Genomic DNA, 144,179 nt, shown 5'->3' on the forward strand with positions numbered 1-144,179 from the left:
GAACCGGTGTTAAGATATGGGATTACTTTGTTTGGTTATTGTTCCGAAATTCTAAAAAACAAATTAACAAGCTAATAATGAAACGTGCAGAAAAGATTAGGTATGGCATGTTTCAACCTATAACTTCTAAAGGCACTGTTTTAGAATTCATAATAATTATGAGTGTCGAACAGTTACGAGACTAGGTAATATATGTTAAGCACTATTATGAGCCTAGACATAAAAATAAAAACAAAAAGTAAATTTGACTTAAGAAAACATGAACACTTCTTCACACCACGTATTTACAGCAACTAAGGAAAGAATGCGCTAATATTATGGCCCATTACTGTCAATCACGTAAGCGAGGATGCGCTTAAAGTAAACTCCATCAAAAAAACGTCAAAGTTGAAATAAAGAAGTGTGTTTTGGAAAGTTATGACACATAGACTTTGCTCGGTTCGATGGAATTGATTTGTCGGTTTGTTGTACTGTCTTTTAATATTTTTAAAGTTTTTAATGATTACCTATAATTCACTGTGTAAACATATGGTTATATTAATTTTCAAACGCAAAATGGGTTGGAACACGTATGTACACTTTTTGTAATATACAAGTCATGTCTGTTCGTTGTACTATGAACCCTTCGAAGAATGTGCCGCACTGAAGGGAAATTGTGTTTAAGCGGCGCAGAGTATATTGTGCGTGAATGTAACCGGAAATAAATATTTATTATTGTCATTAATATTATTACATTGTTCGCGCTAAAGACCTGCAAGATTGATGTCGTTAAACTTTCCACAATGATGTGGCTACGATTTTGGGCATTCGACGCAGGCGTCTATTCGTAAGCGAACCTGCGTCTTTGGCTCACATTATAAAGATAAGAACACACGTTTTTGTGTGCTTGAGATAGTGACCTTTTTATGCAGATTCGAATGCAGTTTTCTTACAATCCGGCATGTCATTGGAAAGAAAAAGCTTAAGAATACAGTTCCAAGCCTGCGCGTAGCGACGTCATGGCTTCCGTAATGCAAGGAGAGAGGAGTCCGTAGCCACGTTGACTGCCAGCTGAGGCATAAGATTGAACGTTTAAGCCCCATATAGAAACTACAGTTCTTCAGAATTATAAAGCAGCGATACAAAAACAATATGCTAGAAATAGGAAGTTCACAATCTGCTGATCAAAGCAGCCAAGCCCCGGAGAACTGGATAGTCTATATTGACTCTAGGTTTCGCTGCGTGTTCGATTTCAGGTGCGCACCCTATCCACCACAGTTTTCTCATATTTCATGCGCAGAATGAAAGAACATATGCCGGCGAATTCCTAACACGAAGCTCCCAGGAAGTGAAATTGGTCTGCTGTCGTCATATTCGAACGTTATGTGCCAGGTGAAATTTGTATGAAAGATAAAGCTTATAAACGGTATAGTACCGCTAACGTGATTAGAACCCAAGGGGAAGTGAGCAGGGCAACATTCCCAGCCACTGCATCTAAGGCTAAACCATATAAATGGTATACTGCCGCTAATGCGATTACAATCCAAGTGGAAGTGAGTAGGGTAACATTCCTGGCCACTGCATTAAGCATCTAAGCCTGAAGCATACAAATGGAATACTACTGCTAATGCGATCACAATCCAAGGAGAAGTGAGCCTGGCAATTTTTCTGGCCACTGCATTAAGCCTCTAAGCCTAAAGCATATAAATGTTATACTACCGCTAAAGCGATTAGAACCCAAGGGGAAATGAGCATGGCAACATTCATGGCCACTGCATTAAGCCTCTAAGCCTAAAGCATACAACTGGTATACTACCGCTACCGCGATTACAACCCAAGGGGAAGAGAGCAGGACATTTCTGGCCACTGCATTAAGCATCTAATCATAAAGCATATAAATGGTATATAGCGCTAACGCGATCAGAACAGAAGGGCAGGACTCTCTCATCACCGACCCCACTTACCCCACATGTATCGCAATGGTGTGTGTAAAGACAGCACACCAGATATTACCTTCACTTACCGGCTCCTAGCAGCTGCTTGGTGAAACACCTAGGAGTACTTAGGGAGTGATCACTGCATTCTTGAAATCCTTCTTAACACTCACCTTCCTCACCGTCCACCTAGGGGATGCACTCTCACCAAGTGGGATTACCTTCGGAAATGCAGATCTACCAGAACAGCTGCTCCAATCCCCGACATCGCTGCTTGAACTACACAATTACAGAAGGATGTCCAGACAGTCATGCGAAAACTTCCTATCGACTGCCCCAGTGACACTGTTGATGCTCGCCTCCTACATCTCTGGGAAGCTTAAGCCAGTCTTGACAGACGTTGGCAATGTCAAAGATAGAACAGCACTGTAGGGCCGCGCCCAAAGGATAATCACTTGCAGGTGCGCGTCTGAACGTGCAGCCAGGTGCACGCATCTTGGCACCCTTCGTACTGGCCGGTAGCGAGCACCCAAATGACCCTTCGGCCCTCTTTTCTTTACACTGCAACTTTGAGCAGTGCGAAGGGAATTTTATCCCGTCTGCAGATGCGACAAAAGAGCGCCCGAAAGAGCATTCAGGAGTTGACGCGGGTATTGTGCTCAGAGCGGGCAAGCCAGAACCAGCCACCTGCGGAATGGCGGCTGGTTGATATTTCCCTTTCTTTGTCGTTTCTCGTAGTGGTAAACACAAGTGGCGAGGGGCAATGCACTGTGGAAAGGATTCGGCCAGCAGCGGCAGCGTGGATGAGGCGACGGTGTGCGGAAGACAAGTGGGAAGAAAGTCTCACGAGAGGAGAGGGTTCGACACCCTCACAGGGGAAAGAGTTTCGCCGTGCTTTGTTTGTTTGTAATTTTTATTACTAGTGGGGCCCTGGGTTAGAGGATAAGGCCAACCCATGGGGCTGTGGCCGTATAGCATATTTCCTATTTAACAGTTGATGTGTGGGGCTGGCCTCTGAAAAAGACCGCCCCTATTTCTTTGTTTTGTGAATATGTAAAATGAAACGCGATCCAAGAGGTTCAGTCCAGTCTGAGCTGGGGCTCCATGCGTAGGCATGTAACGCGGCTGTTCTGCTTAGGCTCTAACCATTTAGGTCGAAGAGTAAAGTAGAACAGAGTGTTATTTTTCTAAATTCATTTGATGTTCCAGTTTTACTCTGTATATATATGTGTCATGCTGTAAGTATATGCTCTACCATCACCACCTTCAAGTACGCCTCCTGGTCTTCCCTACGCCGAACTACATAACAGGAAGTGTTTAAAGAGCCTTCCAAAAAGGAACGAACGACATAAATTCTACTAGCACCCTCCGCCGTAGGCTGAGCCGACTAATCGAAGGCATACAAACACACACAGCTACGCTTTCGAGGCAAAATTGGGAATCTTTATTTCAACCGTCTTGATGGTAAGATGGTAACATGAGCCTACATCAAACATAGAACCTCTTCCGCCCTCTCATAGACTCATCTCAATTTATGATACCCTAGAGACATAGCCTCACAAAACTAATTCTCATGTCCCTCACACCACCATCAGAGCTCCTTGAGGAACTCAAAGATACATGCTTTAAACCTTACCAAACAATGTCCCATCCGAAATATAAAGGACTTGCTAATGACGTTCTAATCTGCCTATCACTAAAGCAGAAGTAATGGCAGGACTTCAAAACCAAAATACCTCCTCAGCTCCAGGGTTAGACGGTATAACCAATAAAACTGTGCGAAAATTATACACCCCCTCTATACCCGCCTTAACCAATTACTTTAGTGAATACTGAAAACAAGGCACTTTGCCTGCCCAGTGGGAGGCAAAAGCAGTATTTATACCAAAACCAGGTCACCCGCTTCTCCACACCAATCGTCGACCTATTTCCCTCACTTCTTGTGTCAGACATTTAATGGAGCATGTCATTCATACACCACTAAGCACATTTTTTTGCGGGACGGGAGCACCTGCCCAACTACATGTTTGGTTTCCGTCCGGGTCTGGCCACTCAATATATTTTACTATAGATAAAGCGCCATATATCCTTGATTCGAAAACTCGCGATACACGAGCCATTCTTGGAGTCGACCTCACCAAAACATTTGATAATGTAACACACTCTGCCATTCTTAATAATCTACAAACGCTACAAGTAGGCAGCCACATTGGTTGGTAAGGTCCTTCCTCAGCGAACCGAACAGCGAATTTTATGCTGGGCTATCTTACGCTTCCAAACATCACGCTCGGTACTCGGGGAAGACCTCAAGGAACCGTCCTTTCGCCGACACTCTTTAACGTTGCCCTTATTCATCTACCAAAATACCTTTCTGAAATTCCAGAAACGCATTTCGCCCTTTATGGGGATGACATCACTGTCCGGGCATCTCGAGACAGTAACGCCACCATAGAGACTCACCTCTAAAGACCCCATAACACTACTAACACCTATGTGAAGGAGAGAGGCCTATCATGCTCACCGTCTTAGTTTCATCTCTTCCTTTACCGACCCTCATCCACTCATCTTAATAGCCCACCTATCACTGACGCTCGGTGAACAACCGATTCCCGTAGAAACTCAACTCAGAGTACTAGAAATGACTCTCTGCTCCTATAGAGCATATGGAGATGTAAGTAAAGCAGTCCAGACTCATGCTCATCAAACTACTCGGCTCATCCGTCGTGTAGCACTTCGGAAAACAGGCCTTCATGAAAGAAATATTCTCCGCCTCACACAGGCATACGTTACCAGCAGAGTAGCATACGTTCTTTTATAGCTACCCCTCACTAGCAAGGAACTCGATCGAGTGAACGCTTTACTCCGCAGTTGTACAAAAACAGCCGTACGCATTCCTCCCAGCTGCTCAGCCCTCCGCTTACTAAAACTTTAGGCCCATAACACGTATGAAAAACTCCGTGAAGCCGTACTGACAGCCTAGACAGCCCGCCTTTCGGGTACACCAGCGGGTTGCGCACTTCTCTCTTCTCTACACATATCGCGAATAATACTCCCATCTAAAGGCACCCCATAACCTCCTGTAATTTGCTCCACAATTTTGGTACCCCACTTTCTAAAAACATAAACGCAGAACGGTACGGGAAGCATAGAACAACCAGGGCGCAAGCCTTCCACAGACAATATGGAGAAGACCCCAGTGTAGCATATGTAGATACAGCCACTTATGCAAGCACCAGTCGTAAGGTACTAACAGATCCTAAAAATCATGCAAAACTTCTCTCTGCTTGCTCAATTCTCAGCAATTCTACAACAGAGGCGGTGTAGGTAGCCACTGCTCTAGGCATGACATCCACTACCGCCACGAAAATTATTTGGGAGTCTAAAACAGCTATCCTAAGCATTGCCAATGGTTTAGAGTCCTCCAGCACCTACCGCCTTTTCCGTTTTTGGCAACCCGACAATCTGTCACCTTTATTTGGACACGCCCTCATGTGTGCCTTCCCGGTTATGAGGAGGTTTACTCCTTGGCCCAAGCTCTCACTTTCCAGGCTGGGGAGGAACAGTCTTTTTCAGATGCCGGGAAGTGCCTGCTGTTCTTTCGTGACATCCTTAACTACCCCGACTTATGCACCCCTCGCCCCGAATCTCACAATAACACAAGCTGCTCATTGGCGCAAGCTACAAACGCACACAGCCCCATAGCGACAGAATCGAAAGGCACGGATGGGCAAGGAAGAGGTTGCAGATGGCCGGCAGGAAGAGATATTGACCGCTTACTATGTTGGCAAGGCGCACATGATGATATGTATTTGGCGACGCTGCTAGAAAGCCTAGGCCAAACGTAGCGGCTTTTTATATGGTCTTACGTCTTGTGTCCTGAATGACCGGCAGTGGCATCGTCAAGGTAAGCCTTCAACACTCGATGATGGAGAGAGCAAGGGACAATAGGAACCCACCGGTGACCAATCATGTGGTATACAGAGCGGTAAAGCGTTCCGTGTTGAATCCGGAAAAGGCGAAACTGACGACGCAAGCGACTGATGGGTGCCGGTGATTGACCGCGGAGGCGAGCGATAATTGTGCTGCAGTAAGGATCAGCCAGCTGCAATACCAGGAAGTTACTGTTTAGGTCGAGCGGAGAGGCCTCGATGGGCGAAACATCTAGATGATCACCGAAAGGCTGACGTGAGGGGCAGAGTGTAAGGGGCCGCATGGGAGATGGTTGGAGTAGAAAAAAGCGGGCAACGAGAGAGGGCGTAAGCGTCGAGGTGTTTGCTGCCAGATTTGTACGTGATGTTAAAGGTATACTCTTGTAAACATAGCACCCAGCGGTCGGGCCGACCGGATAAGTTCTTAAGCGACGACAGTCAACAGAGCGCATGACGGTCTGTGACGATTGTGAGGTGGCTGCCGTACAAATAGGCTCGACATTTTTGGACAGACCAAACAACGGCAAGGCATTCTTGTTCCGTAATGCTGTAGTTACGCTGGGCTGCTGTGAGAGAACAGCTAGCGTATGCCACAACCTGCTCTTCGAACGCAGGTTTGCGTTGCAAGGGAACGGCACCGATGCCTTGTACACTGGCATCAGCATGAAGAATGATGGGAGCTGTCTCATCAAAATGTCGAAGCACAGGAGTTGAAGTGAGGGCTTGCTTGAAGGATTGGAAGGCCTTTTCATATTCATTGGGCCATAAAAAAGCGCGTCAGACTTCAGAAGGCTGTGTAGAGGGGCCTCTATAACAAGGAAAGTTTTGGATCAAACGTCGGAAGTACGACGCCAACCCGAGGAAGCGGCGCAGTTCTTTCTGGCGTTTGGGCTGATGAAAATTATTTACAGCTGCGATTTTGTCGGGATCGGGCTATATTCCCGCCTTGCTAACGACATGGCCCAAGACTTAGGTGGTTTTACTGGCGAAGTGGCATTTTTGTGTTGAGCTGGAGACCGGCTCATGACCTCCAAACTTAATGACATATATTGCGATAGCGCACCATAATAGCTACCATATTGTTGTAAAGCATCAAGAACAGCTCTAAGCGGATGGCAGGCAGAGAAACAAAAGTCTCTGCCATTATCCGAGGGAGCCCATGTTGGCCATTATATGAGCAAACGTCATAAAGTAAAAGTACGTTGTGCATATATGCTATAGGTCTGGGCATAAGGGTCCCTTGAGGCCCGTTGTTGACGGTTGCTAATCTGATGTCTGCTTAACAATTAGTTACGTAGCTCGGACTTAGGCGGAAAGTTAGTATTCGGCATCTTATGTGAATTGCGCAACAATTATGCATAAGACCCCGTCGCACGACTGGTGCTCAGGCTTAGACGGTTACAAAGCCCGACTTAAGCTGACTGAGATAACTTAGAACCCACGGTAACCTGAACTTAACATTTTTTTATACATACTGCTAACCTCCTTGCGGAGGTTGTTGCAGGTTTGGGTTATAAAAGAAAGCAAAAAATGACAAACGTTGAAAGTCCACACCAGCTAACTTTTTACAAAATTCCATATGACAGTGTGGAACTAGAAATAGAAAAAAAGGGAAGGATATGATACAATACAATACCATGCAATATGATACAATGCAATACAATACAATATGGAACTTTACAATCACCCTGGAGGCGCATATGTTTCACAATATTTGTACCGAGATCCAGCTAGACATATATAGGATTTTGAAGTAACAGCAGCCAGCCGTGAACTGAAACTTTCAATTGATGTGCAACTAACCACTTCATCGGCTAAATCATTCCATTCGCGGACCGCCAGTGGAAAGAAAACATGAACGTATCGCTGGGTGCGCGGTACTCGACTAGATGCTTGGATTGTCGTGTTCTTTCGTTTCTATGCGGAGTGAAATGTATCTATTGCATTCAGTTTGAAGGGCTCCCGTTAGAAGAAAGTAAATAAACTTCAGTCGTGTATATTTTGCTCGGGTACTAATAGTGCTAAGACCAGCCTGTCTAAGAAGTTCGGAGGGAGAGTCAAGTCGGCGATACCCATTGAAGACAAACCTTAGGCCTTGCGTTGGATGCTTTCAAGTTTGGTAAATAAATTCGTTGTGTCAGGAAACCAGCATATTATATTGTACTCTATGATTGATCGCACGAGGGATGTATATGCAAACAGCTTAGTTTCGGGTGGGGCGAACAGTAAGGAACGTCTTAGTAAGCACAGAGCAGAAAACGCTTTGGACGTCACGTATGAAATCTGCTTGTCCCATTTTGAATCAGATGATATGATTATTCCTAAATACTTATATTGACTGACAGCGTTTAATTTATGGTCTGCAATATTGTAGGGAAAGACTAGCGGTTTCTTCTTCCTTGAAGTAGACATCACCACTGTTCTTTCTAGATTAAGTGCCGTGTGCCATTCTTCGCACCAGTTCAATATTTTTTCTAGGGCATTGTTTAGAATAACTTGACCTTGCTAATACTTTGTTTATATATTATGCAATCGTCGGCAAACATCCGAAAAGTACCGTCAAATCTGTCAGATATGTCGTTTATAAAAAGAAAGGAAAGAATCAGTGCTAAGACTGTGCCTTGTGGTGACCCCAGAAGTTACTTTCGTGCATTCGGAGGAGCATCCTTCAAACTGTAAAAATTGTTTGCGATCAGAAACATAGGCTGCTACCCAACTAATAATCTTGTTAGTTGCGAGAAAACTTTAGATCTGCTTGGATGGGAGACACAGCCAAAAGCTTTCGGAAGGTCAAGAAACAGCATATCGGTTTTGCCACGCATGTCAATCGTCGTTGGTAAGCCATGTAAAGTTTCTTGATGTTGTGTTGTTGTCGACAGGCACTTTCTGAAGTCATGATGATTTTTTTTTTGAGTAATTCATTTTTTTCAATGTAAGTTATGTGCTTGAGTATAACATGCTCTTGGAGTTTCAATACCGTACAAGTTAGAGAAATCGGGTGGTAGTTTGCGGGGTAATTAATGTCTCCAGATTTATGTATTGTAATCACTAAACCTGTTTTCCATTCTTCAGGTAACCCGTTAGTATCCAAAGATTTATTGCAGAGAAGTAGAAGATATTTAGTCATTCATTCGCCATACCTTTTAAGAAACTGATTTGTGATATTATCAGGACCCGAAGATTTTTTGTACTTCAATGTTCAGCAGTAAAGAGAAAATGCCTTCTTCTGGTATATATAATTCTCCTAGCTGTCCAGCGGTTCTTTGTTGGGGCGACAACGAAGGCCTAATGCCATTATCAACTGTAAACATCGACTTGAAATAATCAGAGAATTTGCTTGCGTTATGAGATGCTTCTCTTTGCACTTCCTCCTTTTGGTCAAAAAGAATTATACTACTGGGTTATATGGATCCTTGGCGAGGTATAAATGGCGTTAAGAATGCGGCATCGCAATTTTAGTTAACAACGCGTTTCTCGCAATCTCCTATAAACACATTCTCGAGATCTCCTAGCCTGATTTCGGGTGTACAGCACCTCCCATATTCTGCCTCGCTTTCTTTCTCTTCTGGTTATCTAGTGGCTCTAGAGATATTTTACATTCAAACTCCGTTTCATGGTTTGACTTGACGGCTGATCCTTCAATATCTGGAGTATATATTCGCTTAAAGGGAAATACATTTTTCGCACTACACAATCTGATTTCTGATCTCCCATATGGCAGCTTCAATTAAGGCACATCTGGTGCAACTGAGGGAACGATACCGATGCCGTACGCTAAATTACGTACACGAATCGGAAGGGATGGACCCTTCCACAGGCCAGCCTTTCTGCAATCCGCCGTTCGAGCCTGCGACGCGGTAGCTTCAAAATGGCGTGCGCCGCTTTCGCTGTCGAAAAACGAAAGCGTATCAATTACTTTCTCATACGACAACACCTGAACATACTCTTACTGTGGTGGCCAATCATACATGAATCACGCCAACTACAAAATTCACATTACAGGGATTTTGAAATGTTTTCCTTTTATGCTTTAACCTAGACTCGTCGTTCTAGCAATTTACTTAGATATCATAAATTTGGACCGAACTTCCTCCTGGAATCTGGAAAGTGTTTTCAATTTTTCGCCCTTACCAATGTGCATCAAACAGGTTTAACTGTTTCCGAAAATAATAGTGAGAAAGTCGGAACCCATTAATATAGGTTCGCAGGGTACGGCTTCAATTTTGAGATTAAGGCAGCTTGCTAGATGTAACCTGCATTGTCGATTTGCAAGTTAACTCATGTGATGCCAAAATGAAACATTATAAAGGCCGTGCTAAATTTGATGTCCATGAAGGAGGCTGCCTTTTACGATATATTTTAACAGGTGCGGAAGAGTATCGGAAGTTTATTCGCCTTCTAATTTCCAGTGGAGCACCCTCGTCGATCGATACTTCTCGAACGTTTCGATATTTTCCCTGTGTCAGAGCTTCCGTGTATTATGTGTTTTTTCCACATAGTCTACAACACTGTAATGGAATTCGCAAGTGTTATATTGGGTGAGTTGTTTTTAACTAATGCCAGGCCTGAGAAATATATATGAGCCACAAATGGCCGCGCTGTATATATCAACCAGCTTTTACAATTTGTATGTATTCTAGAGATGAAGTTGGCTTAAAAATAAAATAATGGGATAAATGTTAAGGAAGCTTTGCCCTGCGGGGTTGTTCGCAGTAGCATTGTAGCAGTCCTTAGAAGTATGGGTCTGCTGCGTCCTTCTTGTGCTTTTCAAATCATCATCATCATCATCATCACCACCATCATCAGCCTGACTATACCCACTGCAGGGCGAAGGCCTCTCCCATATTTCTCCACCTAACCCGGTTCTGTGCTAGCTGCATCCACTTGACCCCTGCGAACTTCTTAATCTCACCCACCCACCTAACTTTCTGCCGCCCCCTGCTACGCTTTCCTTCCCTTGGAATCCATTTTGTTACCCTCAGTGACCATCGGTTATCCTCTCTTCGCACTACATGCCCGGCCCATGTCCATTTCTTCTTCTTAATTTCCACTAGAATGTCGATAACTTGAGTTATTTCTCTTACCCACTCTGCACGCTTTCTATCTCTCAATGTTACCCCTACCATTTTTCGTTCCATAGCCCTCTGGGTTGTCCTCAACTTTTCAAATACGCGCGCTTTTTCCCCGCCGTAATGGCGCGTGCGAAGTTAGCGCAGCTGCGCATGTGCATACCTTATCGCGGGGCATGACATGCGCAATGCTTCAAGGTTGGCCTTAATGAGGACGGCGAACAGCCAAAAACAGGGATTCCAGAGGGGCGTGGCTATGGACACTATCGTGCTGCCAGCGAGCGACGCGATGCAGCCTGGGTGAACAAGGACGGTGGAGCGGAGCCCTACCAGGCAGAAGATGGTAGCGATGCCTACCGAGTAGGGGTAGATTGTTTGCGTGTGTTGTTTCCACGCCGCTAGTAGATATTTTGCCGTGCCGCACTCTCTATTCGCGCCCCAGTTTGTTTGGCCTTGCCGCGCCGTGTAGCAGTACAGTCCCCCTTTCTTTAGTAATTATGGCATAGCGCTGCCGCAAGCCTCGAATGCTTGTTTCGCGCTTAAGTAGCTTCGTATGTTTTATCATTCCAAAATTTTATTTGTCGACCTAGAACTTCATTTAAATTATTTCACATATTGAATACATTAGGTGACCACAAAAAGCACTTCCGCTTGAACCGTGGTGCCCAATGATACATGCAATATGTGTCGAGTGTACGTCAGCGAAAGCGTTCTACACACGTCAAAGTTGATGGGACATGGAGACATGCATATCTGAGATTGTGTCACCGTCCACGGAGCAGAGAATTAAAAAAAGGTCTAAATGAAGCTAGCGCAATATAGAGGCTAGCTTGTGCAGAGTAAAACTGTCCTTTATAAAAATGTCCACAGCAGTTTGTTCACACATGGCAGCATTATAAAACACGTGCTAAATGCGCATCATTAGGCATATTGTGACGTAGTGGTGACACGGCCATAGACACCAAAAGAGGACGCAGACGTGATAGCACTGAATTTAACTTTTTATTTGGCTGACTTGCGCACGCAGAAGTACTAAGCAGCCCGGTTGCGGCGATAGCAACAAATGTGCTAGTCGATTGTCGAACAATGAATGCCCGTCTCACACGTCACGTGCAATTTAAAGGCTTCTTAAAACCATCTAGTTAACACCTCAAACTGTTACTAGCACAAATTGAAACCTAGTAGAAATATACGCGAGTTTCTGATCTCTTCGAGACAGATCTCGGCGCATCTTGCGCGACAACGAAACTGATAAAGGGACGCCATGCGACATCGAGCATTAACAAACAAGGAATAGAGAATTGATATGCGTGCTAAAATCTTAGTGATTAGGCCTCATGCTGGTGGCAGCTAAAACAAAAACATAACCTAGGGTTTAGCTTTAGTTAAACCTGGAAGGTAGCGTAAGCAAAGCCGATGTAGCTTCTTTTTCTTCTCTATCTAAGCCGCACCATGGCTACCGGCCGCAGCTACCCGACGGCTTGAGCTGGAAGCCCTACGGCAGCCGCTCATGGCGACGGCAGCGCCCCAACTCGGCAGCGGCGCTGCTTCATCTGCGGCACACTGTGGTTGCCGGCCGTGGCCACCCTAAGGCTTCAGCTGGGATCTCATCTGCAGCTGTTCTAAAGGGGACCATGGCTGCCGACCGCGGCAACGCGAAGGGGCTGAGACCTGGAGAAGTATTGCTTACGCAATAAAAAACAGTTTTGAAGGTTTCCAGGCATTACTCCCCCTTAAAAGGCATCGCCTTGATGATCCAATATAAACAAAGCAACTTAAACATAAACATTACAATGTGTAAACACCATGAATTTTTTTAACTGCGTAATAAGGCTTCAGACGAACAACGTGAACGATTTCTGGGTGCGCACGTCGCCGTTGTGATGCTCTCCTACGGCCAACACTTGGGCTCCTTGAGTGTACTCTGTGAGGCGTCATCGTAAGTTGTATTGTCGGGTGCCCGTGTGCTGTCGCTCTTAATTAAGCAGCCGTGCGAGTCCACGGGCATCCTCTGCACGCCGCAGGTAGGCGGCGACGACGAAGTTGTCCTCGTTGGTTACGTGCGGCAGCAGTGCGGCGAGCGTCAGCATGGGCTCCCCGCTGTACTGGTCGCTCTGGTCGTCTCCTCGTCGGCAGTGTTATACGCGAAGATAACGTATGGCAGGATGGCGTCCCAGGTCTAGTATATCGATGGCTTGTATGACTGTATTCCATAATGGCTTCCGTCAAATCTGCCGTAAACGCCATTCCTCTGTCCGTGATGAGCATTTCCGAGGCGCCGTGTTGCCAGATAGTTTGTTCGACAAAAAATATGGCGATTTCTGCAGGGAGTACTTTGGCTTCCGCGCAACGGGTAACGTAGTCAGTGGAAACGATGGTCCACTTGTTACCCATATTTCAAGATGGAAAGTGGTCGTGGATCGATCCATCCCCACTTGTTCAAAGGGCAAGATTGGGGGAAGAATAGGGTGCAGTAGTACGCTGGTCTGATCAGCGGCGTCTTGCGTCGTTAGCCCTCATAACATGTCTCCACGTAGCAGTCGCAGCCAGTACTTCTGGATTCAACGCATCGTGCGTGCAAACCCGAGATGGCCTGCTGTGTGCCCATCGTGTAACGCCTCCAGAATTTCCTGCCGGAGGCGTTTAGGAAAAACAAGAATCTGGGCGGTCCTACTGGGTGCGAAGTTCTTTACGAGGAGGCCACTGCTTAACACGAGGGATGGTAAATGACGCCTGAACAAAACAGGAGGGGAAGCGGTCTTTCCTTACAAGTAATTGAATAGCGCTAAGTCATCGAACAGTAGGACCTAACGCCGGCGGGTAGCGGAGCAGAAACTCTGCCTCTTTGCACCCAAATGAATAGCAGTTCCACTGAAGGAACCCTGTGCCTTCTAGTTGCAGTTTAGACGGTTGGCGTGAGCCCGCCATGGTGACATTCCAGAAGAACTTGAGCAAGCCTTATCAACTTAACAGCAAATATTTGGTTTTGGCAGAGCTCCATACTATCCATACGCTCAACAAGAAGCACGATAAGATAGCGATGGGTTGGTGTGGCCTCACGAGGACAATGAAACTGGTGGTCTTCCTTGGAAACCTTGCTTTAATTCATGTTCGACGTATATTCCTGTTGTACCCGGACACTCAGCCGCCCGCCTAACAGTTTCTATATATGGGCAGTGGATATGACAGCCTTTCCTACACCTTCCCAGTCTGTCCTGACTAGTCATCACTCACAAGATCGTAACTCACTAGGTCGAAAGTGGCTCTGTCGTCCGATCAGATTCAACACAATGCTCCTGAGCGTCTACAAGCGAGCAATTTTGGATGGTGGCCTGGAGAAAATGGTGGCCTGAAACAATTGAAAACGGTGCTGGGTGTTGTTTATTGTTTTTGTTCCTAAGAGGACACGGCGTGTCACTTACCGACATCTGAATGCTCTGACATAGGGAGACTGTTACCTTTATCCATCAGTCCTCACTTGTGTCATCTTATTTTTTTCACTATCGAAGGTAATTGCGGTCTTCTGCAAACCCCGATTGATTGCTGTGATATTGAAAAAAGTGCTTGCACTTGCTAGCGGGTATTGTTGGAATTGTGCGATTACCTCTCGGTTTGTGCAATGCACCTGCTACGTTTCAGCGTCTAATGTGTATTATGCTTGAAGATGCTCATTTTAACTATGCTATAACCTACATGGATGATGTGGTGGAGCTCTCTGAAAGCCTAGACGAACATCTTCTTCATCTAACTAATGTCCTTTATTGGATGCAGAATGTAAGCATCACCAATATCACCGGCAAGGTTCAGTTGGCGGCAACCAGAATCAATGTTCTTGGTTTCATTTTGAAACAGAGCACAGTTCCCACGGATGAAGAGAAAATGCTGGCCCTTATGCAGCTCCCACCACCAAGCATCACGGTCTCCAACGTTTCTTTGGCATGGTGGGATTCATTCTCTTTACAGGCGCTGTCGTGCTGGCTGGTTGGTTGCTTTCGAATAAACAGCGCAAAGTACGAGGACAAAGATGATGAAGGCACCAACACAGCGTTGTTTGACAAATGATTTTATTTTCGGAATTTATTTGAGCCCTCCTGGCCGGCTAGCCATAATTCGCAATTGCGCAAGAAACTAACGCCACATTCTTGACGATGCACTTGCTCTGCAGTGTAGTGATGCAATGGAATGCGCGAGGCCTGCGTGGTCCTCTGAGTGACATCCGTCAGCAGGCACAGAAGTACCACTTTCCCGTGATTGTGATTAGAGAGCCCAACATGCCGGCTGCTTTCTGCCTTTCTGGATATGTTCTCATATGGTCTCGAGAAGCAGCCGAAACAAGCAAAGTGCTAGTTTGTGTACGCCAAGACATTGAGCTCGTCTGCCATGCTTTGCTGCACCACAACACTAATCACAACATTTGTTTGACATTAACTCTGAAAGGACGAGTGTTTTCTGTAACTGGCGCTTATATTCTACCCAGAGACGGCTTGGATAATTGGTATCAATTTTCAACAATCTAGTGTTGTGCAGCTCCTCCTATTATTGCGGGTGACTTTTATGCTCACCACCCTCAGTGAGATTGTGCCATAATGAGCAACCGAGGAAGACTTTATGCATGCGCAGGATCTCCTCAATATAAACGACGACTCACCGACGTTTCTACACGGAACAACCTACAGCAGCTGCTTGTATGTGGTGTTTGTTTTCAGAAGCCTCCATCCTACTGTATCTTGGTGTAGTGATGTGGAAATACATGGAAATTATTACATAACAGCGTACGTACGCATCAAGTGGTTCGCGCCTGCCACTTCGCCTCGTGTGCGATACATAGACTGGCCCGCCTTTAGGGCGTCTGTGGAGACTTCCAGCGTGGACCTTCAGTCACCATTTTAAATACAGGGCCTCATTACTTCTTCTCATAGTGAGAACACTCGCTATGTTTGTGTGCCGGCGTCAGTGTCCAGCATTGACGTGGAATTTGAGCGCCTCCGCGCGGAAGCACTAAATCTGCATACGGTCACGCACGTTCTCGCTTGGCTCAACCACAACATTTGCGCCATCTGGAGAGCTTAAGTCCACAACGTTGGAGACAGTTCTGCTCATCACTGGATTCCCGTAAGCCACTGTCGCGTATCTGGCATGTTGCGAGAAGTTTGCGCACACCTTCGCAAGAAAGGCACCCTTTTCGTGCGCTGGTCCTTTATCAACGCCGAAATGAAGTTGACGGAGCTGAAGATTTTTTTTAAAATAGTTGTGGGCACAAAGCAGGCACAGTCACCAATTTTAGAGGTTTTTTCGCCACCTTCGCGGAATGATCAACACGACCTGCCGTTTTCAATATCTGAATTAGATGCCGCTTTTGCTTCTTGTCGGCATTCATATGCACCTGGTCCTGACGGATTACTTATTTAGCCTTATCAAACCTAGGCAAGGATGATCGAACTTCGCTATTTAATGATTTCGATGATATATAGGCTTCTAGTACTGTTTCTGAACACTGGCACCTTAGGCGTCTGATTGCTCTTTTGAAGCCTGGTAGCCTCCTCTCGAACTTACCTCGTACCGGACAGTTGCCCTAGTAAGCTGTCTTGGACAAGTTATGGAACAGTTGGTGCTTGCAAGACTAGAGTGTTTTCTAGAAAGTAATGGTCTTTATCCGAATATGATAACTGGATTTCACCGGGGACGCTCTTCCATCGACAGCCTTATCAACCTTGTGGCGACTGCAGAACAAGAAAAGCATCAGCGCCGACTAGTAGCTGCTGTCTTCTCAGATATAAAGGGAGCTTACGACAACGTCATCTATGACGCTATTCTTGATGGACTTGGCGACATCGGAGTTGGTGGCCGGCTGTACTAGTGGGTTGTGAGCTATCTTAATGGCCGATGTGTTTACATGACTGTGACTCATGGAGATATTACTCGCTGTCTTGTCGTTGGTGCAGTTCCACAGGGAGTCCTCCGCCCAAATTTTATTAACGTTGCGCTAATTGGCATGTTGAGTGAACTGCCAATTAACATCAACATCAGTGCATATGTTGACGACATCTGCTTCTGGGCTTCTGGTTCGATGCGGCCGCAACTACGGGCGAAATTGCAACAAGCTGTGTCATCGTCATCGATATGCTTACAGCGTCCAGGTATGTGATTAGCGGCAGAAAAGTTTTCAGCAATCCCATTTACGAGAAAATAAATGTTTCAGCCGCTACCCAATTACTCTTCATGGAGTCGTAATGCCGTACGCCTCCTGGCAGATATTCTTGGGAGTAATTATTGACCATCGACTCTCTTGGACAAAACATATTAATATGTTGAATAAAAGGCTAATCAATTTTTGCCATGTACTTCCTTTCATAGCTGGCATCAAATGGGGTCCAACTGAGCGCTCCTTACTATGGGTTTACGAGACTGTTTGTCGGCTACATCCGGTACAGTATTCCAGTACTCGCTGATATGAGTGCTTCCTCCTTGCGGACTTTAGAGCTTGCAAGCGCAGGCACTGAAAATATGCTTTGGACTGCCCAGATGCACCTATAACAAAGGAACAATTGAAGAGGCCCATGTTCGCGCCCAATATCTATATCCTTGTCACACAACCACTTCGTGTATATTTACGAGCACTTACAAGACACCGTTTTCACCCACTGAGTAAGATTCTGGACGAGCGTCGGGACTGCAGTTTTACAAGTGCACTCCGCTGCTATCAGTCGCAAGTACCAACAGGATGTATGCCGCCCCGTATCATCCCGCCCAACCAACATTGGTGATGGATAAACATTTGGTGCACCTTCGGTTTCCTGGGATACTAAAGAAATCAATACTGCCACTTAGTGGTCTCAAACAAATTACTGTGGCGCAAAACTGGTCAGAATATCTTAATTATAGTCACGTATACACCGGCGGATCTGTGTCAACAGAGGCATCCGTTGCAGCTGTGATCATACCTGCTCAGAAAACGACTCATTACCTTTTGGCACATACTTCTACGTCAACCGCTGCTGAACTTGCAGCCATTCGGGAATCTATACACCACTTAGTGGGGAACCACCTTAAAAATGGGGTATATTCACTAATTCAAAGACTGCATTGTAAATTTTGGAACATGTCGTACGCCACACTGCCAACCAGTCCCTGGCACGAAACATTATGGAGCTCCTCAGCACATCTGCCCAACAGCAAGGGTACCGGATATTGTTCCAATGGATACCTAACCCCTGCGGGCTCCATGGAAATGAACAGGCCGATGGCGAAGAGAAATGTGTACTCAGCAGTGGCCTCAAAGCAGCGGCGCCTTTTTCAAGAGCGGATACAACGTGCATTCTTACGAACTGTATGAAGAATGCTACAGCAGCTTACTTGGCCCAAACAAACGCCCGGCACATTCCTCTACAAAGGTTCGATCGAACACTGAAATTTAATGTACCGTGTGATATATCGCGTAAGCAAGTACGCGTAGACTTTGTTTAAATGTAGCTTTCACGCGTAGGTGCTTACATTTAGATGGACAGATGGACTCGCCGGAATGTTCGCGTTGTGGCATCCTAGAGACTGTTGACCATATAATATTGATGTGCCAAGTGTATGCGTGCGAAGACAGTGCGCTAGCCGCTTCCTTGAAGCGTTTGGACAAAGGACCTATGTCGGATGAACGGCTGCTGAGCGCTTGGCAGGACCAGGCAGTGCTTGTTCTTTTGCGTTTTTTGTGTGCCACCAGATTCATTCGCCGTTATAAAGCAAGCTGCCGTGCCTGTATATATATTTCATATGCTTTCTTCCACATCGTCATTCATCATGATCTTCTTTCTTCTCCCCTTCCCCTCCTCTTCACCAGCGCAGAGTTGCAGGCCAGATTGTTATTATTCTGGCCAACCTCCCGGCCTATCCTTTCACCAAATCCGTCTATCTTGTGGAAATGTTCAAGTGTAAATACATGGCTTGATGCGGCAGCGTAAGAATTTGATGCCATGCACATGCCAAAACCAAAGCCAGTTATCTTCTTATTCTTATCCTTTCAGCTTCCATTATCTTCCTTGTGATGAGGTCTTTATTTTTCCTATATGTGCTCCTTTTTCGTAGAGAGGTTTGCATTCTGTTTTACATACCTTAGAGCATGTAAGATAGTGAAGAGGCAGGCTACGGGCATCTGGATTGTCCAATCCTTTTTATGCACTCCTCAGTTTTCTTTCAATCATTGTCCCACCTGCCCTACAGAAACCTTTACGCATGATAGAGGAATCTCGTAGAATAATTCCTCCGTGCAGTCAACAAAGCTGTTCTTGTGTTTTGTCTTGCAAGAAAGATTTGGCTCAGTCAGGGGATGACTAGCGCGACTAAGTATAAAGACAGCTTACACAGAACGGAGAAGCAACTCGTACCTCAGAACGTTGTGCTATCTTTTTTAAATTATGCAACAGGGTATGAATGAACGGATTTCCAACTGTCATTTTCTACTTATTCGAGTTTTCAGGCTGTCGTTTTTTTAGTTTTTCGCTTACTACCTCAAGCCTTCAGCAACAGAAACCATCTTATGAATTGGGTAGCCTGCGGCCGCTAATCAAGATTTTTCTGGGCGAAACTGAAGTCGAGTAGGTGCTCACAAAATTTGTTGACGGCATTCTTAGAACACGAGGTGCTACGGTTATTATTATTGGTTTGGAATGCGCCGAGCAAACGTGCAGTAGTGGTTTCTTGAATTACGCCGAGCCACAATGCTTGTCGAAAAATATAATTTTTAAGTCTAAAAATGGAATTGCTCCACGTTCTGGAATTTCATGAGTCAACTTTTGCGAATTAAGACACACAAAAATCGTGAGTGTTTTGAAAACATCATGCTCATAAAATAAAGAACTGATGTCCAAAACCAGTAAAACGTCGTCTACGAATCCAAAGATTCTAAAAAACTAGATGCTTCAAGGTAGTCTTGGAGTAGCCTGTCAAATTTAGCTAATAGTAAGTAACTAAGAATAGGAGCTATGCCTGAGCCAATACATATAACATCTATTTTATGATAAACGCTGTTTTTCCATTTAGTAAAAGTTGAATTAAGATAAAAAGGTAAAAGTGCTAAAAACCCACTAGCACTTATTACCGCGGAATTTTGAAAAGGCACACTTCCAAGTTAATCGATGCATTCCTGTACACACACAAATAACTTATCTTGAGGAAGAGAGTAGTACAAATATTTGATGTTCATTTCCATTGCACTGAGCTGATTCGTATGACAGGCGTTCAGAAAATTTACGACATGTTCAGAATTCGCGTACCCGTACTGGACATATTTTTCTTGCAAAAAGTGAGCCATTGATTTTTGCCAGGATCCATATTCCGAGATTAAAAGCACACCCTCTTTGTCCGCGGGCATAACACACAAGAGGAGCTCCGTGAGAAAGTTCACGAAAGATTGAACAGGAGGTCGTATCATTCGAGGCCTGCATTTGGCGGCAACATCGACATCTTGAGATATGCACCGCTCGTTTTCTCCTTCCGGAACATTAAACCTGTCTCCCAAGTGCCAGGTGCTCTGGAGCTCTTTTCCACGACTAAACAGCGATATTCGGACCTAGGGCCAGAATGTACCTTAAGGACGTCCTGAGAAAATGCCAGATTTTCAGTGTTGTGGACCTGCCCACTCCCGGTACAAGTCTACTGGGGTTGGCTTGTCCTGAGGTACGTCAAGGTGTCCTCGGGTACATCAAGAATTCCGCTGTCCACTCCGCAGTGTCTATAAACAATCGTATTTAACGCTTTGCGGCTGCTGGTTGCGGCTAACTGTTTAACTGGACAGAGAGCGACGTTCTGTGCAGGCGAGTTAGTATTTGCCGTTCTGATCTCAAGATCTTTCAGATCTGAGCACCATGACTTACGGAAGGGTGGAAAAAGACGTATGTACAAGGTATGGCGTCTTGTAGGAGCCTCTTGGTTTTTATGCAGAATGACAGCGAGCGTGCTCGGCAAACAGCGGCGACAGTGCGCGCAACGGTGGAATGAGGATCGGACGACAAACATTTAAAAGGACCCCCGAAATGAGAAATGAAGCTTCGAAGCGTTGAAGTCCGGGATAGTTGGTTGCACATTGGAATAAACCGCGTGAAGGACGACGACAAAGATGAGAAAGACACAAACACAGCGCTGACTGACAACAGATTTTATTTTTCAAAGTGCTAAATTATAATTCCATGACGTGCTGCGAGACAGAAACGAACATATGTGATCCTAAGACAGATGAACAGGGTCGTTGGTCATTGAGTGTGATAAAACAGCGCTGACAAGACACGAACGAGCAAGGAAACATGGTACAAGCGCTGATTTTCAACAAGGTATAATACACGTCAATATTGCTATGCGCTGACGATGACAAAGTGTGTCCTCTTGCCTCGTGGAAGGGACAAGGTAATGACGAAGAAGTTGGACTGGTTCCGTGTTGCTGCTCGCTGCTCGCTGCTATGCCAGATCAAACTGCCATAAATATACTGTAAATACATCGAGTTTCCACGTAACACCTAGGTGGAGATGCGGCCGTTGATCGCGGCGTCGGCCTCCGCACGACGGAACTCTGCAGCGGCCGCCTTCTTTCCTGCCCAAAGATTCCTCCAGATACCGTCCCCACACCAACGGGGGCCTTGCCATCGGTCATCTTCACCCATCCGCTCGATCCTGGCCGTTTCCCTGGTACCGGCACTAGGGACGTGGACGAATGGATACGCAAGTACGAACGTGTGAGCACCTAATAATCGCTGGGACCCCACCCTCGTGCTAGCGAAACTTCTTTTTACCTCGAGGGCACTGCGGTCACATGGTGCGAGACTCATGAAGATCCGCTGACCACTTCGGATGCTTGCAAAGAGAAGCTCTGCGAACTCTTTGGAAAGCCCCTTGGTCGAGAGCTTACAGCAGAGCGAACCCTCGAAACCCGTCTCCAGACAGCTGCCGAATCATACGTGGCCTACATCCAGGACGTCCTCGCCCTTTGGCGCAAAGTAGATCACAACATGTCGGAATCCGCCAAACTTGGTCATATCGTGAAGGGCATCGCAGACGATGCATTCAACCTGCTTGAGTACAAAGATTGCAACACAGTTGATGCCATCATCAAAGAATGCCGCTGTTTTGAAGACGCCAAAGGTCGTTGCCCGCCTTTTAAATACTGCTCCGACTTCTTCGTGTCCAGATTTGCTGTCCCAACACCAGCCAACTTCGACCGAAAATGTAACCCGTATCGTCCGCAGCGAACGCCGAGGCCATTTCTCCCGCTACCTTGCCGCGAAATTTGGCCGACGGCCGCCACCCGGACGTTCCTCTAATTCAGGCCGTTGTCTGCCTAGAGCTCGCCACCTTGGGACTCAACTCCGTTGCTACCGTCAGCCCGTCCACTGTCGCCGACGTTCGCTCAGTTTATCCTGGTCGACCTCCTTATGACACCGAAGTTCGCACAGTTTATCCTGATCGACTTGCTTATGTCCCCGATGCTCGCAACCTTTATTCTGGCCGACCTGCCTATGTTGCCCAGCGTAGACGCAATCCAGACGAACGGAGCACGTCTGATAACCGACCTATTTTTTTACTTGTTCCTGCGTTGACCATATCGCCCGTTATTGCCGCAATCGTTGGTTCCAGCCTCAAAGGTCCCGCCTGCCACCGTCCTCTATCTACGATGACCACTCTCGTCCATTCCGAACTCGTCAAGAACGTTCAAGCACAGCCGCTGATACCGAGTCTTCACGCCTCAACCGATCCTCCCCTTCCCCCCCGCCGTCAGTCCCGTTCGCCCCAACGCCGTCGATTTTCATCTCCCAGTCCATATGGCCACTCTTCGACGGAAAACTAGGCGCTGCAGTGTTTAGAGGCGATGCTGCAGCAGAGAACACTATCTCAAATCGCTCTTCCTACGCGCCATAATTGGCTCACCGTGCTCGTGGATGGCACAGCCGTTGAAGCCCTCATTGACACCGGTTCGCCAGTTTCTGTCATGAGCTCAGAGCGCCGTTCTCGCTTGCGAAAAGTGCTGACCCCTGCACCTGTACAGGTTGTGCGTGTTGCAGATGGAGCAACTTCAAAGGTCATTGGGTTGTGCTCTGCACGCGTAACGATTTCTGGCCGCCATACTACCGTCTTCTTCACAGTTCTGCAGCATTGTCCTCACGACATCATTCTTGGCCTCGACGTTCTGACCATGCAGCCATCATAGACTGTGCTACAAGCGTCGTTGAACTGACCTGCCCTCTCCTTTCGACTCACCATCTCGTGTTCTGCACCGTCTTTGTAGTGTCGAGTTTGTACACCTGCCACCTGAAGCCGCAAGTAATATTACATTCTGCTCTGTGCACTCTATTCCCGATGGACAATATATCATTACCCCAACCCTTGATGCTCCCCAAACCCGAAATGTTGCCCTTGCTCATACCGTCGTCACAATGACCACGAACCAAACATGCCTCCCTGTTTTGAACTTTGCGTCGCCAATCCAGCCCCTCCCGCAAGGCATCTCGCTCGCCACTCTGTGTCCAGTGAATGAATGTGATATCTCTGTTGTGGCCACCGATTTAACGCCCTGCTCTGACTGCTCTTTATCTGAAGTTTGCAGTCTCCAAGACTACGCCAAGATGATCAATCCGGACCTTTCTTCTCCTCACGCTCATGCACTCTGTCGTCTGTTGGCATCGTTCAGAGGCATTTTTGATTTTCATCAGCGCCCATTGTCTCGAACTGCTCTTCTGCAACATCGTATACACACCGGCGATAATGCTCCTATTCATCGCCCTCCTTATCGCGTATCCGTTGCTGAACGACAGGTAATACAATAGGAGGTTGAGAAGGTGCTCGCTCTAAACATCATCGAACCCTTGACGAGCCCTTGGGCGTCACCAGTCGTTCTGGTTAAAAGGAAAGAGGCAGCTGGCGCTTTTGCTTTGATTATCGCCATCTCAACAGTATCACTAAAAAAAGATGCGTACCCTCTCCCCAGAATCGATGATGCCCTAGATTGCCTCCATAGAGCTAAATACTTTTCTTCCATCGATTTACGGTCCAGGTATTGGCACATCGCTGTTGACGAGCAGGACTGTGAAAAACCAGTGGCAGAAAGTTAGGTGGGCGGATGAGATTAAGAAGTTCGCAGGGCTCAAGTGGATGCAGCTAGCACAGAACCGGGTTAAGTGGAGAAATATGGAAGAGGCCTTCGCCCTGCAGTGGGTATAATCAGGCTGATGATGATGTGGGGCAAATGGGACGATGTCTGAATGAAAGCTTAAGAAAGAATTAAAAGGATGTGGAAAAAGTCCAAAGAAAACCACCTGCCTCTTCACTGCCTTAATGCAGTAAGGAACGTAAAATGAAATGAAATTTTGTTTTAAAAAAATGCACTACTCTTAGGAAAAACAAAGACCGCATCACAAGGGAGAGAAGCGAAACTGAACGAATTTGGAGCTTGGGTGCAGCTGAATAAGCAGTTCTTCCCTCGCCTTATCTGACACAGCTCGCGTTCATGGCAAGACATAAAACAACATGAGTCGCTTTGGTTTGGGCAATGGTGACGTGCCCATCCAGAAATCGTTCATGTTGCTCGTCTGAAGCCTTACTACGGGGTTTAAAGAATCCGTGGTGTTTACACTTTGTAATGTTTATGTTTAAGTTGCTTTGTTTACTTTGGATTATCGAGGACGACTTTTAAGGGGGAGTAACGCCAGGAAACCTTCAAAACTGATTTTTGTTTGCTTTTTTACTGCGTAAGCATAACCACTCCAGGACTCAGCCTCCTCGCGTTGCCGGGGCCGGCAGCCATGGTCACCTTTAAAGCAGCTGCAGATGGGTTCCCAACTGAAGCCGTAGGGTGGCCTAGGCCGACAACCACGGTGCGCCGCATATGAAGTAGCACCGCGGCCGAGTTGGGGCGCTGCCGTCACCATGGTGCGATTTAGATGGAGAAGAAGAAAAAGAAGCTACGTCGGCTTTGCTTACGAAACGTACCAGCCTTAAATAAACCTAAACCCCAGCTTATGTTTTTTTTAGCAGGCGCCAGCATGAGGCCTTATCACTGTGATTTTAGAACGCATATATGTTCCCTATTCCTTGTTTGTTAATGCTCGATGTCGCATGGCGTCCGTTTATCCGTTTCGTTGTCAAGCAAGATGCGCCGAGATCTGTCTCGAAGAGAACAGCCACTCGCGTATGTTTCTGCTATGTTGCAATTTGTGCTAGTAACAGTTTGAGGTGTTAGCTTGATGGTTTTGAGCCACCTTTAAATTGTGTTTGATGTGTGCGACAGGCATTTATTGTTTTACAATCGACTAGCACGTTTGTTGCTATCGCCGCCGCCGGGCTGCTTACTACTTTTGCGTGCGCAAGTCAGCCAAATAAAAATGTTTTCAGTACTATCACGTCTGTGTCCTCTTTTGGTGTCTATGGCCTTGTCACCACTACGTGACAGTATGCCTAATTATGCGCATTTAGCACGTGTTTAATAAGGCTGCCATGTGTGAACGAACTGCTGTGGACATTTTTAAGAAAGACAGTTGTACGCTGCGCAAGCTGGCCTCTATATTGTGCTAGGTTCTTTTATACCTTCTTTAATTCTCTCCTCGCTGGACGGTGAAATAATCTCAGATATACATGTCTCCATGTCCCTTCAACTTTGACATGTGTGTAGAATGTTTACGTTTATCTACACTCGACACATATTTCATGTGTCATTGGGCACCACGGTTCAAGCGGAAGGGCTTTTTGTGGGCACTTAATGTATTCAATATGTGAAATAATGTTCTGGGTCAACAATAAAAGTTTTGGAATTATAAAACATAAGAAGACACTTAATAGCGAAACAAGCATTCGAGGCTTGCGGCAGCGCTATGCATAATTACTAAAGAAAGGGGGACAGTACTGCTACAAGGCGCGGCAAGGCCGAACAAACTGAGGCGCGAATAGCGGGTGCGGCACGGCAAAATATCTACTAGCGGTACGAGAGATATTGCTTACCGCGTGGAAACAACACACGCAAACAATCTACCCCTACTCAGTAGGCACCGCTACCATCTTCATCCTGGTAGGGCTCCGTTCCACCGTCTTTGTTCACCCAGGATGCATCGTGTCGCTCGCTGACAGCACGATGGCGCCCATAGCCACGCCCCTCTGGAATCCCGGTTGTTGACTGTTTGCCGTCCTCATTAAGGCTAACCTTGAAGTTTTACACATGTCACGTCCCGCGATAAGATCTGCACATGCGCAGATGCGCTAACTTCGCGCACGCCATGACTGCGTGATTAAAGCGCGCGTATTTGAAAAGCACAAGAGGGACGCAGCAGCCCCACAGTCGTTAGGACTGCTACAATGCTACTGCGAACAAGCCCGCAGAGCAGAGCTTCCATAACATTTATCCCATGCTTTTATTTTTAAGCCAACTTCGTCTCCAGAATACTTAAAAACTGTGAAAGCTGGTTCATATATACAGCGCTACCCATTTTGGGATCATATATATTTCTCAGGCCTGGCATTTGTCGAAAACAACTCAACAAACATAACACTTGCGAATTCCATGACAGTGCAGTAGACTATGTGGAAAAAGACACAATCCAGGAAAGCTCTGACAGAGGGAAAATATCGAAACGTTCGAGCAGGCTCAACCTCTCCCAACATCAAATCTTTCTCCAGCGACTCCTCTCTTCTCATCAGATGACCAAAGTAGCTGAGCTTTAACTTTAACACTCCAATGTGCCGTCAGGGTTTATGGTCGACAATATCGACTGATTTGGTCTTCTGGCCATCCAAGGAACTCTCAAGAGTCTCCGCCAGCACCACAATTCATACGCGTCAATTCTTCGGTGGTCAGCTTTCTTCACAGTCCATGTCTCGCATCCGTACATCACAATTGGAAAGCCCGTAGCACGAGTTATACGGATTTTGGTTGGCAGTGTAATGTCTCTGCTCTTTACTAGGCGATCAAGGCTAGCCATGACTCTCTTTCCCAGAAGCGGGCATCTCCTAATTTTATGGCTGCAGTCTCCTTCCGGAGTAATCTTGGAACCCAAGAAGAGAAAATCTGTCACAGCTTCCACTTGTTGTCCCTTGATGCTCCAGGACTAGATAGGACAAGACGTCATGATCTTTGTCTTTTTAAGGTACAGTTTAATCCCAAACTTCTCACCCTCTTATTGTACGTGCACCAGACGTCTCTTGAGTTCTACTTCACTTTCTGCCATTAAAGTTATATCATCCGCATATCTTGTTGTTGTTGATACATTTCCCAGCAATCTTCACTCCAGCTGAAGACTCGTCTAGACCGGCCTTCCTCATGATGCACTCAGCATCATGAGGATAAATAGGCAGGGTGACAGCATGCAGCATTCTGTCACTCCTTCCTCAATCGCAACCAATCAGTAAGACCATGCCCAGTTCTGACTGTGGCATCTTGCCTTTCACACAGTTTCCGGAGGACAGAGATGAGGTGAATTGGAACTCCCATCTCTTAGAGAGCTTGCCACAATCTGCTGTGATCTACGCAGTCAAACGTTTTCGCATAATCAATAAAGCAGAAGTAGATGGGTTTATGGAACTCTCTTGCTTTTTTCGTGATCCAGCGAAGGTTGGCAATCTAGTCTATAGATCCTCTGCACTTGCGAAACACAGCTTGCACGTCCGGAAGCATCCCGATCCACATACTGCTGCAGCCTACGTTGGAGGATTTTCAACATCACATTGCTAGCATCCGAAATAAGCGCGACTGTGCGGTAGTTGGAACAATCTTTGACACTGCCTTTTTTTGGAATGGGGATGTAAACTGACCTCCTCTAATCCTGTGGGCACTGCAGGATTGTCCATATTTTCTGACATAATGTATACAGAACGTTAACAGCGTCGTCATGGTTGAAGTTTTGAAGCAACTCAGCTGGAATGCCATCAATTGCGCTAGCTTTGTTCTTATCAAAGCTGGCTAAGGCCCATTCAACTTCACTCTTCAGGATGGCTGCTCGAGATCAGTAATCACAACCGTCTTATGTTGGGTTTGCACATCCGGGTCCTTCTTGTACAGGTCTGTGTAATTCCTGCCACCTCTTCTTTATCTCCGAGGCTTCAGTGAGGTCCCTGCCTCGTTCGTTCTTTATCACGCCCAGCTTAGCACAGAAGCTTCCTGTGATATCTTTGATTGTCTTATACAGAGCTCTTTTGTTCCTCAACTGGCTGTTGTCCTCAGCTGCTTGGCACTGTAGGTTCAGAAAGGCATTCTTATCTCTTCTTGCTATTTTCTGAAAATCCGCATTGAGAACCTTGTATCTTTCTCTTTCCCCATACCTTTTGCCATCCTCCTTTCCTCAGCTATTTGCAAAGCCTCTTCAGAATAACTAGATTGCTTTCTTGCATTTCTTTTGGTTTGGCAGTACCTTAGCAGCAACTTCTTGTATTATGTCACGAACATCAGTCCACATCTCACGTCGAAAACTCGAAAGGCGGAAAGCAGAAAGGCTGGCCTGTGGAAGGGTGCTTCCCGTCTGATTCGTGTGCGTATTTTAGCGCTACGACATCGGTATCGTTCCCTCAGTTGCACCATATGTGCCTTAATCGAAGCTGGAGTATGGGCGATCAGATATCAGACTGTGTAGGGCGAAAAATGCGCTTCCCTTTAAGCAAAACTATGCTCCAGATATTGAAGAATCAGATGTCAAGCCGAACCATGAAACGGAGTTTGAATGTAATATATATCTAGAGCCACTAGATGACCAGAAGAGAAAGCAAGCGAGGCAGATTATTGGAGGTGCTCTACACCCGAAAGCAGGCTAGATCTCGAAAATGTGTGTATACGAGATAGCAATAAACGCGTTGTCAACTTAAATTGCGATGCCGCATTCTAAACACCATTTATACCACTCCAAGGATGCATATAACCCAGTAGTATGTTGCTTTTTGATCAAAAGGAGGAAGCGCAAAACAATTAGCGCAAAGAGAAGCATCTCATAACGTAAGCAAATTCTCTGAATATTTCAAGTCGATATTTACAGTTGATAAAGGCGTTAGGCCTACTTTGTTGCACGAACAAAGAACCGCTGGGCAACTAGGGGAATTATATATGACAGAAGAAGGCATTTTTTCTTTACTGCTGAACATTGACGTAAAAAAAGCCTCGGGTCCTGACGATATCCCAAATCAGTGCCTAAAAGGTATGGCGAATGGATGTCTGAATATCTTCTACATCTCTACAATAAATCCTTGGATGCTTTGGATACTAAGGACATACCTGAAGAATGCAAAACAGCTAAAGAGATTCCAATATCTGAAGAAGGAACGCAACGCATTAATGAGAAAGAAACGCATCAACGAATTAGCGGTGAGGGGCGGGCAGAAGAGTTGAGGATCTCGCTACAGAATAGATATCCAGCTCTAAACAAGGATGGCGACATTACCCTATAAGCAATGAACAATAATTTCAAAGATATCATACCTGAGTGTGCGGTAGAAGTAGGGGGTAGGATAGTTAGAGAGGATGCGGGTAAGCTGTCTAAGGATACGGAAGCTTTGATTAAGAAACGCCAGAGTATGAACGCTTCCAATCCAACAGACTAGATCGAATTGGCCGAGATATCAAAGCTAATGAATAAGCGCATGGTGGCCGATATAAGGAAGTATAACATGGAGAAAATTGAGCATGCTGTAAACAACGGTGGAAGGCTTAAAGCGGTAAAGAAGAAATTGGGCATAGGCAAAAGCCAGATGTATGCGAAGAGGGACAAGAAGGGCAACGTCATCACGAATATGGTTAAGATAGTCAAAGTAACCGAGGAGTTCTTTACAGATCTGTACTGTAGCCAAAGTAGTCAGGACCGTAATGAGATTGCCGGTGGGGAAAAACAGTCAGACGTTCCACCAGTGGGGAAGGACGAGGTCAGGAAAGCATTAGAAACTATGAAAAGGGGGAAATCAGCTGGAGAGGTTCAGATTTCGACAGATTTGCGAAAAGTCGGGGGGATATCGTGCTAGAAAAACTGGCCACCCTTTATACGCAGTGCCTGGGGTCATCGACGGTACTGGAACCATAGAAGAAGGCAAACATTATCCTCATTCATAAGAGAACTCGAAGGACCTTAAAAATTACAGACCGATCAGCTTGCTGTCTCTGACGAATAAGGTATTTATAAAGTAATCGCTAATAGCAACAGGAAAACCTTAGGCTTCAATCAGGCAATGGATCAAGCAGGTTTTCCGAAAAGGTACTCTACTGTCGATCATATCGATACCATCAATCAGGTGATAGAAAAATACTCGGAATATAACCAGCCCTTATACATAGCATTCATTGATTACGAAGAAGCATTTGACTCAGTTGAAACCTCGGCGATGATGGAGACATATTGCGAAATCAGGGGGTAGACGAACCGTACGTGAAAGTGCTAGAAGTTATATATAGTGGCGGCACAGCAACCATAATTCTGCATAAAGAAAGTAACTAATTTCCCATAAAGAAAGGTGTTAGGCAAGGAGACAATCTCCCCAGTACTACTCACAGCTTGCTTAGAGGAAGCATTCAGAGTGTGAGAAGTTAGGGATAAAGGTAGATGGTGAGTACCTCAGTAATCTGCGATTTGCGGATGACATTGCCTTTCTGAGCACTCGGAGGATGATCTGCAAATAATAATTGATGACCTAGACAGAAAAAGCAGAAAGTTTGGCTTGAAAATTAATAGGCAGAAGACTAAGGTAAGGTTCAACAGCGTCGGGAAGGAACAGCAGTTTACGTTAGGTAGCGAAGTACTGGAAGTAGTGGACGAATATGTCTACTTAGGACAAGTAGTAACCGCAGATCCGGACCATGAAAATGAAATAACAAGCAGAATAAGAATGGGTTGGAGCGAATTCGGCAAGCACTCGCAGAGTATGACTAGCAGCTTACCGGTATCGCTCAAGATTAAGGTATACAACAGTTGCATCTTGTACTCAGCTATGGGGCTGAAACGTGGAGGCTAACCAAGAGAGTTTTACTTAAGTTGAGGACAACCCAGAAGGCTATGGAGCGAAAAATGGTAGGGGTAACATTAAGAGATAGGAAGCCTGCAGAGTCGAGTATCGCGCACACAGCGATACGTTCATGTTCTCTTTCTTAACCCTGGCGGTCCGCGAATGAAATGATTTAGCCGATGAAGTGGTTAGTTGCACATCAATTGAAAGTTTCACTTCACGGCTGGCAGCTGTTACTTGAGAATCCTATATATGTCTAGCTGGATCTCGGTACAAATATTTTGAAACATATGCGCCTTAAGGGTGATTGTAAAGTCCCATATTGTATTGCATTGCATAGTATCATATTGCATTGCATTGTATTGTATCATATCCTTCACTTTTTTTTCTATTTCTTGTTCCACACTGTCATATAGAATTTTGTAAAAAGTTAGCTAGTGTGGACTTTCAACATTTGTCATTTTGTGCTTTTTTTTATACCCCAAACCTGCAACAACCTCCGCAAGGAGGTTAGCAGTATGTATAAAAAAAGTTAAGTTCAGGTTACCGTGGGTTCTAAGTTATCTCAGTCAGCTTAAGTCGGGCTTTGTAACCGTCTAAGCCTGAGCACCAGTCGTGCGACGGGGTCTTATGCATAATCGTTGCGCAATTCACATAAGATGCCGAATACTAACTTTCCGCCTAAGTCCGAGCTACGTAACTAATTGTTAAGCAGACATCAGATTAACAACCGTCAACAACGGGCCTCAAGGGATACTTATGCCCAGACCTATAGCATAAATGTTCAACGTACTTTTAATATATAACGTTTCTTCATAACGGCCAACATGGGCTCCCTCGGATAATGGCAGAGACTTTTGTTTCTCTGCCTGCCATCCGCTTAGGGCTGTTCTTGATGCTCTACAACGATATGGTAGCTATTATGGTGCGCTATTGCAATATATGTGATTAAGTTTGGAGGTCATTCTAGCCAGCAGCGTTCCCGAGTTCAAAACCATGCAATGAATGCACGATAATATGAGCATTCGTTATCGTCTCGTTTACAAGAATAGAGCAGTTACACTCTCTATTAAGCGGAGATATTATCGAACAGCTACGACTTGGGTTTGACATTGGAATGCAGAATAGGTCTTCAAGGCAGGCTGGGGCTGAAACCGTTTATTAAAAATAGTTATATAGAGATTGCTCCAAGGTCAGGCTTAGTCCCCTTCCCCTCACAAATACTAGGTGGAGTCCCTAGTACGGGACCCCAGTGGCTTCCGCTGCCGCCATTGCTCGTTTGACCAACGCCTTTTGGGCTTTCAGGTCAGAGCCTCCCAGTCCTCCCGGGTGGGATTCGGGTTAGGAGCAAAGGCAGAGTTGGAGGGGCACGCCCACACCATGTGGAAGAGGTCCCAGGACATACCCCCACAATGTTGGCACTCCCCGGAGAATGCACTGTCAATGTGTTTGAGTGATGCCGGCACATCATGGTGTTCGTAAGGAGGCGAAGAAAGACGCTTTCCTATTATCTCGTTAACCCTTTACATGAGTGGGGGTAAGATTGTGTCTGGTTTGGTGCAGCTGAGTAATTTCTCTGAAAGTGTAGGCCAGACGCATAGGTAACGAAAGGCAAAATGGTGTCCCAGTTCCTATGGTCACGACTGACGTACATGGATATCATGTCGGACAAGGTGCGGTGAAAGCATTCGATGAGGGCATTGGTCTGCGGATGATAACTAGAAGATGTCTTGTGGACGGTGTTGGCAGAGTGGAGTACCTCCGCTAGGACTTGGGAAAGAAATGTCTTCTCACGGTCGCTAATCAAGATAGGCGGAGCACCATGACGCAAGACGATCGCTCGCAGGAAAAACTCGACTTCAGAATCGGCACCAAAGAAAAGAGGGGCTGTTTCAGCTTTGCGCGTCTGATGGTCAATGGCGGTTACAACCCATCGATGACCGGCGGCGGTGAGAGGTGTGGGGCCGGATAAGTCAATGGCGACAGAATCGAAAGGCACGGATGGGCAAGGAAGAGGTTGCAGATGGCCAGCATCAAGAGATATTGACCACTTACTATTTTGGCAAGGCGCACATGATGATATGTATTTGGCGACGCTGCTAGAATGCCCAGGCCAAACGTAGCGGCTTTTTATATGGTCTTACGTCTTGTAGTGTCCTGAATGACCGGCAGTGGCATCGTCAAGGTAAGCCTCCAACACTCGATGATGGAGTGAGCGAGGGACAACAGGAACCCACCGGTGACCATTCATGTGGTATACAGAGCGGTAAAGCGTTCCGTGTTGAATCCGGAAAAGGCGAAACTGACGACGCAGGCAATTGATGGGTGCCTTTGATTGACCGCTGAGGCGAGCGATAATTGTGCTGCAGTAAGGATCAGCCTGCTGCAATGCCAGGAAGTTACTGTTTAGGTCCAGCGGAGAGGCCTCGATGGGCGCAACATCTAGATGATCACCGAAAGGCTGACGTGAGGGGCAGAGGGTAAGGGGCTGAATGGGAGTTGGTTGGAGTAGAAGAAAACGGGCAACGAGAGAGGGCGTCAGCGTCGAGGGGTTTTCTGCCAGACTTGTACGTGATGGTAAAGGTATACTCTTGTAAACATAGCACCCAGCGGCCGGGCCGACCTGATAAGTTCTTTAACGACGACAGTCAACAGAGCGCATGACGGTCTGTGACGATTGTGAAGTGGCGGCCGTACAAATAGGCTCGACATTTTTGGACAGACCAAACAACGGCAAGGCATTCTTGTTCCGTAATGCTGTAGTTACACTCGGCTGCTGTGAGAGAACAGCTAGCGTATGCCACAACCTGCTCTTCGAGCGCAGGTTTGCGTTGCAAAAGAACGGCACCGATGCCTTGTCCACTGGCGTCAGCATGAAGAATGGTGAGAGCTGTCTCATCAAAATGTCGAAGCACAGTAGTTGAAGTGAGCGTTTACTTGAAGGATTAGAAGGCCATTTCACATTCATTGGACCATAAAAAAGCGCGTCAGACGACAGGAGGCTGTGTAGAGGGGGCGCAATAAGAAAGTTCTGGATCAAACGTCGGAAGTACGCCAACCCGAGGAAGCTGCGCAGTTCTTTCTGGCGTTTGGGCTAATGAAAATTATTTGCAGCTGCGATTTTGTCGGGATCGGGCTGTATGCCCGCCTTGCTAACGACATAGCCCAGGACTTAGGTGGTTTTACTGGCGAAGTTTTATACTGTTTACATACGTAAAACCTATGATCAAAAGAACATCGCTAAATTTTGTTTACGTATGTCTGAAATTAGCTGGGTCGATGTATTCAAAGCGGAGAACTCATCTGCCGCTTACAACGTGTTCATAGAGAAAACACTAGATGCGTTTAACAAGGCGTTTCCAATTGAAGAATTTAAGAAATGCAGGAAGGCAAAAAAAGAGTGGATCTCACGGGACCTTCTAAAACGTATTAAACAAAAAAATAAGTTGTTTGCACGATTTCTTGGAACACGTAATCAAGAACATTTGTTAGAGTTTAAGACGTTTCGGAACAAATTAAATCAAGATCTAAAAAAGGCAAAATCGCTTTTTTATCGCCGAAAGTTTTCCTCCATGCATAATGCTAGATCCCTTTGGGAAGGCATCAATAAACTTATTGGAAGAAAGCGACATGTTCTTCCTTCGGAAATGCAAATCGATGGAGTTCTTTATAGCGGTGCCTCACTCGCTAATAAACTTAACGACTATTTTTTAAATGCAGGAAATCCCACTTCATATACTCTTCCCTCAGCTGCAACATCTGTCGATTCTTTTTTGTTTCCGGCATGTCAGAGTTCAATATTCTTATCTCCGACATCAGAAGATGAAATTCTCTCAATTATAAACTCAATGCGCAATACATGCTCTCCTGGCCCAGACGGCATTACTGCACTAGCCGTAAAAGCTGCTGCTACATTTATTACCTTTCCTCTCGTACATATCTGTAATCTAATGCTTCTTACAGGTGAATTCCCAGAAAAAATGAAATCCACCCGTGTTACAGTAATTTTCAAAGGAGGCAATAAAAATGACCCCAGTAACTATCGTCCTATTTCCGTACTACCTTTGTTTTCGAAAGTTGCAGAGCGAGTTATCTTTACGAGGGTATACAAATTCCTGAATTCTAATAATATAATTTGTAAGGAGCAGTATGGATTTCAGCCTGGAAAATCCACGCAGGCAGCACTGCTCGAAATCAAAAATAGTTTGATTAATAATATTGAACTTAAGCTTTTCACTGTCGGTATATTTCTTGACTTTTCCAAAGCCTTTGATTCGGTAAAGCACGACATTCTACTTCATAAATTGCAGAGATATGGTATTCGTGGAACGCCTCACAGGTTACTGCAAAGCTACTTATCCAATCGCACTCAGTACACACGACTTAACAATGCCGTATCTGAATCAGAAATAATAAACTTCGGTGTTCCGCAGGGATCCATACTGGGGCCCCTTCTTTTTACATTATATATCAATGACATAGTAAATATTTCAACTTATTCTAACATTGTTTTATACGCAGATGACGCAAACATTTTTTTTTCTGGTTGTGATCTTCGTGAACTAGAGCGTCGCACCAACTCCTGGCTACATGAACTGATGCTTTGGCTTGCTGTAAATAAATTGAAATTGAATGTTAAGAAAACTAAATTCATATTATTTCGACCTAAAAATAAGCCTATAGATTATCCCATTCAACTCCGGTTTAACGATACCCTGATTGAATCTGTAACCTCCTGTAAATTCCTGGGCGTATTTTTCCGTAGTGACCTAGGCTGGGGAGACCATGTAAATTATGTTCGCCTGCAGGTAGCTCGATCAATTGGTGTGATCAATCGTATCAGACACCTGTTGCCCTTGCAGATAAAAAAACAGTTGTATTTTGCCCTAATCCATTCTCAACTGGTGTACTGTAATTTAATCTGGGGGACTTGCAACAAAACTTGTTCAGACAGACTATTTTCATTGCAAAAAAGAGCTTTACGCGCTTGTTCCACAAACCCTTCAAACGGCGGCCACTCATTTCACGCCCTACATATTCTTCCATTCCCTGTGTGCCATAAGTATTCTGTTGCTGTGCATATCTTTCAAAAAATTAAGCAAGACATCACATCATTTAGAAATACATATCTGAACAGAAATACCGGCTACAGTCTGCGTGTTACCTCTCTTGTTTCCACTCGTGCCCGGACTAACTACGGCACCCAACATACAGATACCCAAATTAGTATAGTATGCAATGCCTATCCTTCAATAATTGATGATGCTATAAACAGTAAAACTATCTTTCAATTTAAAAAGAGAATGAAGTTGCTTTTTTCCACTTATTAGGAGTGCACCAAATCTATGTGACTTGTAGTGCTTGTTGTATATTATTTTGTTTACATTTTGTGTCACGAATTGTAGCGTTACTGATGTACTTACCTTGTTTACGATGCCATGGTTCTTATATACTTTCTTACAATGCCAAATATAATCCGAGATTTTTTTTTTCTTCATTGGTTATGTTTTGTTTTGTTTTCTTGGTGAAACTTACCTTGACCTTGTCCACCCTTCTGCCATTGATGTGTGACCCGGGGTGAGGCCTCGTCAGGAAGAATGCCATCAGCTTCTTCCTTTTGCCTCTTCCCGTGGGCATGTTCTGTGTACATGTTTCATGTCCGAATAAACTTATTATTATTATTATTATTATTAAGTGGCATTTTTTGTGTTGAGCTGGAGACCGGCTTATGCCTGACATATGAGAACTGTGAAACGGTGCAAGTGCTGGGCGAAGTCCGACGAAAAGATGACAACATCGTCTAGATAATACAAGCACGTGTTTCATTTCATTCCTTGAAGCACTGCGTCGATCACGCGCTCGAAGGTGGCAGGAGCATTACATAAACCGAAAGGCATCACATTGAATTCATAAATACTATCGGGAGTAGTAGATTCACTCTTGTCATTGTCGAATTAATACATGGGAATTTGTCAATATCCCGAGCGCTAGTCGAGACGTCAGAAATACTCTACTCCCTGAAGGCAGTCCAGTGCGTCATCGATGCGTGGTAGCGGGTAATCATCTTTGCGGGTTATCTTATTAGGGCCCGGTAATCCACACAAAACCGCACAGAACCATCTTTTTTCCTGACGAGAACATCAGTAGAGGACGAGGGGATGCTCGATGGCCAGATGATGTTTCGCGCGAGCATGTCCGCAGCTTGGTCCTCAATGATTTTGCGTTCTGATGAGGAAACACGATATGGGCGGTGACAGACGATAGTTGATCCCTCAGTATCTGTGCGGTACACATCTGACGTACACATATGAAGAGAGTCTGTGTTTCAAAAGACTGCGAGTAATGCTGCCGACAGTTCAGAAGTTAGGTCAGTGCTGATAGTGGCCGCGAGTGCCGAGGAAGGTGGCTGAGGTAGAGGATCAAATGGTGGAGAAGCACAGGAAAGCGCGGCGAGCAGAACAGGAGCTCCTTAAAAAACAGCCAACAGTTCCTCCTTTTGGTAAAAATAAAGGCTGGGTAGAAGTGGTCATCGCCGCGACAACCGCGCAACCGCGATTGAAACTGGTGAGGCAGGAGGCAAGCGCTATGCTCTCGGAGGTCAACGTGGTGCTGCTATCACTAAAGCATCGCCGTAAAGTGCATAATCCAGGTTAACAATGATGAGGTGTTTGCGGCCAGGGCTTAAAACGTAGTCTAGGACAGCGAGCACACGTAGTGGGGAGGAGGCACATTTTGGTTTGAACTCAATGTAAGCAATGTGAATTAGGCGGTCATGGCAGGAGATAAAAGCGGACGCTTACGATAAAAAGCCGCAGCCTAAAATTAGTTCATGAACGCATGACGGAATCATCAAAAACTCGATATGATGCCGCTGGTCATCGATGAGAACGCGGCGAGATTAAGATTTCTGCGGTAGCAGACTACCCGCGGCCGAGCACGAAGACGGAAATTCGGGCATTCCTGGGGCTGACGGGATACTACAATCACTACATCCCTAAATATTCAGCTTTGGCTAGCCCTCTGACCGACGCTCTCCGCAAGACAGAACCGACAAATGTAGTCTGGGACGAACAAAAGGAAGCCTCCTTCGTAAACCTGAAGGCCGGGCTGATTAGCCGTCCGGTATTGCGAGCGCCAGACTATGACCGAGAATTCACGTTCCAGTGTGATGCAAGTGATCGAGGACTAGGTGCTGTTCTCTGCCAGAGAGGACGACGGTAATGAGCACCTTGTGCTCTACCTGAGCAGAAAACTGAGTTCTAGAGAGAGGGCTTATAGCGCGTCAGAGAAAGAGTGCGCTTGCATTGTATGGGCCATTCAAAACTTGCAGTGCTAACTTGGAGGGGCCAAATTCACCGTAGAGACGGACCATTGTCCCCTGGCTTGGCTGCAAACTGCGACATCGAAGAACAGTCGCCTTCTGAGGGAGAGCTTGATTTTACAGCAGCACAATTTTGAAATAACATACAAAAAGGGGAAGTTAAATGGGAATGCAGAAGCGCTTCGCCGCTGTTTCTAAGCGGTCCGAGGTGCTCCTCACCATGCATCCAAATTGATACTCAGGTTCTTTTTAGTTTTCGTGCGCTTGTATATGTGTGACTATGTAAAGCAGCACGTTTGATTTCTAGGCATACGTGGGTCCTGAACGCCTTGAGTGTGGGCTTTTCTCGGACAAGGATGGCAGTTTTCTTTTCACCTGGTCTCTTCAGACGAGAGCCGAGTGCTTGCTTAGACATGTGGTTGAGTTTCAGAGACAGCTCAAGCAATTTGGCCGACGACAATCAAGACAACGCGACAAGCAACAGCGCAAGCGTTCATGTGCAGGCCATTAAGTCGTCTCTTCATGCAGCAGCTGCGACTGCTGCCCTCCGTGACTCTTCTGGCGGGGGAGGAGGCTGTTATGACCGTGCATGGTCCGCACTTGCGCGCACTATTAATCGCCTGTAAGCATGGATATGTGCTGTGGATATGTGCTGTTGGTGCAAGGGCTCTAAGTGAGCCTGTTTCCATGAATCTTTTTGTGTGAGCCTGCTTTGCTTTGTCGAGACCCTGCAAATGCCAAATTGGCCCTGTCAAGGGAACGTCAAGAAAAATACAAAGAAACGTCGCCCTGTGAGAAATAGCCGGATGTGCTTTTGTTCAATTGTTCACCCTTCCCGTCGAGAAGCGCTATTGTCAAGTGAGGAATGCCTATTGTCCAAAAGAGACGACAGAGTGACACGTCCGCTGACGTACAGGATAAGAAAGGAGCATGACGAATACGGCCATTAGAGGAATTCCCGGGAATGCAAGAAAGATTTGCAATTGTAGGAAAGGGACAATGCTGGGAGCAGTATGTGGCGCGCACGTGCACTTGGGTTTCTGAGAAGGAAATCCACTTGCCGGAACCACCATATCGGATCTTTGCTGAAGAGTAGAAATGTACCTCCTCGCCGTTCCCAAACACTACCCGCCAACAAGTGACCACGCCCAACAAAACAATACCGGCCCAGTCAGTGCATCAGACCATCAGTGCAGTGATGTGTTCGATTGGATGCCGAGATCTGAGGGACGTGCCCTGGAACTGGTTGGTCAGCATCTTCAGAGAAGGGCTGGACATAGGGGCTTTTAAGGACGTTGCAGAGCACGAAATGAGGCTCTGAGCCCTGCGTAAACGGCTCATCCAGACGCTTCTCGCTATGAACTCTTAACGCTTGCCATTTTGCTGATATACCTTTTTTCATGTAAATAAGTTGTCTCAAAGTGCCATTAAACCTGCTTGTATATATTTTACCAACTTCGAAGATTCAATCCTTCATCAACCCGGAGTCTCTGCACGCTACCAAGTGAAGGCCGGGTCGACTTAGCCCCAGCGTCACGACAATACGAACTAATGCCTTCTTTGCCAGATTAGCGCCGGGACGACGCTTACACCGGCGGGAGGTCATGTTACGCAATGAAGAAGACTAAGTGTTTCCTTCTCTTGCCTCGCAGAAAGGACAAGGTGATGACGAAGAAGTGGGACTGGTTCCCTGTTGCTGCTCGCTGCTATGCCAGTCAAAACTGAGCTGTTGTGAAGAACATATGGTAATTTGAGAAAAGACGAATAAAGAAAATCACGTTTGAAAAAGAAGAAGAGAGAAACGTGGAGGTTTGCTCGAGGAGCGCGAGGCACGAGCAGGGGAGAACAGGCGTGCAGCGGAGTCGATCGGCTGCCCAAGGAGCTCGGAGCGGTGCGTCTTATGCCAGGCCTGAACCGGGAATCCAGACCTGGGGCGGCCTGCCGGCCGTATCCTGTCCTGTTCTCCTGTCGTCCACGAAACTCGGAACGGGGGTCGGACCCGGGAGTGCCACAGCGCCAGCTCTTCACTGGCACGAGCGTTCGCGCCGTGCTGAGCCCAGGCACGTCGGGGAGGCCTAACGCATCGGCCGTGGAGAGGCCACTCAAGGCCTCTTGCCTCTACTGGGCCCCGTCCGGTGGTCTAGCTTTCCGCTGGGCTTACTGAGGCCCTACTGCACCGACCTTGCGGAACTCTGACTACCCGGAGCGTCTGCACCGGCTTCTCCATCCAACAACTTGGTGACTTTTTGACAATTTGTGTTTTGCCATCGTCCCCCTTGCTCGCTCTACTCTCGTCCCGTCTATGTCTGTACATAAAAGTATTCGTTGTTAGCTTGGTCAGTCTGGTCGTCTATTTAGATTGCTGTTTCTGAATAAGCCACAGAATAAGGTGGCCAGAAGATTTAAAGAAAAGAACCTCACAATTTTGGCGTCCACGGCAGGACCAGGCCGGCCAAGCAACATTTTCCCGCTGCTAGAGATTTGAGAAAAATGAGTGCACTAGAGTTGCTCGCGGTAGGGGAACGTATAGGTTTGCAGGGAATCGAGTTGCGCGAGTGGGTAGAGAAAGAATTGCAGAAGGCAAAGAAAGAGAGAGCTGCGGAACGCGAAGAGAGAGCTGCAGAACGTGAAGCGGCGAATCAGCGCTTGGAGCAAAAAAACAGAATTTGCAGCTGCGAGTACTACTTGTGGAATTGGTAGAAAACGCTCCTAGTTCTGGAAGCGCTGAGCACGGTACCGTACCAGCTCCGTCTTTCCCAATTAGTCCTCATGGATTTATTCCACTGTTTAATGAGGAAAGGGACAATTTGGACGCGTAATTGAAGCGTTTTGAACATGTCGCCATTGGACAGGGCTGGCCGAAAGAGAAGTGGGCCACGGCTTTGAGTCTGTGCCTCGGCGGAGAAGCTCTCAGAGTCTTTGGACGACTCTCTCCTGAGGACTCAGTCAATTACGATGTAGCGAAACTTGCCTTACTTCGGAGGTCTCGGTTCACGGCTGAGGGCTACAGAGAGAAGTTTCGTGGAAGCAAGCCGCAAGATGGTGAGACAGCTTCCCAGTACACCACAAGGCTGTTAAGTTTCTTTGACCGGTGGGTTGAGATGCGAGGACAAGGTCGCACGTTTGAAGTGGTTCGGGACATGATAGTGGCTGAGCAGTTTTTAAACAGCTGTTACAATCGTTTAGCTCTCTTCTTGCGAGAATGTGATTGTAAAACGGTGGACGAGATTGCTGAGGCCGCCGATCACTTTCTTGAGGCTCAGCGACACAATAACCCCGCGATTTTTAGAGATAGAGCTGAGCAGAATTCTGCGAAACCGCAAGACGCAGCCCAAACCCAAAGACTAGAATTCGATGCTTCATCTGTGAAGAGATCGGACATAGGTCGGCGGATTGCCGTACAAAACCGAAGCCCCCATATTGCACATTATGTCGCAAATCTGGGCATGAAACCCAGTTGTGTCGATACGGAAATTCAAATGACCGAGATACGTCTGCTTGCTGCACGTCCCCTCGAGATTTCCGCCCTGGTCGTCAGCTGCGAAGAACATGCCTAGATGTTCGAAGGGACGATTCGGCTCTTAGTCCATCTCAGATTATTAACAACATGCCAGTGGAGCATGGAGAAGTGTTCGGACAGGCAGTGTCGGTGCTGCGCGACACTGGTTCTAATGGCATCGTGGTGCGTCGGGCTTTGGTGCCCGAGGCTGCATATACTGGTGAGCGAGCATCTTTACGTTTAGCGGATGGTGCTGACATCGAGGCGCCTGAGGCGGAGGTTATTATCAAGTCGCCATACTTCACAGGCAATGCTATTGCTAGGTGCCTGCCGACGCCATCATATGACGTAATTATCGGCAACGTTCCGGGTGCAAGCGTCCCATTCGCCGACGCTCCAACAGTCTTGACGGGCCAGAGAAGCATACTTGCCAGTGATGATGGGTCCAGTGCTTCTTTCCAGGTTCTGGCGGCGAAAGTTTCTGGGACTTGGTTTGGATGCCACTCAAACCGTACTCCACTTATCTCGGTCTGTTTTTCGCAAGAAACAAGAAGAGGACGCCAGCTTAGACGTGTGTCGTCGCAAGCTTAAGAAAACCTATCACGTAAAAGGGCTGACAGCCTACACCTTCCATCTAAGTGACGGCATTTTGTACCGGACCTATCAACTTTGTCCAGGAAAAACAATGAAACAAGCGGTCGTTCCGAAGGTTTTGCGCCGTCAGGTCCTCGTGCAGGCACATGGGAGTGCACTTGACGGCCACCAGGGTGTCAGAAAAACTACCGCAAGAGTGCTTGAAGACTTTTACTGGCCAGGGGTGCAAGGTGACATTAAGCGGTTTGTGAGGTCGTGCGATGCATGTCAGAGGACTGTCCCGAAAGGAAACCTGAGGAACGCTCCATTAGGACGCATGTCCATTAACACAAAAAGCTACGAAGAGCGCCAGCCAGTGAATGCCCTACAAACTTCATCCTTTGTAGTTCTTGATAACGTTGAATCGAAAGCTCCGTTGTCAATGTTCAGTGAAGAACCTTGGTCCCTGAGTGAGCTGTTGAATCGAGAATGATACGGGAGACAATGTTAACATCTGTGCTATCTTCCAACGCCGTTGGAGATATATCGTCTTAGAGCACATTTCGTACAAAGCTTCTGGAGGTGTCGTCGTGCTGTTCATAGTATGTTTCTAAGAGTTTATTTCTTCTGACAAGTGTTGAGTGAGTGTTAATGTTACTTGTATTAGTACGAACGTTTTTTTTTTATTTTGTGTGCGCCAGTGACTCAGACTCTCAGCAGACAATAGCAATGGTGTGGCCACTCTGTGGGGTGTGCAGTGATGGGGGCAGCAGTGTAGTGGTGTCCGGTCGTCCTCCGAAAGAGTGCATCAGTATCATGGCCCCAAGTTTTTTTTTTCCCGAAAAAAAAACTTCTCAAAGGGGGGGCATATTTGTGAAGAACATATGATAATTTAGAAAAGACGAAGAAAGAAAATCACGTTTGAAAAAGAAGAGAGAAACGTGGAGGTTGGCTCGAGGAGCGCGAGGCACGAGCAGGGAAGAACAGGCGAGCAGCGGAGCCGATCGGCTGCCTAAGGAGCTCGGAGCGGTGCGTCTTATGCCAGGTCTGACCGGGGATCCAGACGTGGGGCGGCCTGCCGGCCGTATCCTGTCCTGTTCTCCTGTCGTCCACGAAACTCGGAACGGTGGTCGGGCCCGGGAGTGCCACAGCGCAAGCTCTTCACTGGCACGAGCGTTCGGCGCCGTGCTGAGCCCAGGCACGTCGGGGAGGCCTAACGCATCGGCCGTGGAAAGGCCACTCGAGGCCTCTTGCCTCTACTGGGCCCCGTCCGGTGGCCTAGCCTTCCGCTGGGCTTACTGAGGCCCTACTGCACCGACCCTGCAGAACTCTGACTACCCGGAGCGTCTGCACCGGCTTCTCCATCCAACAACTTGGTGACTTTTTGACAATTTGTGTTTTGCCATCGTCCCCCTTGCTCGCTCTACTCTCGTCCCGTCCATGTCTGTACATAAAAGTATTCGTTGTTAGCTTGGTCAGTCTGGTCGTCTATTTAATTTGCTGTTTCTGAATAAGCCACAGAATAAGGTGGCCAGAAGATTTAAAGAAAAGAACCTCACAGCTGTAAATATACTGTAAATACAAGGAGTTTCCACGTAAAAATATAAACATGCGGCGCAAAAAACTATCAACGGAAGTACGCCTTGTCGTATTCAAAATCATGCATTGGAAAAAACTGATTACTGTATCTCTTCGTGACTGTTCTCTTCCGAGTGAATGGCTACTCCCGAGGGCCACTCCAGCTTATGTATTGGGTAAAACATTATCATAAAAAATATCGTCCTGCATCTATTATATCTACTTCGTGAAACCTACTTGAACATGTTATAGCTAAACATATAGTTGACGTGCTCTTAAATAGCGATCTGTTTTACTCCAGGCAACCTGGTTTTTGACGTTGCTTAGGGAAAGTAACTCAACATTTTGAAACTGTTGAAACCTTCGCCGCACTCATCAATTAAAAAAAAAGCAGATGTTATTGTATGAGACCTACGTAAAGCATTTGACAAAGGGTGTCATGAAAATATGCTTTAAAAAATATATGCATATGGCATTGATTTGCAGATTATTAGCTGGGTTCGCGCTTACCTTTCCGACATGAAACTATTTGTAGAAATAGCCGGCGAACACTCATCCACCTCTCATGTATCATCTGTTATACCACAAGGTTTTTATTTAGGTCCGTTGTTATTTTTAATATGCATTAATGATGGTTTTTAAGATATAGACTGTCATGTTGAAGTGCGGCTGCTGCCAGACGAATGCCTCTTCTTGTGCCAGGTAAGAACTGATGGTGCTCAAATGTTGTTTAATCGGTGTTTAAAAAAGGTCTACGGTGTATGAAATGAGATATGAAAATCCATCCGATGAAGTCTGTTGCCACAACCTTAACCAGTAGGAAACTTTCTTTACGTTTTACTTATAGTATTAACAACATTCCGATCCGAAGTTGTAACAAATTAACATACCTAGGCTTTAAAATTACCGAAACATTAAATTGGGTGTACACATTGATCCGATATGTGCTTAAGCTTAACAAAAACTCGACTTCTTAAAACCTAAACTAAAACATTCAACACCCGATGTTTAATTTCAAGAATGTAAAATTATGATTCGACCTATACTAGGGTATGCAAGCATTACATCGGACTCATATTGCCAGAACCAGATATATAAACTGGAGAGGGTGCAAAGATTAGCCTGAGATTTACATTTCCCGCTTAACGCCAAACGCAGTCAGTCACTGCTCTACGCATCCAAGCTCAACTATTTTAACTAGAAACAACGCCGGGTTGACGCAGTGATAACGGCGTTCGACTGCTGTTCCCAAGGATGCGGGATCGTATCCCTGCCTCGGCGGCCGCTATTCGTTAACTGCGAAAAGCAAGCCGCCTGTGTTCTGTGCGATGTCAGTACACATTAAAGTACCCCAGGTGGTCGAAATTTCCGGAGTCCTCCACTAAGGGGTGTCTCATAGCCTGGGTCGTTTCGGGCGTTATATCCTGCAAACCAAACCAACCTGAAGTTGCTACATGTATTTATTTATATGCTCTGAGAAAATAGGTCTAACGAAACTTGAAATTGGGCTAGATGGTGCATTGCAACTTGACTAAAGATAAAGCGCACAGGAAACACACACAAGAGAAGAAGATACAGGACACGCGCCACCTTTCATCTGATTTGTTTCAGCAGTAGCAGCAAATATATGCAGAAAAGGAGAAATGAGCAGTACAAACCAATAGCTTAAGGACAGATTCAAAACAAGGAATATTGCAAAACACGATCAAGGAAACTGATCGCTGCCTTCCAGAGCCGCACTGACGTGTCGCTAACACACCTATCTCCCCTTTTCCCGATACTAAATGCCTACAATAGTTCACGCGCTCTCTTATCCGGGCTTTAAGGGGGGGAGGGTCAAGTTTGGCAGCACATTGCGCGAACTGCACTGCGGGCGAGCGGCGAATGGGGGACATTAAGATTCTGGGCAGAGGCCGGGATAAGACAGAGCGTGAACTATTGGAGGCATTTCACAACGGGAAAAGGGGAGATAGGTGTTTTGGCGATACGTCGGTGCGGCTCTGTAAGGCACAGATCAGGATTCTTGATCGTGATTTGCAATATTCTTTGTTTTCTTATCGTGATTTGCAATATTCTTTGTTTTGAATCTGTCTTTATGCTATTGGTCTGTACTACGCATGTCTCCTTTTCAGCATATATTTGTTGCTATTGCTGAAATAAATCAGATGAAAGTTAACGCGTGTTCTCTTGTGTGCATTTACTGTGCGCTTTATATTTAGTTAAATAGGTCTAACGTAGACCTTACCCTGTATATTCGACACACAGGAGATTATGTGCCTGTACTAATCACTCATTCGGCATTAGGCACTACAACCTAAATATGACCTTTTATGTGCCCCTTCCTTCCAAATCTATTGCTGGATTTATTCACCTGAACCCCTACCTTTCTCATCACACAACCTCTGCTGAGGCTTTCGAGAAACACTATAATAGTAGTTATTCCAGTAATGTGGGTGCCTTCCTTCTGCATTTTTTCTTTATCTCCAACCCTGAGACAGCCCGGAAGGGCTCACAGTCTTTAAATAATTAAAATAAAAAACGCACGACCTCTTTCTTAGTAAGTGACAAAGAAGTAGTACTAACAAAATAAATTTGATTCTTAGCGATTCAACTGGTCGGGATAATCTCGCACACCAAATTTTTACTTTGTCAGGCCTGAACAGTGCAGTACATGAATTCTTGCTCGCAGCGTTCAGCATCTGGTAATCGCCCCCAATCACGACAGTAAATCCTCAGATTACCCTTGACAGCTTTGTAGACATCATTATGGTGTTCTTTTAGTCTTTCATCGGCGCTTCTAACAGCCCGATATAAACACAGACACATTTCAGTAGAATCAAATATACGGCGCCTTCTATGCATTCAGCAAACCGAATCCGGTGTTTGAAGCGAAAACCTTCGATTCTTTGCCGATCTTTGCTGACATGCTTAATCGGGCGCTGAAGATTCCGAGGTGTGGAGAAAACAAGCTAATCCTTCATATTTTCCTTAGCCGATTTGATAAATTTTGAATGTAGGGAACGAAGGAATTCATTCTTTTGGGAGTTGCGGTCACGACGGGGGCGCAACAGGTCTTATGTAGCTTGTGCTGAAGGCACTCGGCTACAGATACTAAGAAGAGCGCAAAATAGCAAGACCAGGACAAATGGCTTACTTGCTGGGCAAAAATATATTCCACGTAGTGTACACATGGATTTCTTCAAGGCATTCTGGAAGCAAAGGATAGCAATAACTCTTTTCTCCGGCTTCGCTTGAGCCGAAGAAAATTGGAGAAGCGGCTTCTTCAGCCACGGTCGCACGCCAAAGAATTGTCGCCTCCCAACAAAGAGATCCTAAGATCCAAGAGACGCATTGAATTATTCTTATTTAAACTTTAACAGACATATATCCTCCCTTGTAAGAAAACAACATACGGCAGAAGGGAGCTTATCAAGGTGCGAAATTACTTCTATTTACACACGCTCATTTCACTCTACTATTCTTTCAGCAATACTCATATTAACTATTGTATTTCATTTTGGGGAAGCAAATACAGTACACACATAGCACTGAGACAACACATACAAAATCAAGTCATACGCATCATTACGTTTAATATCCATTTATGAAGTGCTGCGCCTGTACTGAAAGCTCATAACATCCTTGGAGTCTCATCCATGTATCATTACTCTATTGGCATCCTCATATGTAGGTTCATCAATGGATCACTTTCTATTTCAGTATTTAAGAGTACCCTGTTCCTGCGACGTGGTTTCACTTGGGTTTCATGCCAAAACAATTTTTGACTACGAAAACCGAATTCACAGTTAATTTCTCAGCCTCATTTTTGTGTAAATTATTAACAGTCAGTATAAAGCAATCGGCTAACGTAAATGCTTTCAAGCGCATTTTTTGTACATTTCGACAATCGGACTAATTTTTTTTTTCATTGATAAATACTTATCGCACAAATGAATATTTCCCTCTTTTCTACATTTATATAACATTTTCCCTAATTATGTTGTGTTTATATTTATGCCATCCTGTATTAGGGCGCGTGCTACAGTTGCAGTTTTCACCCGCTGTCGTTTGAACGTAATCATTTTTGCTTAGCATGCTTGTACCGGGAAGTCCTTTGTGCAGCCATCGGCTTTGGGACCTCCTCCTGTGTTAACCAAAATATTTGTATTCAATCATTGCACGTTAAATAATTTCTAATTCTGATTCCGAAAATCGGTGGTGATAAAACGTGACTGAGGATTCGGCTGAAATGCCCTATCACACTTGCCTTGCTTTGTGAAGATAGGAAACCGTCCCGTAGCAAAGCAGTAGTTGGTATTCGATCCGATAGTTTGGTTGATCCGTAGTCACCGTGTTTTAAGAATGCCACCAAAAACTCCTGTGAGCCCCTACTCCACTTCATGTTCGCCCAGCAATCATCTAGATTAGTGGCCGCAGGCTATCCAATGCATAAGCAGGTTTCCGTTTCTTAAGGCTTGCTAAGGGAGGAACAGAAAAACAAATAAAACAGTCGACCAGAAAACTCGAATAAGCAGGAAAAGACATGCGTAATTCCGTACATTCTTTCCTGTCGCCTAATGTCAAAATACAGCACAAAGTTCTGAGGTACCAGTTGATTTCTCCGGTCCGTGTGCGCTCTATTGTTTGTCGCGTCAGTCGTACCGTGCCTGAGCCAAAGCTTGCTCGTAAGACAAAACATAAGAACAGATTTGTTGACTGCACTAAGGAAGTTGTCTACGAGATTCCTCTATCATTGGGAAAGTATATTTGGGGCAAACGAGATGATGTCTGAATGAAAGCTTAATAAAGAATTAAAAGGATGTGGAAAAAGTCCGAAGAGAGAAAGCTGCCTCTTCACTGTCTTAAATGCAGTCAGGAACGTAAAATGAAATGAAATTTTGTTTTCAAAAAATGCACTACTCTTAGGAAAAACAAAGACCGCATCACAAGGGAGAGAAGAGAAACTGAACGAATTTGGAGCTTGTGTGCAGCTGAATAAACAGTTCTTCCTTCGCTTTATCTGACACAGCTGGCGTTCATGGCCAGGCGTAAAACAACACGAGTAGCTTTGGTTTGGGCAATGGTGACGTGCACACCCAGAAATTGTTCATCTTGCTCGTCTGAAGCCTTATTACAAGGTTTAAAGAATCCGTGGTGTTTACACTTCGTAATGTTTATGTTTAAGTTGATTTGTTTATTTTGGATTATCGAGGTAGATGTTTAAGGGGGAGTAATGCCAGGAAAGCTTCAAAACTGTTTTTTTTTTTTTTTTTTTTACTGCGTAAGCAATACACCTCCAGGTCTCAGCCCCCCCGCGGAGCCGGGGCCGGCAGCCATGGTCACCTTTAAAGCAGCTGCAGATGGTTTCCCAGCTGAAGCCGTAGGGTGGCCGCGGCCGACAACCACGGTGCGCCGCATATGAAGTAGCACCGCGGCCAAGTTGGGGCGCTGCCGTCGACATGGTGCGACTTAGATGGAGAAGAAGAAAAAGAAGCTACTTCGGCTTTGCTTACGAAACGTACCAGCTTTAACTAAAACTCAACCCCAGCTTATGTCCTTTTTTTTTTTAGCAGCCGCCAGCATGAGGCTCATCACTGTGATTTTAGAACGCATATATATTCTCTATTCCTTGTTTGTTAATGTTCGATGCCGCGTGACGTCCCTTTATGAGTTTCGTTGTCAAGGAAGATGCGCCTCGTTTGTCTTTTATCACGCCCAGCTTAGCACAGAAGATTCCTTTGATATCTTTGATTGTCTTATACGGAGCTCTTGTGTTCCTTAATTGGCTGTTGTCCTCAACTGCTTGGCACTGTATGTTCAAGTAGGTATTCTTATCTCTTCTTGCTATTTTCTGAAAATCCGCATTGAGAACCTTGTATCTTTCTCTTTCCCCCATAACTTTTGCCATCCTCCTTTCCTCGGCTATTTGCAAAGCCTCTTCAGATAACCAGATTGCTTTCTTGCTTTTCTTTTGCTTTGGAAGTACCTTAGTAGCAACTTCTTGTATTATGTCTCAAACATCAGTCCACATCTCACGTCGCAAACTCGAAAGGCGGAAAACAGAAAGGCTGGCCTGTGGAAGGGTGCTTCCCGTCTGATTCGTGTACGTATTTTAGCGTACGGCAGCGGTATCGTTCCCTGAGTTGCACCAGATGTGCCTAATTCGAAACTGGCGTATGGGCGATCGGATATCAGACTGTGTAGGGCGAAAAATGTATTTCCCTTTAAGCAAAGCTATGCTATAGATATTGAAGAATCAGCCGTCAAGTCAAACAATGAAACGGAGTTTGAATGTAAAATATATCTAGAGCCACTAGATGACCAGAAGAGAAAGCAAGCGAGGCAGATTATAGGAGGTGCTCTACACCCGAAAGCAGGCTAGATCTCGAAATGTGTGTATACGAGATAGCAATAAACGCCTTGTCAACGTAAGTTGCGATGCCGCATTCTAAACACCATTTATACCACTCCAAGGATGCATATAACCCAGTAGTATGTTGCTTTTTGATCAAAAGGAGGAAGCGCAAAACAATTAGCGCAAAGAGAAGCATCTCATAACGTAAGCAAATTCTCTGAATATTTCAAGTCGATATTTACAGTTGATAAAGGCGTTAGGCCTACTTTGTTGCACGAAAAAAGAACGGCTGGACAGGTAGGGGAATTATATATAACAGAAGAAGGCATTTTTTCTTTACTGCTGAACATTGACGTAAAAAAGCCTCGGGTCCTGACAATATCCCAAATCAGTTCCTAAAAGGAATGGCGAGTGGATGTCTAAATATCTTCTACTTCTCTGCAATAAATTCCTGGATACTTTGGATACTAAGGACCTACCTGAAGAATCTAAAACAGCTAAAGTGATTCCAAGGAACGCAACACATTGGTGAGAAAGAAGCCCATCAACGAATTAGCGGTGAGGGGGAGGGCAGAAGAGTTGAGGATCTCGCTACAGAATAGATATTCAGCTCTAACCGAGTATGGCGACATTACCCTACAAGCAATGAACAATAATTTCAGAGATATCATTACTGAGTGCGCGGTAGAAGTAGGCGGTAGGATAGTTAGAGAGGATAGCGGTAAGCTGTCTAAGGAGACAAAAGATTTGATTAAGAAACGCCAGAGTATGAAAGCTTCCAATCCAACAGACTAGATTGAATAGGCCGAGATATAAAAGCAAATCAATTAGCGCAAGGTGGCCGATATAAGGAAGTATAACATGGAGAAAATTGAGCATGCTGTAAAGAACGGGGGAAGCCTTAAAGAGGTGAAGAAGAAATTGGGCATAGGCAAAAACCAGATGCATGCGATAAGGGACAAGGCGGGCAACGTCATCACGAATATGGACAAGATAGTCAAAGTAGCCGAGGAGTTCTATACAGATCTCTACAGTAGCCAAAGTAGTCAGGACCGTAATGAGATTGGCGGAAGAGAAAAACAGTCAGACGTTTCACCACAGACGAAGGACGAGGTCAGGAAAGCATTAGAAACTATGAAAAGTGGGAAATCAACTGGAGAGGATCAGATTTCGACAGATTTGCTGAAGGACGGGGAGATATCGTGCTAGAAAAACTGGCCACCCTTTATACGCAGTGCCTGGTGTCATCGACGTTACTGGAACCATAGAAGAAGGCAAAAATAATCCTCGTTCATAAGAAAGGGAACTCTAAGGACCTTAAAAATAACAGACCAATCAGCTTACTGTCTCTGACGTATAAGGTATTTACTAAAGTAATCGCTAATAGCATCAGGACAACCTTAGACTGCAATCAAGCAAAGGATCAAGCAGGTTTTCCGAAAAGGTACTCTACTATCCATCATATCCATACCATCAATCAGGTGATAGAAAACTACTCGGAATATAACCAGCCCTTTTACATAGCATTCTTTGATTACGAAAAAGCATTTCACTCAGCTGAAACCACGGCGGTGATGCAGACATTGCGAAATCAGGGGGTAGACGAGCCGTACGTGAAAGTGCTAGACGTTATATATAGTGGCTGCACAGCAACCATAATTATGCATAAAGTAACAAATTTCCCATAAAGAAAGGTGTTAGGCAAGGAGACACAATCTCCCCAGTACTACTCACAGCGTGCTTAGAGGAAGCATTCAGAGACTTGGAATGGGAGAAGTTAGGGATAAGGGTAGATGGTGAATACCTCAGTAATCTGCGGTTTGCGGATGACATTGCCCTGCTAAGCAGTCGGAGGATGATCTGCAAATAATAATTGATGACCTAGACAGAAAAAGTAGAAAGTTAGGCTTGAAAATTAATATGCAGAAAACTAAGAAAAGGTTCAACAGCGTCGGGGAGGAACAGCAGTTTACGTTAGATAGCGAAGTACTGGAACTAGTAGACAAATATGTCTACTTAGGACAAGTAGTAACCGCAGATCCGGACCATGAAAAGGAAATAATAAGAAGAATAAGATTGGGTTGGAGCGAATTCTGCAAGCACTCCCAGATTATGACTAGCAGCTTACCGGTGTCGCTGAAGAGGAACGTATACAACAGTTGCATCTTACTTGTACTCAGCTATGGGGCTGAAACGCGGAGGCTAACCAAGAGAGTTTTACTTAAGTTGCGGACAACCCAGAGGGCTATGGAGCGAAAAATGGTAGGGGTAACATTAAGAGATAGGAAGCGTGCAGAGTGCGTCAGAGAAATAACTCAAGCTACCGACATTCTAGTGGAAATTAAGAAGAAGAAATTGGCATTGGCAAGACATGTAGTGCGAAGAGAGGATAACCGATGGTCGCTTAGGGTAACAAACTGGATTCCAAGAGAAGGAAAGCGTAGCAGGGGCCGGCAGAAAATTAGGTGGGCGGACCAGGTTAAGAAGTTCGCAGGGGTCAAGTGAATGCAGCTAGCACAGAAGCGGGTTAACTGGAGACATATGGGAGAGGCCTTCATCCTGCAGTGGGTATAATCAGGCTGATGATGATGGTGATGATGACGATTCTAATACATAAATCTGGAGACATTAATAACCCCGCACCCTACCATCTGATTTCTCTAACTTGTACGGTATAAAAACTCCAAAAGCATGTTTATCTCAAGCACAAAACTTACATAGAAGAGAATTAATTACACAACAAAAATCAGCATGGCTTCAGAAAGTGCCTGTCGACAACAACACAACTTCAAGAAACTTTACATGGCTTACCAACGACGATTGACATGCGTGGCAAAACCGATATGCTATTTCTTTACCTTTTGAAAGCTTTTGGCCGTATCTCCCATCCAAAAGCTGATCTAAAGATTGGAAATTTTCTCGCGACTAACAAGATTACTAGTTGGGTAGTAGCCATTTTTTCTGATCGCAAACAATTTGTACAGTTCGAAGGATGCTCCTCCTAACGTACGAAAGTAACTTCTGGGGTCCCCACAAGGCATTCTTAGCACCGATTCTTTTCTAACTTTTTGTAAATGACGGATCTAGCGGAATTGACGGTACCTTTCGGATGTTTTCGGACGCATGTATTATATATAAGCAAATTAATAGTCAGCAAGAGCATTGCAGATGAAGCTATGTGATGTTAAGAAGATAGTGAGAGACCGGAAAGCGTGGCGTGACATGGTCCATAGGGTCACGAAGAGTCGGACACGACTGAACGCCTGAACTGAACTGAACTGAAGATCAAGTTATTCTAAACAATGCCCTAGAAAAAGTATCGGACTGGTGCGAAGAATGGCAGATGGCACTTAATCTAGAAAATAAAACAGTAGTGATGCCTATTTCAAGGAAGAAGAAATCGCTAGTCTTTCCCAACAATATTGCAGACCATAAATTAAACGTTGTCAGTCAATATAAGTATTTAGGAATAACCACGTCATCTGATTTAAAATGGGACAAGCACGTTTCATATGTGACGTCCAAAGCGTTTTCTGTTGTTCTCGCTAAGAGGTTCGTTACAGTTCGCCTCACCCGAAACTAAGCTGTTTGCATAAACATCTCTCATGCAATCAATCATAGACTACAACATAATATGCTGGTTTCCTGACACAAAAATATAATTACCAAACCTGAAAGCATCCAACGCAAGGCCGTAAGGTTTGTCTTCAATGGGTATCGCCGACTTGACTCTCCCTCTGAACCTCTTAGACAGGCTGGTCTTAGCACTATTAGTGCCCGAGCAAAAAACACTCGACTGAAGTTTATTTACCTTCTTCTACCTGGAGCCCTTAAAATCGACCGCAATAGATACATTTCACTCTCAGCGCATAGAAACGAGAGAACACCACATTCCAAGCATCTAGTCGAGTATCGCGCACACAGCGATACGCTCATGTTCTTTTTCTTAACCCTGGCGGTCCGCGAATGGAATGATTTAGCCGATGAAGTGGTTAGTTGCACATCAATTGAAAGTTTCAGTTCACGGCTGGCAGCTGTTACTTGAGAATACTATATATGTCTAGCTGGATCTCGGTACAAATATTTTGAAACATATGCGCCTTAAGGGTGATTGTAAAGTTCCATATTGTATTGTATTGCATTGTATCATATGGCATTGCATTGTTTTGTATCATATCCTGCTCTTTTTTTCTATTTCTTGTTCCACACTGTCATATAGAATTTTGTAAAAAGTTAGTTAGTGTGGACTTTCAACATTTGTCATTTTGTGCTTTCTTTTATACCCCAAACCTGCAACAACCGCGGCAAGGAGGTTAGCAGTATGTATAAAAAAATGTTAACTTCAGGTTACCGTGGGTTCTAAGTTATCTCAGTCAGCTTAAGTCGAGTTTTGTAACCGTCTAAGCCTGAGCACCAGTCATGCGACGGGGTCTTATGCATAATCGTTGCGCAATTTACATAAGATGCCGAGCTATGTAACTAATTGTTAAGCAGACATCAGATTAACAACCGTCAACAACGGTCCTCAAGGGATACTTATGCCCAGACCTATAGCATATATGTTCAACGTGCCTTTAATGTAATACGTTTGTTCATATAACGGCCAACATGTTCTCCCTCGGATAATGGCAGAGACTTTTATTTCTCTGCCTGCCATCCGCTTAGAGCTGTTCTTGATGCTCTACAACGATATGGTAGCTATTATGGTGCGCTATCGCAATATATGTGATTAAGTTTGGAGGCCATTCTAGCCAGCAGCGTTCCCGAATCCAAAACCATGCAATGAATGCACGATAACATGAGCATTCATTGTCGTCTCGTTTACAAGAATAGAGAAGTTACACTCTCTATTAAGCGGAGATATTATCGAACAGGTACGACTTGGGTTTGACATTGGAATGCAGAATAGGTCCTCAAGGCAGGCTGGGGCTGAAACCGTTTATTGAAAATAGTTATATAGAGATTGCTCCAAGGTCAGGCTTAGTCCCCTTCCCCTCACAAATACTAGGTGGAGTCCCTAGTACGGGACCCCAGTGGCTTCCGCTGCCGCCATTGCTCGTTTGACCAATGCCTTTTGGGCTTTCAGGTCAGAGCAGGCGTGTAGGGTCTCCTCTTAGTCCTCCCGGGTGGGTTTCGGGTTAGGAGCAAATGCAGGGTTGGAGGGGCACGCCCACACCATGTGGAAGAAGTCCCAGGACCTGTTGGCACTCCCCGGAGAAGGCACTGTCAATGTGTTTGAGTGATGCCGGCACATCATGGTGTTCGTAAGGAGGCGACGAAAGACGCGGTCCTCTTATCTCGTTAACCCTTTACATGGGTGGGGGTAAGATTGTGCCTGGTTTCGTGCAGCTGAGTAATTTCTCTGAAAGTGTAGGCCAGACGCATAGGTAGCGAAAGGCAAAATGGTGTCCCAGTTCCTATGGTCAAGACTGACGTACATGGATATTATGTCGGACAAGGTGCGGTGAAAGCATTCGATGAGGACATTGGTCTGCGGATGATAACTAGAAGATGTCCTGTGGACGGTGTTGGCAGCGTGGAGTACTTCCGCTAGGACTTGGGAAATAAATGTCTTCTCGCGGTCGCTAATCAAGATACGCGGAGCACCATGACGCAAGATGATCGCTCGCAGGAAAAACTCGACTTCAGAATCGGCACCAAAGAAAAGAGGGGCTGTTTCAGCTTTGCGCGTCTGATGTTCAATGGCGGTTACAACCCATCGATGACCGGCTGCGGTGAGAGGTGTGGGGCCGAATAAGTCAATGGCGACAGAATCGAAAGGCACGGATGGGCAAGGAAGAGGTTGCAGATGGCCTGCAGGAAGAGGTATTGACCGCTTACTATTTTGGCAAGGCGCACATGATGATATGTATTTGGCGACGCTGCTAGAAAGCCCACGCCAAACGTAGCGGCTTTTTATATGGTCTTGCGTCTTGTAGTGTCCTGAATGACCGGCAGTGGCATCGTCAAGGTAAGCCTCCAACACTCGATGATGGAGTGAGCGAGGGACAGCAGGAACCCACCGGTGACCATTCATGTGGTACACAGAGCGGTAAAGCGTTCCGTGTTGAATCCGGAAAAGACGAAACTGACGACGCAGGCGACTGATGGGGGCCGGTGATTGACCGCTGAGGCGAGCGATAATTGTGCTGCAGTAAGGATCAGCCTGCTGCAATGCCAGGAAGTTACTGTTTAGGTCCAGCGGAGAGGCCTCGATGGGCGAAACATTAGATGATCTCCGGAAGGCTGACGTGAGGGGCAGAGTGTAAGGGGCCGAATGGGAGTTGCTTGGAGTAGAAGAAAGCGGGCAACGAGAGAGGGCGTCAGCGTCGAGGTGTTTTAAGCCAGATTTGTACGTGATGGTAAATGTATACTCTTGTAAACATAGCACCCAGCGGCCGGGCCGACCTGATAAGTTCTTTAACGACGACAGCCAACTGAGCGCATGACGGTCTGTGACGACTGTGAAGTGGCGGCCGTACAAATAGGCTCGACATTTTTGGACAGACCAAACAACGGCAAGGCATTCTTGTTACGTAATGCTGTAGTTACGCTCGGCTGCTGTGAGAGAACAGCTAGAGTATGCCACTACCTGCTCTTCGATAGCAGGTTTGCGTTGCAAAAGAACGGCACCGATGCCTTGTCCAGTGGCGTCAGCATGAAGAATGGTGAGAGCTGTCTCATCAAAATGTTGAAGCACAGGAGTTGAAGTGAGCGCTTACTTGAAGGATTAGAAGGCCATTTCACATTCATTGGACCATAAAAAAGCGCGTCAGACTTCAGGAGGCTGTGTAGAGGGGCCGCAATAAGAAGGAAAGTTTTGGATCAAATGTCGGAAGTACGACGCCAAGCCGAGGAAGCTGCGCAGTTCTTTCTGGCGTTTGGGCTGATGAAAATTATTTACAGCTGCGATTTTGTCGGGATCGGGCTGTATGCCCGCCTTGCTAACGACATAGCCCAGGACTTAGGTGGTTTTACTGGCGAAGTGGCATTTTTGGTGTTGAGCTGGAGACCGGCTTATGTCTGACATATGAGAACTTCTGTGAGACGGTGCAAGTGCTGGGCGAAGTCCGACGAAAAGATGACAACATCGTATAGATAATACAAGCACGTGTTTCATTTCATTCCTTGAAGCACTGCGTCGATCATGCGCTCGAAGGTGGCAGGAGCATTACATAAACCGAAAGGCATCACACTGAATTTATAAAGACGTTCGGGAGTAGCGAATTCACTCGTGTCCTTGTCGAATTAATACATGGGAATTTGTCAATATCCCGAGCGCAAGTCGAGACTTCAGAAATACTCTGCTCCCTGAAGGCAGTACAGTGCGTCATCGATGCGTCGTAGCGGGCAATCATCTTTGCGGGTTATCTTATCAGGGCCCGGTATTCCACACAAAACCGCACAGAACCATCTTTTTTCCTGACGAGAACATCAGTAGAGGACCAGGGGCTGCTCGATGGCCAGATGATGTTTCGCGCGAGCTTGTCCGCAACTTGGTCCTCAATGATTTTGCGTTCTGATGAGGAAACACGATATGGGCGGTGACAGACAATGGTTGATCCCTCAGTCTCTGTGCGGTACACATCTGACGTACACATATGAAGAGAGTCTGTGTTTCAAAAGACTGCGAGTAATGCTGCCGACAGTTCAGAAGTGAGGTCAGTGCTGATTGTGGCCGCGAGTGCCGAGGAAGGTGGCTGAGGTAGAGGATCAAATGGTGGAGAAGCACAGGAAAGCGCGGCGAGCAGAACAGGAGCTCCTTAAAAAAACAGCCAACAGTTCCTCCTTTTGGTAAAAATAAAGGCTGGGTAGAAGTGGTCATCGCCGCGACAACCGCGCAACCGCGATTGAAACTGGTGAGGCAGGAGGCAAGCGCTATGCTCTCGGAGGTCAACGTGGTGCTGGTATCACTAAAGCATCGCTGTCAAGTGCATAATCCAGGTTAACAATGATGAGGTGTTCACGGCCAGGGCTTAAAACGTAGTCTAGGACAGCGAGCACACGTAGTGGGGAGGAGGCACATTTTGGTTTGAACTCAATGTCCGCAATGTGAATTAGGCGGTCATGGCAGGAGATAAAAGCGGGCGCTTACGATAAAAAACCCCAGCCTAAAATTAGCTCAGGAACGCATGACGGAATCATCGAAAACTAAATATTGACACATGCCATTCATAGACGACGAAGATTTGAACCGGCAATTCGGAGAAGACGACGAAGCGAAAAGGTGCTCCGCTTTCGTGCTGCCCTGACTGGCTGTTGGTGTTCTTTGGTGTCAGAGTGCCAGAGCGCCTTCTGTGTAACGTTACGCTACAAATCTGGTGGACGAATTGCTGGGTATCGATCCATCCTGCATAATCAACCTGACAATACGGAGCTTACCCCCGTACATCAACACCTCGACCGCCGCCTACGTGGAGAGCCCCCTGAATTCGGACCCCTTCCGGCCGCTACCAGGACGACGCATCCTCAGACGACCGTAGAACCTGCTGCAATGACATCTGAGAGCAGGCTTCCCACCCACATCCTGTGTCATCAGCCGCAAACACCCCCCTCCTTTCTTGGCGACGTGTTCGAGGACGCCGAGGACTGGCTTGAGAACTACGAGCGATTCGCTCGTTACAAAGGGTGGACTGATGAGCGCAAGCTCCACAACGTGTACTTCGCTCTTGAATAGTCAGCACGGACATGGTTTGAAAACCATGAGGCTGCCTTCCCATCCTGGGCAGCCTTCTGTCGTGATTTCAAAGCCACCTTTCCTAGCGCCGACCGCCGGGAGCGAGCAGAAGCTGCGCTACACTCGCGCAATCAGCGCCCGAACGAGAGCGTGCGTATGTTCTTTGAGCACATGACACGCCTTTTCAAGCGTGCAGACCCACAAATGCCTGAAGATAAGAAACTACGTCACCTGATGCGGGGCGTTAAACAAGAACTTTTCGCGGGACTGGTGCGCAGTCCACCGCGCACTGTGGCGGAGTTTCTCAGCGAGGCAGCGACCATGGAGACAACGCTGCAACACCGAGCCCGTCAGTACAACCGTGACGTGAACATCATTGGGTCCGACGCACCTCCTGTGCATATCGGCAGCGACATGGACGCACTACGAAATCTCATCCGTTCTGTCGTGCGGGAGGAACTGCAAGCGCTCCGGATGCCTTGCAACACAACAGCTTTTCCTTCACTCGCTGAAGTCGTCCGGGACGAGGTGCGTATGGCAGCTCAGCAAGTTGCTGACGTTCCCCAGCAGCGCGTTCCCCACCAGACGATCGACGCGAGGCCCACCTACGCGTCCGTCTTACGTAGGGCTCCCCCGCCGGACCATAGTATCAACGCCGCAGCTCCAGCAATGGAGCCGCAGGGTCCTCGCATGGAGGGCCTCGCATGGAGCCGCATGGGGCCTCACTACTCCCCTCCGCCAATCTACCAGCGACTCCGTCAAGTATGGCGGCCCCGGGACCGTCGCCCCCTGTGCTATCAATGCGGGGAAGCCAGTCACCTTTACCGGGCGTGCCCGTACCACCGCGTCAACATGCGGGGTTTCGCCTCGGGGGAACTCCACCCTCGGAATGACGAACGGCCTACTGAGTTTGCAAGCGACCTTGCAGCGCGACTGTATCCCGTCACGTCCGCTTACCAAGAGCGTCGGTCTACGTCCCCGACGAGCTACCGTTCGACAAGTCCCCACTCTTCCCGACGCCGCTCCTCTCCCAGCCCTAGCCGGGAAAACTAATACCAGCGGCCTTCGGAGGCAGGGTCGCTGATGTCGGGAAATGTGAAGACCCTCCGTCATCGTCAGGCCGACCCGACGAGATTTCGCTTGTATCAGGTAGCGACAGCATCCGGCATACTACCCCCGATTTATGTGTAACGATTGATGGAGTGGATGTCACCGCGTTACTCGACACTGGTGCCGATTATTCAGTAATGAGCCGTGGTCTTGCCCGAGAATTGAAGAAAGTTTTGACACATTGGTCCGGCCCGAAAATTCGCACGGCGGGAAGCCACTTGATCGAACCCGCAGGCAAGTGCACAGCGCGGGTCGGCATCCGTGGTTTTGTGTATGTCGGAGAATTTATCGTGCTTCCTGAGTGTTCGAAAGACTTGATCCTTGGTCTAGACTTCCTGCAGACCAACGGCGCTGTCATTGACCTGAAAGAAATGCGTGTTTCCTTTTCGACGAAACGAGCCGTGGCGCGCATTGCAAACGAAGATCTGGGTTTGAACGTTTTGCGTATAGTCGACGATTACGTGAGGGTTCCGGCACGTTCTAGTGTGTTGGTTCTTGTAAAGCATGACTTATTCCACGATTACGAGGGCATCGCGGATGGGCACCTTCCGCTACTAATCGAGAAGAAATTAGCCATTGCTCGAGGACTCGTACAACTCCAGAACAGTTGTGCTACTGTCCTGACAAATTTTGCTAAGGAGATGCGGCACCTCGCCAAGGACACGGCTGTTGCCGTCCTTCACGATGTTACTGCCTTGCCTCATTTATGCACCACCGGAGCGAACCCTAAAGAGGAGGCCGCACCTTGTCATGCTCTGCAGACCGTTAAAATTAACCCCGACTTGAGGCCCGATCAGAGGAATCTTCTCTCGGCTCTTCTGAGCGATTTCGCAGACTGCTTCGCCACAGGCTCTAAGGTTGGTCGTACTCCTGTCGCTAAGCACCGAATCATCACCGATGAGACCACGTTACCGGTATGCCAGCGCCCGTACCGGGTTTCTCCCAAAGAACGTGACGCCATTAAAATGCAAGTGGATGAAATGCTTGCGGACGACGTGATCCAGCCTTCGACGAGCCCATGGGCATCGCCAGTGGTCATTGTCAAAAAGAAAGATGGCACCTTGAGATTCTGTGTCGATTACCGAAAGTTAAATAACGTGACTAAAAAGGACGTCTATCCGCTGCCCAGGATTGATGATGCCCTCGACCAACTACGCGACGCCAGGTACTTCTCCTCATTAGACCTCAAAAGCGGATACTGGCAAATCGAGGTGGATCAGAGAGACCGAGAGAAGACTGCATTTGTGACGCCCGACGGCCTATACGAGTTTAAGGTGCTTCCGTTTGGTCTTTGCTCTGCACCGGCCACGTTCCAACGTATGATGGACACGGTTTTATCAGGTCTGAAGCGGCAGTCGTGCTTGGTGTACTTGGATGATGTCGTTATTTTCTCGCCTACTTTCGAGCAACACCTGGACCGGTTGCGCATCGTGCTTCAAGCACTCAAAGGCGCGCAACTAACGATCAAGCCTGAGAAATGCCACTTTGCTTTCAAGGAACTACGCTTTCTCGGCCATGTTGTCAGTGCACAGGGCGTTCTCCCTGATCCCGAAAAGACTACCGCAGTGTCAATTTTTCCACGCCCCACCGACAAAAAGGCACTTCGACGATTTCTAGGTCTTTGTTCATACTACCGACGCTTCGTCCAAGATTTTTCTAAGATAACTGAACCACTGACAGCACTAACCAGAGAAGGCATACCCTTCCTGTGGGGAGACGACCAAGAACAAGCCTTCCAGGAGCTTAGAAGCCGCCTACACAGACCCCCAATACTCGCCCATTTCGACGAAGACGCCGCAACCGACGTACATACTGATGCCATAAACATTGGCCTCGGCGCGATACTCATTCAGTGGCAAGGCGGAATAGAACGGGTGATCGCCTACGCGAGCCGAACACTCTCACGATCAGAGGCGAACTATTCGACAACGGAGAAGGAGTGCCTTGCGGTAATCTGGGCCATCAGCAAGTTTCGACCATATTTGTATGGACGACCCTTCCGTATTGTCAGCGACCATCATTCCTTGTGCTGGCTGGCAAGCCTTAAAGTCCCGTCTGGACGCTTAGCTCATTGGAGCCTCCGTCTTCAAGAGTATGACGTCACTGTTGTGTATAAGTCGGGACATAAACACCAAGATGCGGATTGTTTGTCACGCGCGCTATTGGACTCCACTGCAGTGGAAAACGCCGACGATTTTCCCTTTATTGGGGCCATTACCCAATCCCATATGGCTGACCTTCAACGCAAGGACCCGGAGCTGGCGCCGCTCATCGATTATCTGGAAGGACATGGTGGTAGAGTACCGCTTGTTTTTCGTCGTGACTTGCAGTCATACGCTTTACGAAGTGGAGTTCTCTACAAGCGCAATTTTGAAAGATCCAGAGACATTTCTACTCGTAGTGCCTGCGCACTTACGGCCTGACATCTTAAGCGCTTGTCACGACGAACCGTCCTCCGGCCACTTGGGAGTTAGTCGTACGCTTGCAAGAATTCGGGAGAAATACTATTGGCCGAAATTATTACCTTCATTGCGATCTTACGTAAAAACCTGCCGTGATTGTCAACGCCGAAAGACTCCACCCGTGAAACCAGCTGGATTTCTTCAGCCGATCACTCCACCAAAAACTCCTTTCCAACAAGTGGGGATGGATCTTCTTGGTCCTTTCCCGAAGTCAAGTAATGGAAAGCGTTGGATTGTTGTCGCGACAGACTACCTGACCCGATATGCTGAGACCGCGTCGCTCACAAATAGAACTGCCACCAAAGTCGCAGAGTTTTTTGTCCACGACATCGTGTTGCGTCATGGCGCTCCGGCTGTTATCATTACCGATCGCGGGGCAGCTTTTACAGCCCGCCTGACTAAGGCTGTACTGAACCTTACACACACTAGCCATAGACTGGCCACGGCATACCACCCACAAACTAATGGCTTGGTGGAACGGCTAAACAGAACTCTGGCCGACATGCTGTCTATGTACGTGGATATAGAGCATAAGACCTTGGATCAAATCCTCCCATATGCCACGTTCGCATATAATACGGCACTTCAGGAGATGACGCGGCTCACACCCTTCGAGCTTGTCTTCGGCCGTCGAGTGACCACTCCACTGGATACAGTGCTGCCCGTATACACCGACGACGAAGATGAGCTTGACCTGGACATCGCTAGTTTTACCCAGCGTGCGGAAGAAGCACGGCAGCTGGCAAGGCAGCGCATATACCTACAACAGCAACTAGACGCTGACCGTTACAACAAGGGACAGCGCTTCGCTGCCTACGAGCCTGGGGACTATGTCTGGATTTGGACGCCCGTTCGTCATCGTGGGCTGTCTGAAAAATTGCTGCGCCGGTACATCGGCCCATATCGTGTCCTCCGCCGCCTCAGCGACGTTACTTACGAAGTTGAATCCGCGACCCAAGATCCCTCAAGCCGCAGAAGACGCAAGTTCACTGATGTTGTACACGTCATCCGGATGAAACCCTACCACGATCGCCCCGGTGACTATTCTTGAGACTGATGGTGCCCCGTTTTGTGTCGTGGTATCCCATACCAACCTAGCATAACATCTGTCATCTCATCGCATCAAGCAGCATTTGCAGCATCGAGGCGATGCTGCCAAGAAGGGGGGCAATGACACATGCCATTCATAGACGACGAAGATTTGAACCGGCGATTCGGAGAAGACGACGAAGCGAAACGGTGCTCCGCTTTCGTGCTGCCCTGACTGGCTGTTGGTGTTCTTCGGTGTCAGACTGCCAGAGCGCCTTCTGTGTAACTCACAAATGAACAATATGATGCCGCTGGTCATCGATGAGAACGCAGCGAGATTAAGACTTCTGCGGTAGCAGACTACCCGCGGCCGAGCACGAAGACGGAAATTCGGGCATTCCTGGGGCTGACGGGATACTACAATCACTACATCCCTAACTATTCAGCTTTGGCTAGCCCTCTGACCGACGCTCTCCGCAAGACAAAACCGACAAACGTAGTCTGGGACGAACAAAAGGAAGCCTCCTTCGTAAACCTGAAGGCTGTGCTGATTAGCCGTCCGGTATTGCGAGCTCCAGACTATGACCGAGAATTCACGGTCCAGTGTGATGCAAGTGATCGAGGGCTAGGTGCTGTTCTCTGCCAGAGAGATGATGACGGTAATAAGCACCTCGTGCTCTACCTGAGCAGAAAACTGAGTTCTAGAGAGAGGGCTTATTGCGCGTCAAAGAAAGAGTGCGCTTGCATTGTATGGGCCATTCAAAAATTGCAGTGCTATCTTGGAGGGGCCAAATTCACCGTAGAGATGGACCATTGTCCCCTGGCTTGGATGCAAACTGCGATATCGAAGAACAGTCGCCTTCTGAGGTGGAGCTTGATTTTACAGCAGTACAATTTTGAAATAACATACAAAAAGGGGAAGTTAAATGGGAATGCGGACGCGCTTAGCCGCTGTTTCTAAGCGGTCCGAGGTGCTCCTAACCATGTATCCAAATTGATACTCAGGTTCTTTTTTTTTCGTGCGCTTGTATATGTGTGACTATGTAAAGCAGCACGTTTGGTTTTCTAGGCATAGGTGGGTCCTGAACGTCTTGAGTGTGGGCTTTTCTCGGACAACGATGGCAGTTTTCTTTTCACCTGGTCTCTTCAAACGGGAGCCGAGTGCTTGCTTAGACATGTGATTGTGTTTCAGAGACAGCTCAAGCAATTTAGCCTACGACAATCAAGACAACGCGAAAAGCAACAGCGAGCTTCAAGGGTTCATGTGCAGGCCATTAAGTCGTCTCTTCATGCAGCAGCTGCGACTGCTGCCCTCCGTGACTCTTCTGGCGGGAGAGGAGGCTGTTATGACCGTGCATGGTCCGCACTTGCGCGCACTATTGTTCGCCTTTGTGGATGTGTGCTGTTGGTGCAAGGGCTCTAAGTGCGCCTGTTTCCATGAATCTTTTTGTGTGAGCCTGCTTTGCTTTGTCGAGACCCTGCAAATGCCAAATTGGCCCTGTGAAGGGAACGTCAAGAAAAATACAAAGAAACGTCGCCCTGTGAGAAATAGCCGGATGTGCTTTTGTTCAATTGTTCACCATTTCCCGTCGAGAAGCACTATTGTCAAGTGAGGAATGCCTATTGTCCAAAGGAGACGACAGAGTGACACGTCCGCTGACGTACAGGACAAGAAAGGAGCATGACGAATACAGCCATTAGAGGAATTCCCGGGAATGCAGGAAAGATTTGCAATTGTCGGAAAGGGACTATGCTGGGAGCAGTATGTGGCGCGCACGTGCACTTGGGTTTCTGAGAAGGAAATCCACTAGCCGGAACCACCATATCGGATCTTTGCTGAAGAATAGAAATGTACCTCCTCCCCGTTCCCAAGCTCTACCCGCCAACAAGTGACCGCGCCAACAAAACAATACCGGACCAGTCAGTGCATCAGACCTTCAGTGCAGTGATGTGTACGATTGGATGCCGATATCTGAGGGGCGTGCCCTGGAACTGTTCAGCATCTTCAGAGAGGGGCTGGACATAGAGGGTTTTAAGGACGTTGCAGAGCACGAAATGAGGCTCTGAGCCCTGGGTAAACGGCTCATCCAGACGCTTCTCGCTATGAACTCTTAACGCTTGCCATTTTGCTGATATACCTTTTTTCATGTCAATAAGTTGTCTCAAAGTGCCATTAAACCTGCTTGTATATATTTTACCAACTTCGAAGACTCAATCTTTCATCATCCCGGTGTCTCTGCACGCTACCAAGTGAAGGCCGGGTCGACTTAGCCCCAGCGTCACGACAATACGAACTAATGCCTTCGTTGCCAGATTAGCGCAGGGACGACGCTTACACCGGCGGGAGGTCATGTTACGCAATGAAAGACTAAGTGTTTCCTTCTCTTGCCTCGCAGAAGGGACAAGGTGATGACGAAGAAGTGGGACTGGTTCCCTGTTGCTGCTCTCTGCTATGCCAGTTCAAACTGTGCTGTAAATATACTGTAAATACATGGAGTTTCCACGTAAAAATATAAACATGCGGCGCAAAAAACAATCAACGGAAGTACGCCTTGTCGTATTCAAAATCATGCATTGAAAAAAACTGATTACTGTATCTCTTCGTGACTGTTCTGTTCCGAGTGAATGGCTACTCTCGAGGGCCACTCCAGCTTATGTATTGGGTAAAACGTTAACATAAAAACTATCGTCCTGTATCTATTATATCTACTTCGTGAAAACTACTTGAACATGTTATAGCTAAACATTTAGTTGATGTGCTCTTAAATAGCGATCTGTTTTACTCCAGGCAACCTGGTTTTCGACGTTGCTTAGGGAGAGTAACTCAACATTTTGAAACTGTTGAAACCTTCGCAGCAGTCATTAATTAAAAAAAAAACAGATGTTATTGCATGAGACCTACGTAAAGCATTTGACAAAGGGTGTCATGAAAATATGCTTTAAAAAATATATGCATATGGCATTGATTTGCAGATTATTAGCTGGGTTCGCGCTTACCTTTCCGACATGAAACTATTTGTAGAAATAGCCGGGGAACACTCATCCACCTCTCATGTATCATCTGTTATACCACAAGGTTTTTATTCAGGTCCGTTGTTATTTTTAATATGCATTAATGATTGTTTTTAAGATATAGACTGTCATGTGGAAGTGCGGCTGCTGCCAGACGAATGCCTCTTCTTGTGCCAGGTAAGAACTGATGGTGCTCAAATGTTGCTTAATCGGTGTTTAAAAAAGGTCTACGGTGTATGAAATGAGATATGGAAATCCATCCGATGAAGTCTGTTGCCACAACCTTAACCAGCAGGAAACTTTCCTTACGTTTTACTTATAGTATTAACAACATTCCGATCCGAAGTTGTAACAAATTAACATACCTAGGCTCTAAAATTACCGAAACATTAAATTGGGCGCACACATTGATCAGATATGTGCTTAAGCTTAACAAAAACTCGACTTCTTAAAACCTAAACTAAACCATTCACCACCCGATGTTTAATTTCAAGAATGTAAAATTATGATTCGACCTATGCTAGAGTATGCAAGCATTACATCGGACTCATATTGCCAGAACCAGATATATAAACTGGAGAGGGTGCAAAGATTAGCCTGAGATTTACATTTCCCGCTTAACGCCAAACGCAGTCAGTCACTGCTCTACGCATCCAAGCTCAACTATTTTAACTAGAAACAACGCCGGGTTGACGCAGTGATAACGGCGTTCGACTGCTGTTCCCAAGGATGCGGGATCGTATCCCTGCCTCGGCGGCCGCTATTCGTTAACTGCGAAAAGCAAGCCGCCTGTGTTCTGTGCGATGTCAGTACACATTAAAGTACCCCAGGTGGTCGAAATTTCCGGAGTCCTCCACTAAGGGGTGTCTCATAGCCTGGGTCGTTTCGGGCGTTATATCCTGCAAACCAAACCAACCTGAAGTTGCTACATGTATTTATTTATATGCTCTGAGAAAATAGGTCTAACAAAACTTGAAATTGGGCTAGATGGTGCATTGCAACTTGACTAAAGATAAAGCGCACAGGAAACACACACAAGAGAAGAAGACACAGGACACGCGCCACCTTTCATCTGATTTGTTTCAGCAGTAGCAGCAAATATATGCAGAAAAGGAGAAATGAGCAGTACAAACCAATAGCTTAAGGACAGATTCAAAACAAGGAATATTGCAAAACACGATCAAGGAAACTGATCTCTGCCTTCCAGAGCCGCACTGACGTGTCGCTAACACACCTATCTCCCCTTTTCCCGATACTAAATGCCTACAATAGTTCACGCGCTCTCTTATCCGGGCTTTAAGGGGGGGGAGGGTCAAGTTTGGCAGCACATTGCGCGAACTGCACTGCGGGCGAGCGGCGAATGGGGGACATTAAGATTCTGGGCAGAGGCCGGGATAAGACAGAGCGTGAACTATTGGAGGCATTTCACAACGGGAAAAGGGGAGATAGGTGTGTTGGCGATACGTCGGTGCGGCTCTGTAAGGCACAGATCAGGATTCTTGATCGCGTTTTGCAATATTCTTTGTTTTGAATCTGTCTTTATGCTATTGGTTTGTACTACGCGTCTCCTTTTCAGCATATATTTGTTGCTATTGCTGAAATAAATCAGATGAAAGTTAGCGCGCGTCCTGTGTTTTCTTCTCTTGTGTGTATTTCCTGTGCGCTTTATCTTTAGTTAAATAGGTCTAACGTAGACCTTACCCTGTATATACGACCTACAGGAGATTATGTGCCCGTACTAATCACTCATTTGGCATTAGGCACTACAAACTTAAATATGACCTTTTATGTGCCCCTTCCATTCAAAATCTATTGCTGGATTTATTCACCCGAACCCCTACCTTTCTCATCACACAACCTCTGCTGAGGCTTTCGAGAAACACTAGAATAGTAGTTATTCCAGTAATGTGGGTGCCTTTCTTCTGCATTTTTTCTTTATCTGCAACCCTGAAACAGCCCGGAAGGGCTCACAGTCTTGCAAATAATTAAAATAAAAAACGCACGACCTCTTTCTTAGTAAGTGACAAAGAAGTAGTACTAACACAATAAATTTGATTCTTAGCGATTCAAGTGGTCGGGATAACCTCGCACAACAAATTTTCTCTTTGTGAGGCCTGAACAGTGCAATACATGAATTCTTGCTCGCAGCGTTCAGCATCTGGTAATCGCCCCCAATCAGGACAGTAAATCCTCAGATTACCCTTGACAGCTGTGTAGACATCATTATGGTGTGCTTTGTCTTTCATTGACGCTTCTAACAGCCCGATATAAGTACAGACACATTTCAGTAGGATCAAATATACGGCGCCTTCTATGCATTCAGCAAACCGATTCCGGTGTTTGAAGCGAAAACCTTCGATTCTTTGCCGACCTTTGTTGACATGCTTTATCGGGCGCTGAAGATTCCGAGGTGTGGAGAAAACAACAAGCCAATCCTTCATATTTTCCTTAGCCGATTTGATAAATTTTGAATGTAGGGAACGAAGAAATTCATTCTTTTGGGAGTTGCGGTCACGATGGGGGCGCAACAGGTCTTTTGTAGCTTGTGCTGAAGGCACTCGGCTACAGATACTAAGAAGAGCGCAGGATAGCCAGACAAGGACAAATGGCTTACTTGCCGGGCAAAAATAAATTCCATGGAGTGTACACAAGATTTCTTCAAGGCATTCTGGAAGCAAAGGATAGCAATAACTCTTTTCTCCGGCTTCGCTTGAGCCGAAGAAAATTGGAGAAGCGGCTTCTTCACCCACGGTCGTACGCCAAAGAATTGTCGCCTCCCAACAAAGAGATACTAAGATCCAAGAGACGCATTGAATTATTCTTATTTAAACTTTAACAGACATATATCCTCCCTTGTAAGAAAACATCATACGGCAGAAGGGAGCTTATCAAGGTGCGAAATTACTTCTATTTACACACGCTCATTTCACTCTACTATTCTTTCAGCAATACTCATATTAACTATTGTATTTCATTTTGGGGAAACAAATACAGAACACACATAGCACTGAGACAACACATACAAAATCAAGTCATACGCATCATTACGTCTAATATCCCTTTATGAAGTGCTGCGCCTGTACTGAAAGCTCATAACATCCTTGGAGTCTCATCCATGTATCATTATTCTATTGGCATCCTCATATTTAGGTTGATCAATGGATCACTTTCTATTTCAGTATTTAAGAGTACCCTGTTCCTGCGACGTGGTTTCACTTGCGTTTCACGCCAAAAGAATTTTTGACTACGAAAACCGAATTCACAGTTCATTTCTCAGCGTCATTTTTGTGTAATTCATTACCATTCATTATAAAGCAATCGGCTAACGTAAATGCTTTCAAGCGCATTTTTTGTACATTTCGGCAATCGGACTAATTTTTTTTTCATTGATAAATACTTATCGCACAAATGAATATTTCCCTCTTTTCTACATTTATATAACATTTTCCCTAATTATGTTGTGTTTATATTTATGCCATCCTGTATTAGGGCGCGTGCTACAGTTGCAGTTTTCACCCGCTGTCGTTTGAACGTAATCATTTTTGCTTAGCATGCTTGTACCAGGAAGTCCCCTGTGCAGCCATCGGCTTTGGGACCTCCTCCTGTATTAACCAAAATATTTGTATTCAATCACTGCACGTTAAATAATTTCTAATTCTTTTTCCGAAAATCGGTGGTGATAAATTGTGACTGAGGATTTAGCTGAAATGCCCTATCACACTTGCCTTGCTTTGTGAAGATAGGAAACCATCCCGTAGCAGAGCACTAGTTGGCATTCGATCCGATAGGTTGGTTGATCCGTAGCCACCGTATGTTTTAAAAATCATCATAACATTCTGTGAGCACCTACTCGACTTCAGGTTCGCCCAGCAATCATCTATATTAGCGGCCACAGGATACCCAATTCATATGCTGGTTTCGGTTTCCTAAGGCTTATTATGGCAAGAATAGAAATACAACTACAAACGTCAGCCCGAAAACTCGAAAACGAAGAAAAACACAGGGGTAATTCGACACATTCGCACCTGGTCGCCTAGTCTCAAAAAGATAGCACAAAGTTCTGAGGTACCAGTTGATTTCTCCGGTCCGTGTAAGCTCTCTATTCTTTGTCGCGTCACTCGTCCCGTGACTGAGCCAAATCTTGCTCGTAAGACAAAACATAAGAACAGATTTGTTGACTGCACTGAGGAACTCGTCTACGAAATTCCTCTATGATTGGGAAAGTGTATTTGGGGCAAACGGGACGATGTCTGAATGAAACCTTAAGAAAGAATTTAAAGGATGTGGAAAAAGTCCAAAGAGAGCCACCTGCCTCTTCACTGCCTTAAATGCAGTAAGGAACGTAAAATAAAATGAAATTTTGTTTTCAAAAAATGCACTACTCTTAGGAAAAACAAAGACCGCATCACAAGGGAGAGATAGAGAAACTGAACGAATTTGGAGTTTGGGTGCAGGTGAATAAACAGTTTTTCTCTCGCCTTATCTGACACAGCTGGCGTTCATGGCAAGGCGTAAAACAACATGAGTAGCTTTGGTTTGGGCAATGGTGACGTGCACACCCAGAAATCGTTCATGTTGGTCGTGTGAAGCATTATTACGGGGTTTAAAGAATCCGTGGTGTTTACACTTTGTAATGTTTATGTTTAAGTTGCTTTGTTTACTTTGGATTATCGAGGATGACTTTTAAGGGGGAGTAACGCCAGGAAACCTTCAAAACTGATTTTTTTTGTTTTTTTACTGCGTAAGCATAACCACTGCAGGTCTCAGCCCCTTCGTGGAGCCGGGGCCGGCAACCATGGTCACCTTTAAAGCAGCTGCAGGTGGGCTCCCAGCTGAAGCCGTAGGGTGGCCGCTGCCGACAACCACGGTGCGCCGCATATGAAGTAGCACCGCGGCCAAGTTGGGGCGCTGCCGTCGACATGGTGCGTCTTAGATGGAGAAGAAGAAAAAGAAGTTACTTCGGCTTTGCTTACGAAACGTACCAGCTTTAACTAAAACTAAACCCCAGCTTATGTTTTTTTAGCAGCCGCCAGCATGAGACCTTATCACTGTGATTTTAGAACGCATATCAATTCCCTATTCCTTGTTTGTTAATGCTCGATACCGAGAGACGTCCCTTTATCAGTTTCGGTGTCGCACAAGATGCGCCGAGATCTGTCTCGAAGAGATCAGAAACTCGCGTATGTTTCTACTGTGTTCCAATTTCTGCTAGTAATAGTTTGAGGTGTTCACTAGATGGTTTTGAGCCGCCTTTAAATTGTGTTTGAAGTCTGCGACAGGCATTATTGTTTTACAATCGACTAGCACGTTTGTTGCTATCTCCGCCGCCGGGCTTCTTACTATTTTTGCGTGCGCAAGTCAGCCAAATAAAAAATATTTTCAGTACTATCACGTCTGTGTTCTGTTTTGGTGTCTATGGCCTTGTCACCACTACGTTACAGTATGCCTAATTATGCGCATTTAGCACGTGTTTAATAAGGCTGCCATGTGTGAACAAACTGCTGTGGATGTTTTTCTGAAGGACAGTTGTACACTGCGCAAACTAGCCTCTATATTGTGCTAGCTTCTTTGATACCTTTTTTAACTCTCTCCTCGCTGGACGGTGAAACAATCTCAGGTATACAGGTAGAGTGTTTACGCTTATCTACACTCGACACATATTTCATGTATCATTGGGCACCACGGTTCAACCGGAAGTGCTCTTTGTGGGCACCTAATGTATTCAATATGGGAAATAATGTTCCGGGTCAACAATAAAAGTCTTGGAATGATAAAACATAAGAAGACACTTAAGAGCGAAACAAGCATTCAAGGCTTGCGGCGGCGCTATGCATAACTACTAAAGAAAGGGGGGGTTATGTTTGGGTTCGCGAGTGCCTGGGGTAGCGTACCGCTGCCAGCTGTTATTACGTTCGGCGCGCGGCCCCTCGGTAGCTTTGGCCTGGCGGCTCCGTGGACGGCGGACGGCATGAACGGTGCCAGCAAAGACGAGGCGTCTTCTAACGAAACAACCTTTACTACAACATCGTGAAAGAACAGGCAGAGAAGCTGACCCGAAGAGATTACAGACACATTCACACAGCTGGCGTCTAGCGTCGTCTCAACGGCGCGTCAAAGTAGTCTCTATCTCAGCGGAGTCGGCCGCTGTTTTTTATAGGTTTTCCCGTTCACAGGGAAAAGGGTAAACCCTCACAGGAAATGGAGCGTCCAACGTGTCTGGGCAAGATGGGATGACTCAATCGCAGGTGGTCCGAACGCATCCCCTCCACCTCCTGCAGACGGGCGAGGGCGGCGCACTCTCTCAAGAGCTCCAGGCTTGGCCGGCGTTTGCACACACACGCACGCACACACATTTGGCGCGTGGCAGGATCACGTTGAGACATGTCCGCGGGAGGAAGCGTTGCGCGGCCAATGAACGGCGCCGAAATGGCCGATCCGCTCGCGGTTCTGCCTGTTGCTATGCGGTGGCCGCGTCAGCTGTCCCACTTGTCGGTGGAGAAACGTAACAGACTGCCCCACCGGGGAAGGGAGATCCCGAAGGGCAGGGGACAGAATCCGCTGTCCGGAGGGATCGGGATGTTGCTGCTAGCCGGGGTAGTCCGACTCTGTTTCTCTTGAGCCAGTCAGCCTGAAGAAGTCCTTGGCAAGTCCGGCTTCCAAGGCACTCTGCAACTTGTCTTCAGGAGAGTTTGCTGACAACCTACAACGTCACAACCACGCTAAAAACTCAACCGGTCAGCCAGCAAGCACGGCACAAACTTCACTAAGTTTTGCCAGACTATTTCCCTCTTATGCCCCCATCTACATTAAAGGGCAGCTCAGCAGCACTTGGAACGCGTCCACAAATTTGAAAAACGCATTTTCAAAACATCACGTTCAAACAAAGATAATGAATATAAATGCTCCAAATCCTATGTCAGGAAGAAAAACACCAACTAGTGAATAAAGGCTTCTTCTCACGTTATGGGCTTCGACTTAAGCCATCGGCGTTACCTTTGAGATCACCCTTTTCACAAAGCTTCGGCTGTGCGATTCACGAAACAACCGTACCTTCCTGTTTCTGTGCAAAGAAACACATGAGCATGAATCACTTACTTTTATAAACAACCTATCCCTCTTCTTAGGCTTGGCGCACCAGTCACGCATTTTCTCGGCACGGGCGCATTTGCGCCTTTGGGATAGTCGCTTCCTTTTTCGCGATAGCTTAAACTTGCTCCATTCGTTCTCGCGCCTGCCTTTCCGCTTTTTTCTGTGGCAGCACCGGAACACATGCTTTCTGCTTTCTTTTTGCGATCGTTTGAGTTTGCTCTCCTTACGATGGCAGCATTCTTTCTTGCGCCTGCCTTTTCGCGTTTTTCGTCGGCAGCACTGGAATAGTAGCCTTCTGCTTTCTTTCTGAGCAATCTCTGACAAGCTAGCGGTAACCGCTCCAGCGGTAACCGGAGCTAGTAGGGCATGGTTGTCGTCGAAGTGGTCAAAGTGCGGCGCCGCGTCTGCATTGCGGCCAGCAGCGCATGACTCACTTTCAGTCAATTCTGAACAACAACAACGGCTGACGTCAGTCGCGTCAGTCCCACTTCTAGGAATTTGCTCTGGCGGCTCGCCACTCAGTGCGTCGCCTCGCTCAGAGCTAACCGGAGCAGGATCAAGCTCCTTCGACAGCTGGGGCGCTTCGGATTGTGTGAGGGCCATGTGTGTTACGTCCGCGTTCGCACTGGGGTTGCTTTCGCGAATACAACCTAGCCTGGTATCGGGGCACGAACGATCCTGACTCTGCTCTAGACATTCGCTGTCGCCTTCGCAAGTCTCGCTCTCTACAGCATCCGCGCACTCCTCGTCGGTCTGCCCTGGCTGATCACAACTCGCGGGCTGCGCAGTTTTCCTGATCGGCACTTCGTCTTTCTGCGTGCCCTGCTCTACGACACAGCTGATTTCGGAAACCGCAATTTTCTCATTTCCAAGCTGGCTTCCTTCTCCGCCACGCTCTACACAAGCTTCTGCTTTTAACTCGAGAGGCAGTTCAGTTACTACCAATTCCCCACACTCATATGATGGAACTGTATCTCCTACAGCTACTTGGGTTGGCGTGCAATTCACCTCGCTTAACGGCGTCACTTCGGACTTCTCGCCGATTAAGCCTGTGCTAACCGTCTCAGCTAGTGGCTCGACCAAGGTAACACAATACTCCTCTGTTCGAGGCTCGGTCGGCTCGCTACTGCGGTCACGTTGCTCGGCCGCTTCCCCCAGCTGTGTCTCACACTCCGGTCTAAGTTCGATTTGCTCCGGAACTTCCGCACCTTCTAGCCATTCCTTTACAGAGGCTTTCAACTGATAGGCCAAATCAAAGTATGCCGTGTTACAATGTCTCTCGCTCTCATATCTTTTCCGAAGATCCTGGGGTGTTATCTGATATTGTATCATCAATGACTCTTTTAGTTCATCGTAATTTTTCAAGCGGTCGCCAACCAATCGCTTGATTTCTTCCGACACAGCGAAGAGAAGAGCTACCAACTTCTGCGCCCAACTATCTCGCTCCAAGCGTTTACTTCTACAGACATCATCAAAGTCTGCCAAATACTCGGCCACATCCTCGGCAATGAGGAACGTTTGCGGACCATCTCGCGGTATTTAACCGTTACACTGAAAGGCATTGCAAGCTTTAATCCTTTCCACGCTCATTCTATGTGCTGATATCTCCAGCTGCATCAGTTTCCTTACGCGGGCGACCTCTTTCTCGAAACGTTCCCTACGTTCACGCATCTCTTTCTCGTGACGTTCTCTACGTTCACGTTCCTCTTCCTCGTGACGTTCGTCAATGATCTCAAGGCATTCCGAAAGCTCGTCATCTTCAGCTTCCAACGCAAGAATAGCCTTTAACACTTCTGGTTTTCTGAGTTTGTCAGACAAACCCAGACCCAACTACTTCGCAAGCTCCAGCAATTTCGGTTTGCGCAACGACTTCAAATCCAAATCCATGGCTGTTCCGAATGCTGCCTTCTGTACTGCCCACTATAGCCTTGCTGCAATTAACCCAGCAACAACGACAACACAATTGCCAGCTCTGTTCTCTACTTAACAAAAGCCTGGCAAACCTAAGTAGAAGAAAGTTCCGCACTCACCAAACCTCGCAGCCAAGAATTCAACGCAGTCGTTCCACTGCAGGCAACCAGTCATCACTCAAGGCTCGTTGCACTGCTCCCGACTTTCCGCTGAGCTGCTTTGATTCACGGGTCAAGCCTCGGACATTTCCGCTCTTCCCACCAGATGTTGCACCTCGGTCAGGCCTGGCTCGTTTCACCGACCACGGTCACTGCTTGGTCGTCCTCGTCTCTCCGCTGTTCACCAGTTGTTGGACGACGGTATCGCTTGGCTCGTCACTCCAACCACGGTTACGGCTTGGTCGTCGTCGTCCCACCGCTGTTCACCAATTGTTAGGTTTGGGTCGCGTGCGCCTGGGTAGCGTACCACTGCCAACAGTTATTACGTGCGGCTCGCGCTTGCGCGCCCCTCGGTAGCGTTGGCCTGGCGACTCCGTGGACGGCGGACGGCATGAACGGTGCCAGCAAAGACGAGGCGTCTTCTAACGAAACAACCTTTACTACAACATCGTGAAAGAACGGGCAGAGAAGCTGACCCGGAGAGATTACAGACACATTCACACAGCTGGTGTCTAGCGTCGTCTTAACGGCGCGTCAAAGTAGTCTCTATATCAGCGGAGTCGGCCGCTGCTTTTTATACGTTTTCCCGTTCACAGGGAAAGGGTAAACCCTCACAAGAAATGGAGCGCCCAACGGCAAGATGGGATGACTCAATCGCAGGTGGTCCGAACGCATCTCCTCCACCTCCTGCAGACGGGCGAGGGCGGCACACTCTCTCACGAGCTCAAGGCTTGGCCGGCGTTTGCACACACACGCACGCACACACATTTGGCGCGTGGCAGGATCACGTTGAGACATGTCCGCGGGAGGAAGCGTTGCGCGGCCGATGAACGGCGCCGAAATGGCCGATCCGCTCGCGGTTCTACCTGTTGCTATGCGGCGGACGCGTCAGCTGTCCCACTTGTCGGTGGAGAAACGTAACAGGGGACAGTACTGCTACACGGCGCGGCAAAGCCAAACAAACTGGGGCGCGAATAGGGAGTGCGGCACGGCAAAATATCTACTAGCGGTACGAGATACATTGTTTACCGCGAGGAAGCAACACACGCAAACAATCTATCCCTACTCAGTAGGCACCGCTACCATCTTCATCCTGGTAGGGCTCCGTTCCGCCGTCCTTGTTCACCCAGGATGCATCGTGTCGCTCACTGATAGCACAATAGCGTCCATAGCCACGCCGCCCTGGAACCCCTGTAGTTGGCTATTCGCCGTCCTCATTAAGGCCAACATTGAAGCTTTACACATGTCACGTCCCGCGATAAGGTATGCACATGCGCAGCTGCGCTAACTTCGCAAACGCAATGACGGCGTGGAAAAAGCGCGCGTATTTGAAAAGCGCAAGAGGGACGCAGCAGCCCCACACTCCTTAGGACTGCTACAATGCTACTGCGAACACCCCCCGGGGCAAAGCTTCCTTAACATTTATCCCATGCTTTTATGTTTAAGCCAACTTTATCTCCAGAATACATAAAAATGTGAAAGCTGGTTCATATATACAGCGCTACACATTTTGGGATCATATATATTTCTCAGCCCTGGCATTTGTCAAAAACACCTCACCGAACATAACTCTTGCGAATTCCATGACAGTGCAGTAGACTATGTACAATACACATAATCCTCGGAAGATCCGACACAGGGTAAATAGCGAAATGTTCGATCAGGTATCGATCGAAGAGGGTGCTCCACTGGAAAATAGGAGGCGAATAAACTTCCAATAGCGTTCCGCACCTGTTAAAATATATCGTATAAGGCAGCCTCCTTCATGGAAATCTAATTTAGCACGGCTTTTATGATGTTTCATTTTGGGCATCACCTCAGTTGACTTGCAAATCGACCATACAGGTTACTTCTTGGAGGCTCCCTTAATCTCAAAATTGCAGCCGTACTCTGCGATCCTATATTAATGGGTTCCGACATTCTGGCTAGTATTTTCAGAAACAGTTAATCTTCTTTGATGCACATTGGTAAGGCGAAAAATAAAAAAAAACTTTCCAGATTCCAGGAGGAAGTTCGGTCCAAAATTATGATATCTAAATAAATTGCTAGAACGACGAGTCTAAGCAAAGCATATAGGGAAACCAATGGCCAATCGTACATGCATCACGCCTACTACAAAATGCCCATTACAGGCATTTTGTAGTAGGCGTGATGCATGTACGATTGGCCACCACGGTAAGAGTAAGGTCAGGTGTTGTCGTATGAGAAAGTAATTGATACGCTTCCTTTTTTCCACAGCCAAAGCGGCGCAAGCCATTTTGAAGCGTGTTCAGTTCAGTCGTTCAGTCGTGCACGACTCATCGTGACCCCATGAACCATATCACGCCACGCTTTCCGGTCTCTCAGTATATTTCATACATCACATAACTTCATCTGCAGCGCCTCGAAGATGTCATCAAACCATCGCGTTCGCTGCCTACCTCTTCTCCGGAGACCCTCAACCTTTCCCAACATCAAATCTTTCTCCGGCGACTCCTCTCTTCTCATCAGATGACCAAAGTAGCTTAGCTTTAACTTTAACCCTCCAATGTGCCGTCAGGGTTTATGGTAAACAATATCGACTGATTTGGTCTTCTGGCCGTCGAAGGAACTCTCAAGAGTCTCCGCCAGCACCACAATTCAAATGCGTCAATTCTTCGGCAGTCAGCTTTCTTCACAGTCCATGCCTCGCACCCATACATCACAACTGGAAAGACCGTAGCACGTGTTATACGCGTCTTGGTTGGCAGTGTAATGTCTCTGCTCTTTACTAGGCGGTCAAGGCTAGCCATGGCTCTCTTTCCCAGAAGCAGGCATCTCCTAATTTTATGGCTGTAGTCTCCTTCCGGAGTAATCTTGGAGCCCAAGAAGAGAAAATCTGTCACAGCTTCCACTTCTTGTCCCTTGATGCTCCAGGACTACATAGGACAAGACGCCATGATCTTTGTATTTTTAATGTACAGCTTAAGCCCAAACTTCTCACCCTCTTATTGTACGTGCATCAGAAGTCTCTTGATTTCCACTTCACTTTCTGCATTAAAGTGGTATCATCCGCATATCTGAGGTTGTTGATGCATTTCCCAGCAATCTTCACTCCAGCTGAAGACTTGTCTAGACCGGCCTTCTTGATGATGCACTCAGCATATAGCTTACATAGGCAGGGCGACAGTATGCAGCATTCTCTCACTCTCTCAATCGGAAACCAATCAGTAAGACCATGCCCAGATCTGACTGTGACCTCTTGCCCTTCATACCTGTTCAGGAGGAGACAGTGCAGATGAATTAGAACTCCCATCTCTTGGAGAACTTGCCACAATCTGCTGTGATCTACGCAGTCAAACCCTTTCGAATAACCAATAAAGCAGAAGTAGATGGGTTTATGGAGCTCTCTTGCTTTTTTCATGATCCAGCGAAGGTTGGCAATCTAGTCTCTAGTTCCTCCGCCCTTGCGAAACCCAGCTTGCACGTCCAGAAGCTTCCGATCCACATACTGCTGCAGCCTACCTGGGAGAATTTTCAACATCACCTTGCTAGCACCCGAAAAAAGCGCGATTGTGCGGTGTTGGAACAATCTTTGACACTACCTTTTTTTTAGAATTGGATGTAAACTGATCTCCTCGAATCCTGTGGGCACTGCAGGGTTGTCTAAATTTTCTGACATAATGTATACACAAAGTTAACAGCGTCGTCATGGTTGAGGTTTTGAAGCAACTCAGCTGGAATGCCATCAATTCCGCTAGCTTTGTTCTTAGCAAGGCTGGCTAAGGCCCATTCAACTTCACTCTTCGAGATGCCTGCTAGAGATCTGTAATCACAACCATCCTATGTTGGGTTTGCACATCCGGGTCCTTCTTGTACAGTTCTGTGTTAGTCCTGCCACTTCTCCTTTATCTCTGAGGCTTCAGTGAGGTCCCTGCCTCGTTTGTCCCTTATCACGCCCAGCTTAGCACAGAAGCTTCCTTTGATATCTTTGATTGCCTTATACAGAGCTCTTTTCTTCCTCAACTGGCTGTTGTCCTCAACTGCTTGGCACTGCATGTTCAGGAAGGCATTCTTATCTCTTCTTGCTATTTTCAGCAAATCCGCATTGAGAACCTTGTATCTTTCTCTTTCCCCATAACTTCTGCCATCCTCCTTTCCTCAGCTATTTGCAAAGCCTCTTCAGATAACCAGATTGCTTTGTTGCATTTCGTTTGCTTTGAAGTACCTTAGTAGCAACTTCTTGTATTATATCACGAACATCAGTCCATATCTCGCGTCACAAACTCGAAAGGCGGAAAGCAGAAAGGCTGGCCTGTGGAAGGGTGCTTCCCGTCTGATTTGTGTACGTATTTTAGCGTACGGCATCGGTATCGTTCCCTCAGTAGCACCAGATGTGCGTTAATCGAAGTTGGCGTATGGGCGATCGGATATCAGACTGTGTAGGGCGAAAAACGTATTTCCCTTTAAGCAAAACTATGCTCCAGATTTTGAAGAATCAGCCGTCAAGTCAAACCATGAAACGGAGTTTGAATGTAAAATACATCTAGAGCCACTAGATGACCAGAAGAGAAAGCAAGCGAGGCAAATTATAGGAGGTGCTCTACATCCGAAAGCCGGCTAGGATATCTCGAAAATGTGTGTATACGAGATAGCAATAAACGTGTTGTCAACTTAAATAGCGATGCCGCATTCTAAACACTATTTATACCACTTCAAGGATGCATATAACCCAGTAGTATGTTTCTTTTTGACCAAAAGGAGGAAGCGCAAAACAATTAGCGCAAAGAGAAGCATCGCATAACGCAAGCAAATTCTCTGAATATTTCAAGTAGATATTTACAGTTGATAAAGGCGTTAGGCCAACTTTGTTGCACGAACAAAGAACCGCTGTACAGCTAGGGGAATTATATATAACAGAAGGCATTTTTTCTTTACTGCTGAACATTGGTAAAAAAAGTCTCGCGTCCTGACAAAATCCCAAGTCAGTTCCTAAAAGGTATGGCAAATGTATGTCTAAATATCTTCTTCTTCTCTACAATAAATCCTTGGATACTTTGGATACTAAGGACATACCTGAAGAATGCAAAACAGCTAAAGTGATTTCAATATCTGAAGAAGGAACGCAACACATTAGTGAGAAATAAACCCATCAACGAATTAGCGGTGAGGGGCGGGCAGAAGAGTTGAGGATCTCGCTACAGAATAGATATTCAGCTCCAGCCAAAGATGGCGACATTACCCTATAAGCAATGAACAATAATTTCAGAGATGTCATTACTGAGCGTGTTGTAGAAGTAGGCGGTAGGATAGTTACAGAGGATGCCAGTAAGCTGTCTAAGGAGACGGAATATTTGATTAAGAAACGCCTGAATATGAAAGCTTTCAATTATACAGACCAGATCGAATTGGCCGAGATATCAAAGCTAATAAATAAGCGCAAGGTGACCGATAAAAGAAAGTGTAACGCGGAGAAAATTGAGCATGCTGTAAAGAACGGGGGAACGCTTAAATCGGTAAAGAAGAAATTGGGCACAGGCGAAAACCAGATGGATGCGAAGAGGGACAAGACGGGCAACGTCATCACGAATATGGACAAGATAGTCAAATTATCCTAGGAGTTCTATACAGATCTGTACTGCAGCCAAAGTATTCAGGACCGTAATTAGATTGGCGGTAGGGAAAAACAGTCAGACGTTTCACCAGTGACAACGGACGAGGTCAGGAAAGCATTAGAAATTATGAAAAGGGGGGAAGTCAGCTGGAGGGGATCAGATTTCGACAGATTTGCTGAAGGACGGGGGGATATCGTGCTAGAAAAACTAGCCACCCTTCATACGCAGATCCTGGTGTCATCGACGGTACTGGAACCATAGAAGAAGGGAAACATTATCCTCATTCATAAGAAAGAGAACTCTAAGCACCTTAAAACTTACAGACTAATCAGCTTACTGTCTCTGACGTATAAGGTATTTACTAAAGTAATCGCTAATAGCATCAGGACAACCTTAGACTGCAATCAAGCAATGGATTAAGCAGGTTTTACGAAAAGGTACTCTACTATCGATCATATCCATACCATCAATCTGGTGATAGAAAAATACTCGGAATATAACCAGCCCTTATACATAGCATTCATTGATTACGAAAAAGCATTTGACTCAGTTAAGAACCTCGGCGGTGATGCAGACATTGCGAAATCAGGGGTAGACGAGCCGTACGTGAAAGTGCTAGAAGTTATATACAGTTGCTGCACAGCAACCATAATTCTGCATAAATAAAGTAACAAATTTCCCATAATGAAAGGTGTTAGGCAAGGAGGCACAATCTCCCCAGTACTACTCACAGCTTGCTTAGAGGAAGCATTCAGAGACTTGGAATGGGAGAAGTTAGGCATAAGGGTAGATCGTGAATACCTCAGTAATCTGCGATTTGCGGATGAATTTGCCTTGCTAAGCACTCGGAGGATGATCTGCAAATAATAATTGATGACCTAGACAGAAAACGTAGAAAGTTAGGCTTGAAAATTAATATGCAGAAGACTAAGAAAAGGTTCAACAGCGTCGGGAAGGAACAGCAGTTTACGTTAGATAGCAAAGTACTGGAAGTAGTAGACAAATATGTCTACTTAGGACAAGTAGTAACCGCAGATCCGGACCATGAAAAGGAAATAATAAGAAGAATAAGATTGGATTGGAGCGAATTCTGCAAGCACTCCCAGATTATGACTAGCAGCTTACCGGTGTCGCTCAAGAGGAACGTATACAACAGTTGCATCTTACTTGTACTCAGCTATGGGGCTGAAACGCGGAGGCTAACCAAGAGAGTTTTACTTAAGTTGCGGACAACCCAGAGGGCTATGGAGAGAAAAATGATAGGGGTAACATTAAGAGATAGGAAGCGTGCAGAGTGCGTCAGAGAAATAACTCAAGCTACCGACATTCTAGCGGAAATTAAAAAGAAGAAATGGGCATGGGCAAGACATGTAGTGCGAAGAGAGGATAACCGATGGTCGCTTAGGGTAACAAACTGGATTCCAAGGGAAGGAAAGCGTAGCTGGGGCAGGCAGAAATTTAGGTGGGCGGACCAGGTTAAGAAGTTCGCAGGGGTCAAGTGAATGCAGCTAGCACAGAAGCGGGTTAACTGGAGACATATGGGAGAGGCCTTGATCCGGCAGTGGGTATAGTCAGGCTGATGATGATGATGATTCTAATACATAAATCTGGAGACAATAATAACTCCGCATCCTACCATCTGATTTCTCTAACTTGTATGGTATGAGAAATCCTAGAGCATGTTTTACTCAAGCACATAACTTACATTGAAAAGAATGAATTACTCAACAAAAATCAGCATGGCTTCAGAAAGTGCCTGTCGACAACAATACAACTTCAAGAAACTTTACATGGCTTACCAACGACGATTGACATGCGTGGCAAAACCGATATGCTATTTCTTGACCTTTCGAAAGCTTTTGGCCCTGTCTCCCATCCGAAATCTGATCTAAAGATTGAAACTTTTCTCTCAACTAACAAGAATATTAGTTGGGTAGGAGCCTATCTTTCTGATTGCAAACAATTTGTACAGTTCGAAGGATGCTCCTCCGAACGCACGAAAGTAACTTCTGGGGTCCCCACAAGGCATTCTTAGCACCCATTCTTTTTTTACTTTTTGTAAATGACAGATCTAGCGGAATTGACGGTACCTTTCGGATGTTTTCAGACGCATGTATAATATATAAACAATTAATAGTCAGCAAGATCAAGTTATTCTAAACAATGCCCTAGAAAAAGTATCGAACTGGTGCGAAGAATGGCAGATGGCACTCAATCTAGAAAAAAAAACAGTAGTGATGCCTATTTCAAGGAAGAAGAAATCGCTAGCCTTTCCCTACAATAGACAGGCTGGTCTTAGCACTATTAGAACCCGAGCAAAATATACACGACTGAAGTTTATTTACCTTCTTCTACCTGGAGCCCTTCAAACTGACCGCAAAAGATACATTTCACTCTCAGCGCATAGAAACGAAAGAACACCACATTCCAAGCATCTAGTCGAGTATCGCGCACACAGCGATACGCTCATGTTCTCTTTCTTAACCCTGGCGGTCCGCGAATGGAATCATTTAGCCGATGAAGTTGTTAGTTGCACATCAATTGAAAGTTTCAGTTCACGGCTGGCAGCTGTTACTTGAGAATCCTATATATGTCTAGCTGGATCTCGGTACAAATATTGTGAAACATGCGCCTTAAGGGTGATTGTAAAGTACCATATTGTATTGTATTGCATTGTATCATATTGCACTGTGTTGTATTGTATCATATCCTTCTCTTTTTTTCTATTTCTTGTTCCGCACTGTCATATAGAATTTTGTAAAAAGTTAACAAGTGTGGACATTCAACATTTGTCATTTTGTGCTTTCTTTTATACCCCAAACCTGCAACAACCTCCGTAAGGAGGTTAGCAGTATGTATCAAAAAACAAAAACAAAAGTTACGTTCAGGTTACCGTGGGTTCTAAGTTATCTCAGTCAGCTTAAGTCGGGCTTTGTAGCCGTCTAAGCCTGAGCGCCAGTCGTGTGACGGGGTCTTATGCATAATCGTTGCGCAATTCACATAAGATGCCGAATACTAACTTTCCGCCTAAGTCCGAGCTACGTAACTAATTGTTAAGCAGACATCAGATTAACAACCGTCAACAACGGGCCTCAAGGGATACTTATGCCCAGACCTATAGCATATATGTTCAACGTATTTTTAATGTATGACGTTTGTTCATATAACGGCCAACATGGGCTACCTCGGATATTGGCAGGGACGTTTGTTTCTCTGCCTGCCATCCGCTTAGAGCTGTTCTTGATGCTCTACAACGATATGGTAGCTATTACGGTGCGCTATCGCAATATATGTGATTAAATTTGGAGGTCATTCTAGCCAGCAGCGTTCCTAAATCCAAAAACATGCAACGAATGCACGATAATATGAGCATTCGTTATCGTCTCGTTTACAAGAATAGAGAAGTCACACTCTCTATTAAGCGGAGATATTATCGAACAGCTACTACTTTGGTTTGACATTGGAATGCAGAATAGGTCCTCAAGGCAGGCTGGTGGTGAACCCGTTTATTAAAAATAGTTATATAGAGATTGCTTCGGGGTCAGGCTTAGTCCCCTTCCCCTCACAAATACTAGCTGGAGTCTAAGTGTCTGGTTTGGTACAGCTGAGTAATTTTTCTGAAAGTGTAGGCTGCTGTGAATTCTTCTTCTGAGGAGGGGGACGACGTTGCCCGGTTAGAAAGCGCGCGGGCGGCGGCATCTGCTGCCTCGTTTTCTCTAAGCCCCGAGTGGGCAGGAGCTCAGAAGCATAGGTAACGAAAGGCAAAATGGTGTCCCAGTTCCTATGGTCAGGACTGACGTACATGGATATCATGTCAGACAAGGTGCGGTGAAAGCATTCGATGAGGACATTGGTCTGCGGATGATAACTAGAAGATGTCTTGTGGACGGTGTTGGCAGCGTGGAGTACTTCAGCCAGGACTTGGGAAAGGAATGTCTTCTCACGGTCGCTAATCAAGATACGGGGAGCACCATGACGCCAGACGATCGCTCGCAGGAAAAACTCAACTTCAGAATCGGCACCAAAGAAAAGAGGGGCTTTTTCAGCGTTGCGCGTTAGATGGTCAATGGCGGTTACAACCAATCGGTGACCGGCGGCGGTGAGAGGTGGGGTGCCAAATAAGTCAATGGCGACAGAATTGAAAGGCACGGATCGGCAAGGAAGAGGTTGAAGATGGCCGGCAGGAAGAGATATTGGCCGCTTACATCTTTAACTTGTGGCTCACATAAGGAATATTTCCTGCACGAATGAAATATGCAAACGTAACTGTTATTTTTAACGGAGGCGATAGCAACAAGATGACAAACTATAGGCCAATGTCTATTCTCCCCGTTTTTTTCAAAGGTTCTTGAAAAAGTAATGCTCAAGAGAATCGATGGGTTCTTTTCTATACATGCCTTAATAATTGCCAGTCAGTTTGGATTTCGAAAGGTCAATTAGTCCACGGAATCTGCTTTACTCTTGCAAAAGGAAATTATTTTAAATAATATCGAAGCTAAAAGTTTCACCCTTGGTATTTTCATCGATTTACCAAAGTGTTCGACCTTCTTAATCATGAAATACTATTCTGTAAACTTGAAAGCTATGGTGTCCGTAGTCTTTTCTTCCAACTCTCTCGTTCTTATTTAAACATAGGCCAGCAGGTCGTTTCGGTCGATAATCATAAGTCTAGCTCCTTTTTCATTGAATGTGGTGTCCCGATAGGTAGCCTTCTTGGACCGTTCCTCTTTAATGTACATGCTAACGACCTTCCGAGCATAGCTTATCATACAAGTTGTATTCAGTACGCTGACGACACAAGTTTTGTTCTTAGGGGATCTTCTGCCGATGATCTAATCAATAGTGCAAATCTGGTTCTTTGTGCTCTCCACAAATGGTCCACAGCTAATGGCTTGGTAGTTAACTCTAACAAGACCAAAGTAGTCTTTTTTCGTCCCCTTAGCAAGCATATTACAGTAAACAGTACTCTGCATCCAAAAAGTAACATTATTGAAATTGTAGACAAGTTCAAATCACTCGGTGTTGTATTCGACTCTCGCATGAGGTGGTCTGACCATGTAATGTATATTGAAAGCAAGCTCACTAGATCTTTTGGTTTTCTGTTGAAACTGCGTAACGAATTTTTCCCAAAGCATAAGCTCCTTATTTATCACACTTTAATTCAATCTCACATAAACTACTGTCACCTGGTTTGGGGTACAACATCCAAAACAAATCTAAACATCATACTCGGTCTCCAAAAGAAGGCAATTAGACTGATCGCTGGGGCATGCCGCACTGCACATACAGAAACATTATTTCCGAAATATAGGATTCACCTTGTGCATACCATGTTTGAGTATCGTCTACTTCACTGCCTTAAATTGTCACCTCAATGCTTAACTGACTGCTTGAAGAATATATCTGGACTTAAGCCTTACGAGAAACCCCTTCACACCAGAAGTAAACAAATATGGGACGTTCCTCGAACGAGGACGTTATACGGTAACAAGAGCCTTCCTTTTACTTTACCATGCATATTAAATCATTATAGCATACACAACACAAACATCTTTACCGCGTCAATTAAGGACTTTAAGCTATATTTTATCAATTCCCCACTCTCTCTCTGTAATTTCCGTTCCTTGCCTTAAACATTATTACAAGAATAGTCATTTCATTTCCATTACGTTTTGGAATATTTCGTGCATACTGTTACATTGTTGTGGGCCGTTAATTTACTGTGCTGTTTTTTAACTTGCTGTTTCATTTGTATATATGTGCTCTTTCTGTGCTTCATAATTTTCATTTTATATATGTATATCTTCGTCTTAATGTCACACGTCCTGTAGCCCTGCCATTACTGGGCCTCGGGCATCTCTAAAGCTATCGTTGTAGCTTTTCGGCCGAGGCCCATTTCCTATATATTCCCGGAAATAATTTTTTTTTCAATTCAATTCAACTTACCCCCAAATATTTTGTTTTGGCTGCGCTCCATACGATCCATATGCTCAACAAGACGCACGATAAGATAGCGATGGGTTGGCGTGGCCTCGCGAGGACAATGGAACCAGTGGTGTTCCTTGGAAAACTTGCTTCGATTCATGTTCGGCATCAATTTCTGTTGTACCCGCAAACTCACCCGCCCGCCTAACAGTTTCTATATATGGGCGATGGATATGACAGCCTTTCCCACAACTTCCTAGTCTGTCTTGACTAGTCATAACTGAGAAGATCGTAACTCACAAGTTCGACAGTGGCTCTGGTCGTCCGATCAGATTCAACCCACGGCTCTTGAGCTTCTACAAGCGAGCATTTTTGGATGGTGGCCTGGACAAAATGGTGGCCTGAAACACCTCAAAACGCCGCTGGGCGTTGCTTATTGTTTTTGTTCCTAAGAAGACACAGCAAGGAAGCGTGTCACTTATCGACGTCTGAATGCTCTGTCAGAGCGAAACTGTTACATTTATCCATCAGTCGTCACTTGGGTCACCTTATTTTTTCACTATCGAAGGTAATTGCGGTCTTCTGCAGACACAGATTGACCGCTGTGATATTGAGAGAAGTGCGCGCACTTGCCAGCGGGTATTGTTGGATTTGTGCGATTACCTCTCGATTTGTACAATGCACCTGCTACGTTTCAGCGTCTAATGTATATTGTGCTTGAAGATGCTCATTTTAACTATGCTACAGCCTACATGGATGATGTGGTAGTGTTCTCTGAAAGCCTAGAAGAGCATCTCCTTCATCTAACTAATGTCCTTTCACGAATGCAGAATGTGCGCATCACCGAATTCGCCGGCAAGGTTCAGTTGGCGGCAACCGGAATCAATGTTCTTGGTTTCACTTTGGAGTAGAGCACGGTTCACCCGGATGGAGAGAAACTGCAGGCCACTATGCAGCTCCCACCACCAAGCATCACGGTCTCCTGCGTTTCTTTGGATTGTTGTTGTTGTTGTTGTCCAAATAACTTATGGCACATACCCACAGAGGGGGATCGGCCAAGAATTGGGTAGCAAATAATTTTTTTTTTTTAATATACTTGCATAAAAAGAAATATATATATATATATTAATAATAATTTGAGGAGTAGAGGAAACGAAACAAAATGGGAAATAAGTGAAATATAATATGAAAAGTGGTAACACTCACGGGAGATTGACACTACATTTGTAGGACAAGTGATGTTTAAATATTTAGCAAGGAAAACGATTTGAGTGCAGTAAAAAAATTTTGCATGGCGGTAAAAATAGACCTGTGACTGTGCCCAAGGATGGTGGCGCCAAATGATAACAATGTCGGGCTGCTTAAACTAAGGCCAAGCTGTTGCAATGGCCTTTCCATCAACTGTTTTCTCAGCGTAGTAAAGCGGCGGCAAAACAATAAAAAGTGATCTAATGTTTCTTGTTCACCGCAAAATGCGCAGACGGGAGACATTGCCAAACCAGACCTGTGAAGATAGAAATTTAAAGGTGGGATGCGGCATCGCAGTCTTGTTAGTGAAATCTCAAGTTGCCGTGAATGACATAATTTTCTACTCCAAGGATAATTTAGATGCTGGTAGTCCTCGGATCTTAAAAGATGTCCGTTTTTCATATTTAATAGAACGTTTCTTCGAAACCTCGCTGCGGTGATGTACGCGGTCGCCGGAAGGATAGATAATACGGGGCCATTAAGGGACTCTTTTGCTAAATTGTCAGCATATTCATTTAAATCCACATTGCTGTGGCCTGGTACCCATACCATATGTACAATTTTCAAATGTTTTGGGATCAGGGAGACAAAGGTTTTTACTATTGCAGAATCCACCGACGAAGAGAGAGATGAACACAATGATAGAGAGTCGGAAATTACTGCCACTTTAGAAAAAGAGGAGTCTAATTTACGTAGAGCGAGTACCACCGCCAGAAACTCCGCCTCAAAAATTGGGGTGAAGTCCGGAAGCCGGACAGAAAAAGACCGGTCTAAATGTGGACAATATATACCCACTCCCGCCTTTTCATTACTTTGAGATGCGTCAGTAGCTACAACTAAACTAGCAGAAAGACTTCTTAAATGATCTTCTAATAATCCGTTTAGAATAACGGATGATAAGTTTTTAGCATTATTCGGGAATATGACGTCAAAGACAATTTTAATAGATGAACCGATGGTTTGTATGGGTAGAATACTAGGAAGGGAAACATTTAAGGGGTCCAGCAAATTTTTGACCATAACAACCTGCGGGGTGTGAAATTTAGACCAATGGACACCGAAAAAGGAGGTCGGTTGACAGCAAAAAATAGACATAGATCGGTGAAACTCTGATTCATATATCCTTAAGTACGTCTGAACGGTTAGAATTTGTAATCTATATATCAAGGGTGGAATCCGGGCTTCAAGGTAGAGCACATTGTTGGCAACAAATTTTGGAAGTCCCATACACAAACGAAGCGCTTCTCGCTCCAAAAGAACAAGCGGTCGAATTTTATAAGCTGCTGATCCAGAAAACAAGACTGAACCGAACTCTAAAATTGGACGCACATATATAACATAAATCATTAAAAGGACATCTCTCCGCATTCCAGACCTGGGACGACTAATTCGGCGCAACATGCCCACGGCCCGAGCCCCTTTCGTAGCAATATGGTTAATGTGGGGCTGCCATGAAAGATTATCATCATAAGTGACCCCTAAATACTTTAATGATTTAACCTGTGGTATTATTTGTTGCTGATACATTACAGACAGACTTACAGAATCTTTTATATTAAATACGAGGACTGCGCTTTTGTTGACATTTAATGTGAGACGCAAGCCACACAACCAATTCTCAATAGAGTTTAGGTACGTTTGCAAGTGGAGATAAAGGGATTGAATATCCAATGCAGTTGCAAAAAACGCAATATCATCAGCATATACGTAAGTGCGAACGTCATGATTAACAGGTATTGAGCTGAGTAGTATATTGAAAAGGACTGGTGAAAGGACTGCTCCTTGCGGCACTCCCCTGGCTTGCTTATATCTGCCAGAATGGACGCCATTTAATGCACAGTAAAACTCTCGGTTTTGGAGGAATTCGGATATCCAGGCTACTAAATAATGTGGAAACTGAAGAGATTTTAATTTTTGCAATAGAATGCTATGCTCAACGCTATCATAGGCCTTGGCTATATCTAGCGTTATCAAGGCAGCGTGCATTTTTTGGCGCCGCGCTAGAAGAACTCGACTCTCGAGATCAGCATGCGCATTCCAGATGGAACACTTTTGACGGAAACCAATTTGGGAAGGACTGAGGATATTTTCTTTATTCATGAATTCCGAAACACGTATAAGTATGACTCTTTCAATTAATTTTACAGTGTTTGATGTTAATGCAATTGGTCTTATATTATCAATAGACAAGGCACCGCCTTTATTCTTAAGTAAAGGAATTATTTTCGCAAGTTTCCATTCTGGGTGTATCCAAGCATGTTTAATGGAATAATATTCTAGCTCTAATAACGTCTGAGGTGACTCGTCAAAAAGAATTTTTAACATTTTTGAAGTTACTTTATCAGGACCGGGAGCAACGGCTGGTAATCTCATAACTATTGGAGTAAGCTCAGAAACGGAAATTTGAGGATCATAATTAACAGGTTCCATTGGCATTACAGATATCGAGCCCGAAGGTAGTGCAGACGAGAAACGTTTCTCCAATTTGGCAATTTTTTCAATTGTGTCTATTGCTTCATGGGGAGTCAAAATAAAGGAATGTAGATTTTGTGCTTGCGGAATCTTTTTCCGCGAGCGTAAAAAACCAAAAAGTGCAGTTCGATTGCCTGATTTAGAGAGGAAATCAAAATGCTTTGCATCATACTCGTCCTTCGCTTTTGCAACTGTACGTTTAAATGTAGCTGCAATGAATTTGTAATCCTGCCAGTTTTTCGGGCACTGGTTGTGGAGAAGCTTTTTCCATGCCGCCTTTCTACGTCTGTAATCTCGGGAACAATCAGCATTCCACCAAACAGCTGAAGTATTCACCTTTGAGCTCCGTACCAAGATCTCAGACTTCTTACGGCAATCCTCAATCACCGAGCATAAGCGTTTTGATTTTTGTTCTTCATCCGTGTTAGTCAATGATTCAAGATTAGAGCGTAACGTTGACTGAAAGTTATTATAGTTGATAAATGACCTCAACTGAGAAGTCGCTGGAGTTACAGGGTGATTAACCTCAAACGCAATCGGTATGTGGTCACTAGAGGTGCCACAATCAAGTGTTGACCAATTATTAACGAAGAGACTGGGAGAGGTAAAAGTTAAATCTAACACAGATTGACTGTGTTTTCTTATAAAAGTGGCCGAACCCGAATTTCTACAGGAAAAGTTATTATTTGTTACCCAATCCCAAAGACGCTTGCCACAACTATCTGTCTTGTAGCCCCATGACACATGATGCGAATTAAAATCACCAGCCAGAAGAACTGAGTTTCGACAATTAACTAATAGCAGATCTAGAGGTTTTGTATCTTGTACACCGCTAGGGAAATAAGCATTCACTAATGAAAACGGACAGTGCCCTGGAATTTCAAAGTCTAGGGCCAATAACTCACAATCTATAGAAGATAACTGGAAAGAAATCCTAGCCCCGTGACAGAATTTTGTACGGACAAATATAATTAAACCTCCTCCTTTTGATTGGCGATCTTGTCTGAATGAATTATAATTTTGTAAATAGAAATGCTTTTCAGCTGTTAGCCAAGTTTCTTGCAAAATAATTATATGTGGATTATATTGAGAAGAAATGTAAACTAAATCTGTTGAAGCTGTTAGAATTGAACGACAGTTCCACTGGATAACTCTTAGTGCCCCTATGATTGTGGAATCTTGGCAGCCGCAACTGCCTGCCCCAAAATATTATCCTTTGGCTTTAATGTATGCTGATGTTTCTTTGATTTTGGTTGGGACCGCGGAGAAGAATGATTGGACATGGGAGACCCACACCGTTTTAAAATTCTTACATCTGATTCTACCATCTCTGCGTCATTAATGTTTTCATCGTCATCTGGAGGAGCAGCCCTTTTAGGCGAAGCAACAGCAGTGCTTTCAAGCGGTTGAGAGCTTTCAGGGGGCATATTTGCTATGAAAGGGGCTGTTCCTGATTGCAGGGCTTGCGTTAGCTGAACTGCCAGAACGTTAGAAAAACACTCTGTGACAGTAGAAACTATTCGGTCGACCATTTTAGTCATTGGTGATTCCACTGCAGTCATTATCGCCTTTGAGATTGATGCATCCAGAGGCACACCTGATCGGGCTGATACACCTGCATAACCATGTAATCGTTCCTTAACCTCTGTTAAAGCGTCACAACGCGAACAGCGTTTTCTATCTATTACCTCTAGAATTTGCAGCTCCTGTTTTCGAGATGGACACTCCAAGGAGTTTGCAGCGTGGGCTCCACCGCAAAGGCAGCATTTATCGTTTAGTTGTGAACAAGATGACGAATGATGACCATCGCCACATATGGAACACCGCACGGAGGACTTACAACCACGAGCACTGTGACCATATCGCCAGAAATTAGTGCACTGCAGTGGCATAGATTTAAGAGGATCCACACGGAAGATCAATGGCCATGCTTTTATTTCTGACGGGCATGAAGTTCCCGCAAATGTGGCAATCACCGACTCTGTTGGTACCCGCGTATTATTAACCTCCCGGCTGCAACGATACACCGCTACCACACCAGCCGCCGAAAGAAGGTCGAGGGTCCCAGCTGGAGTTAAAGAAGAGTCTACTCCTCGGACTAATCCCTTTGTGCATGCAAGATGAGTAGGGATAAAGCTGCTCACCTGAAGCGATCCAAATGAATTGCATTTAAGCAGATCCTTCACGCAATTGAGATCTGGAGATCGGCACAGTATCCCGCCGCGCCCAAACTGCCTCACTTCTGTGATTGAGTCATACAGGGTAGAGGCTGCCTGGAGAGCAGCTCGAACAGTCCCAGGGTTATTCATTTTAATAAATCCGCCATCCTTGGGCACTAGCGCCACAGGAATGTTTGGAACGCCAGATCGTTGGAACGCTTCCAGAGGTAGATCTCTAGGAGTAATGAAAGCCGACCAGGGGGAGCGCCCCTGGCCGGGAGACTGCGTAGACATCACTTTACAGTTACAATCTCTCTGCGAGCGTTATCAACACGGTGAAAAGCGCAAATGCGCAGGGGAAAACAGAAAAAGAGGACTAGCCGCCCAATACTTAGCCGAATCACGCCTTCTGCTCGTAGCGGTGCCCTAACGCCCGCATCAGCGTCTTCTTTCTTCACCGAACGCTTGCCACTTCATTCTCTTTACAGGCGTTGTCGTGCGGGCTGGTTAGTTGTTCATTCGAATAAACAGCGCAAAGGGCGAGGACAAGGAATGATGAAGGCGCCAACACAGCGTTGTCTGACAAATGATTTTATTTGCGGAATTTATTTGAGCCCTCCTCGTGGGCTAACAATAATTCAGAATAGGGCGACAAACTAACGCCACATTCTTGACGATGCACTTGCGCTGCAGTTTAGTGATGCAATGGAATGCGCGAGGCCTGCGTGATATATCGCGTGATATTGTTCCGCGTGATATATCGTGCAATCAGGCATGCTTGCTACTTAGACTTTGTTTAAGCGTAGCTTTCACACGGATGTACTTACATTTAATTGGACAGATGAACTCGCCGGAATGTTCACTTTGTGGCATCCCAGAGACTACGGACAATATATTAGTGATATGTCCAGTGTATGTGTAGTAAAGAAAGCGCGAACACTGGTCGGCAGTGAACAACAACGTTTATTGCACAGAGCCGAGATTTTAAACCTGTCGTGCTGAGAGGGTTACAGAAGAGGGAGAGAAGCGTGAGCGACAGCAACGCAGTCACGCGGCTGCCTTCAGCACAGGAACGCAGGCACGCGCGGCTGTCTTTGGCACAGGAACGCAGGCACGCGACTGCCTTCGACACAACCCAAGAAATACAACATTTCTCCTCCCTTAAAATTGAAACCGCTGTACCGGTTTTCCTATTCTGATGGATCGTCTGAGCGTGCGCTGCAGGGATTCAGTCGATTCCGACGTAACCAGTGGGCGCTCCGTTGTTGCTGCAGATGGTACTTCACTCTGGTCGGCTGCTGACGCTTGAGGGCTTTGTTCTTGCTCCGATTCAGTGGTCCTGGGTGTATGCACTGGTGGCAGATCCGCACTGGTCGCCTTGTCAGGACCGCCTTCCAACTGCGCGCTTGTAATGGCCTCTACAGACGCAGTCCCTGGCATAAACTCTTGACGACGGCGGACTTGGTCGACGCGGCGCTGCACTACTCCGGTTAGCGTGTTCACTGTTATCATTCTCGCCCTCGACGTGGTCTGTACACTCCCACCTGATAGCCGAGAAGCATCTCGGGAGGTGACCTTCCTTCTCTTTGGGGGGTCCGCCTGTAGTTGAATAACTAACGCATGAGGTTGTCTTCCAGCTGGCCGTCTCCCATTTTCCGCAACCCGTCCATCGCGGTCCGAACCGCTCTTTCTGCTGCTCCGTTAGACTGGGGGTGGAAAGGCGCAGTGCGCAGGTGCACGATATTGTTTCTCGACACGAAAGTGGCGAATTCCCGACTTGTGAATTGGGTGCCATTATCGGGCACAATTGTGCGTGGCACGCCAAACCGGCAAATTATGCTCCTTTAGGCATCGGATTGTACTAGCGGTATTCGCATGCTTCAAGGGTACTGCTTCAATCCACTTCGTGTGCGCATCAACCAATAGTATCATCTTGCCGCCTAACGGCCCTGCAAAATCGATGTGAATACGAGACCACCGGTCCACGCCCTTCGGCCAACTCACTAGTGGGGCTGCCGTAGGCATTGGCAGGTTGTGCGCGCAATTGCGACCCTGCGCAGACAAGTTTTGAATGTCCCTGTCTAGGCCTGCACACCAAAACAATGAACGCGCGACTGATTGCATTGCCGAGGATCCCTGATGGGTTTCATGTAGCAGCTGCAACATCCGTTCCTGCGCTTTCCGCGGTATCCCCACTCTGTTCACCACGATCATAAAACGACAAGTCTCTCGCCATTCCTTTAGTCGTTTTAGGCCATCCATGCAAAATGTAGTGTGTGAAAATGGCTAACCTCGGGTCTTTGGTCGTCAGCTCTTGCAATTCGCGTGTCGTCACTATACCTTCTTCCAGGGATTCCAATGAAAGAACATACTCCGGCGGTTCAACCTCGGTCCCCGGTTCCGTAGTCGGTGCTGGTAGCCTGCTGAGGGCATCTGCTGTCAGCAGCTGTTTCCCTGGCACGTACTGTAACTTGTACTGGTAGCCACCCAAGAATAGTGCCCACCGTTTAATTCGCGCGGCAGCCATCGGCGCCGTCTGATGGTCAGGCTTGAGCAGTCCCAGCAGTGGTTGATGGTCGGTCACCAGGTAAACTGCCGACCTAGAAGATAGTCACGAATCGAGAAACGCCAAAGATGAGGGCTAATGCCTCTCGCTCCAGCTGCGAGTAGTTTTGCTCTGCTTTTGTTAGTGTTCTGGAACGGAACTCAATTGGCATGTGTTCATTTCCTATGGAATGAAACAGCACTGCGCCCACACCATACGGAGAGGCGTCACACTCTAATTTCAGCTCCTTGCTATGATCAAAATGCAGGAGAATTTGTGCATTCTTCGGGCTTTCTTTCGCTCGCTCGTATGCCGACTGCTGCGGTTGTAACCACTCCCAACGGGTTCTTTTTCCCACGAGTCGATATAACGGGCTCAGCACAGTCGACATATTCTGCAGAAACCGTGCGTAGTACGTGAGCATACCAAGGAACGAACGCAGCTCGCTGACGTTACTTGGGCGCGGGGCTTGCATAATGGCGTCTACGTTTTTTTCGATAGGGTGTAGGCCTCGCCGATCTATACGATGTCCAAAGTAAGTCACTGAAGTCTGCCGCAACTTGCATTTGTCGGCCCTAAGCTTGATACCATGCTCCCGGAATCGTTCCAACAGATTCTTGAGCCGTGTTCCGTTGTCTCCTTTGCCTTCGGACACTAACACATCATCAAGGTAGGCTTGGACGCCTGGTAGCCCGCTGACTACAGCGTCTATCTTTCTTTGAAATATAGCTTGGGCAGAAGCTATTACAAACGTAAGTCTGTTGTAACGAAAAAGTCCGCGACGCGTGTTGATGACACAAAGTAATCGTAATGCTCTATATCACAAGCCGGGTTAAGCGTGACTTTAAAGTTTCCGCATATTCTTACGGTGCCATCCTTTTTCAGGAAAACTACGATGGGCGCAGCCGATTCTGAATGTTGCACCGGTGATAAGACACTAAGGGACAATAACCGATCAATTTCACGAGAGATCTTATCATGGAGGGCGTAAGGAAGTGATCTGGCCTTACAGAACTTCGGCGTCGCAGTCTCCTTGAGCTTAAGGCTAGCTGGAGGTCCCTTGATGAGCCCCTGGTCTGTCGAAAAGACATCTTTATACTCAACGAGCAGTCTGTTCACCATGTGGTCGCTTGGCGCGTTTCTTGTCGAATCCGGCGCAGTGAGTTCTTCCATTGGAACGCCCGTCCTGCCTAGTGCCGCAATCAGATCGCGACCGCACAGGCTCGGTCCTGAACAGTCAAGCACAATAAGTGGACAGGTTACCGACACATTTTTGTATCGCACCGGAAATTCGAGTTCGCCATACAACGGCAGTTGTCCCGCGTAACATGACAACTTCACATGTGGCGTTTTCAAGCGTGGCCCCTGCGTTTCGGTGTCAGTCGTAAACGTTCCGTGATATGACGCACACCGGGGATCTTGTGTCCACTTCCATTTCCAGATCTATTTCCCCCCACCGAAATGTGCGGCGAAACGGTGGTTCCAACCCGTTTTGCTTTCCGAAATTAACGTCCAGACGTGCGCCTCATCCGTGCTCTCGTTGCCAGACGCTGTTTCAACTGTCAGTGCCTTGGCACTCGCAGTTCACCTAGTAGCATTTCCATCTGTTCTGGCCTTGTAGAATTTCTTTGCCAAATGACCGCGTTGCCTGCAGTGGAAACATCGTGCGTTAGCCCAGCGGCAGGCGTTATCACCGTGTGTCGCGCTTCCACATCGTCCGCACTCTTGCACTGCGCCGCTGGTATGATTATATCGCGATGAAGAGCGATCACTGGCTTGCATTCTTAGCACCGTTGGTTGTTCTGCATTAATATCGTTTGCATTGTTCTCGGCTGTTTCTGCTACTATTGCCAGCGTTTCAGCCTCCTCCAGCGTCAAGTCTTTCTTCGCCAGTAACTGCTTGCGTAGGTTAGTTGGGCGCAATTCTATCTCTCAGCATTCCACGGCGCATAGCAGTCCCAAAATTGCAGCCGACTGCTATGCGCCGTATTTCGACCAGAAATACCTGCATTGCCTCACCCTCTTGTTGACAACGGGTGAAATATTTATAGCTCTCCGCTTTCTCGTGACGCTTCGGGTCGTAGTAGCTGTTTAAAGCTGCGACTGCTTCGTCATAATTGAGGGAATTCGGCGTCTGAGGTGCAATTCGTCCCGCTAACGCTTGAACAGTCTGCGTGCTGAGTTTTGCCACAAGCAAGGCTCGCTGCCGTCTTGGGTCGGTAATAGCATTGGCTTCAAAATATGCTTCAGCCCTTGAAAGGCACGCTTTCCACTTATCTGATGTGTCGTCGAAAGTCGGGAGCTGCAGGCTGGTCATAGCTCTCGTCGGTGCTTCACGTTGCGGCAGCCTGTCGACTTCACCTTTTACCGCATGGGTAATTTTCGAACTCGTCGCCACTGTAGTAAAGCCATCGCGAACACGCGCTGCAACACGAACGCTGGTCGGCAGTGAATAACGACGTTTATTGCACAGAGCCGAAATTTTAAACCTCTCGTGCTGAGAGTTTTACAGAAGAGGGAGAGAAGCGTGAGCGATAGGAACGCAGTCACGCGGCAGCCTTCAGCACAGGAACGCAGGCACGCGGGGCTGTCTTTGGCACAGGAACGCAGGCAAGCGGCTGCCTTCGGCATAACCCAAGAAATACAACAGTATGCGTGCCACAACAGTGTGCTAGCCGCTTCCTTGAAGCTTTTGGACATGAGACCTATGTCGCATGAACGGCTGCTGGGTGCTTGACAGGACATGGGGAAATATGTCCAGGCTGTTCGGGCTTTTTGGCGTTTTCTGAGTGCCATCGGACTTCATTCGCCCTTGTAAAGCAAGCTGCCGTGCCTGTCTTAATATTTCATATGCTTTCTTCCACATCGTGATTCATTATGATCTTCTTTCTTGTCCCCTTCCCCTCCCCTTCACCAGTGCAGAGTAGCAGGCCAGATTGTTATTATTCTGGCCAACCTCTCTGCCTGTCCTTTCGCCAAATCCGTTTATCTTGTGGAAATGTTCAAGTAAAAATGTATGGCGTGATGCGGGACAGTAAAAATTAGATGTCATGCGCATGCCAAAACCAAAGGCAGTTATCTTCTTATCCTTATCCTTTCAGCTTCCATTATGTCCCTTGTGAGGAGCTCTTTATTATTCCTATATGTGCCGAATTTTCGTAAAGAGGTTTGCATTATATTTTACATTCCTTAGTGCATGTAAGGTAGTGAAGAGGCAGACTACGGGCGTCTGAATTGCCACATCCTTTTTATGCACGCTTCATCTTTCTTTCAATCATTGTCCCATCTGGCCTACATAAACTTTTACTCGTGATAGAGGAATCTCGTAGAATAATTACTCAGTGCAGTCAACAAATCTTTTCTTGCGTTTCGTCATGGAAGGAAGATTTGGCTCAGTCAGTGGATGACTGGTGCGACTAAGTATAGACAGCTTACATCGAACGGAGAAGCAACTCGTACCTTAGAATGTTGTGCTATCTTCTTTTTAGATTATGCAACAGAAAGTGAATGAGGAGATTTGCAACTGTCCTTTTCTACTTATCCGAGCTTTCAGGCTGTCGTTTTTTTTAGTCTTTCTGTTACTACCTTGTCAAGACTTACGCAACGGAAACCATGTTATGAATTGGATAGCCTGCGGCCGCCAATCAAGATTTTTTTGAGCAAGACTGAAGTCGAGTAGGTCCTCAGAAAGTTTGTTGACGGCATTCGTAGAACACGAGGTGCTGCGGCTATCATTATCGGTTTGTAATGCGCAGAACGAACTTGCAGTAGTGGCTTCATGAAACGATACTCTTACGCCCAGCCCAAATGCTTGTCAAAGAATATAACTTTTAGGTCTAAAAAAGGAATTGCTCCGCTTTCTGGAATTTCGTCAGTCAAAGCTCGTTAATTAAGACGCTCACAAAAATGGTGAGGGTTTTGAAAACATCATGCTCGTAAAATTCAGAGCTGTTGTCCAAAGCCAGTAAAAAGTCGTCTACGAATCCAAAGATTCTAAAAAACTAGATGCTTCAAGGTAGTCTTGGAGTAGCCTGTCAAATTTAGCTAATAGTAAGTAACTAAGAATAGGAGCTATGCCTGAGCCAATACATATAACATCCATTTTAAGATAAACGCTGTTTTTCCATTTAGTAAAAGTTGAATTAAGATAAAAAGTTAAAAGTGCTAAAAACCCACAAGCACTTATTACCGCGGAATTTTGAAAAGGCACACTTCCAAGTTAATCGATGCATTCCTGGACGCACACAAATAACTTATCTTGATGCAGATAGTAGTACAAATATTTGATGTTCATTTTCATTGCACTGAGCTGATTCGTATCACAGGCGTTCAGAAAATTTACATGTTCAGAATTCGCTTGCCCGTACTGGACCTGTTTTTCTTGCAAAGTGAGCCATTGATTTCTGCCAGGATCCATATTCCGAGATGAAAAGCACACACTCTTTGTCCGCGGGCATAACACACCAGAGTTGCTCCGTGAGAAAGTTCACGACAGATTGAACATGAGGTCGTATCATCCGAGGCCTGTATTTGGCGGCAACGTCGACATCTTGAGATATGCACCGCTCGTTTTCTCCTTCCGGAACAATAAACCTGTCTCCCAAGTGGCAGGTGCACAGGAGCTCTTTTCCACGGCTAAACAGCGATATTCGGACCTAGGGCCAGAATGTACCTTGAGGTCGTCCATAGAAAATGCCAGATTTTCAGTGTTGTGGACCTGCTCACTCCCAGTACAAGTCTACTGGGGTTGGCTTGTCCTCAGGTACGTCAAGGTGTCCTCGGGTACATCAAGAATTCCGCTGTCCACTCCGCAGTGTCTATAAACTCTCGTATTCGACGTTTTGCGGCTGCTGGTTGCGGCTAACTGTTTAAGTGGACAGAGAGCGACGTTCTGTGCAGGCGAGTTAGTATTTGCCGTTCTGATCTCAAGATCTTTCAGATCTGAGCACCATGACTTACGGAAGGGTGGAAAAAGACGTACAAGGTATGGCGTCTTGTAGGTGCCTCTTGGTTCTTATGCAGAATGACAGCGAGCGTGCTCGGCAAACAGCGACGACAGTGCGCGCAACGGTGGAATGAGGATCGGACGACAAACATTTAAAAGGACCCCCGAAATGACAAATGAAGCTTACAGGTGTTGAAGTCCGGGATAGTTGGTTGCACATTGGAATAAACCGCGTGAAGGACGACGACAAAGATGAGAAAGACACAAACACAGCGCTGACTGACAACAGATTTTATTTTTCAAAGTGCTAAATTATATATACATGACGTGATGCGTGACAGAAAAAAAACATATGGGATCCTAAGACAGATGAACAGGGTCGTTGATCATTGATTGTGATAAAACAGCGCTGACAAGACACGAACGAGCAAGGAAACATGGTACGAACGCTGATTTTCAACAAGGTATAATACACGTCAATATTGCTACGCGATGACGACGACGAAGTGTGTCCTCTTGCCTCGTGGAAGGGACAAGGTGATGACGAAGAAGTTGGACTGGTTCCGTGTTGCTTTTCGCTGCTCGCTGCTATGCCAGTTCGAACTGTGCCATAAATATACTGTAAATACATCGAGTTTCCACGTAACACCTAGGTGAAGATGCGGCCGTTGATCGCGGCGTCAGCATCCGCACGACGGAACTCTGCAGCGGCCGCCTGCTTTCCTGCCCAAAGATTCCTCCAGATACCGTCCCCACACCAACGGGGGCCTTGCCATCGGTCATCTTCACCCATCCGCTCGATCCTGACAGTTTCCCTGGTACCGGCACTATGGACGTGGACGAATGGATACGCAAGTACGAGCGTGTGAGCACCTAATAATCGCTGGGACCCCACCCTCACGCGTGCTCTCACCTATAAACTATGATACCTTTCCCATTGTTAAAATTGTTTGTACTCCTGGTCACTGCTCCCTTCCTGGCAACGAGAGTGCGCACGCGCTCGCCTGAGCAGCAACCTTCCGGGCGCTGTCGACGGAAGCGGAGGGGGAAGTAGACACAGAGGACGCCAGCACAGTTCCAGTCTTACACCCACATTACACTATATTACCGTACACAAAGAAGAACTCTGCCACCGCCGCACCCAACACTCACCAAGGCCGAAGCTGTGGCATGGCGGCAACTGCAGACTCACACGTATACAAATTTGTACCACAAACATTTGTTCTTCCCCACCCGCTACCCAGATAAATGTCCCACCTGCCAACAACACCGACCTAAACTATACCATTCTGTTTGGGCCTGCCCAAAGCCACCCGGCGGCACTCCACCTGTATCTCACCCCACCCTCTCATCTTGGGAAGATGCCTTGTCCCGCACAGAGCTGGCCGAACAACGCCGGCTAATCGAGCGGGCCGAAAGGATTGCCGTGGCCCATGGGCTTATGGACTGATTTGTATTCTTTCTGAGACCGTTTCATTCGCAACAACCCGCAAGACCAGCTACAGCTGTTCTGGCGGACCTGCAGGATTGAGGCGGCACATGGAGCCCTGGACTGAGGGCTCCACTCAGGAAGAAAAGGAAGGAAGTTTATATAATAAATGTTTTCCTCCTCCTCCTCCACCCTCGTGCTAGCGAAACTTCTTTTTACCTCGAGGGCACTGCGGTCACATGGTGCAGACTCATGAAGATCCGCTGACCACTTCGGATGCTTGCAAAGAGAAGCTCCGCGAACTCTTTGGAAAGCCCCTTGGTCGAGAGCTTACAGCACAGCGAACCCTCGAAACCCGTCTCCAGACAGCTGCCGAATCATACGTGGCCTACATTTAGGACGTCCTCGCCATTTCGCGCAAAGTAGGTCACCACATATCGGAATCCGCCAAACTTGGTCGTATCGTGAAGGGCATCGCAGACGATGCATTCAACGTGCTTGTGTACAAAGATTGCAACGCAATTGATGCCATCATCAAAGAATGCCGCTGTTTTGAAGACGCCAAAGGTCGTTGTCCGCCTTCTAAATACTGATCCGACTTCTTCGTGTCCAGATTTGCTGTCCCAACACCAGCCAACTTCGACCGAAAATGTAACCCGTATCGTCCGGCGTGAACGCCGAGGCCATTGCTCCCGCTACCTTGCCGCGACATTTGGCCGACGGCCGCCACCCGGACGTTACTCTAATTCAGGCCGTTGTCTGCCTAGAGCTCGCCACCTTGGGACTCAACTCCGTTGCTGCCGTCAGCCCGCCCACTGTCGCCGACGTTCGCTCAGTTTATCCCGGTCGACCTCCTTATGACACCGAAGTCCGCACAGTTTATCCTGGCCGACTTGCTTATAACCCCGATGTTTGCAACCTTTATTCTGACCGAGCTGCCTATGTTGCCCAGCGTAGACGCAATCCAGACGAACGGAGCACGTCTGATAACCGACCTATTTGTTTTACTTGTTCCTGCGTCGACCATATCGCCCGTTATTGGTTCTAGCCACAAAGGTCCCGCCAGCCACCCTCCTCTATCTACGATGACCCCTCTCGTCCATTCCGAACTCGTCAAGAACGTTCAAGCACAGCCGCTGATACCGAGTCTTCACGCCTCAACCGATCCCCCCCTTCCCCCCCGCCGTCAGTCCCGTTCGCCCCAACGCCGTCGATTTTCATCTCCCAGTCCATATGGCCACTCTTCGACGGAGAAGTAGGCGCTGCAGCGTTTAGAGGCGATGCTGCAGTAGAGACCACTATCTCAAATCGCCATCTAGCTTTTCCTACGCGCCGTGATTTACTCACCGTGCCCGTGAATGGCACAGCCGTTGAAGCCCTCATTGACACCGGGGGGCCAGTTTCTGTCATGAGCTCAGAGCGCCGCTCTCGCTTGCGAAAAGTGCTGACCCCTGCACCTATACAGGTTGTGCGTGTTGCAGATGGAGCAACTTCAAAGGTCATTGGGTTTTGCTCTGCACGCGTAACGATTTCTGGCCGCCATACTACCGTCTTCTTCACACTTCTGCAGCATTGTCCTCACGACATCATTCTTGGCCTCGACTTTCTGACCATGCAGCCATCATAGAATGTGCTACAAGCGTCGTTGAACTTGACCTGCCCTCTCCTTTCTACTCACCATCTCGTGTTCTGCACCGTCTTTGTAGTGTCGAGTTTATCCGCCTGCCACCTGAAGCCGCAAGTAATATTACATTCTGCTCGGTGCACTCTATTCCCGATGGACAATATATTGTTACCCCAACCCTTGATGCTCCCCAAACCCGAAACGTTGCCCTTGCTCATACCGTCGTCACAATGACCACGAACCAAACATGCCTCCCTGTTTTGAACTTTGCGTCGCCAATCCAGCCCCTCCCGCAAGGCATCTCGCTCGCCACTCTGTGTCCAGTGAATGAATGTGATATCTCCGTTGTGGCCACCGATTTAACGCCCTGCTCTGACTGCTCTTTATCTGAAGTTTCTAGACTCCAAGACTACGCCAAGATGATCAATCAGGACCTTTCTTCTCCTCACGCTCATGCACTCTGTCGTCTGCTGGCATCGTTCAGAAGCATTTTTGATTTTGATCAGCGCCCATTGTCTCGAACTGCTCTTCTGCAACATCGTATACACACCGGCGATAATGCTCCTATTCATCGCCGTCCTTATCGCGTATCCGTTGCTGAACGACAGGTAATACAAAAGGAGGTTGAGAAGGTGCTCGCTCTAGACATCATTGAACGCTCGACGAGCCCTTGGGCGTCACCAGTTGTTCTGGTTAAAAGAAAAGAGGCAGCTTGCGCTTTTGCTTTGATTATCGCCATCTCAACAGTATCACTAAAAAAAGATGTGTACCTTCTCCCCAGAATCGATAATGCCCTAGATTGCCTCCATGGAGCTAAATACTTTTCTTCCATCGATTTACGGTCCAGAATTGGCAGATCGCTGTTGACGAGCAGGACCGTGAAAAAACAGCGCAGAAAGTTAGGTGGGCGGATGAGATTAAGAAGTTCGCAGGGGTCAAGTGGATGCAGCTAGCACAGAACCGGGTTAAGTGGAGAAATATGGGAGAGGCCTTCGCTCTGCAGTGGGTATAATCAGGCTGATGATGATGTGGGGCAAATGGGACGATGTCTGAATGAAAGCTTAAGAAAGAATTAAAAGAATGTGGAAAAAGTCCGATGAGACCCACATGCCTCTTCACTGCCTTAAATGCAGTAAGGAACGTAAAATGAAATGAAATTTTGTTTTCAAAAAATGCGCTACTCTTAGGAAAAACAAAGACCGCATCACAAGGGAGAGAAGCGAAACTGAACGAATTTGAAGCTTGGGTGCAGCTGAATAAGCAGTTTTTCCCTCGCCTTATCTGACACAGCTGGCGTTCATGGCAAGGAGTAAAAGAACATGAGTCGCTTTGGTTTGGGCAATGGTGACGTGCCCACCCAGAAATCGTTCATGTTGCTCGTCTGAAGCCTTATTACGGGGTTTAAAGAATCCGTGGTGTTTACACTTTGTAATGTTTATGTTTAAGCTGCTTTGTTTATTTTGGATTATCGAGGATGACTTTTAAGGGGGAGTAACGCCAGGAAACCTTCAAAACTGTTTTTTTTTGTTTTTTTACTGCGTAAGCATAACCACTACAGGTCTCAGCCCCCCCGCGTAGCCGGGGCCGGCAGCCATGGTCACCTTTAAAGCAGCTGCAGATGGGCTCCCAGCTGAAGCCGTAGGGTGGCCGCGGCCGACAACCACGGTGCGCCGCATATGAAGTAGCACCGCGGCCAAGTTGGGGCGCTGCCGTCGCCATCGTGCGACTTTGACGGAGAAGAAGAAAAAGAAGGTACGTCGGCTTTGCTTACGAAACGTACCAGCTTTAACTAAACCTAAACCCCAGCTTATGTTTCTTTTTAGCAGCCGCCAGCATGAGGCCTTATCACTGTCATTTTAGAACGCATATCAATTCCCTATTCCTTGTTTGTTAATGATCGATACCGAGAGACGTCCCTTTATCAGTTTCGGTGTCCCGCAAGATGCGCTGAGATCTGTCTCGAAGAGATCAGAAACTCGCGTATGTTTCTACTATGTTCCAATTTGTGCTAGTAATAGTTTGAGGTGTTAACTAGATGGTTTTGAGCCGCCTTTAAATTGCGCTTGACGTGTGCGACAGGCATTTATTGTGTTACAATCGACAAGCACGTTTGTTGCTATCGCCGTCGCCGGGCTTCTTACTATTTTTGCGTGCGCAAGTCAGCGAAAAAAAAAATATTTTCATTACTATCACGTCTGTGTCCTCTTTTGGTGTCTATGGCCTTATCACCACTACGTGACAGTATGCCTAATTATGCGCATTTAGCACGTGTTTAATAAGGCTGCCATGTGGGAACGAACTGCTGTGGACATTTTTATGAAGGACAGTTGTACGCTGCGCAAGCTGTCCTCTATATTGTGCTAGGTTCTTTTATACCTTTTTTAATTCTCTCCTCGCTGGGCGGTGAAACAATCTCATGTATACATGTCTTCATGTCCCTTCAACTTTGACATCTGTGTAGAGTGTTTACGCTTATATACACTCGACACATATTTCATGTATCATTAGGCACCACGGTTCTAGCGGAAGTGCTTTTTGTGGGCACCTAATGTGTTCATTATGTGAAATAATGTTCTGGGTCAACAAAAAAATTTTGGAATGATAAAACATAAGAAGCCACTGTAGAGGGAAACAAGCATTCGAGGCTTGCGGCAGCGCTATGCTCATAATTACTAAAGGAAGGGGGACAGTACTGCTACACGGCGCGGCAAGGCCAAACAAACTGGGGCGCGATTAGGGAGTGCGGCACGGCAAAATATCTACTAGCGGCACGACAGACATTGTTTCCCGCGTGAAACCAACACACGCAAACAATCTACCCCTACTCAGTAGGCACCGCTACCATCTTCATTCTGGTAGAGCTCCGCTCCGCCGTCCTTGTTCACCCAGGATGCATCCTGTCGCTCGCTGACAGCACGATAGCGTCCATAGCCACGCCCCCCTGGAATCCCTGTTGTTGGCTATTCGCCGTCTTCATTAAGGCCAACATTGAAGTTTTACACATGTCACGTGCCGCGATAATGTGTGCACATGCGCAGCTGCGCTAATTTCGCAAACGCCATGACGGCGTGGAAAAAGCGCGCGTATTTGAAAAGCGCAAGAGGGACGCAGCAGCCCCACACTCCTTAGGACGGCTACAATGCTACTGAGAACACCCCCCGGGGCAAAGCTTCCTTAACATTTATCCCATGCTTTTATGTTTAAGCCAACTTCATCTCCAGAATACATAAAAATGTGAAACCTGGTTCATATATACAGCGCTACCCATTTTGGGATCATATATATTTCTCAGGCCTGGCATTTGTCAAAAACAACTCACCGAACATAACACTTGCGAATTCCATGACAGTGCAGTAGACTATGTGCAAAACACATAATCCTCGGAAGCTCCGACACAGGGTAAATAGCGAAATGTTCGATCAGGTATCGATCGAAGAGGGTGCTCTACTGGAAAATAGGAGGCGAATAAACTTCCAATAGCGTTCCGCACCTGTTAAAATATATCGTATAAGGCAGCCTCCTTCATGGAAATCTAATTTAGCACGGCTTTTATGATGTTTCATTTTGGGCATCACCTCAGTTGACTTGCAAATCGACCATACAGGTTACTTCTTGGAGACCCCCTTAATCTCAAAATTGCAGCCGTACTCTGCGATCCTATATTAATGGGTTCCGACATTCTGGCTAGTATTTTCAGAAACAGTTAATCTTGCTTGACGCACATTGGTAAGGGCGAAAAATAAAAAAAAAAACTTTCCAGATTCCAGGAGGAAGTTCGGTCCAAATTTATGATATCTAAATAAATTGCTAGAACGACGAGTCTAGGTAAAGCATACAGGGAAACCATTCCAAAATGCCTGTAATGGGCATTTTGTAGTTGGCGCGATGCATGTACGATTGGACACCAGAGTAAGAGTAAGGTCAGGTGTTGTCGTATGAGAAAGTAATTGATACGCTTCCTTTTTTCCACAGCCAAAGCGGCGCAAGCCATTTTTAAGCATGTTCAGTTCAGTCGTTCAGTCGTGTACGACTCATCGTGACCCTATGAACCATATCACGCCACGCTTTCCGGTCTCTGACTATATTTCAAACATCACATAACTTCATTTGCAGCGCCTCGAGGATGTCATCAACCATCGCGTACGCTGCCTACCTCTTCACCGGTGACCCTCAACCCTTCCCAACATCAAATCTTTCTCCAGCGACTCCTCTGTTCTCATCAGATGACCAAAGTAGCTTAGCTTTAACTTTAACCCTCCAATGTGCCGTCAGGGTTTACGGTCGACAATATCGACTGATTTGGTCTGCTGGCCGTCCAAGAAACTCTCAACAGTCTCCGCCAGCACCACAATTCAAATGCGTCAATTCTTCGGCGGTCAGCTTTCTTCACAGTCCATGCCTCGCATCCATACATCACAACTGGAAAGACCGTAGCACGAGTTATACGTATCTTGGTTGGCAGTGTAATGTCTCTGCTCTTTACTAGGCGGTCAAGGCTAGCCATGGCTCTCTTTCGCAGAAGCAGGCATCTCATAATCTTATGGCTGCAGTCTCCTTCCGGGGTAATCTTGGAGCCCAAAAAGAGAAAATCTGTCACAGCTTCCACTTCTTGTCCCTTGATGCTCCAGGACTAGATAGGACAAGACGCCATGATCTTTGTATTTTTAATGTACAGTTTAAGCCCAAACTTCTCACCCTCTTATTGTACGTGCATCAGAAGTCTCTTGATTTCCACTTCACTTTTTGCATTAAAGTGGTATCATCCGCATATCTAAGGTCGTTGATACATTTCACAGCAATCTTCACTCCAGCTGAAGACTTGTCTAGACCGCCCTTCCTCGTGATGCACTCAGCATATATGTTACATAGGCAGGGCGACAGTATGCAGCGTTCTCTCACTCCTTTCTCAATCGGAAACCAATCAGTAAGACCATGCCCAGATCTGACTGTGGCCTCTTGCCCTTCATACATGTTCCGAAGGAGACAGTGGAGATAAATTAGAACTCCCATCTCTTGGAGAGCTTGCCACAAGCTGCTGTGATCTACGCAGTCAAACCCTTTCAAACAACCAATAAAGCAGAAGTAGATGGGTTTATGGAGCTCTCTTGCTTTTTTTATGATCCAGCGAAGGTTGGCAATCTAGTCTCTAGTTCCTCTGCCCTTGCGAAACCCAGCTTGCACGTCCGGAAGCTTCCGGTCCACATACTGCTGCAGCCTACCTGGGAGGATTTTCAACATCACCTTGCTAACATCCGAAATAAGCGCGATTGTGCGTAGTTGGAACAATCTTCGACACCGCCTTTTTTTTGGAATGGGGATGTAAACTGACCTCCTCGAATCCTGTGGGCACTGCAAGGTTGTCCAAAGTTTCTGACCTAATGTATACAGAAAGTTAACAGCGTCGTCATGGTTGAGGTTCTGAAGCAACTCAGCTGGAATGCCATCAATTCCGCTAGCTTTGTTTTTAGCAAGACTGGCTAAGGCCCATTCAATTTCACTCTTCGAAATGCCTGCTAGAGATCAGTAATCACAACAGTCCTATGTTGGGTTTGCACATCCGGGTCCTTCTTGTACAGTTCTGTGTTATTCCTGCCACCTCTTCTTTATCTCTGAGGCTTCAGTGAGGTCCCTGCCTCATTCGTCCTTTATCACGCCCAGCTTATCACAGGAGCTTCCTATGATATCTTTGATTGTCTTATACAGAGCTCTTTTGTTCTTCAACTGGCTGTTGTCCTCAACTGCTTGGCACTGTACGTTCAGGAAGGCATTCTTATCTCTTCTTGCTATTTTCTGAAAATCCGCATTGAGAACCTAGTATCTTTCTCTTTCCCCATAACTTTTGCCATCCTCCTTTCCTCAGCTATTTGCAAAGCCTCTTCACATAACCAGATTGCTTTCTTGCATTTCTTTTGCTTTGAAGTACCTTAGTAGCAACTTCTTGTATTATATCACGAACATCAGTCCACATCTCGCGTCACAAACTCGAAAGGCGGAAAGCAGAAAGGCTGGCCTGTGGAAGGGTGCTTCCTGTCTGATTTGTGTACGTATTTTAGCGTACGGCATCGGTATCGTTCCCTGAGTTGCACCAGATTAGCCTTAATCGAAGCTGGCGTATGGGCGATCGGATATCAGACTGTGTAGGGCGAAAAATGTATTTCCGTTTAAGCAAAACTATGCTCCAGATATAGAAGAACCAGCCGTCAAATCAAACCATGAAACGGAGTTTGAATGTAAAATATATCTAGAGCCACTAGATGACCAGAAGAGAAAGCAAGCGAGGCAGAATATAGGAGGTGCTCTACACCCGAAAGCAGGCTAGGATATCTCGAAAATGTGTGTATACGAGATAGCAATAAACTAGTTGTCAACTTAAATAGCAATGCCGCATTCTAAACACCATTTATACCACTCCAAGGATGCATATAACCCAGTAGTATGTTTCTCTTTGACCAAAAGGAGGAAGCGCAAAACTATTAGCGCAAAGAGAAGCATCGCATAACGCAAGCAAATTCTCTGAATATTTCAAGTAGATATTTAAAGTTGATAAAGGCGTTAGGCCTACTTTGTTGCATGAACAAAGAACCGCTGTACAGCTAGGGGAATTATATATAACAGAAGGCATATTTTCTTTACTGCTGAACATTGACGTAAAAAAAGCCTCGGGTCCTGACAATATCCCAAGTCAGTTCCTAAAAGAAATGGCGAATGGATGTCTAATTATCTTCTGCTTCTCTACAATAAATCCTTGGATACTTTGGATACTAAGGACATACCTGAAAAATGGAAAACGGCTAAAGTGATCCCAATATTTGAAGAAGGAACGCAACACATTAGTGAGAAAGAAACCCATCAACGAATTAGCCGTGAAGGGAGGGCAGAAGAGTTCAGGATCTCTCTACAAAATAGATATTCAGCTGTAACAAAGGATGGCGACATTACCCTAGAAGCAAGGAACAATAATTTCAGAGATATCATTACTGAGTGTGCTGTAGAAGTAGGCGGTAGGATAGTTAGAGAGCTTACAAGTAAGCTGTCTAAGGAGACGGAAGATTTGATTAAGAAACGCCTGAATATGAAAGCTTTCAATCCAACAGACCAGATCAAATTGGCCGAGATATCAAAGCTAATCAATAAGCGTAAGGTGGCCGATAAAAGAAAGTGTAACATGGAGAAAATTGAGCATGCTGTAAAGAACGGGGGAAGGCTTAAAGCGGTAAAGAAGAAATTGGGCATAGGCGAAAACCAGATGTATGCGAAGAGGGACAAGGCGGGCAACGTCATCACGAAATATGGACAAGATAGTCAAAGTATCCTAGGAGTTCTATACAGATCTGTACTGCAGACAAAGTAGTGAGGACCGTAATGAGATTGGCGGTAGGGAAAAACAGTCAGACGTTCCACCAGTGACGAAGGACGAGGTCAGGAAAGCATTCGAAACTATGAAAAGGGGGAAATCAGCTAAAGAGGATCAGATTTCGACAGATTTGCTGAAGGACGGGGGGATATCGTGCTAGGAAAACTGGCCACCCTTTATACGCAGATCCTGGTGTCATCGACGGTACTACAACCATAGAAGAAGGCAAACATTATCCTCATTCATAAGAAAGGGAACTCTAACTGCCTTAAAAATTACAGACCAATCAGCTTACTGTCTCTGACGTATAAGGTATTTACTAAAGTAATCGCTAATAGCATCAGCAGAACCTTAGACTGCAATCAAGCAATGGATCAAGCAGGTTTTCCGAAAAGGTACTCTACTATCGATCATATCCATACCATCAATCAGGTGATAGAAAAATACTCGGAATATAACCAGCCCTTACACATAGCATTCATTGATTACGAAAAAGCGTTTGAATTAGTTGAAACCTCGGCGGTGATGCAGACATTGCGAATACAGGGGGTAGAGGAGCCGTAAGTGAAAGTGCTAGAAGTTATATATAGTGGCTGCACAGCAACCATAATTCTGCATAAATAAAGTAACAAATTTCCCATAATGAAAGGTGTTAGGCAAGGAGGCACAATCTCCCCAGTACTACTCACAGCTTGCTTAGAGGAAGCATTCAGAGACTTGGAATGGGAGAAGTTAGGCATAAGGGTAGATCGTGAATACCTCAGTAATCTGCGATTTGCGGATGAATTTGCCTTGCTAAGCACTCGGAGGATGATCTGCAAATAATAATTGATGACCTAGACAGAAAAAGTAGAAAGTTAGGCTTGAAAAGTAATATGCAGAAGGCTAAGAAAAGGTTCAACAGCGTCCGGAAGGAACAGCAGTTTCCGTTAGATAGCGAAGTACTGGAGGAAGTAGACGAATATGTCTACTTAGGACAAGTAGTAACCGCATATCTGGACCATGAAAAGGAAATAACAAGAAGAATAAGATTGGGTTGGAGCGAATTCGGCAAGCACTCGCAGATTATGACTAGCAGCTTACCGGTATCGCTCAAGAGGAAGGAATACAACAGTTGCATCTTACTTGTACTCAGCTATGGGGCTGAAACGTGGAGGCTAACCAAGACAGTTTTACTTAAGTTGCGGACAACCCAGAGGGCTATGGAGCGGCAAATGGTAGGGGTAACATTAAGAGATAGGAAGCGTGCAGAGTGCGTCAGAGAAATAACTCAAGCTACCGACATTCTAGTATAAATTAAGAAGAAATGGGCATGGGCAAGACATGTAGTCCGAAGAGAGGATAACCGATGGTCGCTTAGGGTAACAAACTGGATTCCAAGAGAAGGAAAGCGTAGCAGGGGCCGGCAGAAATTTAGGTGGGCGGACGAGGTTAAGAAGTTCGAAGGGGTCAAGTGGAAGCAGCTAGCACAGAAGCGGGTTAACTGGAGACATATGGGAGAGGCCTTCATCCTGTTGTGGGTATAGTCAGGCTAATGATGATGACGACTATAATGATTCTAATACATAAATCTGGAGATATTAATAACCCCGCATCCTACCATCTGACTTCTCTAACTTGTATGGTATGCGAAATCCTAGAGCATGTTTATCTCAAGCACAAAACTTACATAGAAGAGAATGAATTACACAACAAAAATCAGCATGGCTTCAGAAAGTGCCTGTCGACAACAACACAACTTGGCTTACCAACGACGATTGACATGCGTGGCAAAACCGATATGCTATTTCTTCCCCTTTCGAAAGCTTTTGGCCGTGTCTCCCATCCAAAAGCTGATCTAAAGATTGAAAATTTTCTCGCGACTAACAAGATTACTAGTTGGGTAGCAGCCTATCTTTCTGGTCGCAAACAATTTGTACAGTTCGAAGGATGCTCCTCCGAACGTACGAAAGCAACATTTGGGGTCCCACAAGGCATTCTTAGCACCGATTATTTTCTTACTTTTTGTAATTGACAGATCTAGCGGAATTGACGGTACCTTTAGGATGTTTTCGGACGCAAGTATAATATATAAACAAATTAATAGTCAGCAAGATCAAGTTATTCTAAACAATGCCCTAGAAAAAGTATCGAACTGCTGCGAAGAATGGCAGATGGCACTTAATCTAGAAAAAAAACAGTAGTGATGCCTTTTTCAAGGAAGAAGAATTCGCTAGCCTTTCCCTACAATATTGCTGACCATAAATTAAACGATGTCAGTCAATACAAGTATTTAGAAATAATCACGTCATCTGATTTAAAATGGGACAAGCACGTTTCATATGTGACGTCCAAAGCGTTTTCTGCTGTTCTCGCTAAGACGTTCCTTACAGTTCGCCTCACCCGAAACTAAGCTGTTTGCATAAACATCCCTCATGCGATCGATCATAGAGTACAACATAATATTCTGGTTTCCTGACACAAAGAATTTAATTACGAAACTTGAAAGCATCCAACGCAAGGCCATAAGGTTTGTCTTCAATAGGTATCGCCGTCTTGGCTCTCCCTCCGAACTTCTTAGACAGGCTGGTCTTAGCACTATTAGTACCCGAGCAAAAAACACACGACTGAAGTTTATTTACCTTCTTGTTACTGGAGCTCTTTAAACTGACGGCAAAAGATACATTTCACTCTCAGCGCATAGAAACGGAAGAACACGACATTCCAAGCATCTAGTCGAGTATCGCGCACACAGCGATACGCTCATCTTCTCTTTCTTAACCCTGGCGGTCCACGAATGGAATGATTTAGCCGATGAAGTGGTTACTTGCACATCAATTGAAAGTTTCAGTTCACGGCTGGCAGCTGTTACTTGAGAATCCTATATATGTCTAGCTGGATCTCGGTACAAATATTGTGAAACATGCGCCTTAAGGGTGATTGTAAAGTACCATATTGTATTGTATTGCATTGTATCATATTGCATTGTATTGTATTGTATAATATCCTTCTCTTTTTTTCTATCTCTTGTTCCGCACTGTCATATAGAATTTTGTAAAATGTGTAATAGGGCGTTTATTGACGCTCAGATGGAGAGCTGCGAGGACAGCATGTCGATGGCTGAAGTGCTGACTATCACAGTACATTTTCCCCCCGGGTATAAAAAAGGAGCCATCCTGGCGACTTATGGCGCGGAAAGCACAGCGGGGTCATAGAATGGCTTCAATCGGTTCACGTGAACTGTTTCACGACCACGGCGACGCAAGTCCGCAGAGGGCGTGACGGGCTCAACTACGTAGTTGACTACAGATGTTTGCTGGAGGACCCTATATGGCCCGTGGTAGCGAGCAAGAAACTTCTTTGAAAGGCCAGGGGTTGTGGAGGGCACCCAGAGCCACACCAGTGTGTTCGGGAGATATGACGAAGCTTCGCCGGTATCACGGAGGTATTTTTGTTGCCACTGATTTTCTGTTGCGAGAGAGCGGGCGAGCTGACGGCATTCTTCTGCGTACGTGACGGCATCGGATAGCGGGGAAAATTCGGAAACGTCAGGGCGGTAGCGTAGGGAAGGCGGTAGTGACCTTGCAACGGCGAGCCCAGCGTACTTCTTCTTTGTCTTCGTCGCACAACGCACAGGTGCATGTCGATGGCTGAAGTGCTGACTATCACAGTACAAATGTTAAAAAGTGTGGACATTCAACATTTGTCATTTTGTGCTTTCTTTTATACCCCAAACCTGCAGCAACCTCCGTAAGGAGGTTAGCAGTATGTATCAAAAAAAAAAGTTACGTTCAGGTTACCGTGGGTTCTAAGTTATCTCAGTCAGCTTAAGTCGGGCTTTGTAGCCGTCTAAGCCTGAGCGCCAGTCGTGTGACGGGGTCTTATGCATAATCGTTGCGCAATTCACATAAGATGCCGAATACTAACTTTCAGCCTAAGTCCGAGCTACGTAACTAATTGTTAAGCAGACATCAGATTAACAACCGTCAACAACGGGCCTCAAGGGATACTTATGCCCAGACCTATAGCATATATGTACAACGTACTTTTAATGTATGACGTTTGTTCATATAACGGCCAACATGGGCTCCCTCGGATATTGGCAGGGACTTTTGTTTCTCTGCCTGCCATCCGCTTTGAGCTTTTCTCTATGCTCTACAACGATATGGTAGCTATTACGGTGCGCTATCGCAAAATATGTGATTAAATTTGGAGGTCATTCTAGCCAGCAGCGTTCCCAAATAAAAAATAATGCAACGAATGCGCGATAATATGAGCATTCCTTATCGTCTCGTTTACAAGAACAGAGAAGTTACACTCTCTATTAAGCGGATATATTATCGACCAGCTACGACTTGGGTTTGACATTGGAATGCAGAATAGGTCCTCAAGGCAGGCTAGTGGTGAAACCGTTTATTAAAAATAGTTATATAGAGATTCCTCCGGGGTCAGGCTTAGTCCCCTTCCCCTCACAAATACTAGCTGGAGTCTAAGTGTCTGGTTTGGTACAGCTGAGTAATTTTTCTGAAAGTGTAGGCTGGTGTGAATTCTACTTCTGAGGAGGGGGACGACGTTGCCCGGTTAGAAAGCGCGCGGGCGGCGGCATCTGTTGCCTCGTTTCCTCCTAGCCCCGAGTGGGCAGGAGCTCAGACGCTTAGGTAACGAAAGGTAAAATGGTGTCATAGTTCCTATGGTCAGGACTGACGTACATGAATATCATGTCAGACAAGGTGCGGTGAAAGCATTCGATGAGGACATTGGTCTGCGGATGATAACTAGAAGATGTCTTGTGGACGGTGTTGGCAGCGTGGAGTACTTCAGCAAGGACTTGGGAAAGAAATGTCTTCTCACGGTCGCTAATCACGATACGGGGAGCACCATGACGCCAGACAATCGCTCGCAGGAAAAACTCAACTTCAGAAAAGGCACCAAAGAAAAGAGGGACTGTTTCAGCGTTGCGAGTCAGATGGTCAATGGCGGTTACAACCCATCGATGACCGGCGGCGGTGAGAGGTGGGGGGCCAAATAAGTCAATGGCGACAGAATCGAAAGGCACGGATGGGCAAGGAAAAGGTTGAAGATGGCCGGCAGGAGGAGATATTGACCGCTTACAACTTGAACTTGTCGCTCACATCAGGAATATTTTCTGCACGAATGAAATATGCAAACGTAACTGTTATTTTCAAAGGAGGCGATAGAAACAAGATGACAAACTATAGGCCAACGTCTATTCTCCCTGTTTTTTTCAAAGGCTTTTGAAAAAGTAATGCTCAAAAGAATCGATGGATTCTTTTCTAAACATGCCTTAATAAATGCCAGTCAGTTTGGATTTCGAAAGGGCAAGTCCACGGAATCTGCTTTACTCTTGCAAAAGGAAATTGTTTTAAATAATATCGAACCTAAAAGTTTCACCCTTGGTATTTTCATCGACTTTACCAAAGTGTTCGACCTTCTTAATCATGAAATAGTAATCTGTAAACTTGAAAGCTATGGTGTCCGTAGTCTTTCCCTCCAACTCTTTCGTTCCTATTTAAACATGGGCCAGCAGGTCGTTTCGGTCCATAATCATAAGTCTAGCTCCTTTTTCATTGAATGTGGTGTCCCGATAGGTAGCCTTCTTGGACCGTTCCTCTTTAATGTACATGCTAACGACCTTCCGAGCAAAGCTTATCATACAAGTTGTATTCAGTACGCTGACGACACAAGTTTTGTTCTTATGGGATCTTCTGCCGATGAACTAATCAATAGTGCAAAGCTGGATCTTAGTGCTCTCCACAAATAGTCCACAGCTAATGGTTTGGTAGTTAACTCTAACAAGACCAAAGCAGTCTTTTTTCGTCCCCTTAGCCAGGATATTACAGTAAACAGTACTCTGCATCCAAAAAATAACATTATTGAAATTGTAGACAAGTTCAAATCACTCGGTGTTGTATTCGACTATCGCATGAGGTGGTCTGGACATGTAATGTATATTGAAAGCAAGCTCACTAGATCTTTTGGTTTCCTCTTGAGGCTGCGTAACAAATTTTCCCCAAAGCATAAGCTCCCTATTTATCATGCTTTAATTCAATCTCACATAAACTACTGTCACCTGGTTTGGGGTACAACATCCAAAACAAATCTAAACATCACACAAGGTCTCCAAAAGAAGGCAATTAGACTGATCGCTGGTGCATGCTACACTGCCCATACAGGAACAATATTTCCGGAATATAGGATTCACCTTGTGCATACTATGTTTGAGTCTCGTCTACATCACTGCCTTATATTGTCACCTCAATGCGTAACTGACTTCTTGAAGAATATATCCAGACTTAAGCCTTACGAGAAACCCCCTTCACACCAGAAGTAAACAAATATGGGACGTTCCTCGAACGAGGACGTTATATGGTATCCAGAGCCTTCGTTTTACATTACCATGCATATTAAATCATTACAGCATACACAACACAAACATCTTTACCGCGTCAATTAAGGACTTTAAGCTATATTTTATCAATTCCGCACTCTCTCTGTAATTTTCGTCCCTTGCCTTAAACATTATTACAAGAATAGTCATTTCATTTACATTACGTTTTGAAATATTTCGTGCATACTGTTACATTGTTGTGCGCCGTTGATTTACTGTGCTGTTTTTTAACTTGCTGTTTCATTTGTATATATGTGCTCTTTCTCTGATTCATAATTTTCATTTAATATATGTATATCTTCGCATTAATGTCACACGTCCTGTTGCCCTGCCATTACTGGGCCTCGGGCATTTCTCAAGCTATCGTTGTAGCTTTTCGCCCGAGGCCCATTTAGTGTATATTACTGGAAATAATTTTTTTTTCAATTTAATGCAACTTACCAGCAAAGAGATGGTTTTGGCTACGCTCCATACGATCCATATGCTCAACAAGACGCACGATAAGATAGCGATGGGATGGCGTGGCCTCGCGATGACAATGAAACCGGTGGTCTTCCTTGGAAAACTTGCTTCGATTCATGTTCGGCATCAATTCCTGTTGTACCCGCAAACTCAGCCGCCCGCCTAACAGTTTCTATATATGGGCGATGGATATGACAGCCTTTCCCACAACTTCCTAGTCTGTCCTGACTAGTCATAACTGAGAAGATCGTAACTCAAAGTTTGACAGTGGCTCTGGTCGTCCGATCAGATTCAACCCACGGCTCTTGAGCTCCTACACAAGAGCATTTTTGGATGGTGGCCTGGACAAAATGGTGACCTGAAACACCTCAAAAACGCCGCTGGGCGTTGCTTATTGTTTTTGTTAGTAAGAAGACACGGCAAGGAAGCGTGTCACTTATCGACGTCTGAATGCTCTGACAGTGCGAAACTGTTACATTTATCCATCAGTCTTCACTTGGGTCAGCTTATTTTTTCACTATCGAAGGTAATTGCGGTCTTCTTCAGACACAGATCGACCGCTGTGATATCGAGAAAAGTGCGCGCACTTGCCGCGGGTATTGTTTGATTTGTGCGATTACCTCTCGGTTTGTGCAATGCACCTGCTACGTTTCAGCGTCAAATGTATATTGTGCTTAAAGATGCTCATTTTAACTATGCTATATCCTACATGGATGATGTGGTAGCGTTCTCTGAAAGCCTAGAAGAGCATCTCCTTCATCTAACGAATATCCTTTTACGAATGCAGAATGTGCGCGTCACCCATATCGCCGGCAAGGTTCAGTTGGCAGCAACCGGAATGAATGTTCTTGGTTTCACTTTGGAGTAGAGCACAGTTCACCCGGATGAAGAGAAACTGCAGGCCGCTATGCAGCTCCCACCACCAAGCATCACGGTCTCCAGCGTTTCTTTGGCATGGTGGGATTCTACCGTCACTTCATTCTCTTTACAGGCGTTGTCGTGCGGGCTGGTTGGTTGTTCATTGGAATAAACAGCGCTAAGGACGAGGACAAAGATGATGAAGGCACCAACACAGCGTTGTCTGACAAATGATTTTATTTGTGGAATTTATTTGTGCTCTCCTGGCGGGCTAACAATTCAGAATAGGGCAACAAACTAACGCCGCATTCTTGACGATGCACTTGCGCTGAAGTGTAGTGATGCAATGTGATGTGCGAGGCCTGCGTGATATATCGCGTGATATTGTTCCGCGTGATATATCGTGTAATCAGGCATGCTTGCTACTTAGACTTTGTTTAAGCGTAGCTATCACACGGAGGTACTTAAATTTAATTAGACAGATGGACTCGCCGGAATGTTCACTTTGTGGCATCCTTCAGACTGCGGACAACATATTAGTGGTGTGTCCAGTGTATGTGTAGTAAAGCCAGCGAGAACACGCGCTGCAACACGAACGCTGGTCGGCAGTGAACAACAGCGTTTATTGCCCAGAGCCGAGATTTTAAACCTCTCGTGCTGAGAGGGTTACAGAAAAGGGAGAGAAGCGTGAGCGACAGGAACGCAGTCACGCGGCTGCCTTCAGCACAGCAACGCAGGCACGAGCGGCTGTCTTTGGCACAGGAATGCAGGCACGCGGCTGCCTTCGGCACAACCCAAGAAATGCAACATTTCTGCTCCCTTAAAATTGAAACCGCTGTACCGGTTTTCCTATTCTGATGGATCGTCTGAGCGTGCGCTGCAGGGATTCAGTCAATTCCGACGGAACCAGTGGGCGCTCCGTTGTTGCTGCAGATGGTACTTCACTCTGGTCGGCTGCTGACGCTTGAGGGCTTTGTTCTTGCTCCGATTCAGTGGTCCTGGGTGTATGCACTGGTGGCAGATCCGCACTGGTCGCCTTGTCAGGACCGCCTTCCAACTGCGCACTTGCAGTGGCCTCTACAGACGCAGTCCCTGGCATAAACTCTTCACGACGGCGGACTTGGTCGACATGGCGCTGCACTATACTCCGGTTGGCGTGTTCACTGTTATCATTCTCGCCCCCGACGTGGTCTGTACACTCCCAGGCACCCATCCTTGGCCGGAGCCGTTGTTCCGCACGTATACGCTGCTACCTGGTGTGATGGTCCAGTCGTGAGCGTCCGCCGACGAGTCCGCATCACTGGGTGGCAGACGTGTCTAGCCGGGAACGTAGCTGATAGCCGAGAAGCATCTCTGAAGGTCACCTTCCTTCTCTTTGGGGGGTCCGCCTCTAGTTGAATAACAAACGCATGAGGTTGCCTTCCAGCTGTCCGTCTCCCATTTTCCGCAACCCGTCCTTCACTGTCCAAACCGCTCTTTCTGCTGCTCCGTTAGACTGGGGGTGGAAATGCGCAGTGCGCAGGTGCACGATATTGTTTCTCGATACGAAAGTGGCGAATTCCTGACTTGTGTATTGGGTGCCATTATTGGACACGATTGTGCGTGGCACGCTAAACCGGCAAAACACGCTCCTTAGGCATCGGATTGTACTAGCGGTATTCGCGTGCTTCATGGGTACTGCTCCAATCCACTTCGTGTGGGCATCAACCAATAGTATCATCTTTCCGCTTAATGGCCCTGTAAAATCGATGTCAATACGGGACCACCGGTCCGCGGTCTTCGGCCAACTCACTAGTGGGGCTGCCGTAGGCATTGGCAGGTTCTGCGCGCAGTTGCGACACTGCGCAGACAAGTTTTGAATGTCCCTGTCCAGGCCTGGCCACCAAAACAATGAACGCGCGACTGATTTCATTGCCGAGGATCCCTGATGGGTTTCATGTAGCAGCTGCAACATCCGTTCCTGCGCTTTCCGCGGTATCACCACTCTGTTGCCCCAGTAGATAAGACGGTGAGCCCACGATAGCTCCAGCTTACGATAAAAAACGGCAACAAGTCTCTCGCCATTCCTTTAGTTGTTTTAGGCCATCCATGCAAAATAAGTGTGTGACACTGGCTAACCTCGGGTCTTTGGCCGTCAGCTCTTGCAATTCGCGCGTCGTCACTATACCTTCTTCCAGGGATTCCAATGAAAGGGAATACTCCGGCGGTTCCCCCCCGGTGCCCGGTTCCGTAGTCGGCGCTGGTCGCCTGCTGAGGGCATCTGCTGTCAGCAGCTGTTTCCCTGGCACGTACTGTAACTTGTACTGTTAGCCACCCAAGAATAGTGCCCACCATTGAATTCGCGCTGCAGCCATCGGCGGCGTCTGACGGTCAGGCCTGAGCAGTCCCAGCAGTGGTTGATGGTCGGTCAAAAGGGTAACCTGCCGACCTAGAAGATAGTCACGAATCGAGAAACGCCAAAGATGAGGGCTAGCGCGTTTCGCTCCAGCTGCGAGTAGTTTTGCTCTGCTTTTTTTAGTGTTCTGGAACGGAACTCAATTGGCATGTGTTCATTTCCTATCGAATGAAACAGCACTGCGCCCACACCATACGGAGAGGTGTCACACTCTAATTTCAGCTACTTCGTAGGATCAAAATGCATGAGAATTTGTGCATTCTTGGGGCTTTGTTTAGCTCGCTCGAATGCCGACTGCTGCGGTTGTAACCACTCCCAACGGGTTCTTTTCCCCATGAGTCGATATAACGAGCTCAGCACAGTCGACATATTCTGCAGAAACCGTGCGTAGTACATGAGCATACCAAGGAACGAACGCAGCTCGCTCACTTTACTTAGGCGCGGGGCTTGCATAATGGCGTCTACGTTTTTTTCGATAGGGTGTAGGCCTTGCCGATCTATACGATGTCCAAGGTAAGTCACTGAAGTCTGTAGGAACTTGCATTTGTCGGCCCTAAGCTTGATACCATGATTCCGGAATAGTTCCAACACATTCTTGAGCCGCGTTCCGTTGTCTCCTTTGCCTTCGGATACTAAGACATCATCAAGGGAGCCTTGGACGACTGGTAGCCCGCTGACTACAGCGTCCATCTTTCTTTGAAATATAGCTGGGGCAGAAGCTATTCCAAACGGAAGTCTGTTGTAACGAAAAAGTCCGCGATGCGTGTTGATGACAAAATGCCGCGTGACGCATCGTCAAGGGGCACAGTATTGTACGCGTCCTTCACATCCAAGGTGCTGAAGTATTCACCTCCATTTAAGTTCGCGAATATGTCCTCGACCACTGGAAGTGGGTAATGCTCTATATCACAAGCCGGGTTAAGCGTGACTTAAAATCTCCGCATATTCTTACAGTTCCATCCTTTTTCAGGACAACTACGATGGGCATAGCCCATTCTGAATGTTGCATGGGTGATAAGACACCAAGGGACAATAACCGATCAATTTCACGAGAGCCCTTATCACGGAGGGCGTAAGGAAGCGATGTGGCCTTACAGAACTTCGGCGTCGCAGTCTCCTTGAGCTTTAGGCTGGCTGGCGGTCCCTTGATGAGCCCCTGGTCTGTCGAAAAGACATCTTTATACTCAATGAGCAGTCTGTTCACCATGTGGTCGCTTGGCGCGTTTCTTGTTGTCGAATCCGGCGCAGTGAGTTCTGTCATCGGAACGCCCGTCCTGCCAAGTGCCGCAATCATATCGCGACCGCACAGGCTCGGTCCTGAACAGTCAAGCACAATAAGTGGACAGGTTACCGACACATTTTTGTATTGCACCGGAAGTTCGAGTTCGCCAAGCACCGGCAGTTGTCCCGCGTAATATGACAACTTCACATGTGGCGTTTTCAAGCGTGGCCCCTGCGTTTCGGTGTCAGTCGTAAACGTTCCGTGATATAACGCACGCCGGGGATCCTGTATCCACTTCCATTTGCAGATCTATTTCCCCCCACCGAAATGTGCGGCGAAACGGTGGTTCCAACCCGTTTTTCCTTTCCGAAATTAACGTCCAGATGTCTGCCTCATCCGTGCTCTCGTTGCCAGACGCTGTTTAAACTGTCATTGCCTTGACGCTTGCAGTTCGCCTGGCAGCATTTCCATCTGTTCTGGCCTTGTAGCATTTCTTTGCCAAATGACCGCGTTGCATGCAGCGGAAACATCGTGCGTTAGCCCAGCGGCAGGCGTTATCACCGTGTGTCGCGCTTCCACATCGTCCGCGCTCTTGCGCTGCGCCGCTGTTATGATTATCTCGCGATGAAGAGCGATGACTGGCTTGCATTCTTAGCACCGTTGGTTGTTCTGCATTAATATCGTTTGCATCTTTCTCGGCTGTTTCTGCTGCTATTACCAGCGTTTCAGCCTCCTCCAGCGTCAAGTCTTTCTTAGCCAGTAACTGCTTGCGTAGGTTAGTTGAGCGTACACCGCAAACAATTCTATCCCTCGGTATTCGGTCTAGCGCAGTCCCAAAATTGCAGGTCTGCTATGCGCCGTATTTTGACCAGAAATGCCTGCATTGCCTCACCCTCTTGTTGACAACGGGTGAAAAATTTATAGCTCTCCGCTATCTCTTGACGCTTCGGGTCGTAGTAGCTGTTTAAAGCTGCGACTGCTTCGTCATAAGTGAGGGAATTCGGCGTCTGAGGTGCAATTCGTCCCGCTAACACTTGAACAGTGTGCGTGCTGAGTGCTGCCACAAGCAAAGCTCGCTGCCGTCTTTGGTTGGTAATAGCATTGGCTTCAAAATATGCTTCAGCCCTTGTAGGGTACGCTTTCCACTTATCTGATGTGTCGTCGAAAGTTGGGAGCTGCAGGCTAGTCATAGCTCTCGTCGGTGCTTCACGTTGCGGCAGCCTGTCGGCTTCAACTTTTACCGCATGGGTAATTTTCGAACTCATCGCCACTGTAGTAAAGCCAGCGCGAACACGCGCTGCAACACGAACGCTGGTCGGCAGTGAAGAACAACGTTTATTGCCCAGAGCCGAGATTTTAAACCTCTCGTGCTGAGAGGGTTACAGAAGAGGGAGAGAAGCGTGAGCGACAAGAACGCAGTCACGCGGCTGCCTTCAGCACAGGAACGCAGGCACGCGCGGCTGTCTTTGGCACAGGAACGCAGGCACGCGGCTGCCTTCGGCACAACCCAATGAATACAACAGTATGCGTGCCAAAACAGTGTGCTAGCCGCTTCCTTGAAGCTTTTGGACAAGAGACCTATGTAGGATGAACGGCTGCTGGGTGCTTGGCAGGACATGGGGAAATGTGTCCAGGCTGTTCGGGCTTTTTGCCGTTTTTTTGTGTGCCATCGGACTTCATTCGCCCTTGTAAAGCAAGCTGCCGTGCCTGTATTAATATTTCATATGCTTTCTTCCACATCGTCATTCATTATGATCTTCTTTCTTGCCCCTTCCCCTCCCCTTCACCAGTGCAGAGTAGCAGGCCAGATTGTTATTATTCTGGCCAACCTCTCTGCCTGTCCTTTCAGCAAATCCGTTTATCTTGTGGAAACGTTCAAGTAAAAATATATGGCGTGATGCAGGACAGTAAAAATTAGATGTCATGCGCATGCCAAAACCAAAGGCAGTTATCTTCTTATCCTTATCCTTTCAGCTTCTATTATGTCCCTTGTGAGGAGGTCTTTATTATTCCTATATGTGCCCATTTTTCGTAAAGAGGTTTGCATTCTATTTTACATTCCTTAGTGCATGTAAGGTAGTGAAAAGGCAGACTACGGGCGTCCGAATTGCCACATCCTTTTTATGCACTCTTCATCTTTCTTTCAATCATTGTCCCATCTGGCCTCCATAAACTTTTACTCGTGATAGGGGAATCTCGTAGAATAAATTACTCAGTGCAGTCAACAAATCTTTTCTTGCGTTTCGTCATGGAAGGAAGATTTGGCTCAGTCAGTGGATGACTGGTGCGACTAATTATAGACAGCTTACATCGAACAGAGAAGCAACTCGTACCTCAGAATATTGTGCTATCTTTTTTTTAGATTATGCAACAGGATGTGAATGAGCAGATTTTCAACTGTCCTTTTCTACTTATCCGAGCTTTCAGGCTGTCGTTTTTTTTTAGTCTTTCTGTTACTACCTTGTCAAGCCTTCAGCAACGGAAACCATCTTATGAATTGGGTAGCCTGCGGCCGCCAATCAAAATTTTTTTGAGCGAGACTGAAGTCGAGTAAGTGCTCACAAAGATTGTTGACGGGATTTGTAGAACACGAGTTGCTACGGGTATTATAATCGGTTTGGAATGCGCAGAACGAACTTGCAGTAGTGCCTTCCTGAAACGATACTCTTACGCACAGCCCAAATGCTTGTCAAAAAATATAACTTTAAGGTCTAAAAAAGGAATTGCTCCGCTTTCTGGAATTTCGTGAGTCAAAGCTCATTAATTAAGACGCTAACAAAAATGGTGAGGGTTTTGAAAACATCATGCTCGTAAAATTCAGAGCTGATGTCCAAAACAAGTAAAAAGTCGTCTACGAATCCAAAGCTTCTAAAAAACTAGATGCTTCAAGGTAGTCTTGGAGTAGCCTGTCAAATTTAGCTAATAGTAAGTAACTAAGAATAGGAGCTATGCCTGAGCCAATACATATAACATCCATTTTAAGATAAACGCTGTTTTTCCATTTAGTAAAAGTTGAATTAAGATAAAAAGTTAAAAGTGCTAAAAACCCACTACCACTTATTTCCGCGGAATTTTGAAAAGGCACACTTCCAAGTTAATCGATGCATTCCTGGACACACACAAATAACTTATCTTGAGGCAGAGAGTAGTACAAATATTTGATGTTCATTTCCATTGCACTGAGATGATTCGTATGACAGGCGTTCAGAAAATTTACGACATGTTCAGAATTCGCTTGCCCGTACTGGACCTGTTTTTCCTGCTAAAAGTGAGCCATTGATTTCTGCCAGGATCCATATTCCGAGATGAAAAGCACACCCTCTTTGTCCGCGGGCATAACACACAAGAGGTACTCCGTGAAAAAGTTCACGACAGATTGAAGAGGAGGTCGTATCATCCGAGGCCTGCATTTGGCGGCAACGTCGACATCTTGAGATATGCACCGCTCGTTTTCTCTATCCGGAAAATTAAACCTGTCTCCCAAGTTGCAGGTGCTCAGGCGCTCTTTTCCACGGCTAAACAGCGGAATTCGGACCTAGGGCCAGAATGTACCTTGAGGACGTCCATAGAAAATGCAAGATTTTCAGTGTTGTGGACCTGCCCACTCCCAGTACAAGTCTACTGGGGTTGGCTTCTCCTCAGGGACGTCAAGGTGTCCTCGGGTACATCAAGAATTCCGCTGTCCACTCCGCAGTGTCTATAAACTCTCGTAATCGACGCTTTGCGGCTGCTGGTTGCGGCTAACTGTTTAAGTGGACAGAGAGCGACGTTCTGTGCAGGCGAGTTAGTATTTTCCGTTCTGGTCTCAAGATCTTTCAGATCTGAGCACCATGACTTACGGAAGGGTGGAAAAAGACGTACAAGGTATGGCGTCTTGTAGGAGCCTCTTGGTTCTTATGCAGAATGACAGCGAGCGTGCTCGGCAAACAGCGACGACAGTGCGCGCAACGGTGGAATGAGGATCGGACGACAAACATTTAAAAGGACCCCCGAAATGACAAATGAAGCTTACAGGTGTTGAAGTCCGGGATAGTTGGTTGCACATTGGAATAAACCGCGTGAAGGACGACGACAAAGATGAGAAAGACAGAAACACAGCGCTGACTGACATTTTACTTTTCAAAGTGCTAAATTATATATACATGACGTGATGCGTGACAGAAGAAAACATATGCGATCCTAAGACAGATGAACAGGGTCGTTGATCATTGATTGTGATAAAACAGCGCTGACAACACACGAACGAGCAAGGAAACATGGTACAAGCGCTGATTTTCAAAAAGGTATAATACACGTCAATATTGCTACGCGACGACGACGACCAAGTGTGTCCTCTTGCCTCGTGGAAGGGGCAAGGTAATGACGAAGAAGTTGGACTGGTTCCCTGTTGCTGCTCGCTGCTCGCTGCTATGCCAGTTCAAACTGTGCCATAAATATACTGTAAATACATCGAGTTTCCACGTAACACCTAGGTGGAGATACGGCCGTTGATCGCGGCGTCAGCCTCCGCGCGACGGAACTCCGCAGCGGCAGCCTGCTTTCCTGCCCAAAGATTCCTCCATATACCGTCCCCACACCAACGGGGGCCTTGCCATCGGTCATCTTCACCCATCCGCTCGATCCTAGCAGTTTCCCTGGTACCGGCACTATGGACGTGGACGAATGGATACGCAAGTACGAACATGTGAGCACCTAATAATCGCTGGGACCCTAACCTCGTGCTAGCGAAACTTGTTTTTTACCTCGAGGGCACTGCGGTCACATGGTGCGAGACTCTTGAAGATCCGCTGACCACATCAGATGCTTGCAAAGAGAAGCTCCGCAAACTCTTTGGAAAGCCCCCTGGTCGAGATCTTACAGCACAGCGAACCCTCAAAACCCGTCTCCAGACAGCTGCCGAATCACACGTGGCCTACATCCAGGACGTCCTCGTCCTTTGGCGCAAAGTAGATCACAACATGTCGGAATCCTCCAAACTTGGTCATATCGTGAAGGGCATCGCAGACGATGCATTCAACCTGCTAGTGTACAAAGATTGCAACACAGTTGATGCCATCATCTAAGAATGCCGCTGTTTTGAAGACCCAAAAAGGTCGTTGCCCGCCTTCTAAATACTGCTCCGACTTCATCGTGTCCAGATTTGCTGTCCCAACACCAGCCAACTTCGACCGAAAATGTAACCCGTATCGTCCGCCGCGAACGCCGAGGCCATTGCTCCCGCTACCTTGCCGCGACATTTGGCCGACGGCCGCCACCCGGACGTTCCTCTAATTCAGGCCGTTGTCTGCCTAGAGCTCGCCACCTTGGGACTCAACTACGTTGCTGCCGTCAGACCGCCCACTGTCGCCGACGTTCGCTCAGTTTATCCTGGTCGACTTGCTTATGACCCCGAAGTTCGCAACCTTTATTCTGGCCGACCTGCCTATGTTGCCCAGCGTAGACGCAATCCAGACGAACGGAGCACGTCTGATAACTGACCTATTTGTTTAGTTGTTCCTGCGTCGACCATATCGCCCGTTATTGCCGCAATCGTTGGTTCTAGCCACAAATGTCCCGCCTGCCACCCTCCTCTATCTACGATGACCACTCTCGTCCATTCCGAACTCGTCAAGAACGTTCAAGCACAGCCGCTGATACCAAGTCTTCACGCCTCAACCGATCCCCCCGCCCCCCCCGCCTTCAGTCCCGTTCGCCCCAACGCCGTCGATTTTCATCTCCCAGTCCCTATGGCCACTCTTCGACGGAAAACTAGGCGCTGCAGCGTTTAGAGGCGATGCTGCAGTAGAGACCACTATCTCAAATCGCCATCTAGCTTTTCCTACGCGCCGTAATTTGCTCACCGTGCTCGTGGATGGCACAGCCGTTGAAGCCCTCATTGACACCGGTGCGACAGTTTCTGTCATGAGCTCAGAGCGCCGTTCTCGCTTGCGAAAAGTGCTGACTCCTGCACCTATACAGGTTGTGCGTGTTGCAGATGGAGCAACTTCAAAGGTCATTGGGTTCTGCTCTGCACGCGTAACGATTTCTGGCCGCCATACTACCGTCTTCTTCACAGTTCTGCAGCTTTGTCCTCACGACATCATTCTTGGCCTCGACTTTCTGGCCATGCAGCCATCATAGACTGTGCTACAAGCGTCGTTGAACTTGACCTGCCCTCTCCTTTCGACTCACCCTCTCGTGTTCTGCACCGTCTTTGTAGTGTTGACTTTGTCCGCCTGCAACCTGAAGCCGCAACTTATGTTTTACTGTGTACCCTCTATTCCTGATGGACAGTATATCGTTACTTAACCCTTGATGCTCCCCTAACCCGACGCATAGCTCTTGCTCATATAGTCGTCACAGTGACCGCAAACCAAACATGTCTCCCTGTTCTGAACTTTTCATCGCAAATCCAGCCCCTCCAGCAAGGCATCTCGCTCGCTACTTTGTGTCCTGTAAATGAATGTGATCTCTCTGCTGTGACCACCGGTTTAATGCCCTTCTCTAACTGCTCTTTTATTTGAAGTTTCCAGTCTCCCAGACTATTCCTAGATGATCGCTCCGGACCTTTCTCCTCCACAAGCGCATGCACTCTGTCGTCTGCTGGCATCGTTCAGAGGCATTTTTTATTTTGATCAGCGCACATTGTGTCGAACTGCTCTTCTGCAACATCGTATACACACCGGCGATAATGCTCCTATTCATAGCCGTCCTTATCGCGTATCCGTTGCTGAACGACAGGTAATACAAAAGGAGGTTGAGAAGGTGCTCGCGCTAGACATCATCGAACCCTCGACGAGCCCTTGGGCGTCACCAGTCGTTCTAGTTAAAAGGAAAGAGGCAGCTGGCGCTTTTGCTTTGATCATCGCCATCTCAACAGTATCACTAAAAAAAGATGTGTACCCTCTCCCCAGAATCGATGATGCCCTAGACTGCCTCCATGGAGCTACATACTTTTCTTCCATCGATTTACTGTCCAGGTATTGGCAGATCACTGTTGACGAGCAGGACCGTAAAAAAGCAGCGGCAGAAAGTTACGTGGGCGAATGAGATTAAGAAGTTCGCAGGGGTCAAGTGGATGCAGCTGCAGAGAACCGGGTTAAGTGCAGAAATATGGGAGAGGCCTTCGCCCTGCAGTGGGTATAATCAGGTTGATGATGATGTGGGGTAAATGGGACGATGTCGTAGTGAAAGCTTAAGAAAGAATTAAAAGGAGGTGTAAAAAGTCCAAAGAGAGCCACCTGCCTCTTCACTGCCTTAAATGCAGTAAGGAACGTAAAATGAAATGAAATTTTGTTTTCAAAAAATGCACTACTCTTAGGAAAAACAAAGACAGCATCACAAGGGAGAGAAGAGAAACTGAACGAATTTGGAGCTTGGGTGCAGCTGAATAAGCAGTTCTTCCCTCGCCTTATCTGACACAGCTGGCGTTCATGGCAAGGCGTAAAACAACATGAGTCGCATTGGTTTGGGCAATGGTGACGTGCCCACCCAGAAATCGTTCATGTTGCTCGTCTGAAGCCTTATTACGGGGTTTAAAGAATCCGTAGTGTTTATACTTTGTAATGTTTATGTTTAAGTTGCTTTGTTTATTTTGGATAATCGCGGATGACTTTTAAGGGGGAGTAACGCCAGGAAACCTTCAAAACTGATCTTTTTTTGTTTTTTTACTGGGTAAGCATAACCACTCCAGGTCTCAGTCCATTCGCGTAGACGGGGCCGGCAACCACGGTCACCTTTAAAGCAGCTGCAGGTGGGCTCCCAGCTGAAGCCGTAGCGTGGCCGCGGCCGACAACCACGGTGCGCCGCATATGAAGTAGCACCGCGGCCGAGTTGGGGCGCTGCCGTCGCCATGGTGCGACTTTGACGGAGAAGAAGAAAAAGTAGCTGCGTCGGCTTTACTTACGAAACGTACCAGCTTTAACTAAACCTAAACCCCAGCTTATGTTTTTTTTAGCAGCCGCCAGCATGAGACCTTATCACTGTGATTTTAGAACGCATATCAATTCCCTATTCCTTGTTTGTTAATGCTCGATACCGAGAGACGTCCCTTTATCAGTTTCGGTGTCCCGCAAGATGCGCTGAGATCTGTCTCGAAGAGATCAGAAACTCGCGTATGTTTCTACTATGTTCCAATTTGTGCTAGTAACAGTTTGAGGTGTTCACTAGGTGGTTTTGAGCCGCCTTTAAATTGTGCTTGACGTGTGCGACAGGCATTTATTGTGTTACAATCGACTAGCACGTTTGTTGCTTTCGCCGTCGCCGGGCTTCTTACTATTTTTGCGTGCGCAAGTCAGCGAAAAAAAAATATTTTCATTACTATCACGTCTGTGTCCTCTTTTGGTGTCTATGGCCTTGTCACCACTACGTGACAGTATGCCTAATTATGCGCATTTAGCACGTGTTTCATAAGGCTGCCATGTGGGAACGAACTGCTGTGGACATTTTTATGAAGGACAGGCGTACGCTGCGCAAGCTGGCCTCTATATTGTGCTTGGTTCTTTTATACCTTTTTTAATTCTATCCTCGCTGGACGGTGAAACAATCTCAGATATACATGTCTCCATGTCCCTTCAACTTTGACATGTGTGTAGAATGTTTATGCTTATCTACACTCGACACATATTTCATGTATCTTTGGGAACCACGGTTCTAGCGGAAGTGCTTTTTGTGGGCACCTAATGTGTTCATTATGTGAAATAATGTTCTGGGTCAACAAAAAATATTTTGAAATGATAAAACATAAGAAGCCACTGTAGAGGGAAACAAGCATTCGAGGCTTGCGGCAGCGCTATGCATAACTACTAAAGAAAGGGGGACAGTACTGCTACAAGGCGCGGCAAGGCCGAACAAACTGGGGCGCGAGTTGCGGGTGCGGCAAGGCAAAATATCTACTAGCGGTACGATAGATATTGCTTACCGCGTGGAAACAACACACGCAAACAATCTACCCCTACTCAGTAGGCACCGCTACCATCTTCATCCAGCTAGGGCTCCGCTCCACCATCCTTGTTCACCCAGGATGCATCGTGTCGCTCGCTGACAGCACGATGGCGTCCATAGCCACGCCCCTCTGGAATCCCGGTTGTAGGCTGTTTGCCGTCCTCATTAAGGCCAACCTTAGTTTTACACATGTCACGTCCCGCGATAAGATCAGCACATGCGCAGCTGCGCTAACTTCGCGCACGCCATGACGGCGTGATTAAAGCGCGCGTATTTCAAAAGCACAAGAGGGATGCAGCAGCCCCACAGTCGTTAGGACTGCTACAATGCTACTGCGAACAAGCCCGCAGAGCAGAGCTTCCATAAAATTTATCCCGTGCTTTTATTTTTAAGCCAACTTCATCTCCAGAATACATAAAAACTGTGAAAGCTGGTTCATATATACAGCGCTGCCCATTTTGGGATCATATATATTTCTTAGGCCTGACATTTGTCGAAAACTCACCAAACATAACACTTGCGAATTCCATGACAGTGCAGTAGGCTATGTGGAAAAAGACACAATCCAGGAAAGCTCTGACACAGGGAAAATATCGAAACGTTCGAGGAGGCTCAACCTCTCCCAACATCAAATCTTTCTCCAGCGACTCCTCTCTTCTCATCAGATGACCAAAGTAGCTGACCTTTAACTTCAACACTCCAATGTGCCGTCGGGGTTTATGGTCGACAATATCGACTGATTTGGTCTTCTGGCCATCCAAGGAACTCTCAAGAGTCTCCGCCAGCACCACAATTCAAACGCGTCAATTCTTCGGCGGTCAGCTTTCTTCACAGTCCATGTCTCGCATCCATACATCACAATTGGTAAGACCGTAGCACGAGTTACACGGAGCTTGGTTGGCAGTGTAATGTCTTTGCTCTTTACTAGCCGGTCAAGGCTAGCCATGGCTCTCTTTCCCAGAAGCATGCATCTCCTAATTTTATGGCTGCAGTCTCCTTCCGGAGTAATCTTGGAGCCCAAGAAGAGAAAATCTGTCACAGCTTCCACTTCTTGTCCCTTGATGCTCCAGGACTAGATAGGACAAGACGTCATAATCTTTGTCTTTTTAATGTACAGTTTAAGCCCAAATTTCTCAACCTCTTATTGTACGTGCACCAGATGTCTCTTGAGTTCCACTTCACTTTCTGCCATTAAAGTGGTATCATCCGCATATCTAAGGTTGTTGATACATTTCCCAGCAATCTTCACTCCAGCTGAAGACTCGTCTAGACCGGCCTTCCTCATGATGCCCTCAGCATCATGAGGATAAATAGGCAGGGCGATAGTGTGCCGCATTCTGTCACTCCTTTCCCAATCGGAACCAATCAGTAAGACCATGCCCAGTTCTGACTGTGGCCTCTTGCCTTTCACACAGGTTCCGGAGGACACAGATGAGGTGAATTGGAACTCCCATCTCTTAGAGAGCTTGCCACAATCTGCTGTGATCTACACAGTCAAACGCTTTCGCATAATCAATAAAGCAGAAGTAGATGAGTTCATGGAACTCTCTTGCTTTTTTCATGATCCAGCGAAGGTTGGCAATCTAGTCTCTAGTTCCTCTGCCCTTGCCAAACACAGCTTGCACGTCCGGAAGCTCCCGATCCACATACTCCTGCAGCCTACCTGGGAGGATTTTCAACATCACCTTGCTAGCATCAGAAAAAAGCGCGATTGTGCGGTGTCGGAACAATCTTTGACACTACCTTTTTTTTAGAATTGGATGTAAACTGATCTCTTCGAATCCTGTGGGCACTGTAGGGTTGTCCAAATTTTCTGACATAATGTATACAGAAAGTTAACAGCGTCGTCATTGTTGAAGTTTTGAAGCAACTCAGCTGGAATGCCATCAATTCCGCTAGCTTTGTTCTTAGCAAGACTGGCTAAGGCCCATTCAATTTCACTCTTCGAAATGCCTGCTCGAGATCAGTAATCACAACCGTCTTATGTTGGGTTTGCACATCCGGGTCCTTCTTGTACAAGTCTGGCTATTCCTGCCACCTCTTCTTTATCTCTGAGGCTTCAGTAGGGTCTCTGCCTCGTTAGTCCTTTATCACGCCCAGCTTAGCACAGAAGCTTCCTTTGATATCTTTGATTGTCTTATACAGAGCTCTTTTGTTCCTCAACCGGCTGTTGTCCTCAACAGCTTGGCACTGTATGTTCAGGAAGGCATTCTTATCTCTTCTTGCTATTTTCTGAAAATCCGCATTGAGAACCTTGTATCTTTCTCGTTCCCCATAACTTTTGCCATCCTCCTTTCCTCAGCTATTTGCAAAGCCTCTTCAGATAACCAGATTGCTTTGTTTCATTTCGTTTGCTTTGGAAGTACCTTAGTAGCAACTTCTTTTATTAATCACGAACATCAGTCCACATATCTCGTCACAAAATCAAAAGGCGGAAAGCAGAAAGGCTGGCCTGTGGAAGCGTGCTTCCAGTCTGATTCGTGTACGTATTTTAGCGTACGACATCGGTATCGTTCCCTCAGTTGCACCAGATGTGCCTTAATCAAAGCTGGAGTATGGGCGATCGGATATCAGACTGTGTAGGGCGAAAAATGTATTTCCCTTTAAGCAAAACTATGCTCCAGATATTGAAGAATCAGCCGTCAAGTCAAACCATGAAACGGAGTTTGAATGTAAAATATATCTAGAGCCACTAGATGACCAGAAGAGAAAGCAAGCGAGGCAGATTATAGGAGGTGCTCTACACCCGAAAGAAGGCTAGATCTCGAAAATGTTTGTATACGAGATAGCAAATAAACGCGTTGTCAACTTAAATTGCGATGCCGCATTCTAAACACCATTTATACCACTCCAATGATGCATATAACCCAGTAGTATGTTTCTTTTTGACCAAAAGGAGGAAGCGCAAAACAATTAGCGCAAAGAGAAGCATCTCAAAATGCAAGCAAATTCTCTCAATATTTCAAGTCGATTTTTACAGTTGATAAAGGCGTTAGGCCTACTTTGTTGCACGAACAAAGAACCGCTGGACAACTAGGGGAATTATATATAACAGAAGAAGGAATTTTTTCCTTACTGCTGAACATTGATGTAAAAAAAGCCTCGGGTGGTGACAATATTCCAAATCAGTTCCTAAAAGGTATGACGAATGGATGTCTAAATATCTTCTACATCTCTACAATAAATCCCTGGATACTTTGGATACTAAGGACATACCTGAAGAATGCAAAACAGCTAAAGTGATTCCAATATCTGAAGAAGGAACGCAACACATTAGTGAGAAAGAAACCCATCAAGGAATTAGCGGTGAGGGGCGGGCAGAAGAGTTCAGGATCTCGCTACACAATAGATATCCAGCTCTAACCAAGGATGGCGACATTACCCTATAAGCAATGAACAATAATTTCAAAGATATCATACCTGAGTGTGCGGTAGAAGTAGAGGGTAGGATAGTTAGAGAGGATGCCGGTAAGCTGTCTAAGGATACGGAAGATTTGATTAAGAAACGCCAGAGTATGAAAGCTTCCAATCCAACAGACTGGATCGAATTGGTCGCGATATCAAAGCTAATGAATAAGCGCATGGTGGCCGATATAAGGAAGTATAACATAGAGAAAATTGAGCATGCTGTAAAGAACGGGGGAAGGCTTAAAGCGGTGAAGAAGAAATTGGGCATAGGCAAAAGCCAGATGTATGCGAAGAGGGACAAGGAGGGCAACGTCATCACGAATATGGACAAGATAGTAAAAGTAGCCGAGGAGTTCTTTACAGATCTGTACTGTAGCCAAAGTAGTCAGGACCGTAATGAGATCGGCGGTAGGGAAAAACAGTCAGACGTTCCACCAGTGACGAAGGATGAGGTCAGGAAAGCATTAGAAACTATGAAAAGGGGGAAATCAGCTGGAGAGGTTCAGATTTCGACAGATTTGCTGAAAGTCGGGGAGATATCGTGCTAGAAAAACTGGCCACCCTTTATACGCAGTGCCTGGGCTCATCGACGATACTGGAACCATAGAAGAAGGCAAACATTATCCTCATTCATAAGAGAACTCTAAGGACCTTAAAAATTACAGACCAATCAGCTTACTGTCTCTGACGAATAAGGTATTTACTAAAGCAATCGGTAATTGCAACAGGAAAACCTTAGGCTGCAATCAAGCAATGGATCAAGCAGGTTTTCCGAAAAGGTACTCTACTATCGATCATATTCATACCATCAATCAGGTGATAGAAAAATACTCGGAATATAACCGGCCCTTATACACAGCATTCATTGATTACGAAAGAGCATTTGACTCAGTTGAAACCTCGGCGGTGATGCAGACATTGCGAAATCAGGGGGTAGACGAATCGTACGTGAAAGTGCTAGAAGTTACATATAGTGGCTGCACAGCAACCATAATTCTGATTGAAAGCTGTAAGATTTATTTTTCGCCGCTACGACTTTCATTATTCGCCCTCATCTGCGATGTCTTCCCTAAACATAAGCCCGCTTACATCCCGCCGAAAAACTGAGTCCTTAAAACTTCTTCACTCCATAGTTCATTCTGCTAATTGCTTTTCAGAGGGTAAGCATATCTCGTTTTCAAAACCATCTGCAACCAGGAGCCATCACGATCTTAATATCCAACCTTTTTTTGGCCGCACTAACGTTTTCAAATACAGTTTTTTTCCGCGCACTGCGGAGTGTTGGAATTCTTTGGATGGCAACATTTGTGCGCTATCAATTTTTGATTTTGCGTCGGCAATTGAGTCGTAGCATTGTATGTTGTTTTTCTAGCGTTTATATTTGTAATGCTTGTATGTACTTTTGTATGCGTGGAATTGTTCCACATTTTTGTACCCACTCCTGCTATAGCCCCTTGAGGGGCTGCAGTATTTTCAAATAAATAAATAAATAAATAAATAAATAAATAAAGTAGCAAATTTCTCATAAAGAAAGGTGTTAGGCAAGTAGACACAATCTCCCCAGTACTACTCACAGCTTGCTTAGAGAAAGCATTCAGAGACTTGGAATGGGAGAAGTGAGGGATAAGGGTAGATGGTGAATACCTCAGTAATCTGCAATTTGCGGATGACATTCCCTTGCTAAGCACTCGGAGGATGATCTGCAGATAATAATTGATGACCTAGACAGAAAAAGTAGAAAGTTAGGCTTGAAAATTAATATGCAGAAGACTAAGAAAAGGTTCAACAGCGTCGGGAAGGAACAGCAGTTTACGTTAGATAACGAAGTACTGGAAGTAGTAGACGAATATGTCTACTTAGGAGAAGTAGTAACCGCAGATCCTGACCATGAAAAGGAAATAATAAGAAGAATAAGATTGGGTTGGAGCAAATTCGGTAAGCACTCACAGATTACGACTAGCAGCTTACCGGTATCGCTCAAGAGGAAGGTATGCAACAGTTGCATCTTACTTGTACTCAGCTATGGGGCTGAAACGTGGAGGCTAACCAAGAGAGTTTTACTTAAGTTGCGGACAACCCAGAAGGCTATGGAGCGAAAAATGGTAGGGGTAACATTAAGAGATAGGAAGCGTGCAGAGTGCGTCAGAGAAATAACTCAAGCTACCGACATTCTAGTGGAAATTAAGAAGACGAAATGGGCATGGGCAAGACATGTAGTGCGAAGAGAGGATAACCGATGGTCGCTTAGGGTAACAAACTGGATACCAAAAAAGGGAAAACGTAGCAGGGGCCGGCAGAAATTTAGGTGGGCGGACGAGGTGAAGAAGTTCGCAGGGGTCAAGTGGATGCAGCTAGCACAGAAACGGGGGTAAATGGAGACGTATGGGAGAGGCCTTCGCCCTGCAGTGGGTATAATCAGGCTGATGATGATGATGATGATGATGATGACTCTAATACAGAAATCTGGAGACATTAACAACCCCGCATCCTACCATCTGACTTCTCTAACTTGTATGGTATGAGAAATCCTACAGCATGTTTATCTCAAGCACAAAACTTACATAGAAGAGAATTAATTACACAACAAAAATCAGCATGGCTTCAGAAAGTGCCTGTCGACAACAACACAACTTCAAGAAACTTTACATGGCTTACCAACGACGATTGACATGCGTGGCAAAACCGATATGCTATTTCTTGACCTTTCGAAAGCTTTTGGCCGTGTCTCCCATCCAAAAACTGATCTAAAGATTTAAAATTTTCTCGCAACTAACAAGATTACTACTTGGGTAGCAGCCTATATTTCTGATCGCAAACAATTTGTGCAGTTCGAAGGATGCTCCTCCGAACGTGCGAAAGTAACTTCTGGGGTCCTCACAAGGCATTCTTAGCACCGATTCTTTTCTTACTTTTTGTAATTGACTAATCTAGCGGAATTGACGGTACCTTTCGGATGTTTTCGGGCGCATGTATAATATATAAACAAATTAATAGTCAGCAAGGTCAAGTTATTCTAAACAATGCCCTAGAAAAAGTATCGAACTGGTGCGAAGAATGGCAGATGGCACCTAATCTAGAAAAAAAACAGTAGTGATGCCTATTTCAAGGAAGAAGAAATCGATAGCCTTTCCCTACAATATTGCAGACCATAAATTAAACGATGTCAGTCAATATAAGTATTTAGAATAATCACGTCATCTGATTTAAAATGGGACAAGCACGTTTCATATGTGACGTCCAAAGCGTTTTCTGCTGTTCTCGCTAAGACGTTCCTTACAGTTCGCCTCACCCGAAACTAAGCTGTTTGCATATACATCCCTCGTGCGATCAATCATAAAGTACAACATAATATGCTGGTTTTCTGACACAAAAATATAATTACCAAACCTGAAAGCATCCAACGCAAGGCCGTAAGGTTTGTCTTCAATGGGTATCGCCGACTTGACTCTCCCTCTGAACCTCTTAGACAGGCTGGTCTTAGCACTATTAGTACCCGAGCAAAAAACGCACGACTGAAGTTTATTTACCTTCTTCTACCTGGAGCCCTTAAAATCGACCGCAATAGATACATTTCACTCTCAGTGCATAGAAAGGAAAGAACGCCACATTCCAAGCATCTAGTCGAGTATCGCGCACACAGCGATACGCTCATGTTCTTTTTCTTAACCCTGGCGGTTCGCGAATGGAATGAATTAGCCGATGAAGTGGTTAGTTGCACATCAATTGAAAGTTTCAGTTCACGGCTGGCAGCTGTTACTTGAGAATCCTATATATGTCTAGCTGGATCTCGGTACAAATATTGTGAAACATGCGCCTTAAGGGTGATTGTAAAGTACCATATTGTATTGTATTGCATTGTATCATATTGCACTGTGTTGTATTGTATCATATCATTCTCTTTTTTTCTATTTCTTGTTCCGCACTGTCATATAGAATTTTGTAAAAAGTTAACAAGTGTGGACATTCAACATTTGTCATTTTGTGCTTTCTTTTATACCCCAAACCTGCAACAACCTCCGTAAGGAGCTTAGCAGTATGTATAAAAAAAAAATACGTTCAGGTTACCTTGGGTTCTAAGTTATCTCAGTCAGCTTAAGTCGGGCTTTGTAGCCGTCTAAGCCTGAGCGCCAGTCGTGTGACGGGGTCTTATGCATAATCGTTGCGTAATTCGCATAGGATGCGTAATACTAACTTTCCGCCTAAGTCCGAGCTACGTAACTAATTGTTAAGCAGACATCAGATTAACAACCGTCAACAACGGGCCTCAAGGGATACTTATGCCCAGACCTATAGCATATATGTACAACGTACTTTTAATGTATGACGTTTGTTCATATAACGGCCAACATGGGCTCCCTCGAATATTGGCAGGGACTTTTGTTTCTCTGCCTGCCATCCGCTTAGAGCTTTTCTCTATGCTCTACAACGATATGGTAGCTATTACGGTGCGCTATCGCAATATATGTGATTAAATTTGGAGGTCATTCTATCCAGCAGCGTTCCCAAATCCAAAATAATGCAACGAATGCACGATAATATGAGCATCGTTATCGTCTCGTTTACAAGAATAGAGAAGTTACACCCTCTGTTAAGCGGAGATATTATCGAACAGTTACGACTTGGGTTTGACATTGGAATGCAGAATAGGTCCTCAAGGCAGGCTGGTGGTGAAACACTTTATTAAAAACATATATATAGATTGCTCCGGGGTCAGGCTTAGTCCCCTTGCCCTCACAATTACTAGCTGGAGTCTAAGTGTCTGGTGTGGTACAGCTCAGTAATTTTTCTGAAAGTGTAGGCTGGTGTAAATTCTTCTTCTGAGGAGGGGGACGACGTTGCCCGGTTAGAAAGCACGCGGGCGGCGGCATCTGCTGCCTCGTTTCCTCCTAGCCCCGAGTGGGCAGGAGCTCAGAAGCATAGGTAACGAAAGGCAAAATGGTGTCCCAGTTCCTATGGTCAGGACAGACGTACATGGATATCATGTCGGACAAGGTGCGGTGAAAGCATTCGATGAGGACATTGGTCTGCGGATGATAACTAGAAGATGTCTTGTGGACGGTGTTGGTAGCGTGGAGTACTTCAGCAAGGACTTGGGAAAGAAATGTCTTCTCACGGTCGCTAATCACGATACGGGGAGCACCACGACGCCAGACGATCGCTCGCAGGAAAAACTACTCTTCAGAATCGGCACCAAAGAAAAGAGGGGCTTTTTCAGCGTTGCGCGTCAGATGGTCAATGGCGGTTACAACCCATCGATGACCGGCGGCAGTGAGAGGTGGGGGGCCAAATAAGTCAATGGCGACAGAATCGAAAGGCACGGATGGGCAAGGAAGAGGTTGAAGATGGCCGGCAGGAAGAGATATTGACCGCTTACATCTTTAACTTGTCGCTCACATCAGGAATATTTCCTGCACGAATGAAATATGCAAACGTAACTGTTATTTTCAAAGGAGGCGATAGAAACAAGATGACAAACTATAGGCCAATTTCTATTCTCCCTGTTTTTTCAAAGGCTCTTGAAAAAGTAATGCTCAAGAGAATCGATGGGTTCTTTTCTAAACATGCCTTAATAAATGCCAGTCAGTTTGGATTTCGAAAGGGCAAGTCCACGGAATCTGCTTTACTCTTGCAAAAGGAAATTATTTTAAATAATATCGAAGCTAAAAGTTTCACCCTTGGCATTTTCATCGACTTTACCAAAGTGTTCGACCTTCTTAATCATGAAATACTATTCTGTAAACTTGAAAGCTATGGTGTCCGTAGTCTTTTCCTCCAACTCTCTCGTTCTTATTTAAACATGGGCCAGCAGGTCGTTTCGGTCGATAATCATAAGTCTAGCTCCTTTTTCATTGAATGTGGTGTCCCGATAGGTAGCCTTCTTGGACCGTTCCTCTTTATTGTACATGCTAACGACCTTCTGAGCATAGCTTATCATACAAGTTGTATTCAGTACGCTGACGACACAAGTTTTGTTCTTAGGGGATCTTCTGCCGATGAACTAATCAATAGTGCAAATCTGGTTCTTTGTGCTCTCTACAAATGGTCCACAGCTAATGGTTTGGTAGTTAACTCTAACAAGACCAAACTCGTCTTTTTTCGTCCCCTTAGACAGGATATTACAGTAAACAGTACTCTGCATCCAAAAAATAACATTATTGAAATTGTAGACATGTTCAAATCACTCGGTGTTGTATTCGACTCTCGCATGAGGTGGTCTGACCATGTAATGTATATTGAAAGCAAGCTCACTAGATCTTTGGTTTCCTCTTGAGACTGCGTAACGAATTTTCCCCCAAGCATAAGCTCCTTATTTATCACGCTTTAATTCAATCTCACATAAACTACTGTCACCTGGTTTGGGGTACAACATCCAAAACAAATCTAAACATCATACTCGGTCTCCAAAAGAAGGCAATTAGACTGATCGCTGGTGCATGCTACACTGCCAATACAGAAACATTATTTCCGAAATATAGGATTCACCTTGTGCATACCATGTTTGAGTATCGTCTACTTCACTGCCTTAAATTGTCACCTCAATGCTTAACTGACTCCTTGAAGAATATATTTGGACTTAAGCCTTACGAGAAACCCCTTCACACCAGAAGTAAACAAATATGGGACGTTCCTCGAACGAGGACGTTATACGGTAACCTGAGCCTTCGTTTTACTTTACCGTGCATATTAAATCATTATAGCATGCACAACACAAACATCTTTAACGTGTCAATAAAGGACTTTAAGCTATATTTTATCAATTCCGCACTCTCTCTCTCTGTAATTTCCGCTCTTTGCCTTAAACATTATTACAAGAATAGTCATTTCATTTCCATTGCGTTTTGAAATATTTCGTGCATACTGTTGCATTGTTGTGGGCCGTTAATTTACTGTGCTGCTCTTTAACTTGCTGTTTCATTTGTATATATGTGCTCTTTCAGTGCTTCATAATTTTCATTTTATGTATGTATATCTTCGCCTTAATGTCACACGTCCGGTTGCCCTGCCATTACGGGGCCTCGGGCATCTCTCAAGCTATCGTTGTAGCTTTTTGCCCGAGGCCCATTTACTGTATATTACTGGAAATAATTTTTTTTTTCAATTCAGTTCAACTTACCACCAAAGATTTGGTTTTGGCATCGCTCCATACGATCCATATGCTCAAGAAGACGCACGATAAGATAGCGATTGGATGGCGTGGCCTCGCGAGGACAATGGAACCGGTGGTCTTCCTAGGAAAACTTGCTTCGATTCATGTTCGGCATCAATTCCTGTTGTACCCGCAAACTCAGCCGCCAGCCTAACAGTTTCTATATATGGGCGATGGATATGAAAGCCTTTCCCACAACTTCCTAGTCTGTCCTGACTAGTCATAACTGAGAAGATCGTAACTCAAAAGTTCGACAGTGGCTCTGGTCATCCGATCAGATTCAACCCACGGCTCTTGAGCTCCTACACAAGAGCATTTTTGGATGGTGGCCTGGACAAAATGGTGGCCTGAAACACCTCAAAAACGCCGCCGGGCGTTGCTTATTGTTTTTGTTAGTAAGAAGACACGGCAAGGAAGCGTGTCACTTATCGACGTCTGAATGCTCTGACAGAGCAAAACTGTTACATTTATCCGTCAGTCGTCACTTGGGTCAGTTTATTTTTTCACCATCAAAGGTAATTGCAGTCTTCTGCAGACAGAGATCGACCGCTGTGATATTGAGAAAAGTGCTCGCAATTGCCAGCGGGTATTGTTTGATTTGTGCGATCACCTCTCGGTTTGTGCAATGAACCTGCTACGTTTCAGCGTATAAAGTATATTGTGCTTGAAGATGCTCATTTTAACTATGCTATATCCTACATGGATGATGTGGTAGTGTTCTCTGAAAGCCTAGAAGAGCATCTCCTTCATCTAACTAATATCCTTTTACGAATGCAGACTGTGCGCATCACCAATATCGCCGGCAAGGTTCAGTTGGCGGCAACCGGAATCAATGTTTTTGGTTTAACTTTGGAGTAGAGCACAGTTCACCGGGATGAAGAGAAACTGCAGGCCGCTATGCAGCTCCCACCACCAAGCATCACGGTCTCCAGCGTTTCTTTGGCGTGGTGGGATTCTACCGTCACTTCATTCTCTTTACAGGCGTTGTCGTGCGGTCTGATTGGTTGTTCATTGGAATAAACAGCGCAAAGGACGAAGACAAAGATGATGAAGGCACCAACACAGCGTTGTCTGACAAAGGATTTTATTTGTGGAATTTATTTGAGCCCTCCTGGCGGGCTAACAAAAATTCACAATAGGGCCGCATTCTTGACGATGCACTTGCGCTGCAGTGTAGTGATACAATGTGATGCGGGAGGCCTGCGTGATATATCGCGTGATATTGTTCCGCGTTATATATCGTGTAATCAGGCATGCTTGCTACTTAGACTTTGTTTAAGCGTAGCGTTCACAAGGAGGTACTTAAATTTAATTTGACAGATGGACTCGCCGGAATGTTCACTTTGTGGCATCCGAGAGACTGCGGACAATATATTAGTGGTGTTTCTAATATATGTGTAGTATAGCCAGCGCGAACATGCGCTGCAACACGAACGCTGGTCGGCAGTGAACAACAACGTTTATTGCCCAGAGCCGAGATTTTAAACCTCTCGTGCTGAGAGGGTTACAGAAGACGGAGAGAAGCGTGAGCGACAGGAATGCAGTCACGCGGCTGCCTTCAGCACAGCAACGCAGGCACGCGCGGCTGTCCTTGGCACAGGAACGCAGGCACGCGGCTGCCTTCGGCCCAACCCAAGGAATACATTTCCCCTCCCTTAGGATTCTCCACTAGGGGCCCAACGGAGGCGCATGTGCTTCGTGTGGGCTCCGCGTTTCGAGCACCTGCTACAAGGGAAAACACGCGGATACGTCGACTGCGACACACGGACAAGAACCGTGAGTGTACAAGGCACCTTTCAATACCTTATTTACGCAAATCGGAGCTCGGGAGACCGAGCTCCGACTGTGTAATTCCAGCGTCGCTCCGGCGCCCTTGCTTACCCGAACGCCAGGCTTGGTGCGGCGCGAACGCCACGGCGGCAGTCATGGAGTACGCCGTAGTTGGGACGAACGCTTCTCCAGCCGAATTCGAAACACCAGATTGGAATACAATGGTTTTTTACCGTACCAAGAACCCCAAAGCTGAGTCATTAACACCTCAGAAGAAAAATGAGCAGTCCGAGAAACCGAAGGCGAAACCTCTCCCTCCGCTACATCCCAAGAAACCGCTACCCCGACACCCGGAGAAGGACTATAAAATCATCTACAGACCAACGGGTGGCGTAGACATCATGCGCTACACCGAAAAATCTATCAGACAAGCGATCGCAACAGCGAGCGGCGTCACCGCGTCCGCGGCCGAAAACGGCCAATCTAGAGCCAACTCTGCAAAAAATGTGATCACCATATCGACGCCGGTGCAGGCAAACGCACTACGCTTTGTCGCAGTCAAGCAAATCAAAATAGAAGGCAAAGACATTCTTATGACGTCGTACATTGCCCCTCCAGACAGGGCCCTGCATGGCATTATCTATAGGGCTTACGATGGCGAAACGCACCAAGAAATGATGACCGAATTCCAAAAAAGAAACCCTGACATCGTTCAAGCA

General features: G+C 46.2%; 3 pseudogenes; all 3 read right to left on the reverse strand.

The window, feature by feature from the left end:
* Positions 1–21,407: 21,407 nt before the first annotated feature.
* LOC146188225 (uncharacterized) lies at positions 21,408–95,599 on the reverse strand (annotated as a pseudogene).
* A 1,288-nt stretch (positions 95,600–96,887) lies between these two features.
* On the reverse strand, positions 96,888–101,264 carry LOC146188226 (uncharacterized; annotated as a pseudogene).
* Positions 101,265–119,289: 18,025 nt separating this feature from the next.
* Positions 119,290–123,453, reverse strand: LOC146188227 (uncharacterized; annotated as a pseudogene).
* Between the last annotated feature and the right edge of the window lie 20,726 nt (positions 123,454–144,179).

Source organism: Amblyomma maculatum, chromosome 5 (assembly GCF_055883805.1).
Source record: "Amblyomma maculatum isolate TAMU_Amacu chromosome 5, ASM5588380v1, whole genome shotgun sequence".
NCBI lineage: Eukaryota > Metazoa > Arthropoda > Arachnida > Ixodida > Ixodidae > Amblyomma > Amblyomma maculatum.